A 121,896-nucleotide genomic window follows, 5' to 3' on the forward strand; every position below is an offset into this window, starting at 1 on the left:
ATCTGCATCCTACTCATGTGAGAATCACATTTATTTTTTTATTTATTTATTTATTTATTTATTTATTTATTTATTTATTTATTTATTTATTTATTTATTTAACAAATTTATATAGCCCCCCCACACACACACACACTCATAATTTGTGACTCTGGGTGGTATACAACGTTAAATATCCAGTTAAGAGTCCACAGTTTAATCCCATCTGTGCTCCAAATAAATGTTTACCAATTTTACCAAGGAAAATTTACTTCTTCTTGTTATTAGGACATTTTGCAAGAGCTTCCATCTTCAGGTAAACTGAGTACAATTTGCTATCAATAATCACAAAAGTGATTAAATATTAATATTTAATATATTATATTAAGAATGACAACTCAAGACATTATTTTGATCATTCTTAAGTTGAGTAGAATCAAGAATTTGCAATAAAGTTGGAGATAAAAAAGGATGCAAAGTGTAATTTTGCTCGTCTGAACTATATAATAATGCTTTTTTCATCAGGATTTCCATGGCATAGATTTCATATCGGACAGAATAGAGTTCATAACTTGCAAAGAAAGCAAATAAGTTTATCCCAGAGGAGAAACTTGAAAGTAGTGGAGATTGGTGGAGCAGTGGGCTAATGCCTCCTTAAGTAACACCAGCTGCCTGCAATTATTGCAGGTTCGCATCCCACCAGGCTCAAGGTTGACTCAGCCTTCCATCCTTCCAAGGTAGGTAAAATGAGGACCCAGATTGTTGGGGGCAATAAGCTGACTTTGTAATAATGCTGCTTGGGGGGGGGGGCGAAAGCCCTAATAAGCAGGCATATACATAGAATGAAGGCTATTGCTAAGCACATTTAATTTGTGCTTAGATTGTAAGCCGCCCTGAGTCTTCGGAGAAGGGCGGGATATAAATGAGATTAAAATAAATAAAAATAAATAAAATTGACAGGGATGGCATTTCAACAACTGGCGATAGGTCTTCAAGCTCTAAGTAATCTGCATCTGAGATGATTGAAATGTCTCTCATAGGAACAGATCTATGAAAGAGATCTCATTCCTGGAAAATTATTAGACAAATTTTCAATCACATCCCAAGGCAGTGCCATTGCTGTGCTTGGAAAGGAGCCTTTTCTGCAGCCACATGGAATTGGTGGAACATTTTGTCCCAAGAGATACATTTGGCTATTTGTCCCATTATTTACACATCATGAATCAAGCTCATAAGCCCTACAGGGCATAGAGCCTGGTTACTTGAGAGGTCCCCTGTCTCCCTTAGCATCTGCCTGGCAGATTCAATCCTTCAGGGCTGACACCCTTTAGTTTCCTTTGATTAAACAATGCCATCCATTGGGAATCTGGAAGTACCCCCTTGTCTATAGCAGTGCCTGCCTTCTGGAGCGAGGTTCCCCCCAAGACCTGGACTACCCTCATTTGGCTGATGTTTAGAAGAATCGTGAAGGCCTGGATCTTCAGCCAGGTCTTTGGCAAAGGGGAGAGTGAGACTCCTCTGTTTCATTGCATCTGGCCTGGCACTCTTGTCATCTTTTATCTTTAATTGATTTTAGTGTAATTTCTTTGATTGCTGTGACCTGCCCAGACACTGAGAGTCAGGCAGCATACAAGCTTAATAAATTCTTAGCATTAGCATTTGATGTGCAAGGTTGAGAAGTTTAATACAGCAAGTCTTGTTTTGCTTACTGTGATCACCTAAGCAGTGTCTGCCTTCATGTCCTCTTTGTTTTTCATTGGTCTTCAGTTCATATTTGAATTTTAAATTTGTTGTTAGCTATTCTCAGGCACTTTAGGATTGTTTAATTAATTAAATGAGTGACTGACTGGTTGATAAACCTGCAGGTGCCTTGTAAAAGCTCAAAAGGATTCTAAACTTGCCTCACTTCTTCTACGCGTTCATATTAGGCAAACAGAGCAGCTGAACCAAAATGGCATTCAGAAGTCACTGCAGTCATTTGAACCACACTGAATCTCAAGACTTTCCTGAGAACCGCTTCTCAAGGCTTGTTCAAGTGGCAATCTGTTTCTTCTCCTCTTCCTTCTATCTCCCCACCCAAGGAGCAGGAAGATCATGTTAACAAAACCAATTGTTTTTACCCTTAAAATAAATGAGCTAAAGACATTGCTGCAGACATGGTATCGTAAGCTTGGGAGCAATTAGCTCTCACAAATACCAAGACAATCAGTCTACATGCAGACTAAAAGGTCTGCCAAACAATGAAGCCCCCCCACGGCCCCATGAACCTCTGTCATGCCCATGTATGTCACCCACTGTAGCCAAGGGTGTAAGGTTCTTTGATGACCAGGAACCAAAGGCTTTGACTTCACATAAGAAATGTCAGCCCAGTTTGAGGCTAACCCATCAGGTCCCTCCAAGAAGTTGATTTGCTGAACCAAGTCAATAAACAAATGCAGGGCTGGGTAGCAAGAGTGGCCATCAGCTTAATTACCTTCCACTCCTCAGTTTTTCCTTTTGTTATGTACATCACAGATACTTGTCCGCATTAACATTCCTGGGATTGCATCTGACCAGCCCTTTGTAAAGAGATTGAAGGCAGGGCCTTAATGTAGACTTGTGGGGTGCTTGTATCTCCAACAACAGCTTAATTATAGACATTGTTTACAGATCAGTATTCAATTGGAGGCTTGGGGGCCAGTCCTAATCTGGGGATTAGCACAACTGTTTGCATTTGGTTTTTATAAGAGTGGAGTGGAAGTTTTCAAACAAACAGCACAGTGACAGAGAGAGACAAAACCGCTTGCCTTTTCATTTTTAGACTTCTTTCTTGGGATTCATATGGAGTTTTGCATGTTTCTCTGCATGGGTTTGAATGCTTCAGTGCAACAGTTTTTAACAAATACTGTTGCCATTTTATAATCTGAATCTGCTTTGTGGATCAGGAATAGTGTTAAATTATTGGAAATTTAACCCTTAATATTCAGGATTAGCTTTTCATCATGATTTTGGTGATAAATTATAGATATATTGAGTACTTGAGAATTCTAGGGAATATGCTTCACAGAATTGTGCTTAATTACAGGGAAGTAATTTGTGTTCATCAATAATAATAATAATAATAATAATAATAATAATAATAATAATAATAATAATAATAATAATAATAATAATAATAATAATAATAATAATAATAATTTTATTTGTATACCGCCCTTCTCCCGAAGGACTCAGAGCGGTGAACAGGGCAAACATATAAAAGTACAAAGATACAAAAGTTAAAAAAGAATTAAACAAAATGCCCAAGCTAAAACAATAAGTAAATATATTTACAACAACAATAAAATCCCAACCCATCCCCCATCAGGCCAGGCCGGCTTGTTCGAACAAATAAGTCTTCAGATCGCGTCGGAAGGAGCGAAGGTCGGGCGCCATCCGGAGCTCAACCGGCAACCGATTCCATAAATCCGGGGCGCCCACAGAGAAGGAACTCCCCCTGGGGGCCACCAGACGACATTCTCTGACCGGTGGCACCCTGAGGAGGCCCTCTCTGTGGGAACGCACAGGGCGGAGGGAAGTTGATGCCGGCAGCAGGTGATCCCTAAGGTACTCCGGACCCATGCCATGTAGGGCCTTGAAAACCATTACCAAAACCTTGAATCTCACTCGGAAGACAACTGGGAGCCAATGCAGCTCACGGAGCAAAGGTGTAACATGGGAGTATCGGGAGACTCCCAGCACAACTCTCGTGGCTGCATTCTGTACCAGTTGGAGCCTCCGAGTGGTCCTCAAGGGCAGCCCCATGTAGAGAGCGTTGCAGTAGTCTAAACAAGAGGTCATGAGCGCATGAGTGACCGTACACAGGGCATCCCGGTCTAGATAGGGCCGCAACTGGCGCACCAGGCGAACCTGGGTGAAGGCCCCCCCTAGTCACAGTCACCACAAAGAATTTCATTTCAACTTGGATTAGAGCTTTTTTTCTCAGAAAGAATTATGAATCACTTATGATTCAATACTTTTAGGGCAGGCATGTCAATCTGCTGGCCCACAGGCCAGATGCGTCTTGCCGAAACCACACTCACCCCATAGCCAGCAGTGGGGGGAAAGTCACAATACATCGCATGACGTCATGAGTTTGACATGCCTGTCTTAGGGTCTCAAAAGAGACATCAACTTGTCTATGGACCCTCCTTCACGTCCCATGAAAAATGTTATATTTTAGACTTCCTGTTCCTGTTTTCCAGTGAGCAGTCTGAAGATTCAGAATGCCGAACTCTTTGGCTGAAATTTCTTTTTGTTGGGGACCCTAAGGGGCCAGAACCCACACTGAAGGGGTGGAATGAAGGAAGGAAATCCCAGGGACTTAGGAGAGACAGCGGTCTCCCCAAACGGTCCAGGAGAAGCCTCCCAGAAACCAACAGAAGAAAAGGCTGGCTAACTCCATGTCCAGTCATAGTTGGAGACAACGGAAGTCATAAGCTTTTAAACTAAGCGGATTTAAATCAGCATGCTTGAATCTGGGTAAGAATATTGATTTTCTCTATCCTACCTATTTTCCTGAAGACGAAATTCCCAAAAATAAGAGATCTCCGAAAAAAAAGGAGCAGGATTTTACTCCCTCCTTTTGGTTACCAGAAGTGGCAAAACTTACCCTTTAGAGACAGAAAAAAGACTAGAAAGACCGGAAAAATGAGCAAACGCTGACAACTACTGGTGGGTGAGGATTGTTTAATTCTCTGACCCTCGAAGTTCTTAGAAAATGCAGCTGTGTAAACAAAGTGAGAGTAACAAATCTGAAGCAATGAATACTTCACAAAAGGAAACATATGATAAGTAGCAACAATTTCAAAGGACAATGATTTTAAACTACAAAGAAATACAGAACAACCTTGAGAGTATGAATCAACTTATCTCCAACTTAATTTCACTCCAAGAAATTTTTCAGGAAAATACAGTAGAGATGACTGAACATAATTCTGAGGATAGAGACTTAAAGATGGAACCATGTAAAAAAAATCATGATTTAATTCAAATGGGAAATATTTCAACACGTCCAAGCAACTTTGAAGATAAGAAAAAGAATGAGAAAAAATACAGGGAAATGAATGATGCAGCAAAACATACTGATTAAGAAAGGCAATGGCCAGAGAAAAAAGATTAAAATGGAAATCAAGAAAGTAGATGATAGGACTTATCAGAGAGAATAATTAAAAAAGAAACATTTGTTTGACTATGGCTAAAAATGGAAAAGCTTGGAATATATTACTCTTAGAGAGATGAATTTTTTTTCTTCTTTTTGTTAACAAATACAATAAGAAACATTTGTTTGAATATAGCTAAAGAAATGGAAAAACTTTGAAATATATTACTCTTAGAGGGATGATTTTTTTTAAATTAATACAATATGCTTTTCCTTTCTGTAAAAAAAAGTTGAAATGATTTAAATAAAGCAAACATTTTAGTTATTTAAATGTGACGATAAGGAAAGCATAAAAATGTATTTTGAATGAGAGTTAAAGGATTAGATGATTAGATCTACTGAATGGAATGCTTAAAGTTTAAATAAATTAAATACATTCTCAACTATGGTCAAAAAGAATAAGAAATTGAGGGAATAAATATATATTAAATTAGGAGGGATACATATTTTAAGTTATATGTTATTTTTTGTATCTCAGTGCTTTTGTCTTTTTTTCTTTTTTCTTTCTTCTTTTTTCCTCTTTTTTGTCTTTCTCCTCTTTTCTCTTTCTATTTTTTTACTTATTGATTAAGAAATATAAAAGTATGAGAGGGCTTATATGGAAAAAATAGAATTAAATCCACCAATGTAAATGTAGTTAATTGTTGAAAAAATTGTCACTAGTAAGAATATTTAGAATTTGGGGGGGAGAAATAAGCTGAAATAAGCACGGTAACAGGATTTACGATAAGGCAACTAAAATAACAAATAAGATTATTGGAAAAACTATATACTTAATTGTTGTTAATCAAAATAATGAGAATTGTCTTAATCTAATGTTTTGCAAAGAAAGATACTTTGGGGAAAGGGGAAATCAAATGAAATTAACATATGGAATATAGGTTATAGAAATTAATTATGTGTAGTCTAACGAAGAGAAGGGTGAGGGGTGACATGATAGCAGTCTTCCAATATCTCAGGGGCTGCCACAAAGAAGAGGGAGCCAAGCTATTCTCCAAAGCACCTGAAAGCAGGACAAGAAGCAACGGATGGAAACTAGTCAAGGAGAGAAGCAACCTAGAACTAAGGAGAAACTTCCTGACAGTTAGAACAATTAACCAGTGGAACAACCTGCCTCCAGAAGATGTGAATGCTCCAACACTGGAAGTTTTTAAGAAGAGACTGGACAGCCATTTGCCTGAAATGGTATAGGGTTTCCTGCCTGAGCAGGGGGTTGGACTAGATGACCTCCAAGGTCCCTTCCAACTTTATTATTATTATTATTATTATTATTATTATTATTATTATTATTATTATTATTATTATTATTATTATTATTATTATTATTAAAGATTGCCTTATAAATGTTACCCAGACAACATACTATTCAAAAATTACCGAATGATTTATGTTATGTTAAAAAATACCAATAAAATATATACAAATAAATAAATAAATAAATAAATAAATAAATAAATATGTTATATTTTAAAAGCTTCTCTTAATTGTACCTCTATAGTCATTCAGGATACCCTTGTTGCTGATGACTAGGTGCTCCTGGTGCCCAAAAACAGTGATCTACATTTGGTGCTGAACAAATTTTCAGACACTGTTATGCTCTTCAGTCAGAACAAGACTGAAATACTTGTCCAGCTTCTGTCAAATACTAAGAACATAGACCTCAAAATCACTGTTGACGACACCAGCCGATAAATATAATTCTTGGGAAGCATAAGTAATGGATTTTTGGACAAATAAATTGACTCCAGGATCAGCAAGGCCTTCACCGGTTGTGAAGATAAATGTCACCAAACACTAACAGTAAACTATGAGCAGCATCACCGAATAATACCCACAGTTACAAAAATTGATTTCCAGAGCCCCATTGTGCTAGACTCTGTGTTTCCCGACTAGGACTGCAGAGCCACTTGTTGTAAATAGGTGAACTGCACAATTGGATGACTTCTTCAAATCTGAAAGATCACCATATATATCCATCATGACAGTTACTGACGGGTATTTATTTATTTATCTATCACATTTCTACACTGTTCATCTCACCTAAGTGACTATGAGTGGTTTACCGTAATGGTTAGAATAGAATAGAATAGAATAGAATAGAATAGAATAGAATAGAATAGAATAGAATAGAATAGAATAGAATAGAATAGAATAGAATAGAATAGAATAGAATCTGGAAGGGGCCTTGGAGGTCTTCTAGTACAGTCCCCTGCTCAAGCAGGAGAACCTATACCATTTCAGATAGGTGACTGTCTACTCTTTTCTTAAAAACCTCCAGTGATGGAACACTCACGATATCTGGATATAGATATATTTATCATCAGTTATTATGTGTGAATGGCCACAACACAGAATTCCAAGTGTGCCTCCTGCAACAGAGGTTTAGACAAGTAGGAATGGTGTGGGCAATTCTCCCCCTATATGTCTACTGATAGGATCCACAATATTTTTTTAAATTGATTATTTTATACTGCCCAGAGTCACTTCTTGTGATATGAGCAGCTATATAAATTTGATTAATAAATTACTTATAATGCCATTATTAATTTTATAATAATTCTATCTCTATCCAGTGCATAATTAATACATGGATTTTAGTCTCACAAGTAATGATCATCCCTAATTTGGATGACTCTGTAACAACAACTGAACCAATTGAGGGAACTTCAGTCTACCGATTGTTATTAGCGATGAAAGGTGCTTTTTTCCAAAAGGCAACTGGACTTTCTTGGGGTTCTTTTTTTTAATGTTAGAACTGAGGAAAAGAATCTTTTATTCGAGAAAAAAAGTATCGGCACTACATAGTCGAAACCAAAAACTAAGTTCCCCTCCCCTGGGTACAAAGTAACAAAGCATAATTCCCTCCTCCAATAAACAGTCATAAATCACATTCCTCAGTTAGTTTGAAGCGCGGGCTTTCTCCCCAGCTCTCCAGCCCGCCAAAACTCTATCAATTCTGGGCCCAATGGCCTTGGATTCCCACGGCTGAGTTATTATTGTTATGACTAGCTGAACTCTCATCCACATTCCCCCTCCCAGCATCAGCTAACTCTAAAAGCAATAGAGAAAAATGGCTGCATTTCCATCTGTTGCCAAAGCAAGAACATCTGATGTTAGCAGCGTTGACACTTCTTGGATGAGAAACGAAACATTTTCAAAGGAAAAAAACCAATTAAGTCCAGTTGCCTTTTGGGAAAAAGCACCGACCTTGACCTGAATGATTGAAAATCTCCATAGACAGTATTCTCATGAATATCAACATTAACTGGAGCCCACTCTTTCATGAACTGCTTACAGATAAAGGTAAAGGTAAAGGTTCCCCCGCACATGCGTGCTAGTCATTTCCAACTCTAGGGGCCGGTGCTCATCTCCATTTCAAAGCCGAAGAGCCAGCACTTGTCTGAGGACGTCTCCATGGTCATGTGGCCAGCATGACTAGATGCCAAAGGCACACAGAACGCTGTTACCTTCCCACCATAGTGGTCCCTATTTTTCTACTTGCATTTTTACGTGCTTTCGAACTGCTAGGTTGGCAGAAGCTGGGACAAGTAACAGGTGCTCACTCTGTTACACGGCACTCGGGATTCGACCTGCCAAACTGCCAACCATCTGATCGACAAGCTCAGCGTCCTAACGCACTGAGCCAGATATCAGAAGGCAATTGTTCTAGTGCAGTTGGAAAAATTCTGGAATGTCAGTCAATATATGCCAAAAGCCCTAATCTGCATGTGGCTATCTAGGGGCATTTGCACTTAAATGGTTCACCATAAACTGGAGCTCTGATGCTTTGATCTGACAATTTTCTTTTCTGCTGGCAGAGAGATGGAGGTCTGAACTGCTTGTGAAAAGCATCAAATAGCTATCACTCCCATTCCTAGGCAACCTTTCAGATATGGGAATTATTGTTCCTGACTTAATGGAAGTTTTCAGCAAGCTTCCTGTCAAAATGAAGTGATATGCACATGGTAGTAGTGATGTAATTCACAATTATTAATCAAAAAGATTCTTAAAATGAGAGCCATAATGCATTGTTCACATCAGCCCAGATGTTTGCAAAATGAAAACCAGTCCTAATGCATTCCTCTAATATTAATGGAAAGGAATGTTTAAGATGTGATGGGTGTCATTCAATATTACTGAAGGCTAGAAAGATCATGGGAGAAAAAAAATCCAGGAATGGATTTTGAGGCAATGTGCTATTCACCTTTGCAAATACAGCTGTTTTTTAGAGTTAGGGAAAGAAATCAAGTATGACAATACAGCAAACATGCATTTAAACTTTCACTATTGTATGCAAGAAAAATGGTCCATCGTTATTGGTGTTCTGAGATATAAAAGGTCTGCATTTACTTTCGATCCACACATTTCATCAATGCCAATAGAAGAATGGATTGAGAGTTTGAGGAATATCTCATAGTTTAACAGACTGAACCAGAGCTATGTCCAAACCCAGCCTTTTTTATTTTAGGAAGACTGTTTCTTTCCTATAGAACTCTCAGAGGTTTTGAAACATTAGATAACCTTTGTCATGAGTACATAACACCAATGAATGTGTTCCTTTTTCCTAAGATGTAAGAGAAGATGCCTGTTATTGCAGCCTGAGATAGTTCCAGCTAATAAATTGGGACAATTCATGCTAGACACTCTTCTGAGCTGTGGGTTCATATGACATCTGAAATCATGAACACTTGCCCAAAATGTCAGTATGTGGTTGGCAACTGTCTCATCTTTGACAGAAATATATCAATGTGAAACACTTACAATATGCCTCACAAGCAGTCCAAATTGGAGACAAAATGAGCAATATTAGCTTCATTCATTCCTAATTCAAAGATGTAGTTGAATTTTCTCCACTCGATTACTTCATGTCAGGTGGCTGTATGTATGAAATAACTTCACTTGGGGGTGGGGAGACTCTGCCTTTTGATATGATACAAGAAGTTTATTTTTGATGTAATATCTGTGACAACTATTTAAGCAGTGCTTTTTTGTAAAAGAAAAAGGTGCCGGAACTCACACGTCATACAACCTGCCTTGCCTACCCTACAAGGTTCCATCCAAAAAAGGTGCCGGAAGTCCATTCTGAGCGTTCTATGAGACAAAAAGCCCTGTATTTAAGACATAACTCCTGCTGCATGCCTAATTCTCACATTTACCTACGTCATGGGTGTCAAGCTCGCCACATCATGTGACGTGTTGCAACATATTGTGACTCTTTTTGCATTGCTGGCAATGGGGTGGGCGCGGCTTTGGTATGATGAAACCGGCCCGTGGCCCGGCAGTTTAACACCCCTGACCTACGTGATCACTTGTTCCATACCTATGCTGTATCCAGAAGGATCAGGGCTGAAGCTGCAGTACTCCCAAGCTATTCTTGGTGCTCCCTCATTTTCCCAGTTGCCTCTCTTTTTTACTCACAGTACACTAAAATGTGAACTTCTTGCTGCTTTGAAAAGTTGGTGGGCTCAACCATAAAAAGACAATTTATCATAATGCCCAAGTAAAAGGGAGGCTCAGGAAAGCATGGAAGAGGAGGCTTTGCACTCTAGAGTTGATCAGACCTAATTAATTATTGTGAAGGATGAAGAATGCATGTACCAGCCTCCTTATTTCAAAACACAATGCACGGAAAATCATTTGAATTAAAAATAAATTTTAGTGTATTCTTGGGCTAGAAGGGATCTCAGTAGCCCTGCTTTTTCTGAGAATCCAGTCTGAGTCTACAGTACATCTGTTGCTAGCTTCATTTTATTTCCTGAATACCATGCAGTTTCCCCTAGATGTTGCCCACTGTTAAAATGGATAGTACCATGGTTTCAAAATACATTGCACTTAGTAGCAGAGGGAAGCTATGTTTGTCTGCATACTGTACTTGTCATAAAAGTAGCCAGGGAAAAAAAACTAGATCTTTGAAGAAATACTCGTATCTAGTGCAGGGGTCTTCAGACTTGGCCCTTTTATGACTTGTGGACTTCAACTCCCAGAATTCCTCAGCCAGCATGCCTGGCTGAGGAATTCTGGGAGTTGAAGTCCACAAGTCATAAAAGGGCCAAGTTTGAAGACCCCTGATCTAGTGGATAGGATGCATATGTGTCATGTGCTTTTGAGGCTTTTAAACTTGTGTATGTTGGGTTCCATGAGCAACATTGTGTCCATTGTACCAGTTCAAGGCTTTCCAAGGGACCATTTCATTTGATATCAAAAAAAACTAAACTAAAAGCATAATATGTATACTATGGGGAACATCTGTGAAGAAACAACAAATGGTTCTTCTTTAAAATGATTTATGTGATTAACTGATCTTTTGGAGACTGAAATCAACCCCACTGAAAATAATATAGAGCCATATTTTGAGGAGGTCAGTTTACATGTGAGTGAATATTTTTCATGAGGAAACATGGTATTATGGTCTGTTTCCTATTTGCTTGTTAAATACCAGCACCATTAAAAAAAAGCAATGGCATTAAATCCACCATTTTAACCTAACATCTACCCACAATTACTGCTAAAATAAGTCAGCAATTTTGAGTTATACAAGCACAAATGAAAACATCTGTAACCAATCACCATTTTTCTTTTTGTTTCTTCACCCCTCCTTTTGACCATTTTACATCTTGAAGTTTTATATGCAGTGTTTGCAACTCTTGGGTTTTAAAAAATAAATATTGCTAATATTTTTTCCCAAAGAAAAATCTCTCTTGACTGGGAAACACATATGCATGAGAAATTTAGCCTGAAGAGAGAGGAAAAAATATAGGTGACTTATAACCTCCTGAAAAATAGGAATTTATCATGGAAATTTGGTTATAGACCTATAACTAAAACAATATTCAAGCAGGAAAAGGATGTTTGTTAACCTTTTCTCAGTTGTGTTAAGCGCACAATTACAAAGTCTACACATTATATACTACCACAAAACACAGTTTATCCTGTATTGTAAATGTATGCAATCCAATGAAATTAGTATTATTGATTTTAAAATAAGCAAAATACTCATAAGGCAGAGTATGGTAGAGGGAAGAAAAGTAGTGATGAAAAAACTTTTTTAAAAAATAGGGGACCACAGTGAAATCTTTCAATTCCTTCCATAATCTTGTCTGTAGAATCCTGCTATCCAGTATTACAGTGAAGTATTTTTTTTCCTCTGACAACAACATTCATTTCCCCACAAAAGTGAATAGCTACCACTAGATAGACATCAGGTGCATGCAATGCCAACCACCAATTATTTTATTTTGTTTTTTGTACCAGAGGGTACCAAATCACTACAATTATTACAAAACATACAGAACAGCAGCAAATATCCAGTCCAGAAGCAAGTACCCAGTTTCCAGTATGAAACTGTCCTTTCCCAGATGCCTGTGCAAACACCAAGAGGAGCTTTGTGGGTAGAACTGCGTGCAAAAGGTTTTTATGCGAACAAAAACTGCACTGTTGGGATTCTTGTTATATGGAAGCCTCCATCAATACAGCTTGGTATCTTACTTTCCCACCTTTTGTGGGGTATCATGCTATTTCTTTTCACATTTTATGAAATTACAGCTGTCTGCCACAGCAACTTCTAGATGAGGTTACAGTGCCACCATGAGGCACCATATTACCAGTTCCCCCTTCTAGGGAAACTTCAAATACAGATAGCCAGATATTATTCTATATGGGGTTCAAACCCTCTGTCAGGAATTGAACTCATGTACCATTGGATAGATGAAAGTAAACAATCTGCAGCTTGCATAAGGTTGTGCTACTATACCCAAAGATTGCACCATTAATTCCTTTTTCTTTTCCCCTTTCTTTTCTCCCATTCCCCAAAATAAGAGGGAGTAACCAGGGAGCCTCTGAGAGGTAGACCACTCCTCTTCCCATTCTTGAAATTTTCCCCTCTCTCCCCCCCCCCCAAAATGGGGGGAAATTTGGGAGATCCCGTTCTTTCTGATGATTTCAGGGCAACTTCCTTTGACTCTTGTTATATCTGGAAGCAGAATTAAATGCCGAATCCCTCAGTCTTCATATAGGACTCTAGGAAATATACAATAATAAAAACAGTTTGAACTTGTGGGAAGAATCCAGAGAAAGAAATATTTTGGGGGATGTTAAAAAGGCAGAATATATTTTTCCAAAGGAATAATGGAGAAGATCTTTAAAAAGGCAGAAAGTTCTCCCTCTCCCCAGCCAGAAAACTCAGCAGAAACCAGCTTTTAGAAATGCAGATGTAATAATCCATTCAAGAAGGTTGGGGCCAGAAAGCTGATGAGATTAGGAAGATAAAGACCCCTAAAATCTACATACCACACCAAAACTCTAAAGACATAATAGGATTAACCCACCAATAGCAAAAGGGCACACTTAGACTTAGGTCAAAGTATATGATACAGGAAATACAAAGCCTCAAACAGGAACAGGAAACAACCTCAAGAGCCCCAGAAGGTATAAAAACTCACCACTCCCAGCTATATGTGGTCAGCTTTCCCAGAGAAAATCTTTCTGTCTGGCTTTGCTCTTCAATAAACTCCAACCTTCTTTCTAAAGCAGTCTCCATTTTGTTTATTCCCAGCTTGGACTGGACCCTGATGAAGACTTTTCTTTCAACAAACCAATACAACAGATAATGTCCAGTAAGAGCAATAAAGCATAGCCTAAACAGAAAGCACTCTGCAGGATCCAATCTGAGTCAGTCACTGGGACCAGAGGGTTATTGTTCAGATTGAGGCTGGAGCCTATCCACAGGGAACTTCTCTCTTTCTAGAATGTGTGCATTGGGTTCTTCTATCTGTAATATTTATGTGATGCCTGATTTTGTGTGGCTTTTAGTTGTTAATTGTTTAGTTGTTAATTAATAACTAAAAGCCACACACAACCAGGTACCACATAAACACTACTCATAGAACAGCCCAGTGAACACATTCTGGAAAGCGAAAAGTTCCCTCCAGCACAAGTCCGAAAGCCTGGAACAATAACCCTCTGGTCCTGGTGACCCACTCAGATTGGATCCTATAACATTATCCTGGGACACCTGTATTTGCCTTCATCTGCGAGAAAACATTCTCACCACGTATTTTAGGTCAAGGCTTGGCAACAGAGCCAGATTTTTAAAGCCTGCTAAAATGAGGTCAGGGTAAAGGCAGTATGAATCCTGGGGGACTGCTGTTCCAAGAGGCATATGCTGTGACATAAAGGGACCACCTCCTGAATTCCATCAGATGATTCTGTTCAATTGATTAGACTTGCAGCAGCCACCTTTGTCCAATTGCACAAGATGAGCAGAAATTAAGGATATCTGTCTTATATCTTATGAATGGTGGAATAGTTAAAACCTGGCTTTTCCAGAAGACCTTTGATGATTAAGGAGAAATAACCACTATTGTCTGCTATTGCTTATTGCTTTATTGTTTTTCATGATATTGCCTCTTGTACGGTGTTTTAATTTTATATTGTGTCTAGGGTCTTTATGGTAAAGCAGTCTATAAATCTTGTAAATAAAGAAATAAATATTACCCCAACAATCAAATGCTAAAGAAAAACATGAAAGTCAGTCCAAGGTACAAAATGGAGGCCCATCTACAGGAAGAACTTGGAACATAAAGCTGAGAAACATAAGTCAATAGTGGGCCTGTCCAGTAATCAGGTATGAAGTGGTCTGCCCATCAGAGGTATGTGCACGGGGAGTGGGGGGGGGTCAACAAGAAAAGCAGCATTGTGTCAATAAGACATAACATCAACTCCTTTCGTACATGTATCTGTGATGTCATGGTGGTGCAGTGGTTAGAATGCTGTATTGCAGGCTAATTCTGCCAACTGCCAGCAGTTCAATTTGGGTTAGTAAACTGAGGACCCAGATTGTTGGGGCAATATGCTGACTCTGTAAACCACTTAGAGAGGGCTATAAAACACTGTGAGGTGGTATATAAGTGTTGTTGCTGTTGCTATGTCATCATATATACACTACATACAGAAAAAAGATGGGGCTCCTGCTTTGATAGTACAACACTGCTTTCATCATTTTGAAGAAAAGGCTGGTTCCTGAAGATATCTCTGATGCCACAGTAATTAAAGTAACCATTAGAACTGAGCAAATCCCAGCCGCTCATTGGGTATAATGGTAGATTCATGTATCATTAATTACATTGTCAATTAAAGGTCCTACATCATGTCTATGGCAAAAAAAAAAGGATTGGGAGAGAGTAAAAACATTACCTCAAAACTGGAACGACTTAAGTTAAAAAATACACATAGCATGCATTGAAATCATTGGGAGTGGGAAAGAGGAGCTGACACTGATTGAAAGTTTTCATGTAAAGGAGGAAAGAGGATGTGACAATTGTTTCAGCAGATGGAGGTAAATACCTAATGTAAAAAACTCCTAAAACAATAGGACTTGGTCATCTCGAACATGTGCCAAGAACCATAACATAAACAGGAGCATGTATCAGATTAAAAATGACCTCAATAATATATTTCAACCCTGTTGAGCTGATCAGGGATTTTAGAATTAGATTAAATAACAACCAACCTCCACATAGAGAACTGTCAAATAGCATAAGGGGCCAAATTCTATCCCAAAAAATTACTCTGCTCTATCCCACAGATCCTACAAGTGCCAGCAGGTTTTTTTTCTCACTGGACCAATTAATATTGTTGCATTCATTGCCAAAGTTGAGCTAAAGTACCTTTCTCAGTGGGGTGGGACAAGCAATCTTCTAGTATCAAACATAACTCTTAGAAACCTTTGGGTGATTGCTTTTAAGGATACATTAATTTAGATCTAAATTCTCTGTCTTGCCCTCAATTATGTCATTGCACAGCAAAATCTAACTGCCTATGTTATACTATAGGTTTATTATAATGTTCATTATAGGTTCACTATTACAGAATTTCTAATTGGCTGGGGGAAAATCCATATACAATCCAGATTAAGGTGCACTGCCTTCATTCTCCATTTGCTTTGAACTCATGCTGAGCCTCAAGCAATAGCTCAGGCAAGTAGGGACCTAATGCTACATATTGAACAAAAATCAAATCAGAAGCCACAACAAATAGACAAGGCACAATTCAAGATTAAACACTAGAGTTCACTAATAATCAAGTAGATGGTATTGTTCAAGGAAAAAATCACTGAGATAACAGTTGTGTTAAGGCCTGCCTACCTTGGGTAGGTCGTCAGAGTTAGCTCATGAGTTCATGGCTTCCATGATGGCCATGGACCTGACCCAAGTAATTCATGGCTCGACTCATGTGGGGGGTCACACTCTCGACCTGGTGTTTTTATCTGGACAGTGGTTGGATGATCTGGGAGGGGGTTTGCCAGCTATTGTCCCCCTATCATGGTCCGATCATCATCTCCTGCGGCTGGTCTTCCATTATGCCACCCCCCGCCACTGGGCTGAGGAACCGACCAGGTGGTTCCGCCCCAGGCACCTAATGGACCCAGAACGGTTCCAGATGGCGCTTGGGTCTATACCCATCACCCTCACTCACAGCCCGGCCGATGCCTTGGTGGATGCCTAGGAAAGGGCAGCCACCGAGGCACTTGACCGTGTTGTACCCTTGCCCCTTACAGGGGTGGGCCGAGGAATTTAGTCATCATCTGACGGACAAAATCGCTCAGATCTGGGCCAGCTTAGACTCTGACTGGGCGGAATCTAATGTGGAGGAATCAGACGGTCTTGAGCATGTTGTCTGGACTGAGTTTGATCCTGTTTCCCCTTGATGATGTGGACAGGATTATGGGGAAACTGAGCTCCACCACCTGTTTGTTGGACCCGTGCCCCTCCTGGCTGGTTTATGCAGCCCGGGAGGAGACACGAGGCTAGTTCCAGGCAGTAATAACTGCTTCCTTGAAGGAGGGTATCTTCCCCTCCGCCTTGAATGAGGTGGTGGTAAGGCCCCTCCTCAAGAAGCCTGCCCTGGACCCGGCTGGTTTAAATAACTATCATCTGGTCTCCAACCTTGGCTTTCTGGCGAAGGTTGTTGAGAGTGTGGTGGCGCACCAGCTTCCTCTGTTCCTGGAGGAAACTGATTATCTGGACCCATACCAATCGGGTTTCAGACCCGGGCACAGCACGGAGACGGCATTGGTCGCGCTGGTGAATGATCTCTGGTGGGCTCAGGACAGGGGTTGTTTCTCTGTCCTAGTCCTATTAGACCTCTCAGCGGCTTTTGATACCATCGACCATGGTATCCTACTGTGGCGTCTCAGGGGTTTAGGAGTGGGAGGCACCGTTTTACGGTGGTTCTCCTCCTATCTCCTGGGCTGCTCGCAGTCGGTGTTGACAGGAGGGCAGAGATCCGCCCCGAGGCCTCTCGTTTATGGAGTTCCTCAGGGGTCGGTTCTCTCTCCCCTCCTGTTCAACATCTATATGAAGCCGCTGGGTGAGATCATTCGTGGTTTCGGGGTGGGGTATCATCAGTACGCTGATGATACCCAACTTTTTTTCTCCACCCCGAACCAACCTAGTGATGCCCTCGCCGTGATGTCCCGTTGCCTGGTGGCGGTCCAGGTCTGGATGGGGAGAAACAAGCTTCGTCTCAATCCTGCCAAGACTGAGTGGCTATACATACCGGCATCTCGGATTAAATAGACTATTCCATCTTTAACGATGGGGAGTGAGGTGTTACCCCCCATTGATAGGGCTCGCAACTTGGGCGTCCTCCTGGATTCACGGCTCAATTTTGAAGATCACATAGGATCTGTGACCAGAGGGGCTTTTGCCCAGGTTCGCCTGGTGTGCCAGTTGCGACCCTATCTGGACCGAGATTCCCTACGCACAGTCACCCATGCACTCGTGACCTCCCGGTTGGACTACTGCAACGCTCTCTATATGGGGCTGCCCTCGAGGACCACTTGGAGGCTTCAGCTGGTGCAGAATGCTACTACGCAAGTTGTGATGGGGATTTCCCAATACTCCCATGTAACACCTCTACTCCGCGAGCTACATTGGCTTCCGGTTGCCCTCCGGGTGAGATTCAAGGTGCTGGTGATGACCTATAAAGCCCTAAATGGCTTGGGTCCGGGATATTTGAGGGAACACCTACTGCCGACATCAAGTTCCCTTTGTCCTGTGCGCTCCCACAGGGAGGGCCTTCTCAGGGTGCCGCCTGTAAAAGACTGCCGGCGGATAACACCCAGGGGGAGGGCCTTCTCAGTGGGTGCGCCTGCCCTTTGGAACCAGCTGCCCATGGAGCTTAGGACTGCCCCCGACCTTCAGTCATTCCGCCGGGACCTGAAGACATGGCTCTTTGAGCTTTCCGGCCCAGGCTGAGAGTTTTTTTTTCCCCTCAGGGATCAAATTTAATTATTTTAACTGTTTTTAACTCTTGTATTGTATTGATGTTTTTAAATACTTTGTAAACCGCCCTGAGTCCTACAGGAAAAGGGCGGTATATAAATTCAATAAACTTAAACTTTATCTGTGAACATGTTTAATCACTGCTCTGCCTGGCCAAAGTGTTTTGGGAATAATCCACCTGTCCCATTCCTGACCAATATCTCAGTACATTTTATTTGATCCCAATCAAGTTTCAACCTTAATTAGCCCAAAGCTGATATCTACTTAACTCCCTGCTTCCCCACATCGGCTTTTCTTCCTGCTAGACAAGCAAAAAAAAATCCATCCTCCAGAGGCCATTATTCTCAGTTGATGTCCTCCTTCTATAACCATCCAACTGGTTGGCTGCTAAAATTCAGTACAAGGAGAAGTAAAATGGAGGGGAGGGGAGGGGATGGAAGGGAAGGGAAGGAATACGAACAAATTAGTGTTTGTTGATGGAGCACAGTGGTTGTCTTTGAAATGAAATTAGGTTTTATTTTCTCAATCTAGTTCTTTCAGACAAATGGGAAGGAGAAAAGATGACTTGGACTTCATGTGAATTAATTGATTAATGGAGGATGGGGATACAATTGCAAAAAATGGAGGTGTGAAAATGGAGTAGGAAAAACACTGATTGATTCAAATAGAACTGAAGGACTACTTTACAGCAAAGGGAAACTGTCAATGTATGAACACAAATATATAGTGCATATTGGCATATAGTAAATTTACCTGCATTATATGAAGATATAATCCCATTTTTCCCACAATTCCCAAATAAGTTATTGCTAGGAGGAAAAGGCAATCTTGGCTACACAGCACCAGTCTTCCCATTTAAAAATCATTCCCAATAAAAGTTAAAACTGATCTGATTCCTCCATGTTGTTTTCACTCATTGCAGATCAAAAATATTTCCAGGATGACGTTGGTCATACTCACATGAGTTTGGAGCTTGTGAATAGCACCTATTAATCATTGTTCAGCCCAAGATGGGTAATGTTTGGGGATAGAGTGTCAGGCAATGAGGGCTCATATCCTTTAAATATTGCCCATAGAGCTTCTAATGTTCTTTGAATTAACCAATAGCTTTTTCCACTTCCCTCACAAAAAGGGATGGTAATAATGCTATAGTTCTCATAGCCACATACCATATCCACATACATGATTTGGTACTTGTTGTTGTTAGTTGTGAAGTCGTGTCCAACCCATCGCGACCCCATGGACAACGTTCCTCCAGGCCTTCCTGTCCTCTACCATCTTCTGGAGTCCATTTAGGCTCACGCCTACTGCTTCAGTCACTCCATCCAGCCACCTCATTCTCTGTCATCTCCTTCTTCTCTTGCCCTCAACCTTTCCCAGCATTAGACTCTTCTCCAGTGAGTCCTTCCTTCTCATTAGGTGCCCAAAGTATTTGAATTTCAACTTCAGGATCTGGCCTTCTAAAGAGCAGTCAGGGTTGATCTCCTCTAGGACTAACCGGTTTGATCGTCTTGCAGTCCAAGAGACTTGCAGGAGTCTTCTCCAGCACCATAGTTCAAAGGCTTCAATACATGATTTGGTATCATGTATATTTTGATATTTACGTGTATTGGTCTGATGCTTTACCAAACATCCTTACTGATAAATCTTTAGGGATGTAATTTCAAGGAAGGACTGTTTTTTGAAAATATTAGCAAATTCACCAGGCCATCCTGAGAAACCTTTATCTCTCCAATGATGCCAAATCATGCCAGATCAGCCTTGTAGATGGCATCAAATTTTAAGACTGTTGCATGGCTGCAAATTTGTATGTTATTAAAAATATATCCCGTGGAATGGATAAAGTTTCTATGATTGGACAAATTTGAAAGTGTCATCCATTTCTGGATTGAAGGAGAAAAAAGCTGGCTTTCAAGGATTATACTGAACTAGCGTTTTAGAAGATTGTAAATTTCATGACTGTTTGGTTTTATTATTCAGCTTAAAATCACCTTGATTGGAGCAGTTTATTAATTCATGAATGGATAAATAAAATTTTGCGTTGTAAGATTGGTAAAGGCCCTGGCAGCAACAAAGGTGGAGAAGACTGCCATGTAATAATATAATAATTAGAATGAGATAGGGCTAAAATAGAAGAAGGGGAAAAAAACAAGGACAAAGTATTTTCACAAAGAGCTTTCCAGATAATATTTGTCTCCCAACTTTTAAAAATAATGATTTTTTGTGAAGTAAAAAATGAGAACAAGGGAGAATAGTACAATTTACTGTTATGACTATAAATGACTCCTGTTTTCATAACTGTATTTTACTGTATTAAGGGATATATTCCATTCTTCTTTTCTCTTGCTTTAGATTTGGGAATATCCATTTCCAAAATTTCTGAACTGTTCCCAAAAAGTCTATACTTTTGATGTGATCTGGAAAAGAACAGACCAGACTACAAAATTATTTTCATATCTTAATTTTTCCCTTGAGGCAAAACTTGCATGTTTGAAATGTGTCAGGGAATTAATTCAACAATAAATTATTGTCTGCACCTGGCAGGTTTTTGCCTTCTGGTGCTTCTCACTCTGTGGGGCATCTTTTCCACTAGCCGCAGTCTCCAGCAAATGTCCAACACATGTAGCCTTGTGTTTAAGATATACATCTCTTTTCCCCACTGCTGCTGCAAACCTTACCCTATGCATGGCAAACTCTCTGCCTGTACTGAAGAACAGAACTGTCTGACAAAGTTTCTGAGAAAGCAGGAAAAACAAGCACGGTACCTAGTTAGATTTTCATTTGTGTGAAATGTTTGTGTTCATACAACTTGATGTTCTCAAGATGGGATGGGGGAGACCACTCACTTTCACTGAAGTTCTAAGTACTCCAAAGCAGGGGTCCCCAACCTATGGGCCGCAGCCTGGGACTGGGTTGCAGGCTCTTGGCCAGCAGGCTGTAGAAATGGCTGGCTAGTGTACGCATGCATGGGCGTGCATTCCCCTCCGCTTCCACTAGCACCTCCGGCCCATTTGCGCATGCACATGGACGCAAACAGGACCGCTAGCGCCAGGCAGGTTGTGCAGCCCGTTTTGTGCATGCGTAAACAGCTGCATACCCCTTTGGCGGCTAGTAGTCCAAATCGGAGACAAAATGAGCAATGTTAGCTTCATTCATTCCTAACTCAAAGATGTAGTTGAATTTTCTCCACTTGATTACTTCATGTTTATTTATTTTATTTATTTATCATATTTTTATACCGCCCTTCTCCCGAAGGACTCAGGGCGGTGTACAGGGCAATAAATATAAAAACAGAATACAAAAGTTAAAAACGATTAAATATAATGCCCAAATTTAAAATTTAAAACAATACTTAAAAAACATATTAAAACCCCAACCCTAACCCATCAGACCAGGTCAGATTGCTCAAATAAATACGTTTTTAGATCGCGCCGGAAGGAGCGAAGGTCGGGGGCCATCCGGAGCTCAACCGGCAAGCGGTTCCATAGGTCAGGCGCGCCCACAGAGAACGCCCTCCCCCTGGGGGCCACTAATCGGCATTCTTTGATCCGAGGCACCCTGAGGAGGTGGGTGGCTATATGTGGGAAATAACTTCATGGGGGGGGGGACTCTGCATTTTGATATGATACAAGAAGTTTATTTTTGATGTAATGTCTGTGACAGCTATTTAAGACATAACTCCTGCTGCATGCCTAATTCTCACATTTACCTACGTCACGGGTGTCAAGCTCGCCACATCACGTGATGTGTCGCAACATATCGTGACTTTTTGCATTGCTGGCAATGGGGTGGGCGCGGCTTTGGTATGATGAAACTGGCCCATGGCCCAGCAGTTTAACACCCCTGACCTATGTGATCACTTGTTCCATACCTATGCTGTATCCAGAAGGATCAGGGCTGAAGCTGCAGTACCCCCAAGCTATTCTTGGTGTTCCCTCATTTTCCCAGTTGCCTCTCTTTTTTACTCACAGTACACTAAAATGTGAACTTCTTGCTACTTTGAAAAGTTGGTGGGCTCAACCATAAAAAGACAATTTATTATAATGCCCAAGTAAAAGGGAGGGTCAGGATAGCATGGAAGAGGAGGCTTTGCACTCTAGAGTTGATCAGACCTAATTAATTATTGTGAAGGATGTCAAAAGGAATGCATGTACCAACCTCTTTATTTCAAAAGAGAGTGCATGGAAAATCATTTGAATCAAAAATAAATTTTAGTGTATTCTTGGGCTAGAAGGGATCTCAGTAGCCCTGCTAGCCACCAAAGGAGTGCGCGGCCATTCACGCATGCGCATGGCACCAGACTTGATCTCATGTCTGAAGGCTACAGAAAGTGTCTGGATAGGCACAATAGGCTGACCATTGTCCAAAATTCCTTTGACTTGCTTGTGGGTACTACTTTCATTTTCGGCGGCAGTGCACTCCCACTGAAGGAGCAGGTTCATGACTTGATAGTTTTCCTAGCTAGATTGGACCAGCAGATGGAGTCCATGATTAGGAGATCCTTTACCCACCATAGGTAGTATGCCAGTTGCAGTCCTATTGGAGCAGGAGGCTTTAGTAATAGTAACTCTCGCACTCATCATCTTTAGGCAGGATTACTGCAATGTATTTTACATGGACTTTGCTTTGAAGATTAAACTAAAATGAAGGCCATCTTTTGGTAAGAGAGACAGCATAAGCATATAACATCACTGCAGTGACTGAATAGGTTTCTAAGTATAATTCTATGTGCTGTTTTTTATTGTATAAAACTTTCATAACGTGATACCAAAATAAATACAGGACCACTTTTACTGAATTGAATCTGCCCACCTTTATGCTCAGCCCAAGTTGTCACAATTCAAGATATACATGGTGAAGGAAGGCAGACTTTCTTGATCACAGCTCCATCCCTCTGGAATAATCTCTCCCAAGATGTCCAAATTGCCTATACCAGTGATTGCGAACCTTTTAGAGACCGATTGTCCAAACTGCAACCCAAAACCCACTTATGTATCATCGGGTGCCAGGTGGGCATGGCCCTTTGGGTGGGTGTGGCCAATTGGGTGGGCATGGCCAATTGGGTGAGTGTGGCTGCAGTGGTAGCTGCAGACTGGGTGGGACTGAAAAGTTCAATCAATCAATTCCAACTTTGCAAGAACTTTTTTTCCCACAAGAAGTTGATTAATTGAACCTTTTTTGAGGGGTACATGGTGGCAGAGGGCTAAAGTGAAAAAGTTTTATAAAACCCAGCTGAAGGCCTAGGACTGGGGCAATGGCATGCGTGCCCACAGAGAGGGCTCTGCGTGCCACCTGTGGCACCCGTGCCATAGGTTCGCTATCACGGGCCTATACATTGCTGTCCTTAAAAAAGCTGTATACTTTCTCAGAAAGCCTTTGGACTGGCTTGGCTGCACTACTGCCTTATGGGGAAAATAATAGTAATAGTAATAGTAATAGTAATAATAATAATAATAATAATAATAATAATAATAATAATAATAATAATAACAACAACAACAAGAACAACAAGAACAGCAGCAGCAACTTTATCGTCACTTTGAATGTACACCAATCAGCATACATCAAAATGAAATTTCGTTGCATACAGCCTTCCATCCTTCCGAGGTAGGTAAAATGAGGACCCAGATTGTTGGGGGCAATAAGCTGACTTTGTAATAATGCTGCTGGGGGGGGGGCGAAAGCCCTAATAAGCAGGCATATACATAGAATGAAGGCTATTGCTAAGCACATTGATTTGTGCTTTAGATTGTAAGCCGCCCTGAGTCTTCGGAGAAGGGCGGGATATAAATGGGATTAAAAAAAATGGTCACCACCTCCAATATATACTCCTTGTTCGTGGCCAGCTCAAGTTTCAGATCGTCCATTTTAGTCTTGCGAATGATGGCAAACAGGACAGATGGAAATGGAGCTCTACGTGGCAGGACCGCCTCACCTCCTTTCCTTTTTCTGATCCTGACTCTTTCACCTTTTCCTTAAAGAGGCCTTACTTCTTTTTGCACCTGGAGCATGCTGCCGCTGCCACCAACTTCTCCAAAAGCCTCTCTCTCTCTTTCTCTGGGCCTGCGGAAAGCCTCATCCAGTTCCTTTGTTCCATAAGGCCCAGGACCTCTCCTCCTCGGCCTCCTTTGGAAAAAGCCCTTATATGCAATAGAACCCATCACTAGCCAGCAGTCAGATCTTGCTGCTGGCAGAACAATTTCAAACAGCGCCAACGACTTTAAATGGTCTCACCAAGAGTTCTGAAACAGCTAGAAACTCACCATGCCAGCAAAGATTGTCGGTCATATGTTACCTTAGTTCCACCATGTTGCTCAAACACATCAAAACCTTCCTGATCATGTGGCCCATATCCCTTAATATTCCTCCCAAAACCTTTCACCTTCTAGAGCCAATGCAGCCGCAGCCGATCCAGGCGCCGCCATCTTAGAACAATTGTTTATTTATCTTTATTTTTGGAAGTTTTATGGAATGATTATTCAATGTTTATATAGTGCTTTATTCATGATTGATATTCATGTTTTCAAAGTGTATAAATGTTTAAACTATGTATGTGAAACAGATTTTTCTCTAAGCAGCTACTCACCAAATAATCACCATTTTCATTCTTTCTTGAGTCTCCATATGATATACCTTCTCATCTCCATTCATTCATTTTCCTCCTGGATCTCATTCATTCATAATAATAAAACACAATTTTCCATAAAACTCATTGGTCACCATCTACAGGAATACATTTTGAAACTATCACTAATCATGGATTCCTATTTACATACATACACACAATGTGGACAACACCAGTTCATATTTCAGACATACATATTAGTCCACAAACTATAGTTTTACTTCCCTCACATATTCAACTCTACGTCCAAAATCAGACTGTTTTGATTCAGACCTATTAAAATCTTCCCCTTTCACTAAGTTTTATAGATCAGTTTATTTTTTCTTTTAATTCATTAATTGATGCTTTTTACCATTATTCTTTGTATATTTCAAGTTGCAATCCTCCATGTGCTATGATTGTCACTAGACTGGACATCAAACCTTTCAATAATACTTTTTAGTAATCTAGGGAAGACATATTCCCAATCTTAATGCACTGCTGCCATATCCAATAGTTTCTGCTAAAGGAAAGGACAGTACATTTTCACCAGCATAAGCATGACCAAGTCCAGTTTACCCCAAGTATGTTTGTGCTAGTCTGTGCAAACTAGGAATTCTAATCTGAAGAATGTCTTGAAAGCTAACATAATGTTGCCTAGATTCCACCAATTTGCATTGCATTGGATCACACTTAAGATGTTTTTCCCTGATTCCATTATAATGGCACAGACATGAAACTATGTCTTGAAGAATTTGTATCAATCCTCCAAAGAAAAAAGAACACTAGTGCTGTTTATTTATCATCTTTATATAGCTGCCCATCTCACCAATTTATGACTCTGGGCAGCCTACAATAAAAAGCGATAAACTATTTTTTTAAAATCAGCAATTAAAACACAAAATTATCGAGAATGGAATAGCAGTGAGAATTATTGTTAAGGGTAGTAAAACCATCTCACTAATTCACCACTACCCTGAGACCTACAAACCTGTTTGCACAGCCATATTTTAAGGGACTTTCTGAAGGATATCAAGGTTGGGGCCAGTCTCACCATAGGGAAATGATGTTCCACAGAGGAAGTGCCACAGCAGAAAAGGCCTGCCTTCTGTATCCCAGCAGATGTAACTTCTTAGCAAAAGTCTTCTGCTGGACAGATGTGACGGGCAGGTGTAATACAATGGAGGTAGTCCCTCAAACATTATTTTGGAGAGTGACTTTTTTTTTTGCCTCAGTGATGTGACCTACAAATGCTCTGAGTTGAGATCTGCAAAAATAGGGTTAGGGTTTGCAAGCAACCCACAGGTTAAAAATTTTCCTGTCTCTAATATTGGCCAAGATATATTTGATGGACAGAAAATATGTCAACTAAAATAATTAGATCTTTTCCATATTAATAGCTTCCACACACCTAGCTCAAATACTTTTTTTTTTAATCCCATTTATATCCCGCCCTTCTCCGAAGACTCAGGGCGGCTTACAATCTAAAGCACAAATCAATGTGCTTAGCAATAGCCTTCATTCTATGTATATGCCTGCTTATTAGGGCTTTCGCCCCCCCCCCAAGCGGCATTATTACAAAGTCAGCTTATTGCCCCCAACAATCTGGGTCCTCATTTTACCTACCTCGGAAGGATGGAAGGCTGAGTCAACCTTGAGCCTGGTGGGACGCAAACCTGCAATAATTGCAGGCAGCTGGTGTTACTTAAGGAGGCATTAGCCCACTGCTCCACCAAGATACACAGAACTGTCTTTTGTTGTCACATGTGAAAAATTAATTTAGATTTTTCTTCTCCTTTTGGTCCAGGAATAGCAAAAAAATAAAAAAAATAAAAATAAAATCTATCACCTTGCAGTTCTGTTGCTGTTTGCCAGACACATCAATAAATATCCCCAAGATGTCCCCCACCATTGCATGGCAAAACATTTCTTCACTTAATAACTCTCTACACATGGCAGGCTACTCCACTTCAATCCATTACATCATTATTATCAAAGTCAAAAGGAAATTAATTGTGTTTTCCAAAGGCTTGGCAATGGGTCGGTTCTGTGCATCACCGACATCTGCTGTTTTTGTACATAGGTCATTCTCTGAAGCACAGCTTTTTCTTCTGACTTTCTTCTCATAACAGTTTATCATGCTATGCCGTTTGCCAGGGAAATAAAATGTGCAGTGAGATTTCTCACTGGTTCCATAAAAAAGTGTAAAGCTAACTCTAAAGCTGATAGCCATAATCTATATTTCACTTTCAAAATAGTTTTGCTGGTTTCCAAAAACAGGAGGGGGAAACTTCTCACCAAATCCTGTTAAGCAAAAATAACCTCTCCTGGTCTCTTTCTGAAATTTATTACCCTCTGCAGCACTTTGTTTTAACAGATGGGGTTTTATCAGCAGGTTCTGTGGGCAGCTGACCAGTTTTCTTTAAGAATGGGGGAGAGCCTCTATTTGCTTGGGTTCTTATCTCAGTACTTAAAGCTATATTCTGAGCATAGTTTTATAGCAGTTTTATTTTCATTTACTGATACAAAAGATAAAGCAGAGGGAATCTCAAGTGCCATTAAATGTATCCAGCCTTCCTCATGTATGGTCATAGATGGAGAAATGGCTTTCCCCCCCCCCCCCTAGATTCATGAACTCATCAAATACAAAATAATAGAGCTGGAAGGGATCTTGGAGGTCTTCTAGTCCAACTCCCTGCTCAAGCAGGCAACCCAATACCATTCCAGACAAATGTCTGTCCAATCTCTTCTTAAAAGCCTCCCACGATAGAGCAGCCACAACTACTGGAAGCAAACCTTCCACTGATTAATTGTTCTGTCAGGAAATTTCTTCTTAATTCTAAGTTGGACTCTCTCTTTGATAATTTATCCATTACTTCTTGTCCTGCCCTCAGGTGCTTTAGAGAATAGGTTGTCTCCCTCTTCTCTGTGACAACCCCTCAAATAAGGGAAGACTGCTATTATGACACCCTAGTCCTTCGCTTCGTTAGATGTATCTAGTTCCTGCAACAGTTCATTGTACAGTTTAGCCTCCAGTCCCCTAATCATCTTTGTTGCTGTTCTCTGTACTCTTTGTTGCTGTTCTCTGTACTCTTTCTAGAGTCTCAATATCTTTTTTGTATTGTGGTGGCCAAAACTGGACGCATAATTCCAAGTGTGGTCTTGTTGTTGTTAGTTGCGAAGTCATGTCCGACCCATCATGACCCCACAGAGAACGTTCCTCCAGGCCTTCCTGTCCTCTACCATCTTCTGGAATCCATTAGGCTCACGCCTACTACTTCAGTGACTCCATCCAGCCACATCATTCTCTGAGTGTGGTCTTACCAGTGCAATATAAAGCAGGACTAATATTTTGGAAATCCTGAAAATTTTCAATATTTTGATAAAATAAAATAAAAGTGACTTTATGTAATTGGATTGTTACATAATCAACCTATTTTCGTGGAAAATGTGAAAAATGTGAGTATTCAAAATCACATGAAATATTAGTCCTGCTTTATATTGCAGTGTGGTCTTACCAGTGCAATATAAAGCAGGACTAATATTTCATGTGATTTTGAATACTGATTTTTCACATTTTCTATGAAAATAGGTTATGTAACAATCCAATTATATAAATTCACTTTTATTTTATTTTATGAAAATATTGAAAAGTTTCAGGATTTCCAAAGAACTGACAGTGTATATAAAACTAGCAACTTTCACCCCGTGTTGCTACTGCTGAGATCTCTAACTCTTTTGGAGCAAATCTGAAATCCTGTTGGACTAAAGCAGATATATCTGAATATGCTCCTCTATTACTGGACTATTGGTTATTGCCTTTTTCCCAGATTTGTAAAAGCAGGTAAAGCTGAGTAAAGTTACAGCTGAGAAGATGATAGTTGCACTCACAGAATATTTTCACACAGAAAAACCAACAAGTTGAAAACTCGGAAGGACTGCAAAAACAGCATGGATGCCAGCCATAGAAAAACTGATCTGGAAGAAGAAAAATAACCGCAGATGGGAAAGGAGATTTAAGATCTTTTCTATACCCATTAAAATTCTATATTGCAATGTATTTTGTCATTCATTATGAATTATAGCAACAGAAAGGAGGAAAAAGATGAAAACCTCAGATATTCAGAGTGGGAGTCTTGCGTGTACATACCATTTACTACTGAATCTGAGGAACTCCCCGCAATGGATAAGTGAGCGGGTTCAAATAATGTCTCATGACTATACAGTGAGAACTTAGGGCAAGGAAGGGGAATGTGTGGCCTTTCAGATACTGCTGATTTCTAAGACTTGGCAGATCCAGTCAGCTCCTATCCCAGTAGTGCTGTTCTCTTTAGGGCTTTGCCTGCCTCCTTCCAAAAATAAAGATTGTTCTCTCCTGAAATCACTGGAGAGTGGAGCAGACAAGTGGATAGAAGAATTCTGTAATCCTTGCCACATCAGATTTGGCTCTTTGGCTTTATTTTGAATGGGGGAATGAAGGACATATATTTATTTTTCTTTCTTTTCTTCCTTGCGCTAGTGCAAGTGCTAGCTTCACTTTTTTTCCCGGCTCAACCAAATGTTGATCCATTGGTTGTGACAGGTATTGATCGATCAATTTGTCTCCTGAACTTGAGGTCGTGGGCTGAATGAAGAGTCACCCAGCTGGCTCTCATGCCTAAGGCAGAACCAGAATCACAGTATCCTGATTTCTACCCTGGTGCCTTAGTCACTAACTCTCCTACTGAAGAGCATATATATGCAGCAGCAAACACATAGCAACTATTTCAAGGCTGGGTTTAAAATCATAATTGAAACATATCATGCTTGTTGGGAGTGTCACCCAGCTGCATAAAATTCTTCCCATGAAGTCACTTTGATGGGTCCCCAACCCTTTGTGTTACACTCTGCTGAGGACCACATGCCCTTCTAAAGTATGGCCATGGTTCAATTACTCCATCTGCGTATAAATTTCATAGTTATTTGAAACACATGCAAAATGTGGATACTGAAGTACTTTAAAATTGATTAAATATCTGCCTCATTAAAGTCTAAAACCTGCAGCGCAAGAGGCCTCACTGGAGCGTTCACTTTGCATTAAGAATACTAATCTATGCCAACAAAAGACTATTCTCATTTTGCTCAAGTTTAAGGTGAAATATCTACACTGTAGTAGAGCCTGTTTTTATGAACCTGGACTTGCAAAAAGCTTGAAGAGAACCACATCGTCCTTTTATTTTCTTTGAAATGGGGGAACTGGAACTCAGAAGCCATCTCGGACAAAAAGCAGTTGGATGAAGCTCAGGATGAAAACATCATGCAAAATACTACGAAACTGGTCATTTGAGTGGCAATTATTATTATTAAGGTTGGTCACATAGTCAGATTGTTAAACTGGGTTTAGCATTTTTATCCGCCAATCGAGTCTTTCCAAGAGCCTTGGTGGAGCAGTGGGCTAATGCCTCCTTAAGTAACACCAGCTGCCTGTAATTAGTGCAGGTTCGAGTCCCACCAGGCTCAAGGTTGACTCAGCCTTCCATCCTTCCGAGGTAGGTAAAATGAGGACCCAGATTGTTGGGGGCAATAAGCTGACTTTGTATTAATGCCACTTGGGGGGGGTGAAAGCCCTAATAAGCAGGCATGTACATAGAATGAAGGCTATTGCTAAGCACATTGATTTGTGCTTTAGATTGTAAGCCGCCCTGAGTCTTCGGAGAAGGGCGGGATATAAATGGGATTAAAAAAAATGTTGTTTGATAATATTAAAGATATAGGCACAGGATGCGAGCTGTCACAAGTAAAACTGCCTTTTGCGACTTGACTAATGGTGATTTTTATCAACACCAATACTGTTGAAGTGTTGCTCTAGTTACTTTGCAAACAAGATACCTATTACTACTGGCACTACCTTTGCTTTCTTTTGCCATGATCATTCTATTTCTATTTGCAGGTCTTTGTATTTTGTGATTTTCTCCAATACTTTCTTTTCTATTCTGTTATCCCCAAGTTCTGCAACATTCAGTAGCCAGATTTTTTGTCCTTCTTATCAGCAATTGTTAAGTCTGGGATGTTGTGTGGTAGATACTTGTAGTTTGAATTTTAAAGTCCCAGAGCACATTAGCTTTTTTATTTTCTATTACTTTGTCTGTTTTATGGTCCCACTAGTTCTTGCTTGCAGGAAAATGGTATTTCTTGCAAATATTCCAATGCACCATTGTTGCTTTGGCATGGCATTGTTTAGCCCCTCTGTCTCTTTCTTCAACTTTTCTGCTCTTAGCCAATCTAGGTCTTGTTATCTGCTTTGCCTAGTATTTTTTAAATATAGTGGCCATGTAATATTTTGACTTGCCATGTGTCTTTTTTATTCTTCATTTAGTCTCCAGGCACTACCACATCCACTATCCAGACTTTTTTGTTTCTCTTATTGACAATTGTTAAGTCTGGGGTGTTATGTTGCAGGTGCTTGTCTGTTTTAATTCTGAAGTCCCAGAGCAATTTAACTTTATAATTTTCTATGACTTTCTCTATTTTATGATCCCACCAGTTCTTGCTTACAGGCAAATGATATTTCTTGCAGATCTGCTACTTTGTCATGCTACTGCTTGTAGTCAGTCTGTGCGATCTTCTTACAGCAGCTTACCAAGTGGTCCACTGTTTCTTCAGCTTCTTTGCATAGGCGGCACTTACTATCTGTTGCTGTCTTCTCAATTTTGACTTTGTATGCATTTGTCCTTAAGGCTTGGTCTTGTGCAGCCAGAATTAGTCCCTCGGTCTCTTTCTTCAATTTTCCTGCTCTTAGCCATTGCCAGGTCTTCTTATTATCTGCTTTCCTAGCTATTTTCTAATGTACTGGCCATGTAGTGCTTTGTCTTTCCATACCTCTATTCTGTTCTTCATTTGGTCTTTCTTGTAGGCCAGTTTGGTCTCTCCAGTAGTTAGTAAGCCTTCCTGATATACTAATTTCAGTGCATCTTCATCATTGTCCTTCAGATATTCTTCCAAAGCCATTTTTTCTTCTTCAACCATCTGATGTACTTGCAGCATTCCATGTCCACCTATTTGCCTTGGTAGATAGAGTCTGTCAATGTCACTGTGCGGATGAAGGGCATGATTCATTGTCATTATTTTTCTGGTCTTCCTATCCATTGCTTTTAGATCTGTTTGAGTCCAGTCCACTATTCCAGCTCTGTATCTAATGACTGGAATTGCCCAGGTGTTGATTGCCTTCACGGTATTTCCTCCATTGAGTTTGGACTTTAAGATCTTCTTCACTCTCTTGATGTATTCACCTCTAATCTTCTTCTTGAATTCAGTGTGCTTAATGTTGTCACCTTGAAGGTGGTACTGGTGGTGGTGGTTGTTGTTGTTGTTATTTAGCCACTTTTGGTCTTTCTAGTATTCAGTAAGCCATCCTGGTATACTAACTTGGGTGCACCTATTCTCTGTCCTTCAGATATTCTCTTCAGATACTCTTCCGATGCACACTAAGCAGGGAGAGGATTTAAACTGCACTGGGACGGCTTTCCATTGCTTGAAGCAACTACAACATCTGTCTTTGTGCATTGTAGAAATGGGAAGGCCTGGAAAAAAACTGGAAAAATTGGGGGGAAAAACAGTGTTGTTTTTTCCCCATTTTTTCCCCAAACGGCTTTGGGGAAAAAGGGGGAAAATGGAGGAAAAAAAACCTCCCCCCCCCCAATTTTCCCAGTTTTTTTCCCCAGGCCTTCCTATCTCTAGTGAATTGTCAATCTCTATTCTTGATTCCTGGCTTGTTTTGACCTTGGTATGTTCCTGACCATGTCTCCAGCTTTTCAAGCTATTGTGTGGTACTGGATAACATACTGGCCTGCTTGGATTATGCTTTATTCTTGGGCTCTAGTAAGCTTTTATCCCATTTCCACAACTCTTGTTCTATTGCCCTTTCCCTGCCTGTCTGCTGCCATCTCTACAGACAAGCCTCCTGCCTTTTTATAAGCCTTGCTGCAAACACAAATGCTCCACTCCTGCCATGGCATGTGTATTCCTGCTCAGCACCTCTGCAAGCGTCACCCCCAAGCACCTGCCTACACTTGCTGGTCAGTTGCAGGAACGTTTCCTTATCATCTTTGTTGCTCTTCTCTACATTCTTTCTAGGGCCTCAGCATCTAAGGATAATGTCATATCATTTGATATTTTCTACAATAATCATGACTCTTTGTTTCAATTGTTCTACAACCTCTGGATTTTTTTTCCCTCTTCCAGTTCATGCTTCATACACAGGCATGATTGATTTGATTTGATTTTCTTATTCTTCAAATTTTCTTGTCTCAAATTCTTCATATTCTTTAAATTGATGTAAATTTTCTTCAGTTCCAAAGAAATTTTCCATTTAGATTTTCCATTCTTAATTACTTCATTTCTTCAATAGTTATATAGACTGTGGTATACATCAACTGGCTCATTTGGGTCAATGTTTCAGTTGAAATAATTTTGACAGCTTCATTAGTTTTCCTCACTATTTTAGCCAGTCTTCTTGTAAATTTGATACAATTTTGGCAATCATAAACCTTCAGTTTCTTTCATTTGATAAGATAAACTTTTCTTTAAATTAACCTTAAAGATGCATAAATTCAGTGTTGAAGAAAATAAATTACACATCATGGCATATCTCAGCTACCAATTCAACTCATTAGAAAGAGAAAAATTAAACATAAAATACATTGCTTTGGACAGATCACAAAATGGAACTTGTCTGTTACAAACAGAGAAGTCTCTGCCAAAAGTCTCCATAAGTAAATGGGGGAGGGATTCAAATGATTACAAATCATAAGAAGATTCTAAAGAAAAAAATACATCTTATGATTGAAATATCAATAAAAATTGAGATTATTCCTCATTCCCTGACTTCTACATAATGTTAGAGATTCTTAGGTTACACAGAAAGCAGAAATTAAAAAACAAGGCAAATTGCTGACTAAAGATATTACCTACTTCTAAAGAAATAGGTGGTGAAGCAAATGATCCTCTGCCTCATTTACTGAACTTCTCTGGCTACCTGTGATATTCCAAAATTAATCAGAGGCTATTGCAGACACATGGTAATCCTGTGTTTCTCTTAGCTTTGGTCCATCTCCTTTCTATGATCTATGCTTGGGTTGAAAAGGACAAACCTTTTATACCAGTATCTCCAACAGTGGAAGGGATTGGGGTAATCTGACTTTACATCTGACCCAAATCTAAATCTATTCAGGGGAATGTCCACTTAGATATACCTAAGACTAAAATCTAGCAAGCAAGCTACATTCAAAACACATCTTTTAAGTTCATCCAAGTTACTGGCCATTGCTATAATTTGCACTAAAATTTCCACACATTAATTATAACCAGATATCACACTATAAAAGAGTAGACATTAATGTTGTTAGAGTTCCCATGAAGAAACTACACTATGAAGGAAGCTGGACATTGCACCATATCTGACAGAATAATTGATTTACTCTTTACTTGATCTCATTTCACCAGTGTCTTAATATTGCCTGCATCTTTTAAAAAGCACCTCCCAACGAACAAATCTGAAAAAGGCTCATATTCTGAGATAGAATCTTGGCAAATGTTAAAGAAGAAAGTAGGAGACATCCATGTAACAAATCAGTAATATAAACTCTTAAACTTTTTCACACAATGGATTCATGTGAATGTTAAAACACAAAGAGGCTACCATTGAGTTCTGAGATGCTCTATAAGTCAAAGGCCAGAACTGTGATCCCTTAGCAACACTTTCCTGTAAAATTCCACATACCTCTGTTGAAATTTAAACTAAACAAAAATTCAGGTAATATTGTTCAAATCCTTAGGAAAAATGATAAGTGGTAAATAATGCATTTCACAAATACTATGAATTATATAACAAGCTGAAATCTGAGCTCTTTGAAATCATATTTTGCAGGGAACACAATGCCATTTGTGAAATTATAATCTCAAGAAAGATTTCAAATTGAATTCCACATCTGATTTACTTTCTAAAAAGAGAATTATTGGGATATATATCATAACACAACTGTTTAGTCCAAATATAGAATCAAAGATCTATTTCAATAAAAGGCATACATAATAATAATAATAATAATAATAATAATAATAATAATAATAATAATAATAATAATAAGAAGAAGAAGAAGAAGAAGAAGAAGAAGAAGAAGAAGAAGAAGAAGAAGAAGAAGAAGAAGAAGAAGAAGAAGAAGAAGAAGTTGGAAGGGACCTTGGAGGTCATCTAGTCCAACCCCTTCTTTCTGGACATATCATGTAATTTTTTTTCTTCCTAGCATTCTCCAGTGAATGTAGGATGTGCTTTTTTTCGGTTCAACAAACTGTTGATCCATTGGTTGCAACACGAAATGACTGACTGGCTTGTCACCCAAGCCTGACAATGTGGGCTGAGAGAGAATGACAGGAGCAAAGGCATCCAGCCAGCTTTCATGCCTAAGACTAAGGCAAGTCTAGAACCCAAAGTCTCCTGCTTTCTAGCCTGATGCCTGCACCACTAGACCAAGCTTGTCTTCCGTGTAAATTGATAAAACAAATGTAAATAAAATGTAAATTGTTAAAACAAATATACCTAAGTGCTGTAATAACATTACATTGTGCTTCATGACTGCAAAGGAATGAGGAATTCCATAAACCTCAAAAGTCAAGAACTCAAAAATATTCTAAGACCAGGAAGGAATATGTTTTGCATTTTAAATCATGGTATCGTAAGCTAAGTTGAAAAGAAAAAGAGAAAAAGATCTAAAAATGAAATCCAAACTTATTCAGTGATTTCTTCTCACATAGATTTATTCTTCTGGGAAACATAGGAATGCTTAAACATTAGGATAGATATAAAACATTTTTCATTTTGTTTGTATAACTAAATAGCTATTGGATTTGCACTCAGAAAATGTAGCAACTAAAGCAACACCATAAATTTAATCTACCATAAATAAAAATGATACTACCATCTTTCCTGTTTGCCACAACAATGAATAATCTCACTGAGGCAAACTAAGGGAACTTTCAAACAACCAGCTTTTCCAGGCACAAACTCTTCTGATTCCATTCAAAAGTCCACTTAGTCCTATTCTGAACTGTCCAGACCATTTCATGTTTTGAGAAATTGATGCTATGAGTAAGAGTTACACTAATTACCAGCCAATCAGTATTAATTCTTTTACAAAAGAACACATAAGACTGTCAGCCAGATCATGTGTGTTTCTGATCAACATGCTGTCCTTTTCAAAATTACTAATGCTGGGATGCCAAGAATCGTGCGTTTGGGCTTATCTGACCACGTCAGCCACCACATCATTATGGATGGAGAATAGGAGGTACAAGTTTAGATGAGCTGTGATTTTCTTCTAATAAGAGCAGAGAGTAGTTAAAGTAAACATAACTAGGTTATTGGAATGGTTGTTTTAATAAGGTAACTTTCCCCAGCTGACAGAAAACCTATGGAAAAAATGATATTTTTCTCTTCTGCAAGCCTCCAGCTATAAGGACACCTGATTGCCTGATTGGAGAGGCATCTCACATTTAATATCAGTACTGCATTTCTGTCTACAATTCCCCTCAAATTGCTTGTTAGGTTTTAATAGTTTCCTATTATTTTACTAAGCAGTGTGTCTTGCATCACAGTTGCAATATTCTTGTGGAATGCAAGCAGAAGAGATAATAAATGTATTTGTTTCATTACAATATTTTTAAAAATGTAAAAACCATATAACAATGGCACCAACTATAAGCTGACCTCTCGCTAAAGTACACATTAATTATCCAGCTTAAGTCAAGCGGATGCTCAAGAAAAGAGGAGATAAAGTTACCCTCAGCTGGATACTTTGTAGTAAACACAAATGTAATATAAAGCGTACCAGAGTTTGTCAAGTGTCTGTCTGGATTTTCAGTTTTCATTAGTGCCCTAATTAAAACCACATTTCTCCACTGTGTTACCTATAACTAGAAAGGAATGAGAAATGAGGTTGTCAAGGTCAGTCACTCTTTGCTCTTTGTGTTGAGGATCTGCAGGCCATGAGCTGGATTTTGGTGTAAGCCAGAGAACTGGGCTGAAATGTCATGTTACAGCTAATGTTTTGCAGTTGAAAAGGCAAAGCTATGAGGTCACTTCCTTTAACTCACCAACAGAACATGTTTATCTGAATGGTATATGTGAGACAAGGAGGGGGACAGGCTGATGACAAGCGGAAATAGCAAGCTTCCTGAACGCATGTCTATGGATATTGTAGGCTCAAAAAAGGAGGGCAGGGCTTATTTTGACTAAGGTTAACCAGAGAAGTAGTTGGGCCAAGCCTGAAAGCTATAAACAAAAATAAAACTTAATTCATAGGTAGGAAGATGCAGTTGTTCCACATGTGTTTATTCCATATGACTACAAGGAAGGCTTGATCCCATTATTTAGCTCATAAGAATTTCTGCTTGAGCAGGGGGTTGGACTAGAAGACCTCCAAGATCCTTTCCAACTGTTATTCTGTTAAGACTGAAGGAAAAAAGCTAGTGTCGCTACAGACTGTAGTAAAGGTAAAGGTAAAGGTTCCCCCGCACATGCGTGCTAGTCGTTTCCAACTCTAGGGGCTGGTGCTCATCTCCGTTTCAAAGCCGAAGAGCCAGCGCTTGTCCTAGGACATCTCCGTGGTCATGTGGCCGGCATGACTAGACGCCAAAGGCGCAAGGAACGCTGTTACCTTCCCACCATAGTGGTCCCCATTTTTCTACTTGCATTTTTACGTGCTTTTAAACTGCTAGGTTGGCAGAAGCTGGGACGAGTAACAGGCGCTCACTCTGTTACACGGGATTCGACCCGCCAAACTGCCGACCATCTGATTGACAAGCTCAGCATTCTAACCCACTGAGCCACCGCGTCCCTTACATACTGTAGTAGACTATAGCAAAATTCCCTTTTCATTACAGCTTAATCTTACATTAAGGTTGTTCAACAGCTAGACTGTTCCCAAATATTTACTCTCATCTGAATTAAAATCTCTCAAGGCCTTACTTTCAGGAAGATTAGATTCAAAACAAGTCAAGATGGCTAGCACAATTCTGACTTTATAGGTACTGTAGAGACACATCACAAATTTGATTATCAAAGGCCTTCATGACTGCTCTATCAAATGCTAGTCTGCAGTGTATTTCTTGACTGCTTGTTCCTTTACTCTTGAGGGTTGATCTAAAAAGGAAGAAGCCATTCATCCCTTTGGTAACTTCATTTTCAGTTCTAAGGTTAGTTGTTCTACTTGTCCTCTTTAGGAAATCACAATCATTGTTGTTTTCATATATACTGGCACAATATTATAGAGGCAATCTTTAATTATAATAAATTTTTAATATTTCCTATGCATTTCATTCAGAATGATCAAAACAAACTGTGAGCAACAGAAAGTTCCAATGTGTAGATAGGTGCATCTTGGGTAAGAAATGGAGAATTATGGATGCATAGAAGTGGAGATAACAAGTAATTCTGACCGCCATTAAATAAAAGTGCTTCTGCAGGCTGATGGCTGTGCTTTGATATATCAGTACATTAAAAGAAAGCGTACATCAACAATTTCATTAACTGACTTTTTAGAAAGAAAATATACCTTAAATGCTTGGCATACTAACTGGTAGCAAGCCATGTATATATAGCAGAAAGAAACTTGAATAACATCAATAACAATATGGAAACATGTTCAAAATATAAAGGCAGTTTTACAAACAAAAGTAAAAAATTCAGAAACTATGTCTTCAGATATATTTTGAATGTTTTATGTTTTTGCTTTCATACAATTTGTTTTTAGTGCAAAATATGATTTATTTTAATGGTTGTTTAAAAAAATGAACAGTTTAACGTACATAAAATACAAATTATTCCAGTTTTTACACTCTCAAAATAAAGCAGATAAGTACATCAAAAGTTGCTGAATCATATCAAAGACCTGACATAGTCAATGGTTTAGATAATCGAAATATCTTATTTTTCTGTGTAATAGTAACAATTCTAAAATATGTTTTTAAAGTACTTACACTCATAAAGCAAGAGTGCCCTCTACAGTTGGAGATGCATTAGGCTAAAATGTTCTTACAGCTATTTAATAAATGAAGCAGGAGTCACGAAAAACAGTATGATTAATAAAAATATCATTCTAATATTTATAGATGTATCTTATTTGTGTCCATGTATTGATGCTGCAATGTTTGCATCTATGTACTATAATAAAATTCAGTGATAAACATATTGATAGGAAGTCTACAATCCTTTACCCACTTACTGGAAGTTAAGTTTCACTTAACTTACTTGATATATATGAAAATATACAGGTATATTTTGCTATTAATTGTGCTATTGATTTCTGTATTTAATCTAGACTATATTCACAATATGTTCAGAAACATACCTTTCTTTATTAAATACATTTTCTGATACCAAATGGATTACACCAGGGGTGTCAAACTTGCAACGTCACATGACTTTGCGACTTTTTTTCCATTGGCAGCAGTGGGGTGTGCGCAGTTTCGGCATGACACATCTGGCCCACGGGCCGGCAGTTTGACACCCCTGGATTACACTGACATTTTACAGGGAAGAAATTACTATTGTTCTGACACTTAAGATAGCAATTTAGAGCCATTGCAGGCTCAAAAACTATAATGCAATGTCACTCACTGCCAGTATTCACTTGGTTTCTCTCCCGAGGACAACTACAATCAGGGCTTATTTTATTTTCTAGAAGAGGAAGAGGAAATATAAGTTATGGGTTTACATCTATGGAATTTATCTGCAAATTTTAATCAGAACCACAAGCTAGATATTAGAAAAATGGAAAAGGGTTGTTATCTTGTCTGCTTGGGAAACTCAGTCACCACAGGCTGGGGTTGAGCAGAATCATAGCCAACATGCCTGGATGATACCCTTTCACACAATAAATACATGGATCTTTAGGGCACCCTTGATATAATCTCATCTTGTAAGATGTGCAAATTTCAACTTCCAAATTGTTGCCATGTTTGAAAAATACTGTACCAAAGAAAATCATCTTTTCAGAAATAGGCTGCTTTTAAAATTATGCACTTTTTAGTATATTCTGGAATCTGAAGTTCACACATCACTCTTTTTAGATTTTTTAAAAATCCCAGTTTTATTCTATTTATAAATAATACTCCCTCCTCCTCCTCCTATTCTCCCCACAACCCTGTGAAATGGACTAAGGAGAAAGAGACAAAACACACTGGCCCAAGGTCAACCAGCAAGCTTTAATGTCTAAAATGGGAGAGAGTTGTTCTAAATCATTCTTCAGCTTTGCCTCAAATATTTTTCTTTGTTTAGAGATACACTTCTACTTAAGTCTCATACCTTTGCTATTCAAAATTTGCATTAAAAAAACTCTCTTGAACAATTCCTTCACCAGAAACAGATGTTAAATACTGAACTACTTCCTGCTTTTTATGAAAATTTATCTCCTGAGTCTACACATGTTCTCTTCAAAAGAAATCCATCGAGTTTGCGGCACGTGTTCCTGACGCCTAACCGAACTGAACTTCAGCTTCTCATCAATGTCTTTAAAGGTGCCTATTATACTGTATTCCGACTCTCAAAGTCATCATCCAATAAGAATCGTCCTTTTAAATTAAGGAAAGGAGACTCACTAGGGCAGGGGTAGGCAACCTCGGCTCTTTTATGACTCATGGACTTCAACTCCCAGAATTCCTGAGTCAGCTATGCTATGCTGACTCAGGAATTCTGGGAGTTGAAGTCCATGAGTCATAAAAAAGCCGAGGTTGCCTACCCCTGCACTAGGGCAGGAAATTTATTTATTTTTCCTGCAGGTTGATTGGCTAAATGAGGAAGTTTTCGCGAGGGGTGGAATAGCAGCCGCCTCCTCGAATAAGTTTTTTAAACCGTTGGTGGGGAGCTGCGGCTCTTTGGCGGGAATTCGCCTCGCTGAGGTATGGGGTATCCTAGCAACACAGAGGGAGGGGAAGCTTCTGTTCGGCATTATTTTCTGCATTTTGGAGCAAAAACGTTTTCATTTCCTTTTCCCCTGCCTCTACTTGAGCCTTTTGCCATTGGAGTTGATAAGCGGGCCCGAGTTTGTTCTGAGTTTCCTTCGCCCACGGTAGGCAAACGTTATACTTTTTAAAGGTAAAGATAAAGGTTCCCCCGCACATGCGTGCTAGTCGTTTCCGACTCTAGGGGCTGGTGCTCATCTCCGTTTCAAAGCCGAAGAGCCAGCACTTGTCCGAGGACGTCTCCGTGGTCAGGTGGTCGGCATGACTAGACGCCAAAGGCGCACGGAACGCTGTTACCTTCCCACTGTAGTGGTCCCTATTTTTCTACTTGCATTTTTACGTGCTTTCAAACTGCTAAGTTGGCAGAAGCTGGGACAAGTAACAGGCGCTCACTCTGCTACGCGGCACTCGGGATTCGCGGCACTCGGGATTCGACCCGCCAAACTGCCGACCTTCTGATCGACAAGCTCAGCGTCCTAACCCACTGAGCCACCGCGTCCCTATACTTATACTTTTTAAGTACTGTTAAATTCTGCTTCATTGATTATAGCCTAGACTAGAGGGTCTCTTTAAAACCATTAAGATCTTTGTTGTGGAGTTAATGGAAAAAAAAATAAATGCAGGGAAGCCAAATTAGCAAGGAAAGTTTGTCTAACGTTTATCACTTTGGGGACCTGAGGAGGCGTTCCAAGAGGCTCCCGGGCGAACCCAGATTTACCACTTCTTCTTCTAAGGCGCCGCCCCCTCAGTTGCCTAACCCTGCCCCATCTCTTAAAAACTTCCAGTGTTGGAGCATTCACCACTTCTGGAGGCAGGTTGTTCCACTGGTTAATTGTTCTAACTGTCAGGAAGTTTCTCCTTAGTTCTAGGTTGCTTCTCATCCTGCTTTCAGGTGCTTTGGAGAATGATAAAAGGACTTGATTTTTGGCTCATTCTTTTTCAGAAAGGAATAAGGAGTGCAAGAATTATAAATCATTTGTTAGAATTAGTTGTAAGAATATAGTAGATGGGAGAAGAAAACAAACATCTAATAACTAAATTTCAATTTCAGGAGAAATATGAGCTATTTAATTAGGTCTTTGCTGTGCATAAAATTTACTTCCTTATAATTTCTTTCAAGTTGCCCAGATTCATTGGATACAAGATGAGCTGCAAATAAATTTCAAAAACAATTAAATAAATTCCAGAAAGGTCTTCTGATCGTGCAAAACTGCAACCATACCACCTGTTTGCAATTCTTTAAAGCCTTTCCTGAAATCACACATTAATTGTAGAAGGTAGCCAGACGATGGGGGGGGGAGGGGGGAGGAAATGCAGCTGTTACATTTCATGCTCCAAAACATTTTTATGGAATCAAATCTAAATACAACTCAAATTATTACCCATTAGCTACCCTGGGAATATCAGGCGTTTCCATCATACTATTCTTTTTCAGCTTAACGAGCATTAGAAATTGCAACTGGCAGAAATGCATTATTTACATTTACCCTAGTTATCTCACATATGTGACACTGGGCAGCTAGTAAGGCACAAAATGCAAAATTAACTGCAATCGTAACAACAGACGCCGTCAAAACAAAAATTACCAAAGCCATTAGAAACCGTAGTCTGCGGGAATAAAGTGATAAAAAGAGATTTATGGAATAATGTGTAAGGAGTCTGGTAGCACCTTTCCGACCAAACATTTTTATAAAAAGGCATACATTTTCAGGTAGCTCACACGATCAGATGCTGTAAGCCAGGGGTCTTCAAACTTGGCCCTTTTATGACTTGTGGACTTCAGTTCTTACCTTTTCTATAAATTGACTAAACATATGAAAAGAATAGTTAAATATATTTTTTTGTACATTTCTTGGTATTCTTTGTTATAGTTTAGGGGTAGGCAACCTTGGCTTTTATGATTTGTGGACTTCAATACCCAGAATTCCTGAGCCAGCCATGCTGACTCAGGAATTCTGGGAGTTGAAGTCCACAAGTCATGAAAGAGCCAAGGTTGCCTACCCGTTATAGTTACAATTTTTTTAATGCATTGGGTCAAGTTGCTGTATTCCCAACATTCATGTTAAGATGACCTATGTTTGAATAAGTGTATGCAAATGAGGCTATTATGTGAAAACTGTATCTGTAATGTGATTAGGAAGACTGATTATGAGTATGGGACAATGATCTTATCCCAAAATAATAGACTCTAGAATGAGGGTGTTAAGGAATTTATTGTGCAGAGGTCTCCTTGTGCTACCAAAGAGTTGCACAGACAAGGAATGGTACTGAGAGCAGTAAAAGTCACACACAGAAATACACTGAGTTCTAAAAGCAAAAAGTATTTTACTTTGAGGTGGTGTAAAAACAAAAATGCACAGTCAAAAATAAACAGTCCAAGTCACAAAGTCTTCTTACCGGTCCAGAGGTCAATACACAGTTTAGGTTACAACAGTAGTAAACCAACAGCAGAGCAAAAACAGTAACAGTAGAGATCAGTGAATTCAGAGAGAGAGAGAAGCTACGTTCCTAGCTTCCTCTTATGGCCATGAGAACACTTACACACCCATTGGCCAATTAACAACTTAAAGCCATAGCATTATGGTTAATATATTTTCAACCCAACATTGTAGGCTAACACCATATGCCTAACATTCTCCCCTTTGGGTAGAATAATATATAACTCTTACAATCTTATGCACATTCTTTCACAATTAGCATTGTGTTTCACAGCACTTTGTACCTTCGTAAAATGGTCTGCAATATTTACATCAGATGAACAATACTCTAGCTGTATTAATTTATCTTTGACACATTGTCTGACATTTAAATAACGAAGATCAGTATGTTTAGATCTTGTTCTTACTGCAGCACTATTAGCCATCTTTATCGCAGCTTGATTGTCCTCATACACAATAAATGGATCATTTACATTTAAACCCATATCTAACAATAGTTGTTTGTACACTAGCAGTTCTGTACATAACACTGATAGACATGAAAATTCAGCCTCCATTGTAGATAAGCTTATGTGTTTTTGTCTAATAGACTTCCATCCAATTAAAGAATCACCCAACATTACAGCCAACCCTGAAGTAGATTTACGAGTGTTTGTATCACAGGCAAAACTCGCATCTGCATATGCTGTAAGGATTAACTCACGATTTGGCTCTAAATATAACGAGTAGTGAATAGTCTGCTTCAGATATCTTAATACTCGTTTAGCTGATTGCCAGTGTCTAACAGTAGGATTATTGTTGTACCTGGCTAATTGATTTACACAGTAAGATATATCAGGTCTAGACCAATTACTCAGATACATAAGACTTCCTATCAAAGATTGGTACATAGTCTTATCAAATACAGGACTCTCAACATTAGTGTCCTTAAAATCCATAGCCATCGGAGTTTTAGCTGGTTTACACATTTCCATATTGTATCTCTTTAATAACTGAGATATTTTACTGGCTTGTGAAATCTTAAAACCCCTATTCGTTTTCACAATATCTAACCCCAAATAGTGGCTAATTTTCCCAAGATTTCTGATTGTGAATTTATTTTCCAATCTTGAAATGATAGTTTGTGCTTCTAACTCAGTTTTTGTTATTATTGCAATATCATCTGTGAATAATAAAATAAAAGATAATGCTCCGTTGTGTTCTCTTCTAAACAAACAAGGATCAGCATTACTGGCTACAAAACCTAATGCACTTAACTCATTAACTATACATTTGTTCCACTCATAGCCTGATTGTTTCAATCCATAGAGGCTTTTCTTTAATTCCCAACAATCATGGTCTCTATCACTGGTCAATCCTGGTGGTATTCTTAAATAAATAGTATGTTGCAATGGAGCATGTAAATATGCAGTTTCAACATCTACATGGTTAACCATATATTGGTTTTTAGCCGCCCATACTAAAGCTGCTCTTAAAGTAGTCGCCCTTAGACTGGGTGCAAACACTTCGTCATAATCCTCAGTAGTTTGGGCAAAACCTTGTGCAACCAAACGTGCCTTATGGGTTACAGTCCCGTCTACACCTTTCTTTATCTTATATATCCATTTACAACCTATAGCTTGCTCACCAGGTGGCAGTTTTGCTTTCTCATAAACGTTAAGATCCCGCAAAGACTTCAACTCCCTGTTCATTGCAGCTTTCCATGATGCCTGTTCCTTTTCAGGATACATCCTGATCTCATCATAGTTAGATGGCTCTACATTAACTTGACATATTATACTAGCTTCATAGCGATCAGGTGGATGTCTGATACGCGTTGAACGCCAAGGAATTACAGGGCTTTGAATTTCTGTCTCCTTTCCTTCCTCTGATTCATCTTTTATCTCCCCTATCTCCTCTTCATCTTTTATATTTACAGGAGATGTATTATCATTACTAGTTACGTTATCAGAGGAGTCCTCAAACACTAGAGGATCAGTATTAACAGTTTCTTGCTCTAACCTATCCCAACCAACGTGCTCAAGGAATTTTGCATTCGCACTGTTATATACATTAGTTGTGCCTCGTTCCCAGAAACGATAGGATCTATGGTTAGCTTCATAACCTACGAAGTATAATTGCCTAGCCCTATGTTGGCCTTTACTCCTGAGTTGTGCAGGAATGTGGACCCAAGCTGGGGTGCCAAACGTGTGCAGGTAATCAAGGTTTGGTCTTCTACCATGCCATATAGTATATGGTATTTTACCAGTAGAAGTATTAACAACTATATTCAGAACATGGTTTGCACATTTTGCTGCCTCCCCCCACAGTCTATCTGTTAAGCCTGAATCTTGTAACATGGTTCTCATCATGGCTTGTAACGTTTGCCCACGTCTCTCAACAAAAGCATTATGTTGAGGCCTATAAGGGGCTGAACGTTTATGCTCAATGCCAGCAGATTCTAGCATATCAACAAAGCGCTTGTTTGTAAATTCAGTGCCATTATCAGTAATTATGCACTGAACCTTTCTCTTTGTTTTTCTCTCCACGAACTTCAGCCAGTTTGCAAATTGTTGGAAAGTATCTGCCTTTGACTTAAGCAGATAACAAAAACCATATCTAGAGTAGTGGTCCAATATACTTAAAATATAACATGACCCTCCTAAACTTGGTTTCATGGGTCCAATTAAATCAGCAAACACAACTTCCAAAGGAACAGTTGTTTTGAAGCTGTTTAACCTGTTTGCAGGAGTTGCCTTGCTCTTTTCCTGATTACAGGCATTGCAATTCAAATACTTACTACATGGCTTCAGTTTAACTCCTTCTACTAACTCAACTGTTTTACGTAGTGAGTTAAAGTTTACATGCCCTAACCGCCTATGCAATAAATGTATACATTCATCATGTGGCTTCTTGTTCTCACATATTGAGTTAGCTTTAACTGTACTAACCTGGTTACTTGTGAGAAAGAATAAACCATCTTTCAAATTAGCAATTACACAGGTTCCATTCCTCTCAATAGTGCATTGCTCCCCTCTGAATGTTACCACAAACCCAACTTTAACCAATTCCCTTACAGATAACAAGTTGAATCTTAGTTTAGGTATATATAACATAGGTAACTGTTCATCAATGCATGGACAATAGGAATTACCTTCACCAGAGGCCTTCATCCTCCAACCGTTTGCTAGTGAAACATATTGGTTGCTGTTTTTCATATTAATAAACCTCTTTTTCTCTTTAGTAATGCATTGTGAAGCCCCACTATCAACAACCCACAATTCATTATTTCTGGATGTTGGTTCATCAGAAATAGCCAAACCAATGCTCTTCTTAGCCTTCCCACTGCTATTCACATTCTGTTTTTTACCCTTTCTACAGAATTTGGCTATATGACCTTTAGCCCCACAAGAATAACATTTCTTGACGTTGTAAGCAGTGGTAAATGGCTGCTCCTCTCGTGGTTGTGTCTCTCTCAGCTGGTCTCTGTCACACCTTCTTCTGGACTCTTCCAGCAGTCTCCCAGTAATGTTAGTCAATGTCAGTTCCTCTCTGGTCAGGACTTCCAAAGAAGAAACATACCCATCATAACTCTCATCCAAAGATGACAGAATAATGTAGACCTGATGCAACTCTGAAAAAATCAGCTCCTTTTCATGAAGCTCTTGAAAAGTTGCCTTCATGTAATTTAAATGGGTCAGCATATCTCCATTCTTCTGCAGACGAGCCCTAAACAGCTTACGTGTAAGGTGTATATGTGCACCCACACTGTCACGAACATAAAGCCTTCGCAAAACATCCCAACACCTAGCAGCAGACTCCTCACCACGAATATGGACAAGCTGCTGGTCATTCAGTGTTAGTCCAATAATGCAAAGAGCTTTCTCATTGCTACGTTTAAAGTTGTCTAACTTCTTTACATCCTCTTCGTCATCTGGATCCCAAGCAGTAGTATCTGGTGGGTTATTTACAACAGCCCATAGTCCTTCCTTGCGCAAAAGCAAGCAGCATTTTGTGGACCAGGAAACATAGTTTGTCCCATCCAACCGGGTTATCCAGGAGATGCCTGACAACAGTTCTTGTGCCATTTTACACCAAAAAGCTAACACAAACTCAGCTAGGAATACTGTGTGTACTTACTCTCAGTACAGGCCTGGGCCCATAACCAGTGTTAAGGAATTTATTGTGCAGAGGTCTCCTTGTGCTACCAAAGAGTTGCACAGACAAGGAATGGTACTGAGAGCAGTAAAAGTCACACACAGAAATACACTGAGTTCTAAAAGCAAAAAGTATTTTACTTTGAGGTGGTGTAAAAACAAAAATGCACAGTCAAAAATAAACAGTCCAAGTCACAAAGTCTTCTTACCGGTCCAGAGGTCAATACACAGTTTAGGTTACAACAGTAGTAAACCAACAGCAGAGCAAAAACAGTAACAGTAGAGATCAGTGAATTCAGAGAGAGAGAGAAGCTACGTTCCTAGCTTCCTCTTATGGCCATGAGAACACTTACACACCCATTGGCCAATTAACAACTTAAAGCCATAGCATTATGGTTAATATATTTTCAACCCAACATTGTAGGCTAACACCATATGCCTAACAGAGGGGATCAGTATAAGTCTTCTATTGGTCTACTATTGGTCTAATATTCTCTACTATTGGGATCAATATAATACTCCCCCCATGTATTCAGTGTACATGTAAATATTAAGATGAAAGTAGTTACAGAGAATGCTTAATGGATGATTTCCAGCATTAGGCACACCTGTTGTAATCACAACCTGAATGTTTAAACCTTATCCATATTTTTAGCTCTCCATGTCTTAGATATTTCTAATGCTTATAAAAATGTGATATACATGGGGGTGAATATTTTCACTAAGCTATTTTTCCATCCTTCGATATATTTATTACTTTTTTCCAAAAATGGAATCACAGAGTGTAAAGATTTCAAAAAATTCTGTAGACTATCTAGCCCAATCCCTTGCCCAGTGCAGGAGTTCATTATTACAGCATTGGTGACAGATAACCATTCAGTATTTTCCCTTGTTTATTTATATCCCCCCTTTATTATTCTTACAAATAACCCAAGGTGGTGAGTTCTTGAGACAGTCCGATTGTTGAAGATATATTTCCATTAGGTGCCCAGCTGAAATCCACTTCCATGTAGTATAAATGCACTGTTTTTTGCCCTGTCTTCTGGAGTAACTCTGAACAATTCTGTCCCATCTTATATATGACAGATATTCAGTTATCTGAATGTCTGTGTCAGGACCCACCTCAATCCACATCTTAGGAAATAAGAACTCTTGGATGCAAGTTTAGTCCAAAAGGAAAATGTTTACTAGGATGGAATCGATTGTGGCAATACAAGACGGAATCTAACAAAGTTACATTTCAATCCTATATAAAGCATTCCCATTTCAGCCCCTCCCCTCATCCATTTGGTCAGGCTCCCATCATTTGCTTAGGTGTCAGGCCCTTCCGTGGGAAAGGGAACTCTCCTTGTTTTTATGGTTATTGCTTTTTTTTCAGTTGTAAATGAAGATGCGATCCAGATCTGTCTCTCCCCCTCCCTCCCCCAGTTCAAACGTTTCCCTGTTGTTTGAAGATCGCCTTAAGTAACCATCCTCTCCCCCCCCCCTCGGAGAGATGGCAGAATCCCCAGAATAAGCACAATGTTCTACCTATACATTTATGAAATGTGATATAAATGGATTCTGACAGTCTGTACAATCCCCATGATCATAAGAATATATATCATAAATAGAAAAATAATTGTATTGCAAGCATTTACTTACCTAACTAGATAAACAGAATGATCACAGGTAGGTAAAATAGCAGGGGAGCGGGACTTCTGACTCTTGCTAGCTTCCCCATTGTCTTTGCTTGTGGAAAGCTGGCAGGTAGCATCAGAAGTAATGATCATGTGACTGTAGGAATACTGAAATGCTCCCAAATTTGTGAATAAAACTGGTCTGAAATTTGGGCTAACCTGAGAATATACTTTCAGCGGCTTTTGATACCATCGACCATAATATCCTACTGCGGCGTCTCAGGAGGCTGGGAGTGGGAGGCACCGTTTTACAGTGGTTTTCCTCCTACCTCCTGGACCGCTCGCAGTCGGTGTTGATGGGAGGTCCACCCCGAGATCTCTCGTTTGTGGAGTCCCTCAGGGGTCAGTCCTCTCTCCCCTCCTGTTCAACATCTACATGAAGCCGCTGGGTGAGCTCATTCGTGGTTTCGGGGTGGGGTATCACCAGTACGCTGATGATACCCAACTTTTTCTTTCCACCCCGACCCAACCCAGTGATGCCCTCACTGTGATGTCCCGTTGCCTGGAGGCGGTCCGGGTTTGGATGGGGAGAAACAGACTTCGTCTCAATCCTGACAAGACTGAGTGGCTGTTCATACCGGCATCTCGGGCTGACCAGCCTTCTCCATCATTAAAAATAGGGGATGAGGTATTACCCCCCGTTGATAGGGCTCGCAACTTGGGAGTCCTCCTGGATTCACGGCTCAGTTTGGAAGATCATATAGGAGCTGTGACCAGGGGGGCTTTTGCCCAGATTCGCCTGGTGCGCCAGTTGCGTCCCTATCTGGACCGAGATGCTCTATGTACAGTCACTCATGCGCTCGTGACCTCCCGGTTAGACTACTGCAACGCTGTCTACATGGGGCTGCCCTTGAGGACCACCCGAAGGCTTCAACTGGTGCAGAATTCAGCCGCGCGAGTTTTGATGGGAGCTTCCCGATACTCCCATGTAACACCTCTTCTCCGTGAGCTGCATTGGCTTCCGGTTGCCCTCCGGGTGAGATTCAAGGTGCTGGTAATGACCTATAAAGCCCTAAATGGCTTGGGTCCGGAATATCTAAGGGAACACCTGCTGCCGGCATCATCTTCCCATCGTCCTGTGCGCCCCCACAGGGAGGGCCTTCTCAGGGTACTGCCGGTTAATGAATGCCGGCGGGTTATTCCCAGGGGAAGGGCGTTCTCTGTGGGTGCGCCTGCCCTATGGAACCAACTACCCACAGAACTTAGGACTGCCCCCGACCTTCGCTCATTTCGCCGGGACCTGAAAACTTGGCTCTTCGATCTATTTGGTCCAGACTGTGGGGTTGTTAATTTAACTGGGTTTTAGATTTACTCTTGGGGCTTGAATTTAATTTGTTTTAATTGTTTTTATTTTTGGTATTCATGTTTTTTTACTGCCCTGTAAACCGCCCTGAGTCCTATGGGAATAGGGCGGTATACAAATCCAATAAAATAAATAAATAAATAATTACATTTCATATGAAATGTACACTGATTTTGGTTGCGTATCTATGTTAAATAGACTTAGGTTTTTCTCTTAGGAAACTCTTATATGTGGGATTAGTGAGTAAATTTATCAGTTCACTCTTGTATATTTTATTTGATTAAAATTGGTGCACTCTCGGTAGTTCATAAAGTAAAAAGCATAGGACAAATCATACTTAAACAGTGCATGACATCAGCCACCACCACCACCCAAAAATATATATATATCTGGAAATACCCTTTCTTCAGGTTTTTCTGGAAGATGGATAATGTTGGAGACAGACTGAATCTCCAGGGAGAGGTCATTCTAGAGGACCAGCTCCATCACCCAAAAAAATTCTGTGTTTTACAACACCCCAGCCTCCTGAAAATGATACATAATTAACTATTTTTCCTGTTATGATTGAAGTGGTTGAGCAGTTTCTAGTAAGGTAAAGGTAAATGTTCACCCACACGTGTGCTAGTCATTTCCGACTCTAGGGGCCGGTGCTCATCTCCGTTTCAAAGCCGAAGAGCCAGCGCTTGTCCGAGGACGTCTCCGTGGTCATGTGGCCGGCATGACTAGATGCCAAAGGCACACGGAACACTGTTACCTTCCCACCGGAGTGGTCCCTATTTTTCTACTTGCATTTTTACGTGCTTTCGAACTGCTAGGTTGGCAGAAGCTGGGACGAGTAACAGGCGCTCACTCTGTTACACGGCACTCGGGATTCGACCCGCCAAACTGCCGACCTTCTGATCAATGCAATCCTGCAGTAACTAGGTATATCAAGCCATAAAGGGCTTTATAGGTAAAACCAGCACTTTAAATTGCATCCAGAAGTTAACAGGAAGCCAAAGCAAACTAATGTTAATATATGCATGTGAGCACCTGGGCCATTGCATTTTGCACTTATTAAACCCCCATGTACAGTTGCCTAGTCAGGTGGTGATGGAGGTGTGTGAGGCATTGTAGTCAGGTCCTCTCATCCCAAGGAAAGCCACAAACCGCCAAACTTCGGCAAAGGTCTCCTGGCCACAGCCTCCACTTGCTGATCCAGCAAGACCCCTGAAGGTAGAAAGATGCTACTTCATGGCCATTGAAATCCCCTTCATAGAATTTTATGGCTGAAGGGGACCTTGGAGGTCTTCTAATCCAGGGCTTAGTCCGGGCCGCACAAAGCCCCATTCGCAGGATGCAGGCAGCACACAAACCATGCCCCCTCTGATCCGTGGAAAAACCTCTTTCCACGTAACTGGTCCCTGGTGCCCAAAAGGTTAGGGACCTCTGTTCTAGTCCAACCCCCTGCTCAAGGTAGGAGACTTTTATTGCATCTTGGACAAATGGCTGTCCAGTCTTTTCTTGAAGACCTCCAGTGTTGGAGCACCAACAACTTGGGGAGGCAAGCTATTCCATGGTGTAATTGATCTTACTCTCAGGAAATTTCTCCTTAGTTCCAGATTGAGTCTCTCTTTAACAAGCGTCCAGCCACTGCTTCTTGTCCTTGTTTATTCAAATTATACAGTATTCACTATTCAAATTTTTATAAATGGTTAGAAAAACGGAATAAAGGGTAGGAATGGAAATTGTATTACTATTAATGTTAAACATATAAACCCAGACGTGTTGCTTATTAGATACTAAAGACTGTTACTGTGAAAAATTAATAAACTCTCTATAGCAGATTGTATTCACTATTCAGATATAAAATATGAGGTGTAGAGAATCCCAAAGTATAAACAGCTTCATCTTGCTCGGGTTTATTTGTATGTCTTGGGAGCAAAAGCAGTAAATAAAAATACCAGTTTGTAAAAACTTAACTGCCATTGGATTTTGTGCATTCTTGTAGGTTACCCTTATCACCAGCTTATTCCGTTCCTAGGAATCAGCTCACTACCAGGTAAGTGCATAGAAGTGGCTAAAAATGAATCTATGATTGTTTTATATTTATAGTATTTTGTTTTAATAGCAGTGTTTGTTTCTTTTCTTTTCCCTCTTTCATACTTGATTAGGTTGTCGGTTCAAAAATATTAAAAGAAACCTTCAGAAAGATATAGGTAATTATCTATCAATGGCACAGAGTATATCCTTCAGTAGCTTATTTTCCATAAAACTACTTTTAATGCCTTGGAACTGCAGTTAACCATTTATTTAATAATAATAATAATAATAATAATAATAATAATAATAATAATAATAATAATAATAATAATAATAATAATAATAATAATAATAATTAATAATAATAATAATAGTAATAATAATAATAATAATAATAATAATAATAATAATAATAATAATAATAAGTTGGAAGGGACCTTGGAGGTCATCTAGTCCAACCCCCTGCTAAGGCAGGAAACCTTATACCATTTCAGGCAAATGGCTGTCCAGTCTCTTCTTAAAAACCTCCAGTGTTGGAGCATTCACCACCTCTGGAGGCAGGTTGTTCCACTGGTTAGTTGTTCTAACTGTCAGGAAGTTTCTCCTTAGTTCTAGGTTGCTTCTCTCCTTGACTAGTTTCCATCCATTGCTTCTTGTCCTGCTTTCAGGTGCTTTGGAGAATAGCTTGGCTCCCTCTTCTTTGTGGCAGCCCCTGAGATATTGGAACACTGCTATCATGTCCCCCCTCATCCTTCTCTTCATTAAACTACACATACCCAATTCCAGCAACCATTCCCTATATGTTTCAGCCTCCAGTCCCCCAATCATCTTTGTTGCTCTTCTCTGTACTCTGTCTAGAGTCTCGACATCTTTTTTACATCGTGGTGACCAAAACTGGAGGCAGTATTCCAGGTGTAGCCTTACCAAGGCATTGTAAAGTGGTATTAGTACTTCACGTGATCTTGATTCTATCCCTCTGTTAATGCAGCCTAGCACTGTGTTGGCTTTTTTGGCAGCTGCAGCACACTGCTGGCTCATATTTAAGTGATTGTCCACTAGGACTCCGAGATCTCTCTCACAGTTACTACTATCGAGCAAGGTACCACCTATACTATAACTGTGCATTTGATTTTTCCTGCCTAAATGCAGAACCTTACTTTTTTCACAATTGAATTTCATTTTGTTAGATAGTGCCCAGTGTTCGAGTCTGTCCAGATCCTTCTGTATCTTAAGCCTGTCTTCTGGAGTATTGGCTATTCCTGCCAGCTTGGTGTCGTCTGCAAATTTGATGAGTTCCCCATCTATCCCCTCATCCAAATCGTTGATGAAGATGTTGAAGAGCACTGGGCCCAGAACAGAGCCCTGGAGCACCCCACTACACACTTCCTTCCATGTAGATGCAGTTCCATTGAGGACCACACGCTGAGTACGGCCTGTCAGCCAGCTACGAATCCATCTGGTGGTGATGCTGTCTAACCCACATTTTTCTATCTTATCAAGTAGTAGGTTGTGATCTACTTTATCAAATGCCTTACTGAAGTCCAAGTAAATTATATCTACAGCATTCCTCTGGTCCACTAGTTTTGTCACTTGGTCAAAGAATGCAATAAGGTTTGTCTGGCATAATCGGTTTTTGACAAACCCATGTTGGCTTTTAGTGATAACTTTGTTCGCATCAAGGTGTTCACTGATTTGTTGTTTTATTATCTTTTCCAGAATCTTCCTAGGTATTGATGTCAGGCTGATAGGTCTGTAGTTTCCTGGATCTATTTTTTTCCCTTTTTTGAATATTTGTGTTAAAGACCTGTATCCCACAAACTTATAAGACTGTTGTTAACACCAAAGTAAGGAACAGAGAATTCCATGAACCAAATGCATTAACATATGGCATAAAAATACCCATTCTTGCAGCTGAAAGTAGACTACATAGATAGCACATGAAGCATCCTGAAAAGACATTCCAGAACTGGAACTCCAGCATGGACTTTCTGTTAACCACTTAACATCGGATGATGGGCAACTGGGAAAAAAGCCTCAGAAGCAAAACATAATGCACGGGGAAGTTCATATGGCAATCTTAATTAAGTATGAGCTTTGGTGAAATAACAAGATTGGTTTGTTAAATAAGTACTTTACATGGAAAAAGTGTTTTTAAAAATACACATTGTAATTTAAAATTTAACCCTCTAGATCAGACATGTCAAACTTGCGACGTCGCGCAACGTATCAGAGCTTTTTCCCCATTGCCGACAATGGGGTGGGCACGGTTTTGTTGCGATGTGTCCAGCCCGTGGGCCAGCAGTTTGACACCCCTGCTCTAGATGTTGGTACTCTAGCATCGCTCATCATTAAATGCAGCTGCTGGCATTTAAAATTCACCAAGAGGCAAGGCTGTAGGTTTTCCTTTATTTAAATGGTGTGTTTTTATAATTTCTACTTGTAGTTTTTGTATATTCTTTTTGAAAAATAATGTAAGCATTTTAAGTTTTCTTCTGAAAGGGACATTTTATTAACACTATTTTTAATTTAATAATCTTACCATATACTCAGTAAATATTGCTGTCTTTCTTGAAACCTGTTGTATTTGCTAACAGAATGAAATAACAAAATAGCAGATTTTGCAACAAAGTGCAATTTCTACTGCTAAAATTATGCAGACTTAAATCTGAAATTTTCTATTTGCCCAACAGATGATGATATACATATTACAACTGATGGAAAAGCCACTTAGAAAAGTTTGCAAATTACACTTTTCTAACTGGTTTTGCAATTAGTTGTATGAATATCATAGATATATATGGATTCAGATTTGTATTTTATTTAACACTTTAGCAAATATGGAAATATGTTACCATTTTTGTAGATGAACTAAAAAGTCATGGGGTGCTTGATGTATTTGTTCTCTGTACCAAAGGAGAACTCACAAAGTACCGTGTCCCACACCTCATGGAAACGTATCAGAATTATGAGATCACTGTGCATCACCATCCTATTTCTGATGGAAGTACACCAGATATTGCCAGATGCTGTGTTATTCTAAATGAACTGAGGAACTGCCTTGAAAATAAACGAAAAATCACAATACAGTTGAGTTTTGTTATTCTAGTCATTTATCCGCTTTGAATAAATAAAAGTGATTCAGTCACTAAATGTTCATCTGCAATCTCTGTGCCAAAATTTGACTTCTATTTGCTGCAGTCAGCTTCTGCTGTATCATTCCAAAATACAGATCAGATACACATACTTTTTTCTGCTTTCTATCTAAGGGACTTCAAAGTTGCACTGAAGAGTAGAATACCCAATCTCCCATTCAGACTCCTTTGACAATTTCACTAGCATATAAAAATACTACTCTAGAATATATGATAACAGCTTATTATGAGAAAGTTGATAAGCACCAATATTAGTCCTAGAAAAAAAGAGCATTGTATAAAAGTTATACTTTAGAATAGTAGATCCACCTGAAAACATCTATGTATGAAGAAGTGTCATTCACAGCAGATTTTTAAAAATCTTGGTTATGGAATTTGTCATGTTTGCAGCTATTGCAATATATTCATTTTTTAAAATTTCAGTTGCTATAGAGGACTTGACGATCCTGTCACAGTAAGTGAGGTGCTCTGTTTATAAAATTACAAAGTATTGCTTTTCTTAATATTACTGGTAATATTCTGCAGCATGAATTCAGCTAATTACAGAACTATTTTCTCTGCATACCACTTAAAATATTCTCCTGCAATACACAAAGACCTATTCAAAAACCAAAGCGCTCTTTAATCTCTCACAGCCAACATTAGGCTCATGTTGACTTTTTCATAGCAACAGATTTTTCTCCCAATTTGAAGGAGATGAAACACATCATTTTTCTATCAATCGTAAGAACTATTCTTTTTTAAAAAGCTGATCATGAGAAACTAGAATATGAGATACATGTATACAAATTGAAAAAAAGAAAAATAAATGTGCACCATCTGTGTCCTATCAGGAATTCTTTGATATAATACTCAATTCAACTAAAATTGTGAGGGTTTTGGCAAGCCTAAAAGATTCCCACATGTTTTGTGTAGCAAAAGTTTCAAGAGTGAAGTCAAAGCCCTATCATGATAACCATGAGCAATAGTGTGGCAGCAGACACTTCCCTTAGTGCTTCAAACCACCTACTTAAAAGAAAAATCACGTAAAAAGCATTTCACAGGAAGGTGACATGCAGTAAAGCAAGTGCTAGCATCTCAATCATAGTTTCCAAGAATGTCTGAGTGCTGTAAAATAGGAAAAATATTGTATGTTATTTCTGTGCTGACTTCTAATTTACTCTTGATCTCTAGTCTAGTCTAGCAAATCTTCATTTTATAGCTTTTACCATATTTTCAATAACAAGTATAATCAAGGGAAGAAATGCGAGTAATTTCCCCCCACAATCCTACATAGAAGTGTATCTGCCAGGTAGGATAGTTAAAAAATAATAAAGATGGTCACAGCTATCTTTTAGGATGGGGCTTGAACTGAATGATTGTGATTGCCATCTTCATTTTCTGACCATCTCTCCCTGCAGGATACCCCTGCTTACATAGAAGCTATGCTCTCCAAATCCAGCTAGCTCTATTAAAACTATAAACATAGACTTGAATTCTTGTTTCAGGCTCAGGTGTTCCTGCATTTAATATGCCTAATCTGCATAAATGCTGTGACTGATATTTTCCAGAATAGCCGACATGTGAAAACCTGAGAATTCATGAATAAACATAAGAATCTTAATGTTCGGTTACCTTGTTTACCTTTTAATCAAGTGGTTCCTCCTTACTAAAAATTTCTTGTTCATTTAGATTATTCTATGGTTTCTTTACAGTAGTGGCTTGCCTTCTGCTCCAGATATCTGACACCGCAGCCCCGCAGCAGGCAATAGACTGCATGAGGCAGTTGAGAGGTTCAGGTGCAATACAAACTTTAAAGGTTAGACAGGAAATAGAGCTTAAAAGATGCTTCATTTATTTGTTTATTTCTGCACCTCCATATTTCCTAAAAACTTCATAGGATACTGGACTGTAGAGCTTTTGTTTGGTACTAAAAGTCTTTTCTGGATTAAATACACCCTATTTGACCTCAAGCCATAGACCACATCCATGGCTGCTGCTGGATCCCCCCTTGATATTGGCCAGGTCCAGCATCAGCTTCCGCTCTCTTGCACATACGAACACAGCCAGGTATTTCCCACAAAGTGGTACATTGAAACACTTATACTTTGCGCTGCATTCATTTTTCCTGCACATAGTCCTGCCCTTATTGTTTAACAAATTGTGTAAATTACACTGCTTCTGACTCATTAGGCTGCTTTTAAGCTAAATAGGTAAAAGTAAGGTAAAGGTTCCCCCGCACGTGCGTGCTAATCGTTTCCGACTCTAGGGGCCGGTGCTCATCTCCGTTTCAAAGCCGAAGAGCCAGCATTTGTCCGAGGACGTCTCCGTGGTCATGTGGCCGGCATGACTAGATGCCAAAGGCGCACGGAACGCTGTTACCTTCCCACCGTAGTGGTCCCTATTTTTCTACTTGCATTTTTACGTGATTTCGAACTGCTAGGTTGGCAGAAGCTGGGACGAGTAACAGGCGCTCACTCTGTTACGCGGCACTCGGGATTGAACCCGCCAAACTGCCGACCTTCTGATCGACAAGCTCAGTGTCCTAACCCAGAGCCACCGCGTACCCTTTTAAGCTAAATACGTAACCATTAATGATTTAGCTTTCCTTATTTTGTGTAGCTGGGCTTGCAGAACACAAGTTCCTCTATGCTGAAATGGAGTGAGTAATTTATAAATCAGCAGGTTATGGGAATAGGAGCATCATCTTAATAGTGCCACCTCTTCTGGGGAACTGCTTGCCCTACATATAAGAACCATATCCTCCTTACTGAGTAGTGATAAAGAGCTGGAAGAGAACCTTTGGGGGGGGAAATGTGTTTTCTTTCTTAATTTATGTGCTGATTAGGACTATTATATCTTATTTGTCACTCTTTTGATGTATCTAATGTTTCTATTGTCATATACTGGTAATATAGAATTATATTTTTATTTACGTCCTAAAAACTTGGAGCCATTTTGAAGTAGAGCAATGTAGAGATACTACTAATAAATAAAAATTAACAATATGATTTGTTTAGATACCGCAGGTAACAGTAAAAGTAGTGTTCAAGTTGCAACTGGTCGCTTAGCAAACCTCCCCAGGGCTACTTATGACCTGTATTTGAAGTTCCAACAGCTGCCCCCGCAATCACGATACATTTTGGTTGCTCAGTAACTAGTCTGCGTTTATGACCATTTACCACGTTTGCTTAACGATCACCATAAAATTGGGCAGTCACATGATGACCCACCTAATGACCGGCAATACTTAGGACTATAATTGCAGGCTCAATAACAGTTGTAAGTCAAGGACTACCTATAGCACAGATATGTTCTATGAAACTAGTTTGCACTTATTTGCTGAGCCTCCTTGCTTTTCTCTGAAGTGGGGCATGTTGGGATTAGGTACTGTGAAGTATTTTTTTTCCTCAGAGGCAGTTTTCTACTGAAGATTACCAAAATCAAGGATTTTTCAGGGGAGTAGGGAGAACCCAGGGGCTAACCTCTGCAACCAGTTCAGCTGTTATTGGAAAATATTACAGAAACCTGTCCTCTTATAAGAACAAATACCTTAAGAGGAGTGGAGAGTAGAGTCTGGTAAGAGTTGGAGAATTGGAATCAATTCTATGTTCCTTTTCTGTGGCTCTCCACTCATTTCAATCCATATCATTAGAAAAAGTTAAGTCATCCTAATGTTGAAGTCCAATCATTCTGAACCATCCTTTTTTCTTTACAGCAGTACAACTATCTTCACGATTTCCAGGAGACCTTGGCTACCTATTTGGCAACAGAAAGGGAGCGACCAAGATCAGTATCCCAATAAAACACCCAGTTTAGTTACTACTTGAAACTATATGTTGCATTGTTTTTGATTGTACACATAATGGAAAATAATGTTAACTGCCTGCCAGTTATCTCTTTGACAAGGGATATGTGATTAACTACACAGCACAAATCCCTGAATAAAGTTCCATCTGCGGATTGTATTTTGATAGCAAATTATAGCATATAGCAGAACGCCTAATAAATATTTTTAATCTTTTACTTTATGCCCTTTCCAATTCCTGTTTAGTTTTCTGTGCTGCGATAGAGGCTTTTTTGTTGTACTATAGAAATACTGTGAGTTGTGTTTCATGTGTGTTCACTTTTCAATTGGTGTGTTCCTGAACACATGCCTAGGGGAAAACCAGATATTTATTCACAAGCAGAGATGTTCATGAGCTTGCCTGTTCCCTGAATAAGCAATTCATATCTCCCTTAAAGCAGAATAACTTGCATTTAAGTTGTCTCACTCTATCATTACTACAACTACAGTACCAGTCAACCATATTTTCAGTACTAGCAGTCCAACCTGCTACTTAAAACAGGAAATGGCAAAAAAATCTATATCATACACATAAACTACAAGGGGCATGTTGTTATATTGCTCTTTGCATAAAGAAAAATGTAGGACAAAAAGACTTGCCTCTTGTTTGGCAGAAATTTGAAACAGATATTCTGCAATAGCAGCCAATTCAAATCCAAAAATTTTTATAAGACTGAAGTAGGTCTGCGCCTTGAGGTAGTACGGTTGTCCACCTACAATATTCATTAAGTCTATATCCCACCACAATCTAGTGTCTCTTGGCAATCTACATGGTATAGCAAAAAAAATATTACAATATCCATGTCATATTAAACATCCAAGGTATGATTAGAATGAAATAAATAAAAAACCCTCCAAATGAAAGTTCTAATAAAAAATAAACAATGCTGCAGTGCATAAACTTGGAAGGAAGTTCTCCAAAATAATGTTAACATTTTTAGTCAACAAGGAGCCAATTAGCCTAATTTCTGTTGGAAGGCTATTCCAAAACACATAGCGCCTTGAAGAAGCAGTTGTTTCTAGCTTGACCCTTCTTCACAGTTCAGGAACTAGAGATTGTAGTTTATCTCTGGAAGGACCAGTGGGTCAGGCAATTCTGGTTGGAGCAGACAAACCTCTAGATACCAAGCGAAAAATGGCTTTATAGGTCAACCCCCACCTTCAGCAACCTAAATTGTAACCCACAGTGCAAGTATCTTATAGCACAGTAATGTTAATATAGTGTATGATTTGCTCCTAAGCCCAAGAACAGGTGAGTGGGCCACTGCCTTCTAAACCAGCTGCCATTTCCAGGTGGTCTTTAAAGGTTATTACATTATCAGGTGATGAGAGCATGATATGTACTTGAGTCCTTTGCAACAGATGAAGTTATAATTACATATCAGTCAAAACTGGGAAAGGGGCCTCCAGCCAGTTTCCACCCACAATTAAAGCAGAGGCCACAAGTCCAGAAGGACCCCCATATTGTGAACTTGTTCCTTCATAGATAGTGCCTGCCTATGCAGAGATATTGCTATAGACAGATGTAAAAACAGTAGTTTCATCTTGGTTCCATTTCAACCTGTTATTTTTCATACAGGTGCCAGGATACAGAATTGAAGCATCTCTCAAACTATTTAACATTTAACCTGAAGTGGCAATACAAAGTTACAGCTTGCTGTTGCCACATCCCAGTGGTTCTATATAGCTTTTGAAAAGCATAGGAGAGGCATCCAAACCCTGTAGCATTACACATATTAGGGTCATTGGACCAACATTTCACACACACACACACACACACACACACACCATCACAGATTGAAACTGCCCAAGAACCATTGCAGAGCAATCTGTCCCCATAAATGAATAATCTCTGCCCATAAATGGTCCAATAAGATACCACAATCAATAATATAGAAGGCTAAGAGATCTAACAGGTCTAGGTAGGTGCACTACTCAACCCAGATGATGACATAGGTCATCCAAAAGAGCATTCAAAGCCATCTCTTTCCTATACCAGGGCCTTATCCCTGCCTGAAAAGGGTCTAAATAATCCACCTCAGATGTTTTGAAGTCGGTGCACTATCGGTATCTCAACCTTTGCCCAAAGTGGAAATTGAATACCAAATAATTGGATCCATGATGGCCATTTCAGAAGGGAGCACACCATAGCTTCCTTCAAGATTGGCAACCTGCCCTCTGCAAAGAAGCACTAACAATCGAGACTCAATAGGTTACCTCTCTACCTGCCCCCTTTAATTTCCAGGATACTAGGCACAGAACCACCCAGGCAACACCCTAACCACCCCATTCAGGGGTCAAAAGGAGTCCTACATAATAGGTCAGGGCCCTAATTACCACCAAAGACTATTGCCCAGGTGAAGTCAAATTGGCAAATTGAACCATTTTATCAGCAAAACCTGTTGCAGTGATCAAATGGTCATCAGGGATGCTGATGAAAGCTCACTGACAAAGTTAGGAAGAAATACATTCTTTTGCACTTGCTTACATTCCCACAGAGATGATGTAAATGCAAAAAGCATTAGCACGTGTGATTGGTTGGTCCACTGAGGTGTAGAGTTATGTTGTACATACTCTTTAATTCTCCAATGTTGAGATTCGGGATGCCTTTACCCATGCAGTGAATATCTTTGTCTTTGAAAACACAGTGAATGTTCCAGAGTCAACAGATCAAGAGCATGCACAGAATATTAATAAGTACATATAAATTCAACAAACCATTATCTTATTTTTCCAACAATCATTTTATGCTTGTTTTGGTTTGGCTGATGTACTGTGGTGTATATTGCTACAAAGACATAATTGAATTTGGTGGTTTGATCTGTTTGCTATTCTGTCCATTTACCATTTCAAATATAAAATGAGCTACCGGTATTTGGGTAAGCAAGCGAATATGCAGGACTCACAATTACTCTTTCATTCTGTGGCTATGAGTGCTGAGAATACAAATGTAATTTACATTTAGGATGTAAATGATGGCTGTCAGGCAGGAAAGAATTTTTTATGCTTTCCAGAATAGGACTCCTTTTTTCAAGATGTTCCTGCTCACCGCTAATTGTATTACTAATAAACGGCAGGTTTCATATACAACAAAAAATGAAAGACAAAGCCATCTAGCAAGAAAATATACTTTAAAAGGGGCAGAGAAAATGGAATAGTAATAGAATTTATCTATTACAAATGGCCTTTTTTATAGAGTAAGCTCTGGAAAGTATAAATTTTCCCCATCTGCAAAGGGGATCTGCCATTTTTACAACTTCATATTTAGTAAACTGACAAACTGATGTATAGGACAAACACATTCATTGCTTAAAAAAATATTAAGCAGATTTTTTTGGTGGAGAGATGAAATAGGCAAGAGGCCTTATCGAGCACACGGCTCATTCTGCATTCTGCAATATAAGTTCCAATACCACGGGTCATAATATACATGACAATCCATTATTTTTATTCTTAAAATGCTATAGGTCTCCCAAATAGGCAGCACAATAGTGCAGCTAGCATTCAAATTCATGTAAAAATTCAGTACTATTATAAAAGAGAAAATATCAAAAAAATACTTTTCCATGTGAACATATCAGTGAGGATATCTCCCATATTTAAAGGAGCGATGTGGATAATTTCAGAGGTTTTCCACAGCAACTTGCATATCTAAAAACTGCTGCATCATATGAACGTATTTTTGACATCAAGCATTAGCATAAATACTCTGAAGTTGAAGATAGTGACAGCAAGAAATGTGCACATCTCTCACAACAGAATCTGGACACATTTGTGTTCCTTATCATTTTGGCAAACTCAACTCATTTTAAAGAAGTCAGCTTCACAACTTTTCAAAAAGGTCAGAAATGATTTTCATAGACTTTCTAATTAAAGTTCTCCATATTCACTACTACTTCATCTATTTTTATGGACCTAAATGAAATAAAGGTCTCTTATTTGCTCCTAAAAGAGATCTTGTAATCTAGTAGCTCCCCTGTTCCCAAACTGTGAAGGGAAGTTCCATCATAAATAGATTAAAAAGCTTTTCACAGGGTGAATAAAATTCAGTCTAGTTTAATATTTTTCTCCAGAGATTATCCATTTTCCAAAGTGCTTTAAATTGGAAAGTACATGATCTAGAAATCTTTCAGAATGAAAACTTAAATAACTTTTCCAAAGACCATGCTTTTGCTTACAAATAGTTCTTTTAGGACCACAGCAAAGTTTACCAATATAAAACTCCCAGAAATCACCAGGTGTTAAAACAATCCACTGGAGAATTGTAGCCATGCTTGCTCAACTTATGTCTGAAATATTAATATTTAAATCTCTCTTGGAGATTTTTATTGTGCAGCATAGCAAACAATTTTGCCAAATCTTATGGCATGTATAACTCAAAATATATGCCATGCACTTTCAAAACGATTTTTTATTAAATTGGTTTCAGATATATGGCAGTTTGAGACAATTGCAGAGATTTTTTTAAAATATGAAATAAAAACAAAAATACTTTTCCTGATATCCATCTAGTCTGGAAAACCAAAGCAAGGAATAGTCAGCTCAATATTTCATGTTAATAATGAGCTCTACTTTTCCTAACATCCATTTAGCCTGGGAAATTAAAGCTCAGTGTTTCATATTAATAGGAAAATGGTGATCCATGCATATTACTGGAGAACATCCTAATAGTAAAAATAGAACTACAACTCTTCCTGCAGCTGTATTTATGTATTCATCTACGTGACACAGAGATTAAGAGTTTTAGAAATGTTGACTACAATTGACAGGGGGATGAAAGTCCATTATCCAAATAAGCCACTATAAAGTCCGGTAAACAAAAGGGGGGGGGGAAATCCTCTCTTATGCTAAGGACAGTATTTTTCATATTTTACTGAAGGTACAACTGATCCTTATGGAGGGCAGGAATAAAACTGTCCAAAAGCCAGAGGCAGTTGCGTTACATTAATTTATATGTAATTCGTGTAATTCTTTAAATATCCCAATTGAAAAAGTCTGTCCATCAGATATTAAAGACTAGATGCTTTTGGACGGAAGAAAACAATAGAAGAGGAAGGCCTTTTCCTTGTACTATTACTATGATCACCAGATTCCATAGCTAAATCTTTATAGCAGTTTCTTCTTCAAAGATAATCCTTTGCTTTATGGCTTTTCTGCATGCACTTTGCTGGAATCAAGTCTGCTGTACGTCATTCTTTAGGAGCTCACCAAAACATAAATCATGCTGTTGGAAAGAGAAGAATAAGAATAAAATATATTTCTGTTAAATGTTTGTTCTGTTTCATTGGAGAAGGAAAACTAGTAACCAACCTTTAAGCTTCACCATTTGGCTCACTAGGCTTATGGCCAGACATTTCTACTGGTGTACCCCTCCTACCACAGAAACCTAAAGCCAACAGTATGTACAACAGTATGATAATAATTGCAGTGCAGCAATTAAGAACTTCTGCCAAGAAAAGGTGACATGTTTTTCCCTCTCCCAAGCTGATACATTGAAAATAGTATTGACAGTTCCCAATTTATGCTCGTGGCCCACATTGGCACTCCAGTGATTCACCAAAGTTAATTACTAGTTCCCACCATATCATAAATGGTTTATTTGCAGGATTTATTCTTAATAATATAGAAATCAACCAAGCAAGTATCTTTTATATTAAAGAGGGTGCACATCTCCAGAATACATTAACACAATTATTCATTTAATTCTCTTGTTGACGCTTAATGTTATTCTGATATCAAATCCCAACCTATTATAAAACATTCTAATTATCTTAATATTTTAAATTACTCTGCAATTTTATTTTCATTTCTGAAAGTCAAAGCATGTTTTGTCTAAAGTATCTTCCTCCATAAAGCAATTTAGTAAGCAACTTCTGAACAAATGTTTTGTTCTCTAAAAGTCAGTGGTGAGGCTCTTGTTCCAGGATTAGGAATTCCAAAAGAATCAGGAATTCTATATCTCCGTTACTGCTGAATCAACAATGTGACACACAGTGAGTCAGTATGGTATTATATTTTAAGGTACTGGATTAGAACCAGCTAGTCAGATCCATTCTCAATCTATGTTACAGGATTTCTGCTGTGGGGGGAAATGGGAGGAAACAACTAGGTGTGCCACCTTAAGCTGCTGAATTAAGAGCAGGGGTATAAATCAATATGCTGCTGGGCATTCATCAAGGTCCCTTCCCACATTCATTGTGTCTGTGCTTATTTAGGGAAGCCACCATGCAACAAAACGAAGCTAGTCTCAAACTTAGTATGTATTTATAACTAGATCTCTGATGCTCACGGAACACAGAGCTTTCTTAGAAAATAATGTAGGTGAATACAACTGATTATATAATGTATATTATGGTATGCAAATGATTCTTGTCTAGCCTCACCATGGGAACCATTTTATAGAATGTCATAACACAGTCTTATAAAACATTAAATATGCCCAGGGATCAAACAGATTAGGACTCCCCTGCATCAAGAAAATGAATATTAAGTGCCTGAGCATTTATAGCATTTTTAAAAGTCACTGCTGAAATTCAACAAAAGCATCTTTATATTTTTATTTAGCTTTCTTAAACTATATGTTCAACTACTTATCAGAAAGACATTATTTTATTAAAAACAGATGACTTACCCATATAGGTAGTAAAAAAAGGATAGAAGATAGAACGCTAGTTTGCACCACCCTTCCTTCTGACAATATGCTAAAATATCCGCATTCATAATGGTTGTGGGATCATAGAGTCCTGGTCCACTCATTACAGGCCTACTCATATACCTGAAAAGGTGAATTGGTATTTTGAAAAGCCACAGGAAAAATGAGTTTACTTGTCAAGAAACTACACCTATTATCACACTTATAGTGCTTTCCATCCTGTCATTTATTCCACATACTCCAAATTCCTTGATTTAGCATTAATGGGAAAAAAATTGATTCCTTCAAGTCATTGTTGACTCTTGGTGACAACCTGGACAAGTTCCTGCACTTTTCTTGGCAAGATTTCAGAAATGGCTTGCCATTGCCTGCTTTCTAGGCTGAACTGGCCCAAGGTCACCTATCTGGTTTCATGCCTAAGGTGGGACTAGAACTCATAGTTTCTCTGTTTATACCCTGGAGCCTAAACCACTACACCAAACTAGCTCTCAATGAAATATACACAATTAAAATGGAAACTCTCTGTTCAGTTTATCTCTGCCAACATTCAGTTTCTGACATCAAACTGTATTGGGCAAAAGGCCAACCTCAAACAAGTTTCAAGAAACATGTGAAATCTGAAATCTAAGTGAATCATCTTTTACGATCATCCTATGGTCTCTGCAGTTAAAAATGTGAAAGTGGCAATTTCTAGTACCGTATTTTCCAGCGTATAAGACGACTGGGCGTGACGACCCCCTACATTTCCTGTTAAATTATAGGGTCTGGGCTATACTCGCTGTATAAGACTAGCCCTCTTCCAACGCACACCAAATAAAAATTAAAAAACATCAGATTTGATTTTAAAATGGTAATTTTAATTCAAATGCTTATGACATGCAGGTACTTAGTAGGAAAACTGTCACTTATAAACATAAGGCTGTTTGTCATCAAACATGTAAACATAAAACAGTGCAAGTGGATTAAACTTTTCCTAATTCAGTCTAAAGCTTTCCCTGTGCAGACCAAATGGGAGATCCGCTCCAGGTTTTCCAGCCAGCCCGCCCAGTTCCTGAGTCAAATGTGTCCTTAGAGCTAAGCAGCTGCTCTGGCTGCTGCATTCCCCACCTGCATTTCAAGTTGGGATAGACTGCAGCTGCTCTTCAACTTTAGAAGGAAAGACGCCCAGACCGCAGCCTGTAAAAAAATCACAGACTGCAGCTTCTTCTCCAATTGGTCCCTCTTTCCCTGCGCAGACCAAATGGGAGATCCACTCCAGGTTTTCCAGCCAGCCCTGTCCCTAAAGTTTCAGCACCCAGCGTATAAGATGACCCCTGACTTTTGAGAAGATTTTCATGGGTTAAAAAGTTGTTTTATATGCCAGAAAATACGGTAGTAGAGATAGTATCTTATAATATATGGCAGAAGGGTAATATCTCTCTGAATGTGCTGACCTGATTCTTCTTTTTTATGTTGCTGAATGGAAGCGTAAACATTAGGTTTTGTATCAGTTTCTTTGGGAGTAAAAGCAGAAAGCAGCTGTATTAAGTATGAGCAATGATAACAAGATCACTACTGATCTCTGATGATGATATAGCAGAAGAATGCAGCACACTGTTATCTTTCTCTTGCTTCCCTTGGGATCTTCCAAAAGTAAGGAATGGGGAGAGAATTTAAGGGACAGGAAAATCCCTGCAGAACAATTCATACAGAATGCAATACATGAAAAACAAAAATGAAAGCCACAAGTAAAGTTTTACCAAACTATGTTCAAAATTACCTCCAAATGTGGTAAGCCAGTAATGGCATATTAAGACTCAGTGTAAGCCATTCTGTTGCACACAAAAACATGACACAGAAGAATGCATGGATGAGATACTCTGGAAGTACAAGCTGCAAAAGAAGACAGATAGTTAGATCACCCTCTTTTCAACTTTTGTACACTTAAAATAAGAACATCATTATTTATAGGAACAAGAAGGGAGGGAAGTAAAAGAAGACCATTAGATAAGCCAGAGGAGAAAATGTCAATCTATTGTGTTATAATAACTGACTTATGTTAGAGGAACTGAATAAAACTTAATAATCTCTTACAGAATTTGTGGTATATTAAAATAATAGCACTATCACATATCTTCCAATTTCCAAGTTTTATCCTGGAGATGTTAGATTTACATAATTTCTATCAGTCTCCATATTACATTACAGATGACATTTAGATATCTTTGAAAGCTGCTTATGTATCTCTAATTAATTGCAAGTAGCGCCTCAGCTGCCTAGAAGAAAAAGTTTCCATAATGTTACTGTGCTATCTCACCATTAAAATATGTGCAAGTCTGAATTACACACTTTTTAAAGAAAGATTATTACCCTCTTAGAATACGTAGATATATCTGACATTTTAAAACAGTATAAATTTCATTATTGAGAACAGGGCGGCTAGTTTTTAGTCTGGCCTGTCAGAAAATGCTGAAAGCAATCCTCATCTTTTTATGGGAGAAATAAAGACAAGAAGGTAGAGGGAGGAACACAAAAAGAGAGAAAGTGGGACAAACAGACCTCACACTCATACAACTGGGAAAAGGTCAATAAAGAGAGCTGTTTGGTCTAGTGGTTAAGACACCAGGCTAGAAAGTGGGAGACTGTGAGTTCTAGTCCCACCTTAGCCACAAAACCCAGCTGTGTGACCTTGGGCTAGTCATGTTATCTCAGCCCAACTCACTTCATTGGGTTGTTGTGGAGAAAACAGGAAGAGGAAAGTGTGTTGGATATGTTCACCACCTTGAGTTATTTGTAAACATAATAAAGGTGGTATATAAATGCTATTACTTTGCTATCACGATGCTATCATATTATTTATTTATTTATTTATTTATTAATGGGACTTATATCCCGCCCTATCTCCCGAAGGACTCAGGGCAGCTAACAACAATAACATATAACAGAAATTAAGATAAAATTAAAATTAAAGTCATCTGTGCAATAAATTAAAATTAAAAATTAAAAATAAATTAAAAATTGTAAACATAATTAAAATGCCTGTCAGTCCAGGTCAGCCAGGTGGAAAAGGAGTGTTTTGAGGCCGCAGCGAAAGGACCGGAGATCTTGGGTCATCCGAAGCTCAGGGGGGAGCTGATTCCATAGGACTGGCGCTCCCACAGAGAAGGCCCTTCCCCTGGGGTTCGCCAGCAGACATTGTCTAGCCGACGGTACCCTGAGGAGGCCTTCTCTGTGTGAGCGTACTGGGCGATGGGAATTTGTTCCCGGTAGCAGATGGTCCTGCAAGTATCCCGGGCCTAAGCCATGTATATAAAATCATAAGAGCACACCTAGAATACTGCAACCAATTTTGGTCTCCGCACTATAAAAACGATGTTGAGACTCTAGAAAAAGTGCAGAGAAGAGCAACAAAGATGATTAGGGGACGGGAAGCTAAAACATATGAAGAACGGTTACAGGAACTGGGCATGGCTAGCCTAGTGAAGAGGACCAGGGAAGACATGGTAGTGGTGTTCCAATATTTGAGGGGCTGGCACAGAGAGGAAGGTGTCAACCTATTTTCCAAAGCACCTGAAGGCCAGACAAGGAATAACGGATGGAAACTGATCAAGGACATTCAACCTGGAATAAGGAAAAATTTCCTGACAGTGAGAACAATCAACAAATGGAACAGACTGCCTTCAGATGTTGTTGGTGCTTCAGGACTGGAGGCTTTCAAGAAGAGACTGGACTGCCACCTGTCAGAAATGGTGTAGGGACTCCTGCTTGGGCAAGTGGTTGGACTAGATGACCTACAAGGTCCCTTCCAACTCTGAAATTCTAAATTCTAAATTCTATTCTATATTAAAAAATTATAAAGATAAAACAATATAAAGGAAAGGGGAAGAGAAGAGAGAAAAAGGCTTTCAGGTTTTATTCAAACCTCTGTAGGAAATGAAATACTCCATTCATCTGAATGGGAAGAATAAATTTTATGCTGCTCGTCTCTATTTTTAGCTTTCACTCACTCTTCAAGTAGTGCTCTGTCTGTTGCATACAGAAGTTATAGAGCACTGTGCACCTTAATATATGTACATACACAAAGGCAATGGAAAATTTAGGCCCCAAACTGTTGCACAAATCACTATATATGGATAAAATCAGCAGCAATTCAGTGTGAAGACAGGAGCCAATACGGTAGGGGGAAAAATCTGTATCTATATTCAATTTTTCCTGGATTTTATGTTCTGAAGAAAATTTATTTCCACTTTGTATTTTTTGATATATTCATCTATCGGTATTTTTTTCAATAAACCTAATATAGCAAATTTTGTTATAGACAGCTATACTGAATAAAACTGTGCAGCTATTCATTTTAACAAAAGCCACTGATGATCTGATGTGCCTTATTTTATCTGAATTTGCAGAAGCAAATGAATCTAGTGTAAAAGAAACACAGACTTTAATCAATACATTCAAGTTACACTTCTGCTGAACTAGGTTACACTATGCCTATAGAGACCAAACCTTCCATGGAACCACAAGTCCCCACCTCCTCTAATACTGTATTTTTTGGAATCCCTTATTTTTTTAAAAAAAAAAATCAAACAGGACATTGGCGTTCTATAAAGGAAAGCACCAACCCTCTAATACCTTGATTTTCAAGGTTACAGAGAGCCTACTCTGCTAAGACATTCTTAGAAAACAGAAACAGCCAGGCTAGTGCTTTGTGTGAAAAACATTTCCAACTGCCCAGAAACAAAAAAAAAAGGAAAGCAGAAGAACAGAGAACATCTGGGTGGAGAGAGAGTGGCAAGGAATAACCTCGTTAGTCTGCCTTCTGATAAGGGATGTTCTGTTATTAGCCATTCCATGAATATGTAAACCAAATCTATGCCAGATGTGTATTTGAGACCTCCAGGGCATGTAAAGGTAAAATAAAAATCATAAAGTCATTTATTTAAACAATAAATAATTTAGCAATTCAATCATAAGGTATCAAAAACTACATTGTAACACTAAGATTCCTGCTAACTTGCTGGAAATTATTTATTTTTATTATTACTTTTCCCTGCATATATTCTTAAGATGCTACATTCCCACATAGATTCATTTATGGCACACAGTTACAATATTTCAAAAGCTCTCAGCAAATTTCTCTCTATATTAAACAAAAAAGCCCAGAGAAGCATAACATGCATATGGTAATATATTTTTCTTAAAAGTCTGATAAGGGGATGCATAGATGTATTGAAAGTCTGTCTCGCTCACACAACAAATGAGTGATGAACTGAGTAGGGTAAACTGTTCCATGCACAGCTTCTATCTATGTTACTTCTTCCTTCATTAGAAGACATATTTTAGCAGTCACTCTACCTCGCAATACTTTTTTTCATTCACTGGATTGCATTTAGCACTAATGCCAGTTCCTGTGGCTCAATTTCAGCAGAACTTCTGGAATATCTGATATAATTTCTAGAGAAATGCTATTTAGTCAATCCACGTCAAAAATATATGAAAAGAAATAGTCTTTTCCAAGCCTTTCAAGTATTCTGTAATTTGTTAGTTTGTCAACAAGCAAAAGAAACATTTTAAAGTAAATGTGGGAATAAGACATATGAAGCTGGAAAATGCTGGTCTGGACTAAAATGCTCTAAGAACTAAAGAATTACTGGTGTAAATATGAACAGAGAATGGTAGCTATTTTCTAAACAGGTAAAAATGCAGATTAGAGTAACTTCTTACCAATTATACAGACAGTGCAGAATTTGGCTCTGCCTTCTAAAAAGCCCAGGGACTGCAGAGTATTCAACACTACAATAAAATCTTCAAATCAGTTTTGATTCCTGGTGATTTCATAGATATGGGCATGCAATTGTCTTGGCAACAGTACAGAAATGGTTGCCACTCACTTTTGGAATGCTCTGCCAACTTCCCAGGTTCAGACCATAGCCCTGGTTCCCTCAGAGATCTTTTTAATCAATCCAAATCTATTTTAACTTCCAGGTCCACACAAGGTCAGAGAACTACTGCCACCTATTAGGACTACTTTAAACATTTTGGAAATGGGCACATAACTCACGAACCACAGTTGCACTTGTCACAACATGGAAAAACAGAATTAGTGGTATTAAACGTACCCATGGCAGAAGCTGCAAAAAAGCATCCCTAAGATCAAGGTGGGACGCGGTGGCTCAGTGGGTTAGGACCCTGAGCTTGTCGATCAGAAGATCGGCAGTTTGGTGGGTCAAATCCCAAGTGCCGCCTGTTACTCATCCCAGCTTCTGCCAACCTAGCAGTTCGAAAGCACGTAAAAATGCAAGTAGAAAAATAGGGACCACTACGGTGGGAAGGTAACAGCGTTCCGTGCGCCTTTGGCGTCTAGTCATGCCGGCCACATGACCACGGAGACGTCCTTGGACAAACGCTGGCTCTTTGGCTTTGAAACGAAGATGAGCACCGGCCCCTAGAGTTGGAAACGACTAGCACGCATGTGCAGGGGAACCTTTACCTTTTAAGATCAAGGTGGGCAATAAGGGAAAGGTACTATTTTTATTATTACACTACAGACACTATTCCCGAGCTATCTCCGTGCAAATAATCCACTGTAAATCAAGAAGCCAGAATATTCCTTCTCCCTAATTCTAAGAATTCCCTTAAATGTGTATCAGCTCTAATCAAGATTCTAACTTAACCATCATTCATGAATTAAATTTGCAAATTCTGATTAAGGAAAAAATATGGCATTTCTTCCATTTAAATAAACATGAAGTTATTGAATTGTTGATGTCATGTCCTGTCAGTAACTGATTTCTTGTAGAAGAATTTAAGCATGTAACAGTTTTCCCCCTCGCTTATTAAGCAAGTGCAAAATTCAGAGAATTATTTCAATCCTTGAACAGACAAAAGACAAGCAAATGAACAGGCACATGGACCAAAACAAGAGTTAACATAGGTCATAGACATGATCCTAATAAATGGAAAGCAAAGAGACTGTGGGATTAAGACATTAAATTAAAAAGCAGTACACACCTTGAATGCAATTTTGACTCTTTTAATCTTTTTAACCTTTTCAACTGTCTTTGTGCCGAAAACGTAAAAAGCAGATTGAAAGAATGTTAGTGTGACCACTGACAAGTTCACCAGCAGATAAATAAGTCAGAATTTCAAGAATGGGGAGTGAGGGTAAGTATGAAAGAGTATAGGGACACAATTATACCTAGAAATCTTAAATCTATTAGATACTGTAGTATCAAATAAAATGCATGTTAAATGGTATGTATGTTAAATCATCATACATTTACCAAAAAAACAAAACTAACTAGGAATTCATGAAGAAAGTTGTCTCATATAAACTTACAGGATTTAGTGTATTACACTGGTCTATGGGATTCTTGTAGTCAGTCTTCAGCTCATCAAAAGCTATAATCTAAAATAAAATTAAAATGGTTAAGTAACAGTATAAGAACTCTTACTGTTCTAAAGTCCAGCATTTAGAACAGCCCAACTTCTAAATGCAAATTCTGAGGGAATCTCCTATGGAACTGACTCATCCAGTCAGTTCCAAGTAATAATAAATAACTAAGCTCTTCAAAGCACACTTTCAAGAATTCACTCAAACCCCCTACACAGTAGCAGCACCCAAGCCTCCCACTGAGCCTTGAATATTGTATGAATTGGAGTTGGATTCTGATTGAGCAAGTCACAATGAGCAGACTGAGGCTTTATCTCGTCCTATTAACTCTCAGGTGTTTCACCCTGAAGTAGACAGAATTTTGAGTTCTAGTAACCCAAAAACCTGATTATCAAATCCGTGCACCTCCAGAATAATTAAAATTTCTTGGGAGATGATGATGATGATAATGACAGAGGAGGAAGGGACCTTGGAGGTCATCTAGTCCAACCCCCTGCTCAGGCAGGAAACTGAGCAGGGGGTTGGTTAATTGTTCTAACTGTCCACTGGTTAATTGTTCTAACTGTCAGGAAGTTTCTCCTTAGTTCTAGGTTGCTTCTCTCCTTGATTAGTTTCCATCCGTTGCTTCTTGTCCTGCCTTCAGGTGCTTTGGAGAATAGCTTGACTCCCTCTTCTTTGTGGCAACCCCTGAGATATTGGAACACTGCTATCATGTCTCCTCTTGTCCTTCTCTTCATTAAACTAGACATACCCAGTTCCAGCAGCTGTTCCTTATATGTTTTAGCCTCCAGTCCCCTAATCATCTTTGTTGCTCTTCTCTGTACTCTTTCTACAGTCTCAACATCTTTTTTACATTGTGGTGACCAAAACTGGATGCAGTATTCCAAGTGTGACCTTACCAAGGCATTGTAAAATGGTATTAATACTTCACGTGATCTTGATTCTATCCCTCTGTTAATGCAGCCTAGCACTGTGTTGGCTTTTTTAGCAGCTGCAGCACACTGCTGGCTCATATTTAAGTGATTATCCACTAGGACTCCGAGATCCCTCTCACAGTTACTACTATTGAGCAAGGTACCACCTATACTATACCTGTACATTTGGTTTTTCTTGCCTAAATGTAGAAGCTTGCTTTTTTCACCAATGAATTTCATTTTGTTAGATAGCACCCACTGTTCGAGTCTGTCCAGATCCTTCTGTATCTTAAGCCTATCTTCTGGAGTATTGGCTATTCCTGCCAGCTTGGTGTCGTCTGCAAATTTGATGAGTTCCGCATCTGTCCCCTCGTCCAAATCATTGATGAAGATGTTGAAGAGCACTGGGCCCAGAACAGAGCCCTGGGGCACCCCACTACACACTTCCCTCCATGTAGATGCAGTTCCATTGAGGACCACACGCTGAGTACAGCCGGTCAGCCAGCTACGAATCCATCTGTCTAGCCCACATTTTTCTATCTTATCAAGTAGTAGTTTGTGATCTACTTTATCAAATGCCTTACTGAAGTCCAAGTAAATTATATCCACAGCATTCCTCTGGTCCACTAATTTTGTCTCTTGGTCAAAGAATGCAATAAGGTTTGTCTGGCATGATCTGTTTTTGACAAACCCATGTTGGCTTTTAGTAATGACTTTGTTTGCCTCTAGGTATTCAGTGATTTGTTCTTTGATCATCTTTTCCAGAATCTTCCCAGGTATTGAGGTCAGGCTGATAGGTCTGTAGTTTCCTGGATCTATTTTTTCCCTTTTTTGAAGATGGGAACTACATCAGCTCTTTTCCAGTCCTCTGGTAATTCCCCAGTGCTCCAGGATCTTTGAAAAATATAGTTCAGTGGTTCTGAGATCACATCTGCCAGTTCTTTGAGAACCTTGGGGTGTAATCCATCTGCTCCTGGTGATTTGAACTCATCTAGGCTTGACAGGTGCTCACTTACCACTTTCTTGCCTATCTTAACTTGTGTTTCTAGTCTGGTTTTTATGGCACTGTTTTTGATAGGTTGGACTGTTTTTCCCTTTGTGTAAAGACAGATGCAAAAAACAAGTTAAAATAGTTCTGCTTTCTCCCTGTTGCTTGTCACCTTCTTGCCACTTTCCCCCACTAATGGACCAATCATTTCCTTAACTTTTTTATTGTTTTTACATGTTGAAAGGAGCTTTTTATTTTTGATTTTGGTCGCAAGCCTTAGTTCATTTTGAGCCTTAGCTTTCCTCACTTCATCTTTGCAGGCACGGGCTATTTGTTGATATTCTGCCTTAGTTACATAGCCCTCTTTCCACTTTTTATACTTGTCCTTTTTATCTTTCAATTTATCAGAGTTCTTTATGCATCCATGCTGGTTTCTTTTGTTTTTTCTTCTTTGTTGGTATTGTGCTAGACTGGGCTTTTATTATCTCACTTTTCAAAATTTCCCAAGCTTCTTGAGTTGTTTTCCCCTTTAGGATTCTCATCCATAGACTCCTTCCCAAGCTCTAAGTTTATTGAAATTAGCTCTTCTAAAGTCCAAAACTCTAGTTTGACTGTGTTCTATTGCTTGTGCTTCCAGAATGTTGAATTCCAGTATTGCATGATCACTTCTGCCCAAGGTTCCTGTAGCTTCAACACCTTCTATCATTTCATCTCTGTGAGGATTAGATCCAATATGGCTAATCCCCTAGTTCCCTTCTCTACTTTTTGGGAGACAAAGTTGTCTGCTAGGTTTGTCAGGAATCTGCTTGATCTTCCACTTGGTGCACAGTTTGTCTCCCAGTTGATGTCAGAGTAATTAAAGCCCCCCATTACTATTGTGATGTGCTTCCTACATACCTTAGTTAGCTGACTAGCAAAAAGTTCATCTGTTTCCTCTGTTTGGTTGGGCGGCCTATAGTATACACCTATGGCAATGTCATTTTTTCCCCTTTTATATTGATCCAAATACATTCAAGACAGTTTTCATCATTGTTGTGCTCTATTTCTATACAGATGTAGTTATTTCTTATATAGAGAGCTCCACCTCCTCTTTTGTTTGGTCTGTTTCTTTTAAATAATTTAAATCTCTTTAGCTGTGTGTTCCATTTGTGGGTTTTATCCCACGTTTCCGTAATGGCAATAATATTATATTTGCCCTCATTTACCTGAATTTGATGGTGAGTATTGCTATCTTCCCTGAAAAAGGTGGCAATACACCATCTCTTATAAAAGCCATTGTTGGACATAACGGTTCTGAACACCTTTTATCTAACCTCCAACCTTCTCTTTCTCAGGGAAGTTGTTGAGAAAGTGATCAGGTTGCAGTTTCAGAGACCCCCAGATAAAATGGATTATCTGGTTTCTTTCTAGTGTGGTTTCAAGCTGAGACAGCACTGACTGAGCTTGTGGAGGCAGGACAGAGATTGTGTGAACTTGAAACTTGAATCTCTCAATGACTTTTAATATAATTAATCATCATATCCATCTGGGGTGACTACAGGTATTAGGAAACAGTGTTATAGTGGTTCTCTTTTTCTCTCTGGTTGTTTCCACTTGGTGCTGGTGGGCTATTGGGTTTGATAATCTGCCAATATAGAATTTAATACCATCAATACACTGAAGTTACTCGGTTGTATATATTGATCCCAAGCCAACCAAGCAATGTCATCAAAATGATGTCCCAGTGCCTTGATGCTGTGAAGCTGACTTTGTAATAATGCCGCTTGGGGGGGGCGAAAGCCATAATAAGCAGGCATATACATAGAATGAAGACTATTGCTAAATACATTGATTTGTGCTTAGAGTGTAAGCCGCCCTGAGTCTTCTCCAGTGCACATCAGTCTTCTCCAGTGCACATCAGACAGGATTCTCCAAGGGAAGGATGTTTATCTTAGCACATGCATAAAGGGGATTCCCCTTGGTCTCTACCCCTCTCCGTAGAAAAAGTGTTTGTTTTTAAAAATCTAATAGAGAAGCAACATATGGAGGCTAAGAAGAGGAACTAAGAAACGCTGTTCCAGAGACTCTGATTAAAAACTGTCATCTATTAAAATCTGAAAAATCCAAGGAAGCAACCAGGAAATGTTTGCTGCATCCATCAGTTAATCTCTAAAAGTTGCGTTAACAGGTGTGAGCTAGAAATATTGTATCAGACTAGTTTTATTTTGGAATATGTTTTAAACTTTATAGTCTCTGATAGGGCATAGTTTCCCTGTGCAATTTCAGTGATTGTGTATCTGAGTTAACAGACCAATACATCTCATAGTCTGCTTGTATATTTTTTCCTATTGGAGACTCCCTTGAGATGCTCTCTATGATTTTCACAACTCTCTATTTTTATCTCCACTGATTTTTGTGCATTTTATCTAAAATCAGAAAGGAATTTTTCTTTTTTACTTTTTAAATGTTAACTTTATTTAAGCCACTTAGAATCACCTTTGGTGAGATAGATGGCATACAAGTTTGATAAATAAATAAAATAATATTTTTTTATACCTTGTGAGGGTTAATTTTCCTAACCATATGTCTCCTGTTATAGGCTCTTACTATAGATTTCCCCCCCTCCTTACTTGCCAATAAAACACACAAGTTGTCAGATCCCTCTCTCATACATCAAGGTTGTGGAGAGATCAGTAGATAAAGACATCCCCTGAAAAATGTGATGTTATAGCAGTAATTACATAGTAGCTACCCCAAGCCAAGAAGGTAGGGCCACACTATGTAGTCTCAGAGGGCTTGTAGGAGAAAAGGTTTGAGATTTCTGACCTTTCACCTATACACTCAGCTAGAAAGCCTTAATACATGTTCACACAAAAGCACCCAGATACATTCTATCCTGAGACTATTAAGATAGCATGTTAGAATTCTGTACAGCATAATGTACCCACCCATCCCCCTCATAAATAAGTCTGCCCTATCTAATTTCATACGTTCCAAGATTCTCCACTCCTACAATTCTAGTCCCTTTTATTTCACAATAACCTTTAACAGTCCCTGGCCAAAAGCCATGACGTCTCTTACCCCACAAGTTATCACTCTTTTCATATTTTCCTCTTTATTCTATACATCAGTCCAATTCCAGTTCTTCAAACAAATCCTCAAAAAAGGATGTACCAAGCTAAAAAACCCAACCTGAGTTCAATTTCTTGCTTCCTATAAATACCACTGTGAATTGCCAGGAGCCACCAGGAGTGTGCAGAATGGCAGTGAACTACTTCAGTGGGATAGTTCAACCTTGTCATCATTCCACTTTGACAAAGCACTGAGACGGGACTGAGCCAACTCAACTGATCATTTCATTTTTACAAAAGCGGTTGGCATACACACATGGGAATCCCTTTGGCTGGTCAAACAGAATAGAGGTAGCTGCCTATCTGATACTGTGGTTTGTAGGGATGACTGTTGCTCCTCACAGCAAAGCATCTTTTAAAAGCTGTGCACAGCACTCACATGCTTGAACCTTCTGAATATCTCTTGAAGACATCCAAACAGGGCTGATCACTATATAGGTAGTCCTCAACTTACAACAGTTCATTTAGTGACCAAAGTTACAACGGCACTGGAAAAAGTGATTTATGACCGTTTTACACAATTATCATCTTTGCAGCATCCCCACAATCATGTGATCAAAATTCAGATGCCTGCCAACAGGTTCATACTATGATCATTGCAGCATCCCAGGGTCATGTGATCACTTTTTGCAACCTTCTGACAAGCAAAGTCAATGGGGAAGCCAGATTCACTTAACAACCCTGTTACTAACTTATCAACTGCAGTGATTCACTTAACTGTAGCAAGAAAGGTCATAAAATGGGGCAAATTCACTTAACAAATGTCTCACTTAGGAACAGAAATTTTGGGCTCAGTTTAGGTCATTAAGTTGAGGAGCACCTGTATCCTGTATTATGAACTTCCACAAATGTAATTATGGGTTCATGAACTTATTTTTTAGTTTTAACTGTCCAATTTTTAATATTTTCTATATATGGCATCTTTTTGAAGTTTAACCACTTCAAATATCCCACAAACAAAAACATGAACAATAAAGCCAATCTTTAAATACACTTTTAACTTCCCTGAGGTGTTAAAAACACCAAAAAAAAAAGAAATATTTTTCCCTTATTCACTTTCCCCAAGCTCTGTATCTTTCTAACAAGCTTCCTTCCTTTCTCCTTTTGTAACTTGAGCTTCGGGACGCACCAATATCTTTCTGCCCTCTTTCCAGTTTCACAAAAGGATGCAGAGATGACACTACTGTACACGCAATACTTAAATGCGGTCACGCCTTATAATTGCAGAAAACAATGAGGGCGCCCTTTTCACGCCCAGTGGCCCGCGTTCACACGTTCCCCAAACCCTCCTGGCCTCTCCTGCCTGCTCCGGTCTGGCCAGGAGATGCACAGTACAAATTCGGGGGCTCGCAATGCCTTGCCTGACTCTTCTCTGTCGTGGCGCCACAACTGCCAGTTTGCAATGCCCGGCCCTCCAGCATTTGTGGCCACTTCGGGGTTCAACCCTCCAGAAGAATTTAGCGACCCAATTGAGCGGGAGCTTCCTTCGCTTCCCCTCAACCTCGGGCAGCCCCGCCTTGTCCACTGCCTTCAACCCCTTCTTAACCCCTCTCCCTTTAGGTCCACCGCCCCAGGTTTCCAGGGAATACCAGGACGTTCCCCTGCACTCACATGCCATATAGCGAAGAAGATAAGCGCAGCAGTGAGGAGCAGCGCCAACATATAGCAGAAAGCAGCGAACGTGAACGCCATGGCGGCGGCGGCGGCGGCGGCAGCGATTGACACTAAGGAAGGCCGGCCCGACGGCGAGGCGCGCGGAAGTTTCTGGGCCGGATCATTCAGGGTGGCCGCAGAGGCCCCGGAGGGGGGGGGGAGCGACAGACGCTTTCGACGTCACTGCGCAAGCGCACAGAGGAGGGAAGCCGCCCGCCTCCGCCTTTACAGACCTGAGTTGCGCGCCGCGGCATCTACTTCTGGGCGGCGGCGGAACTGCAACGTGACTCCCTCCCGACGGCGAGATGTTTTCTATTCGCATCCCCGGGAAGTGAGTTTCGTGCGTGACATCAATAATACGGAGGTGGCGTCCCAGCGCTCTGTTTCCGCTTCTTTCGAGGAATAGCGACGAGGAGGAGGATGTATCGAAAGGAGAGCATTATTTGCCGGGTGTTCCCCCGGGTGAATGTGGAACTAAATGGACTTTTGCACCGAGGAGAATGTCACGTCTGTACAGATGGGCGTGTACAAGCTGCATATCCCACCGTTAGGAAGCACGGAGTAGAGTAGAAGAATAGAATAGAATAGAATAGAATAGAATAGAATAGAATAGAATAGAATAGAATAGAATAGAATAGAATAGAATAGAATAGAATAGAATAGAATAGAATAGAATAACAAGAGTTGGAAGGGACCTTGAAGGTCTTCTAGTCCAACTCCTGCTTAGACAGGAAACACTATCCATTTCAGACAAATTGTTGTCCAATCTTTTCTTAAAAACTTCCATTGTGGGAAAATTCACAACTTCTAGAGGCAGGTTGTTCCACTGATTAATTGTTCTGTCAGGAAATTTCTCCTTAGTTCTAGACTGCTTCTCTCTTTGATTAGTTTCCATCCTTCGTCTCCTGCCTTCAGGCGCTTTGGAGAATAGCTTGACTCCCTCTTCTTTGTGGCAGCCCATGAGATATTGGAACACTGCTATCATGTCGTCTTTTCATTAAGCTAGATATACCCAATTCCAGCAACCGTTCCTTATATAGTTTAGCGTCCAGTCCCCTAATCATCTTTGTTGCTCTTCTCTGCACTCTTTCTAGAGTCTCAGCATCTTTTTTACATTGTGGTGTCCAAAACTGGGTGCAGTATTCCAAGTGTGGCCTTACCAAGGCGTTATAAATTGGTATTAACACTTCACATGATCTTAATTCTATCCCTGTTAATGCAGCCTAAGCACTGTGTTGGCTTTTTTGGCAGCTGCAGCACACTGCTGGGGCTGGGACTCCGAGATCCCTCTCACAGATACTACTATTGAGTGAGGTACCACCTATATTGTACTTGTGCATTGGTTTTGGTTTTATTTTTGCCTAAATACAGAACCTTACTTTTCTCACTATTCAATTTCATTTTGTTAGTGCTCAATGCTCATGTCTATCAAGATCCTTCTATGTCTCGAGCTTACTAGCTGGCTCCATTACAATTTGGAATCGTTTTTCCAACCCCAGGAAAAGGACTTGTCATGTATTTGCCCAGATTCCTCAATATGTTTTATTAGGAATGAGTTTATACCCTTCCTGGATAGGTGATTACTAAAGGTTGCCCTCTGGGGTTTGATTACATTATAAATGCAGCTCTATTTAAAAAATAAGATTAATTATATCATTGACATTTATGAGCACATCCTTGAAAACGTGTTCTTTTTTCTGAAATTCAGAATTTTTCTGGACAATTCATTTTATTTTTACTTTTCATTGTTACTTTTCCCCAGTTTGATGTTTGGGTGTGAGGTGAACTCCCATATCGCCACATTTTGGGTAGGAAAGGTGAGACCCTTTTGCTGTGAATGATCTCCATTTTTTTTAATTTGGCATTTTTTTACCTAACCAGCAAGTCATAATACTGTAAAGACTGGGGAAAACTTCACTTTGTGTCAATCTGTCTCCTCACTTCCCCCCAACTTATCTCACTTTAAATCCTGTATCATTTAGCTGTTCCACACATCTGATGAAATGAGTTGCAGCTTGTGAATAGTTATATTAATTGGAAAGGGTGATTTGGGGCTATCATAGACTAACAGGGCTCTTCTACAGTTTTGACATTGGAGGACCTTGGAGTGGGTGTCTGCCAGGAATTTTCCATCACACAAGGAACAGGAATTGAAGTAGGATTTGTCCATCAGGCACTTGCCACAAATGCAACTTTTTGAGAGTAAAGAGATTACCTTCTGGAAAGTTGATCTGTTGTTTTTTTCTGAATCAGTGGTACTTCCTCACTATCAATTATTTTGATTTGATATAGCAAATCTGAAGCTCAGTGAGGAAAAAAGATGGTTTGCATGCATGTAAAAGCATTTTTTTTAATTACGTACTTAAAATAGAGGTGATCTCCCAGATTTCCTATTTATGGTGTTGGTCACCCAAGTGTTCCAAGGAAGATCATAAAAGATCCATTTGGTTTCTTTGGACTTATCTGCTCTTCTTTAGATTTGTTGATGACCACATCCAGTGACCAATAATTTCACGATGTGGATAATGTCTGTAAATAATAAGGTACGGGATTTCCACAAGATTTCTTAAGATGAAGCCCTCAAAGTTGCACAGAATATTTTACTCAGGTGAACAACACAACTCTGAAATACAAGCTTGTTTTAGTTTCTAGATCTTTCACACTGTGGAAAAATATGCTGAGCTGAAGTTTTCACAAAGAATATGCCTCTGTATCTCACAAGATTTCTTTCTGGGATAGTTACAGCAAATGTAGATCTCCAGTTACATCACTGTGTGGTGCTCAGATCTTCCTCAACCTGATATTCACATCCCTGAATTCCAGCATATGTCAACCACATATAAGTCGAAACATTCAGTATCGCTCCTAGATCAGAATAACAGATTAGTCTGATTTGTCTCAGAACTTCTTTAAATGCCCGTTTTCAATGCCTGCAACTTGAATAACATTTTCTCCTGAGCATGTGCAGATGAGCCTGATACATACAACTAGGACCACTGCAAGTGAAAAAGCAAGTCTGGTCAGACAGATTAGTTCTGCATAGACTTGAACGTCTGTCTTTTTCTTTTACAATTACTTCCTTCAATGGTTTGGATAGGAGAAAATGGCAGTTTGCATTCAATACAAGCAGAGGCTAACTTCCTTGTTTGTCAGAAACTATCTGCATACCCAAACTGGGTCAGCATCTCATACTGTTAATTTATCTTAAACAGTCCAATCAATTTATTGTCAAATGGGAGATCCTGGATAGGAAGAGCTCTTGTTCAAAAGTTATACTGTATATTCTTTTTGCCAGACTACCTTTCCACCATCACCACCACCCTCCAGCTTTAAGCTTATTCTATTACATTAAAAATAGAAGACAGAGAGTTTGACAGGTTTTATTAACATTGTATGATCATTGATACCAATACAAGCTCCATGCTTTGCCAAACAAAAAGAAAATAATGATTTTAAAAAAACATGCAAAATCAACTAAGCAGAACATTAAAAATACCCCAATAATTGCAACACCTGTCAAGCTGGTTAGTTCCACAGAAATGTCAGTGAACAATAAAAGCACATATTGCAGTTTCCTGTCTATAAAATACTGTTGCTCTTATCTCATACAGAAGAACTTTTCAGCATTAGAAATGTTTACTTATATTAAGTCAGTACAATATGTTATTGTAAAGAGACCAATATTCTCATTAACAATTTGCAGATTTGGGGAAGGGAGTTGAGTGAAGCAAGAGAGAGCGGTCCTGGGTTCAATTGCAGTCTTTTCCAAATTGCCTAGAAAAGACTAGTATTCCAGCAATCACATCGACCTTCTCCAACTTGGCACCCTCCAGATGTGTTGGGAATAGAATTCCAAGAGTCTTAGCTAGTTTAGAAAAAATGAACTATATCTGTTGGAAATTCAAGGGCATTGAGTCTGGATACATCAGAAGGATGCCAACTGGGGTAGGTTATTCTACCAGATATTAGCCATAGCAATAGCACTTAAGACTTACATACTTCCCACTTTACAGCACTCTTTAACTGGTTTACAACATCAGCATATTATCCTTAACAATCTGACCTCAGAAGGATGGAAGGCTGAGTCAATCTTGAGCCTGTCAGGATCGAACTCTAGACTATGGGCAGAGTTAGCAACATACTGAACCAGAACTAATGGCCCACCCCAGCTGGCATCCTCCAGATGTATCCAAACTATATTGTCCTTGAATTTCCAGCAAGTATATAGTAGCTAAGATACCTGGAATTGTAGAATTCTATGCCAAAGGCCCAAAAGGAAGGTTGGGTCAAGGGAGTCTGAACTATGGATGCTACAGCTCACACTTTTCAGTTACAACTAGAGGAGATAGCAAGTGAGCTATAATTGGCTTGGTTCACCTTTACCCTCTGTGATTCAATGATCCTTTCTTAATACCTTTGCAATTTTGTGCATTTACAATGTGCACACCAAATTACTGCTCCCAAATTAGGTATTAACTTCCCTAAAAGATGTTTCATGTAATACTGATCTGATTTCAACATATCAAATGGTGCACAACTACCAGGAATTTAGCAATCTATCCAGTTTTATTAGTAGACTGATTCTCCTTTTTTTAAACCCTGCCATGGTATGAAAGCCTTTTCATATGTTTCACACAAGAACATAACCTTCCATCAGTGAGGGGGGAAAAACCATTCTTCCATATACATAACAAGCTATGTTTATTCACTTAGAACAACTTTCCCTAATCTGGTACCACTCAACACATCTGGAAAGGGTCATAGCAGAGAAGAATGAATTAAATCCCACACACTTTCACAGAAGCTGACTAGTGTTGATTAACAGAAAGCAGAAAAAATTCACAAATGCGTGTTTCACATTTCATCCAGTGAATACTGCGCTATCAATAAAGCATAAAGATATGATGTCTTAAGTTCAAACAAGCTTTTACAGGAAAAAGGGAATACATTCATACAATTGATTCATACAATTGCAACATATGAATATTAGAAGCACATGTATTATGCAATTCTTCCCTTTTGCTCAGAACTTCCTGTTGTTTATATGCTACAACAAACATATGATGTATATGTTATATGTGAAAAGGCTTGAGGGGGGAAAAAAGAAATCAAAACCAAGTATTTGGCCTCGTTTTAAAATACTGGCAATTCTAATCTATAAAAGATTCAAGAGAAATATTACTAGAAAAAGACCAGAAATGGAACCACTGTTAGAAGTTTATCACCCACTGTATTATTACTTTTTAATAAATGGCTTATTAAAACATCAATATAAAGATTTGATTTAAACAAGTTAGTATTCAAAAGGTTGTTACAGCGATATATTTTGATGGAAATTCTTCAGATGTTGCTCCTTCAATATGCAAATAGAGAGGAAGGGGAGGAGCAGGGGGAAAAAAACCTCTCCTCATAGCTGAAATTGTCAATATTTCCAGACTTCAAACAGGAATAACTATAGTTCACATTATACAGTCCAAAAGACATTACAGAATTAATTATTGGGGCAAGGTAGGGACAAACAATTACTTAGAAAAGACGACAGCTTCCAAATTGTGGAGTTTAGTCTCACTCTCTTTAAACCTAAAATCAAGTCTGCAATTTCCTTCACTGTCTTTAACCAAACACAGGGGTAGGCAACCTCGGCTCTTTTATGACTCATGGACTTCAACTCCCAGAATTCCTGAGTCAGCATGGCTCCACTTGGAAACCTCTCCCTTTCCCCTCAGCATAGCTGACTCAGGAATTCTGGGAGTTGAAGTCCATGAGTCATAAAAGAGCCAAGGTTGCCTACCCCTGACCAAACATAATTCCAAAGAGTGCTCAGCTACCTATGTATTTTCAGGCTTTTCAAACAACTGCATGGATATTATAGTATTTTTAATTTTAAAATGCTTCTGACAGATAATTCATCTTCCAGTCTCTCTTTAGCCTCCATTTTATCCTATACCAGAAGGGCACAAATATGGCCCAGGAACACCTTGTAGCACACCAACAATCCTTTTAGCAGCCCTTTCAGACTGAATAGCCTTCCCTCTTTTCTGCTTTCTGGAATATTTAATTGGCAAAATGGATAATTTACAATTTACTTCTTAAAACTCTTGACACTTTTCCAAAAACGAACCTAACCTCACTAACTGTGGAGCATGACTCACAAAAAGTTGGGTACAGTTCTTAAGCTGAATGAGAGTCTCTACTCTAGTAAAAGGGAGGGGGAAAACATTACATTAACAGCAACCAAGGATTATAACCTTAGATGAGGGATTGTACGGTCAATCACTTAAGAAAAAAAATTCCTAGAAAAAACATTTTTTTTAAAAAAAAACCTAACAAGAGTGGTAAAAAAGGCAGATAAGCACAAAAGACTCTTCAGACATATTTGGTTCACAAAGAAGGATGTCTATGTATATCCTCCTTCAGCCAAAGAACAAATCTGACCCCCCAATATCCATGTAAAACAGCCTCTGTACTATTTGTACTCTTTTTAATAGTTTAGGGATAATATAGTTCAGTTCATTGTAATGCCATTCAAAATGGAACAATTAGACCACAGCCTAACTGATCCCTTGCAAGATCATTTACAGAGGACTCCCCCAGATATGATTCATTGGAATTAATGCCAACTGCTATCAGATTTGGTATATAGAATCTGACATTTTACCCAACTAGGTGACCTAGGATATTTTGAGATTTTGGAATGTTGCAGTTATAATCCACGTATGGTGCATCATGCTGAGGAAAACCCATGTAGAGTTTGATCAACTAAATATCAGTTTAGGGAATAACATATATTTCTGCTTTGTCAGTTCACATTTAGCTACCCCTAGGAATCTCATTCCTAGATAAACCATAAAAACAATAGACAGGAAAGGCCTCACCTGTCTGTGTCTAAGCACTATATTGCCAATTTATTGGCCACATCATGTATGCCATCCATTGAAGGAAGAATCAAGTTTTGCAGCTAAGTAATTCAAGTTGCTGATCAAAGAGGGTAGGATACTTTGATCTATATATGTTATTATCAAGGTCCAGTCAAGGAGAAGCACAAGATGCTAAGCAGGGCACCAAAACGCTACTCACCCCCATGCATTGCAATGGATATTCCTCTGGCTTCTGAGAAAGCATTGGCTACACATTTTTAAAATACAAAAAGGAAATCAAGATAGTTAAGGAAGTCAAATTCTGCACGCTATATATTACTTTTTTCCTGCCCTGCATTTATAAGGATCAAGGCACAGGTACAGCCCTGTCTATTGAAAGACAGAATACAGAGATGTGGTGGACTCTGATTAACTTCAGAATATGTGTTGACTTTTAATTTTCTTTTTTAGCCAGGCTAAGCATTTTGCCTTAAATCATAGCAGTATAAACCCGAGTGTATGCACCTACAGCTGAAGTTAATGGAAAGAGAGCTTAAGCTACCAGACGCTGCTAGGGAGATTCTTTTAGACAAAGTTAACCGGTATCAAATTTAATATTTTTTAAAAACTGGCAGTGTAAGACTTTCTTACAATCATTTGATAGATATTTTTTTTAAAAAAGGCACACAGATTGAGAAGTGCTTGCATAAAAAGTCCAGAAAAGTCAAGACTTTTATATTAATAGATCTACATATAAAGACTTTTGGAATGGAAGTCCACTACAGTATGTTACCAAGCCCTTACAGGTTGCTTTAAATCTACTTTCTATTTGATTAGTAAAAATGCTATCCTTACATACACAAAAATAGTGTTAAACCTTTCACCCAAAGTGGAAATACAAGGTTCAAAATAATTGGGGTTTTTTTTTAAGAGAAAAGAAAAGCCCCATCTGGAGAAGTTGGGAATCATACTAAAGTATCTATCCTAAAACAGGTTGGGTCCAAATCAAATATTTTCATACCAGTGGATTCAGTGTTATTTTCACATACTATTGTGTCCAGTTATTAATTATTGTCCAGTTTCTATTAAAAGAAGATGCATTTGTAGCTCAGGAGGGGGAAAAATCTGCTGTAAATTTCCAGACTACTTGACTGAGTACACCCATAAACACAGTCCATTGATACAAACAAGAGCTGGTGCACAATGTGTCCCTTTGGAGATTCTGCCCCAGAGCTGTAAACAATTACCAGTTCTAATTAGTCCAGATAGAAATATTTGTCATGTAAGTGCAAAAAGGAAAAAAAAATATCCCTGCAGGAAGAAAACTGTTCCCTTTTAGACAATCAGAAGGAAAGGAATAATCCTGGGCAAAGTTTGGTTAAGCAGGAGATGCTTCTTCCCCTCATGTATATAAATTTTGCACAGACAAATATATACATATATATGTACATACATACAAACATTGCAGGAAACAACTGTAAGTACAGTGCATTCTTGTTAGGTTTAGAAAGCAGGAGTCATGTCTGGTTCCAGTTTGAATTGCATGGAATGCTTAATCCTTCTTTTAGTGGAAGTAGCCAAGCTTCTCCTGAAGCCATTCCTCAGTGAGATCTTCTGTGTTCCTGATTTCAAATACCTGTGGGGGGGGGGGGGAGAAACAGAAACAAAAATATTTTCAGCAAGTACACCGAGACATGATTAAAAGGATAAACCACAGTTGACTATGTTGATGCAACCCACTAAGCCAAACCTAAACAAATTACAGTATGGTTTAGCATGCTGTATGTGTTAAGCCAAAAAGACAACTCATCCAGTCCAAAAGGGAGTAAGAAACAGCTATTACATAATATATTTTTAATTTAACTTTTTTAGAAATATACTACTACTGATGCAGGTAAGTATGTCCAGGAAAAAGCACACAATCATCTATCCCTGACCAAGAAACGGCTAAAGTTGGACTTCTTAAAAAATACATTGCCATTTGGTTTGGGGCCTTCAAAACAGTGTATCAGCAGATCAAACTACAGTACTATTTTAGGACTTATTTCCCACAGAAACAGGATACTCGAGACCAAGACAGAATCTTTTTAGTTGCAGGTAAGTCTTACATGAGAGAAATCCATTGTTTCCTTGGACAGCAGATCAAGGAGAAAGCTAAGTCAAAACCTCCTCCCCAGCATTTTAGCTTTTTCTGTGAATGGGTGTATTAAATATTACTGGGGAGAACACTGAGTCATGCAAAGATCATCTTTGGCTTAAAGTCTAGGATTTTCTCCTGAAGCTCATCAGTTAGAAATGGAAAAAAGAGGAAGGTCAACTATATGGAAGTGCAGTATAAAGTGGCCCATTTCTTTACTGCAACCTGGTGTTCCCTCAAAATACTTTGGACATGCATCAGCACCTAGCAGGAGCAATAGCCCAAGAAAGATGGAATGAACTAAGTTGCCCACAAAGGCCCTGTTGAATACACCAGATTCTTGAAGCATAAAAAGAAACACACAGCTGTAAAGGAAGAGGGACTGCAGCAGTTCTGGTTATTTTGTGATTTCTCTATTCTATAGTCTAGACCAGGGGTAGGCAACCTCGGCTCTTTTATGACTATTGGACTCCAACTCCCAGAATTCCTGAGTCAGCATAGCTGACTCAGGAATTCTGGGAGTTGAAGTCCATGAGTCATAAAAGAGCCGAGGTCGCCTACCCCTGGTCTAGATGAATGTTTCTCAACCTTATGCTCAAAGAGCACTCCAAGGACTATACATTGAGCTACTTGCATCCCGGAACCATTACTTGCCTACAGGAAGCCAAATAAAATATCATTTTGCATAGTTAAAGATCAATATTCACCAGCCAAATCTCCAATGAGCATAGAGCTGCATGTGAACCCATCCTGGAGAACAGCAATTTCAGAAAGGTTATATAGCACATGTTACAAAGTTCAGCTTTCTCTTGAGATAAAATTTTGGTAAGTACCAGATTATGTACATCCTGCAAATATCAGTGTTTAAATTGACAGACTCTAGGGGCAAGAGGAAATACAACAACTTGGCAACAAATGCATCCAAGGTTTGCTTCAGTTTTACCTTTGTGAGTTCTGCTGTTTGAACTAATTTATTTTTGCTGCCAGCATACATCATCTGTTGCTCAGGCTTACACCCTGTAATTGTAAAGGAGGAAGGTAAGTAGAGACAAATAAAACCACATTAGTCAGTCTATTTGGCTATAGCGCCTCAGTCCTTACTGCATATGCAAAAAAACTGGACTTTTCCTTATCCTACTTGCCACTTTAAAATTAACATAACAATTTCCCCAATCTAATGATTTCCAGATGTATCAGACCAATTCTCACAATAGACTGGCTAGAAATTAGGGGGGTTGAAATCTTTCAAAACATCTCGAAAATATCAATTTGGAGAAAATTCAATTAGATAATTCTACACACCAAAAAAGATTCAGTTAGCAGTAACAGTAGTTGCTTGTTAAAAGAAGTGCTTGGAAAATATTGAAAAGGCCAGGCTGCCTTTTGCCCTCTGAATATGCCTATACTTTATAGTCTTTATCTAAAACTATTACATGTACTATATTGGTGGGCACTAGGACGGAACTTTTTCTGTGGCAGCACCCTTAGTCTAGGGATTTAAGTCTTAAGAAATGTTGATTAAGAATGCTTTAAGGGCTGATGTTTTTATTTCTGCTTACTGAGGATAATCTATGTCTGTGAAACTTGAAAAGCATGCTATAGATGTTTTAATATATGCTTCTAAAAAACAACATTCACAACTTTATGTTCTATAGATGTTTGGGGTTATGACTTCCATAATCTTTTACTAGCAGGAACTATAGGAGGGCACCAGAGGGCCTAGCACTGTACACACACATTTAACAGGAAATCTGATCAACCATTTACTTATTTCACTATCCTCTTCAAGCTAGTTAAAAGATATTTATTAAAGACATCAGTTGCCAATTCTATTCATATGTACCAAAAGCATTGAACACAGAACATATGTTCCAGAGTCTACGCCAGCTTGTCAGATTGGAAACATATAAGCATCCACTGAATGTTCTAAAATGCACGCTAAAAGTTTACACACATTACTGAGTGATTCTTATTATTTACATTACAGTAGACCATTATTAGCCCTGTGCCGAAGAGATGGTAATTTAAAATGTGAGGGAATATATCTTACACAACTAAGACAATTTGGTATATTAACCCTTAACATTCATATACAGTGTTCACACATAGTGCTAATTTGGTATACTAGCCCTTAATATAATACACACTCAGTGTTCACACATTGTCTTAGGCATATAATGTATTATTTATTTATTTTATTTTAATTCCATTTATATCCCGCCCTTCTCCGAAGACTCAGGGCGGCTTACAATCTAAGCACAAATCAAATGTGCTTAGCAATAGCCTTCATTCTATGTATATGCCTGCTTATTAGGGCTTTTGCCCCCCCCCAAGCGGCATTATTACAAAGTCAGCTTATTGCCCCCAACAACGTGCAACACGTCATTATACAAATGATGCAAAATTATATTTCCACTATGACATCATAATGTATGTGCATTATTTGACTACTGCAGATGCTAATGGTGTTAAGCCAGGGGTGTCAAACTGCCGGCCCACGGGCTGGATGCATCGTGGAAGCTGTGCCCACCCCAGCAATGGCAAAACCGTCCCGATACGTTGCGCGATGTCACGTGACGTCGTGAGCTTGACATATCTGTGTTAAGCTATTGTTTTATTTATAAAGGTTCTCACATAATACTAAGCTATCTCCATGACGTGGGAATGCAACTCCTAGTTGCTATGCAGGTAATCCCTAGGTAAGTTCAGCATTCAGGGAATGAGAAATTTCCTTACATTTCAAAATCCAATTGCTATCAAGTTATTCATCAACTCAATGTAGAATAAAGCGCATAATTGCTGAAGTCTTTACAAATTTCATTAAAGAAGCCTTTAAAAGTTTTCTGCAGTCCTGGTGAGACTGAAAACAACTGCATCCCCATTCGCTAACAAAATTAATTATTACCAAGGTCTACAGCCATTCTGTATTCTCACTCCCTTTTCTGATAACCCCTGTCGCTTGTTGGTCTCTCTTCCTACAACTGTTTTTAATGCTTTGTTGACCCAACATAAGGGCCCTTCTAATGATACTCAGAAGCCAAACAACATAAACTTTTCCCAGCTAATCAAAATGAAAATCTTTAACATATCTTTAAGTACTTTTTATCTTGGATGGCAGCCATCTTTTTATTTCTACTGAAGACAGTTTGCACATCAGTTCATGAGAGTTCAACTTACCAACTGGACTTGAGAAGATAAAGCAGAGGGGGTAAGAGACTCGCCCATCATCATGCTGGTACTTGTAGCTATAGACAATGAATGTGCTCTAAAGGTAAGGAAACTAGAAAACTTAAGTGTGGTTTGTGGAATATTCCACAGCTGGCTTGGTTCACATATACCCTAAACTAAAACCAAATAAACTATAGTCTGGTTTATAGAAATGCATGACTCCAGTATAAAAATAAATCTCTTCCACCTGCTATAAACCCTTCCTGGACATTTATACAAGAAAGAAGATTCTAAGAAAGATCTGTACACCTTCATTTACCTCTAGACTCTATGCTAAGAAGCACAACATATAGCTCATTGGCTCAGGCACCAAAAAATGACAGCAGAAACTGATTTCTATGTACCAAAATATTACTTTGATCACTGATAAAAGATATCGAGGTTGTCTTTCTGGAATTTCATCTTTTAGTTCATCTGGAGATATGCCCTGTAAGAATCACAACAACTAGTATTTTAGCAATGTCCTTTTATAGTCAATATGCAATACATTATTACAGCCTTTACTCACTTTAAGACAGTATTTAAAGTCAATACCAGCACTGAAAAACAAATTATTACAACTTGTTAGTTTAGTGCAAGAATATCCTGTTTTTCTTTGGCTGGATACATGTATAAATAGATGTAAGTAATGTACCTACTGAGACCATGTTTAGCAAAAAACAAAAAGTTTATATATTTAAGCTTGGCAAAACAAAAAGCTACTCCAACTCAGACATACCTCATGTTCTTCATCCAGAACTACCAGCTGTTTCTCTTTGTCAATTTTCACTATACAATAAAAGAAAACAAAAAAAATCATTTAAATTATGCTATCTGCGGGAGGTGGGGGGAATTATTGTCATTCACTTAGGTGTCTTTGTTTTTTTACTGGTTCTTTTTCTCTTTCACCTGAACTAACAGTCATCACTGAATACAACAAGACCACTAGAAAAAGTATTTCCTAATAGTCATCAGGCTGCACTGGCTTTTATCACAAGAAGGCTAGTTTCAAATTTAGCCAAAGGAGTACCATGTCTGGTCCGTGCTCATCTAATATGTGGCTGCAAGCATTTTTCCAGGAAAGTTGAAACCCAGATTTATTGAACCATTTATTATTAAAACCTACAAAGACTCAAGACACCAATTTCTCCCTTAATCACCCCACTGCTACATAAAAGATCTTGGCTCTACCTACATTGAAGTAGAAAGGAGTATTAGGTATATACACTGCCTTAATTTATTTATAAAATCAGTAATGGTGAGATTTAAAAGAAAATCTAGTATCTAAATGGTCTTTGCTGGTCTTTGGTGTGTCACATCAGGCAAACAAAGGCAATATGTTATTGTTTCTGCATTAAGATACTATATATGTAGCTTTGTTTGAGTTTTGTGCATTTTGTTAATCAAACCATTGTCATTTACAAATGCTAAAAACATCTGTATCACAATCTTAAACATCTTAAATCCCTCCTGAAAATGGGCTTTGAGTCTGGCCAACTTTGGAATGTGGCCTTTGATATGTTGCATAAAGCTGGTGTGGTCCTAAAGCCAAAAGAAATCTCATACACCCCACTGGATGCCAGCCAAAATTAACTTACCTGTATGCCAAAGTCTGCACTATTCAGAATTTTGCATGTACAAGTAAAATTGTACATGTAATTCAAATTCAACTAAAACAATGGAAATGTGGATTTTACGTGATTTTGTTTGCACAATGTATTCAAAATGACTCAAAATAGGGCAAATCTATACAACCCAAATGCTCCTAGATTTGCTTCAAAGACTTAATGGCCTTTTAAAACGTGTGTGTGTGGGTATTCAGAAACAAAAATCCAAGTTATTTTCCGCCAGAGGAGAGAACATGAGACTGTATTATTCCCCCTTATGAGTGTTGTGAGCCCTCCTTTTCAGCTTACTGATAATGGCTGCATTGTTCGTGTCTTTACGAAAACGAAACTTTCTCAGCTTCTCTACCAGGTCTTCAGCAACATCACAAACCACTAGGGATTCACTCTAAAGAGAAGAGGGACGGGGAGTGAAAGAGAAAAGGCACAGATGAACAAAAGGACTCTTTATTCCAGACATACATATCACTCCAGTCCTCAACTGCTGGAGATGCAATGCTTATTAAAAAAAAATCAGGCAATATCTTATTCGGAGAAAAGCTATAGCAAGTATTTTAAAGAAGAAAATATATGATGAGAATGTAGCACAGTATTCTGGGGGTTGAAGTCCACAAGTCATAAAAGAGCCAAGGTTGCCTACCCCTGCACTAGACCAAACTGGCTCATTCACATATCCCAATGTTTTCCTGCCTGTGGCCACCACTTCGACCATCCTTGCTGATGAAAGGTTTCTAACTTATTCAAATAATTCCACTTGGAATGTCCTATGCTCTCTGCCAACCAAACATCTCTACCATGCTATTTTTCTTTCTTTTGTTCTTCCTTTCCTTCCTCCCTTCTTCAAATCCTTCGTTTGCTTCTTTTGTAAAGTATGCAACAGAATGCACTATCCTCACGTTCAGCTGAAATGAAACTTACAATTATAAAAATTAAATATTCTCACTTGATTGTAATTCCATTTCCCTAGCTTTCCCATTTTGTCCCTCTTAGGTTGCATTCCACACCATTTTGCCTTCTGGATCTGCCTTTTTATTATTTTGATAGTGGGTTCCATAGACAATATGTACAATTGACTATTCCCAGTACTGCATGGCAACATCTCCCAACACACAGCTTATCAGAGTTCAGTATGGGCAGCAGTGCTAAATACAGTTCTGAGGAAATACATATACATGTATTCAATGTGATTTACTTCTGCAAAACCTAGTAATAATTCTAGGGTGTTCACATATTTTACATAGCCATAATGTTACTTTGATTTTGGCTTGGAATATGTCTGTAGTGACTGTTTAGTCTGAAACCTATGGTTTAAAAAATGACTTAATACATGGTAAAGCCAGCCAAGAGCAGCAACTTGTGGATTTTGCAGATATAGCATTGCAGTAGGCAAGGTGATCCACCTCAGGAAGAGGGGCAACACTCAGGACCAACATAACTAATGTATGTGTTACTAAATCAGACAGCTAAGAAAACCCAGGTTTCTTTTCATTCTGTAATAAATAAATTGGGGAGATTCCCATATCCAATATAGAAAGCTATGCATTTTTACAAAATGGGTAATTAGGCTACAAAATTTCTAAAATTGTAGCAACAGGCACCAATTATAAAAGGAAACAAGACAATTTATGAAGAATAGTAGTTATTAGTCACAGCTGCTATATATTACTTCCAGTTACCAAGGCAGCAGGCTTTTCAACATTAAGAAAACATTAGTTCATGGGTTTATGTTGAGCTTTGAATTTCTCATATGCACCTGGTTCCAAAAGAAGAAAGCTTCTGCACCTGGTTGTCCAACATGGATATATTAGACTAGGATGCTAAAGTTATTCGGATGTTTTTATTCAGGGACTAATTGGTAAAATTATTCAAAACAAATATTGCAAATGAAGGCAAATATACATGTCCCAAGATGTTACAGGATCCAATTGAGTTAGTCATGGGGACCAAAGGTTTATTCTTTCAAGCTTTGGGGCTCATGCTGGAGCCCATCATCAGGGAACTTCTCTCTCTCCATAATATGTAAAACAGATATTCATTATTCTATATTACACAAATAAACCAGAACAGACAGTATTACATTTCTTTTTAAAAAAACAAATGCTCATAAATCCAATCTGCAATCTATTTTACTGTATGCATACAATACTCACCGTGTATAAATGCTGTATGAAAATATAACCTGGCAGTTACAATTGTACACAATTACATTAAGCCAGAAAAGCCACAAATGAGTTTCCCAAGCAGATTGACTTTCAGGTATTTGTTATGATATGCAAAGCAACTATTTCAAAAAAAACATTTGCTTATAACAGAAGGCTCTGAGCCTGCAAGGAGTCCTTGAGCATGAGAACAGATTATCGCAATCTTGTTGCCAAGGAAAAAGAATAAAATGGATTCAGAGATCTTCATCTTCTGTATCTTATCAGTCCTGTGCTATATCAGGAGCCAGTATAAAAACCACAGGATTAAAGGGAGATTAATTTGTTGACCTTTCCTTCTCTCCCTTTGCAAAACATTGCAAAACATTTTGGATAAGAACTGTTTCTCTTACATCTATTACTCCAAAGCATAATATATAATGTGTTAAAAATGCATTTTTGAGGGAACATAACATCTAAGGAAAGTTGCTTCAAAGCACATAATTCCTAGTTAGGGGCAGGAAGGAGATCCCAATTACATGTGATGGGTTTAGAAACACAGATATGTGCTGCATTTCTTCATACCGAAGTCGTAAAATCTCTCACAAATACACAGCTTGGGGGTCACAAAAGTCTTGGTTTTTTAGTTAGGCAAAGGTTTCACCAACAGCTTCTGAGCACACAAAAAAAGGTAAGTCAAATTCCTTAATATTAAGCAATATTTGTAGTTAGGAATTAGAAGTTGCAACACAAGGGAATGGATTTGAAGAGAAAGGCAATGAAGAATCCCAAGGCCATTCAGACCAATCTCTCCTTGCAATGTAGGCAAGCTACTTCTATCTTGTCAACATTGGCTATAGATAGAAAACGACAAGAGTTTTTGGATCAAAATAAGAAGCAGTAATACCATTACTTTTACAAATGAAAATGATAGTTCAGTGCCGAACTGAACTATCAGGATTATAAATGTGCCTCAGTCACTCCCAGGATTTAAGCCACTCATTTCTTCACTTTTTCCATCAAACCATGAAAGGAATGACAAGTGCAAATTTAATGCAGATAATTGTCTGTGAGCATGCATTTAAAATATTTGAAGGGGCTTTTCCTATTGACCACTAGGGTTTCCCCAAAGTGGTCAATACCAACCCTCACGGTTCAATAAGACAAGCCATTATTATTAGTTTTCATATTACTATTAGTTATTAAATATTTGAGGCTCAATGAACAATCTGAAACTTCCTAAAAGGGTTGATGAGCTGAAGAGCATTAGAGGCTAGAGCGTATTTCCCAATCTCAAGAGAAAGAGAGGTGTAAACTTCAACTCCCAGACTTTCCCAGCCAGGTTGAGAAACACTGGACTATAGGAAAAGTATCCATTTTCTCCCCAAGGCAGTGTCTCCAAGATGTGCTGGACTCCAAATCCTTGCCATTTATTTTAATGATAGGAGAACAGGAGAGAAAGAAAACTGCAAATGGAAAGAAATGAGCGCTTGTGCTAAGAAAGAGACTTGCAAAATGGGAAAAGAAAACTGCAATTTGGTCCTACCTTTGCAAGAAGCATTGATTTGTCTTTGAGGAGGCGGCAGGGAGTAGCAATTCCAAGCTCTGCCCCTCCTCCTTCCGACGCGAGGGAAAATTGGAGATAATTTCATTAAAAAGGAGCATCAATCCGAAGATTGGTGGATCATCCCCGTAACTGGAATTCATCGCCTTAACCTTTTTCAAATATTTAGGCAAAGCTTACAGGAATCGGTACGTTGTTTACAAGCCACAATATATCATTCTAATAAACAAGCGCATTGCATTCAATTTAGGCTGAATTTGTTGTTATGCGGGAGGAGAGATCTCATTCTCCATCCAATCCCCGGGAGGGGGCTATTTACTTAGAGCTTAAATAATCGCAAGAAGGACGGAAAAAAGAAAGATGAAAACCCAAACGCTAAAAAGCAAATCGCAATTCCACGACAAGCGATCTCGTGAACTTACCATCTTGTAGCTGCAGCAGCTGCCTTTCCTAGTGCTGGCCCTTTAAGAGGCCGGGTGGGTCCTCCCCACCTCAGCCCCAATCCAATTCCAGGCCCACTTAGTGCGCATGACCTGAGCATTCCCTGAACCAATCAATTGTATCGCTCGGCTTCGGCGGCGGCCACCCCTTAGCTACGGTGAGCGAGAGGCCATCGCTCTGGAACTCCCTCTCAAGCGGGGATCATTACAGCAATTGTCTCCCTATTCCCTCCCACCTGAGCGTCCATCCATCCGCCCACGCCTAGAGAGGCTGCAGGGTAAAGAGCGTCCCATAGCCGATAGTCCATAGTTCCGGGCGGGGCGAGGGGAGTACTTCCTCCTCGCTCTCCCGCCTCTCAGTTAACCAGGAAGCAATGTTACCTTGGTAACCAATATTTTCTTTTTTAAAAAAAAAAAGAGGCCGTACTGCCGCCCCCTTCAAAACCGAAACAAAGCCAAGCTAAGCAAAATTAAATAATGTGATTACTCCTAAACGAAAAGCAACCATTCTTTACATTTTGGGCTCAAGTCTTATTTTAAAAGTTTACATTTAACGTTTAAAATTGTTAATGAGGGGTCTTTGGTGCTCTCTGAGCTTGCTTGTTTTCTTGCAGACGTTTTATTACCCAAACTAGATAACATCAATGCTAGTAAAATTGTTAACATCTCTACTATAGTAGTCATTTTACACCAAGGAAATTGTTTTTGGCATATGCTGTTGAAGACTTAACCACTTCGTGAGATTGAGACACCTCTCACAAAGGCTTATTCCAGCCTTCTCCAATTTATTTATTTATTTTCTTAGATTTATATACCGCCCTTTCCCGAAGGATTCAGGGCGGTTTACAGGGCATTTTAAAATCACATCAATACAAAATACAAAAGTTAAAAACAATTAAAAAGATTAAATTATCCCTGCAAATAGAACAGTTAAAATTCTCAGCCTGGGCCAGAGAGCTCAAAGAGCCAAGTCTTCAGGTCCCGGCGGAATGAACGCAGGTCAGGGGCAGTCCTGAGCTCCACGGGCAGCTGGTTCCAGAGGGCAGGCGCACCCACAGAGAAGGCCCTCCCCCTGGGTGTTATCCGCCGGCAATCTTTTACCAGCGGTACCCTGAGAAGACCCTCCCTCTGCGAGCGCACTGGACGAAGGGAACTTGATGCTGGCAGCAGGTGTTCCCTCAAATATCCCGGACCCAAGCCATTTAGGGCTTTATAGGTCATCACCAGCACCTTGAAATCTCACCCGGAGGGCAACCGGAAGCCAATGCAGCTCACGGAGTAGAGGTGTTACATGGGAGTATCGGGAAACCCCCATCACAACTCGCGCGGCCGCATTCTGCACCAGTTGAAGCCTCCGAGTGGTCCTCAAGGGCAGCCCCATGTAGAGAGCGTTGCAGTAGTCTAAACGGGAGGTCACGAGCGCATGAGTGACTGTGCGTAGGGCATCTTGGTCCAGGTAGGGTCGTAACTGGCGCACCAGGCGAACCTGGGCAAAAGCCCCCCTGGTCACGGCTCCTATATGATCTTCAAAATTGAGCCGTGAGTCCAGGACGCCCAAGTTGCGAGCCCTATCAACGGGGGGTAACACCTCACCCCCCATCGTTAAAGGTGGAATAGTTTGGTTAGCCCGAGATGCCGATACGAAAAGCCACTCAGTCTTGGCAGGATTGAGACGAAGCCTGTTTCTCCCCATCCAGACCCGGACCGCCTCCAGGCAACGGGACATCACGGCGAGGGCATCGCTGGGTTGGTTCGGGGTGGAGAAAAAAAGTTGGGTATCATCAGCGTACTGATGATACCCCACCCCGAAACTACGAATGACCTCGCCCAGCAGCTTCATATAGATGTTAAACAGGAGGGGCGAGAGAACCGACCCCTGAGGGACTCCACAAACGAGAGGCCTCGGGGTGGATCTCTGCCCTCCCGTCAACACCGACTGCGAGCGGCCCAGGAGATAGGAGAACCACCGTAAAATGGTGCCTCCCACTCCTAGCCCCCTGAGACGCCTTCATGATGAGTTAACTATACCATATCTTCTATCATTTGCAACCAGCATTGTATCTCTATCAGCTCACCTTTGTTTGCATTATAATCCTGATGGATACCCAATTGGGTTTTATATTATAATCAATTTGTTACTCTCAAAAAGTGTTTCTCAACTTTGACCACTTTTAAGATGCATGGACTTCATGAATTCCCCAGCTGGTGTGAACTTCCAATTCCCAGAATCCCCCACTGGCTGGGAAATTCTGGGAGTTGAAGTCTACACAACTTAATGTGGTCACAGCTGAGAACCACTACTTTGAAAGATACTATCCCAATCGTCTCAACAGTCTCTGGGCACTTTTGATTGGTATGCAAGCTTTGGGATGCAAGAGAAACTGGATTTGGAGCATCTGTCTACTAATGACTGATCATCTTGACAGGTTATGCAGGCTCCATAGAAATCTAGATCAATCACTCTTTTGAAAAGGTGGTTTTAAGACTAAGGGTCCTGGTTTTAGATGCGTGCTGGTGGGTTAGCAAAGCAAAGCATTCACTCAAAGCTGCAATGACCAGGCTCATGTTCAAAAGAACATCACTCTTATAAGTCACCAGGGACCAGTTCCGTAGATAAAGGTTTTCCCACAGACTGGAGGGGCGTGATTTTGTGTGCTGCCTGCATCCCACAGATGGGGCTTTGCTTGTTTGTGCGGACCAGTTGCTAGCGTGCCGGTACCGATCCACGGACCAGGGGTTGGGGACCCCTGGATTAAAATATATAAATCAATACCAGCATAAAACAACAGAGTACAATTTATAAACATAATCCTATGGTTGACTACTTGGATGCAAGTCCTGTGGAATTAAGTCAAGTCCAGTAAATGTCTATTGAAATTCTGTTAGCAAAAAAACTGAACAAAATTAAATCAATGGAATGCAAATGAAGTGTATTTTTTGTTAATACTTTTAATATATAAGTATACAAGTTATGACAAATATTTGCAAAATGTACACAAATGTTCAAAAATACAAACAGCAACAGCATTAGCACAGAAAAACAGAACTGCAATAAGTTATGTATGCTTCATTCTTAGTTTAATCCATCTAAGGATCTATTTAAGATCATTAAATATGCACGAAGCACTTTACTAAAGTAGTGATGTGTTTTTCTTATTTTTTTTCCAAGATCAGCACATAGTTTGGACCTCCAGAAGCTGCAATTCCCACCATCTCTCCTCGTTAGCATTCTCTAGTTGGAATGCAACAACTGGCTTTGAGTGATGGTTTTTGTATGGTGGTGTGCTTCAGCCTAAGAGAGTGACATCGAGTCCTGTATGTACTGACATTTTTAAAAAACTGTGTGTGGGTATGGCTGCCTACTGCCAAAACAATATTTAAATGTTCCAAAGAGACAAATAATATATTGTAGGGGTGTGTTAATAATAGTATAGAGTACCGCTGAGTTGAAAGGGTGGTATGATATACGGGAGGACATCTGCATTAATTATCCCGAAGCGAACCGGTAAGGCGCGACTACAAAACGCTCTCACCAACCCGATCGGCAATAACAAAAAGAGGAGGAGGTGGAAGCGGCAAGTCGGGAAACGCCGCTTCCCGATTTCTTGGCGGGCATGCGCTTCACTCGCGCATGCGCTCCTAATGAAAACAAAAGGGCAGTGGGGGTTTGGAAGCGGGAGCGTCGCTTCTTTCTCTTTTTCGTTACCTGATGGCTGCTGCGTTGTTGGTGATGCTGTACGAGTACTCTCCGCTGTTCTACATTGCCTTGGTGTTCGTCTGCTTCTTGGTGACCAGCGGCCTGATCATGGGCTGGTAAGTCGGGTAGAGAAAGAACGATCGTGGGAAGGCAGTGGATGGTTAGGGTTTGCGCGGCGGTTTCTCGAGTCGAACCGCGAAGATTCGCCGAGAGGCTTGATCGGAGAGGGGAGGGGGGGCGGACTATGCCGAAAGGCGATTGTCCTCTAACCGGGTACCCTCCGCTTGCCATGGACAAGGATTCCCACTGTCAGATTTTCCATCGGATGTTTGCTGGGCATGGTAGGAGACGTGGAGTAGTCCAGTGCATCTGGGTTAGGAATGATTCCCGTTGAAAGCATCGGCAATCTTAATTAAATGCTTGTAAAGGGAAGCAGTATTAGGAACCTCATGGGTTGAGTGAGATAAGCCATTTAAATGGGGAGGAATTGAGCAAGATAGTCGGGGTGGGGGAGATAATGATAATGATGATAACTTTATTGTCACTTTGAATGTACACCAATCGGCATACATCAAAATGAAATTTCATTGCATACAGCTCTCAGAGGGTCACCACCTCCAATATATACTCCTTGTTCATGGCCCACTCAAATTTCACATTGTCCATTTTAGTCTCTAGGGAGTGAACGATGGCAAACAGGACAGATGGAAATGGGGCTCCATGTGGATTAGCCCTCAAGTTAGTTTGTATTCTGACAACCTCGCCTTCTTTCCTTTTTCTGATCCTGACTCTTCCACCTTTTCCAAGAGTTTTAAAGTCTGGCTACTGTGGAATAAAGCACGGGGCTTGGTAGAAAACATGTAGGGATAGGAAATGGTTTTGACAGGAGTGATGCTTAGGCTGAGTTGAAAAATGGCTCTGCTTGAATATTTTTAATGGGAGGGGGCAAATAACGGTGGTTTCTATGTAAAAAAGGTGTAAGGAAAAGTTAATTGATTGACGTAGGGTAATTTAAAGCAAATGCAACAATCTTTGAAGAAATTATTCCTTTAATAGACCTGGGCATTAATACAAATCTTTGTTTACAGTATTTCATTATGCTTTAAGTTACGCTGAAGAATGGATTACACTCAGTCTTTTCAGGTCTCTAATTCTATGATTACAAACATTTTGTACTCCTTAGGTTTGGATGGGATGTTCCTGTGATTCTAAGGAATTCAGAAGAAACTGAATCAATTGTAAAAGTGTCTCAGAAACAGATGCGGCAAGTGAAAAATCCATTCAGTTTAGAAATCAAAAACCCAGAAATCACTTCAGCTTCAAGTCAGTATATTGTATATAATATTTGTTGACATTTTCTGTTTTTTGTTTCCTCCATTTTTGTTTCTATTTGCCACAAGAAGTCTGAAAGCATGTTTATCTTAAATCACTTCTGTTATTATCACTCTTTAAGCAATAAGCATGCAAAAGAAAATAGAGACACTTTTTAAGGAAAATTCTGCCCCTTATTGTTTTTAATTTGCACTATAAACTTAACTGAAATAAGAATCACTGTTTGTGGGGGAAAGAAAACACTCAATTTATCTGTGGATGATAGTTCTCTGTCCTTGTGGATGTGGGAGCTGAAGCACTATAAGCTCATTACAGAGAATCACCAGAAAGTATGCAGCTGTTTCATTGGTTAATTTTACATGACAAGAATTAGGTCATCATATTAATAGCACAATTTAACTGACAGTTTTAATCTGAATATATTTATAACCTTATATAACCTCAAAAAGATAATGGGTCAGCTTTGGAATAATTTAGATTTTCACTGCTTTTGAGCATGGAAATTTGAAAGAGTAGGAGAATATTAGATAATTTATCTCCTATAAAGTAACATGATATGAAGATAATATTTTGTATCCATTGTGGAGTTTTGAGTAGCACAATTCTTTGTTATACATTTGTATCATTGTTTTCATTTTCCTCAAGATGGCATTACTCTGGTATCTAATTGCTTGGAAGACTGTCTCCTTACATGCTATTGGGGCTGCAGCGTGCAAAAGGTTCACGATACCCTGCAGAAACATGCATACAGCTTTCGAATAAAAACTCCCCAGTCTTTTGAGGATGCAATGTGTCGTGAGTATCTCTATTGTCAACAGTATTGGTATCCTTTAGTGAAGCTTGTGTATTTTCAATTTTGCACAAATATACAGTGGGAATTTCTCCTCATAAATATAGCATGTACTAGTAAACAATGCTTCATTATAGTTGCAAAGAAAAAATAGAAAAATAACGGGAGCGGCAATGTCCCATGCCCTTGACAAGACATTAATGTCTTTATGCCAATTTTGATTTTAATTATTTATGCTTAAATTAAACTTTAAACACTGCATGCATTTTAAAAGTTAACTTCATTTGTTTTGGGGCAAAATTTCTGCATTTTTTTAATGTTTATACTAATCCAGGGAAGTTATGCAGCACATGCTGCCTTCTTAGTGATTATCTTATTTTTGCCCCTGCAGAGTAAAATCCAGTATTTGTAAGACTGGGCATGCTTTGAAAATGATTTGAAAGAATTACATTGGAATTCAGATGATCATAGCATTTCTCTGCTACTATTTTTTTAAAGTTGCTGTGCTTTGTTTTGTTTTCTTATATGCAAGCTTGAAAAATGACACAATTATTGTGATAGTCCCAATAAATCAATTCAACTCATTAAAATACAGGTATATATCCTCAGTTACCACAATTGAAACTGGCAACTCCATTGCTAAGCGAGTCGTGTAATTATTGCCTCATTTCCCGGTAGTTATTAATCAAATTATCTGGGGTGACACTTCATCTGACTGCAAGTTGCAATTTTACTGCTGGGTTCTCTGTTCATTCTGTCTGTAGGAAGCCAACTTTGAAGTGTGTAAATAATGATCATAGGAATGCTGCAGGAATGCTGCAACAATCATAAGTGTGAACACCGGCTGCAAACTTATTTTTACAGTGCCATTGTAGCTTTTTTTAATTGAAAAGTATTAAAATACATTTTTAATAACATAAACTCCCTCCCTCCCCCTCCCCTCCCCCTTGCCCTCCCTAACCCTCCCCCCCAGACTTCCCAGAGCTGAATACAGGGTATTAACTTTACAAACTTAAGCTAAAATATGCTACCTAACTAAAAAAAACATATTAAATTCTATCACGCTTTAACTCCCCTTAAACATAACTAAATTACTAACCAATAATGAATAACTGATAATACATCATGTAAAACTAATACTTATTCAAATGCTAAATGAAACTTTTTAGTCCCATATTTATTCTGAATATATTCGATCCATCTTCTCCATTCCACAATATATCTCTGTTGCGATTGTTCTTTCAAATATGCTGAAATCTTTGCCATTTCCGCCAAGTCCACTCTTCTATAGTAGGCAGTTCCTCCTTCTTCCAATATTGCGGTACTAAAAGTTTTGCTGCCGTAATTAAATTCAACATCAATTTAGTGTCTATGACAGTACAATCTGTAATAATACCCAACAGAAATAACTGTGGAGAAAACCTTATCTTTTTCTTAAATATCTTTTGCATGTTCCACCAAACTTTAATCCAAAAAGCTTTAACTTTTTTACAAGTCCACCATATATGATAATACGTTGCATCCTCACAACCACACCTCCAACATTTGGGCTGGCAGTTCGGATACATACTTGCTAATTTTTTAGGATCTAAATGCCATCTATAAAACATTTTATAAAAATTCTCTCTTAAATTTTGAGCCTGTGTAAATTTTACATTTCTGACCCATATCTTTTCCCAAGTATCCATTGTTATAACCTCCTGAAAATTCTGGGCCCACTTTATCATACAATCTTTAACAAGTTCCGTTTCTGAGTCAATTTCTATCAGTGCATTATATATCCTTCTTATATGTGCTTGACCTTGATCTCTAATTTGTTTTACCAAATTTCCATCAGTTATCAAAATACCAACTTTCTGATCTTCTTTCCATCTTGCTTGTAACTGCCCATACTGGAACCAGGTTTGTACTATCTTTCCTTCTTTTAAAATATTATATGGCTTTAATTGCCATACATTCCTTTCTATCCTAAGAATTTCTTTGTATGTAATCACATCATGTTTAAATCCCACATTTATATTTTCTATTGCATGTTTAGGTATTGCCCAATTTGGTATTTTATAATTTAACTTATGTCGATATTTTTTCCAAACTCGCAACAGAGCATACCTTAATATATGTGTCTTAAAAACATTATCCACCTTCTTGTCATACGATAAATATGCATGCCAACCAAATAACAAATCATAACCCTCAATATTCAATAATCTCCCTTGTGTTAAATTAAACCAATCACTAATTGATGATAAAGCAGCAGCCTCATAGTATAATTTAAAATTGGGCATTTTAAGACCACCTCTTTCACGTACATCTTGCATTATCTTAAATTTAACTCTTGGTCTTTTCCCTGCCCAAACAAATTTATTAATACCTTTCTGCCATTCCTCCAAATTTGAATCTTTTTTAAGTATAGGTATCATTTGAAACAAAAATAAAATTTTTGGCAAAACATTCATTTTTACTGCTGCAATTCTTCCCAATAAGGTTAATTGTAGTTTTTTCCAACTATCTAACTCTTTTTGTATTTTAAACCATAACAATTCATAATTATTTTTATATAATTTTACATTTGAAGCTGAAAGATATACCCCCAAATATTTAATCTTTTTTACTATTTCGAATCCCGTTAACTCTTCTAAAACAACCTTTTGTTCTATGGTCATATTTTTAGACAATATTTTAGTTTTTTGCGTATTTATCTTAAATCCAGAATCTTTTCCATATGACATTATTATCTCCATCAAATCTACAACTGAGTAAGTCAGTTGACTTAATGTAATAAATAAGTCATCCGCAAACGCTCTCAATCTATAATCTTGATCTCTTATTTTAATTCCCTTAATTTTATTTGAGTCTCGTATCTTAATAATATTTCCAATGTTAAAACAAACAACAAAGGTGACAACGGACACCCCTGTCTTGTACCCTTTTCAATATTACATGTTTCTGTCAAACTACCATTAATTATTTGAGCTGTTTGCTTCTGATATATTGCCCTAATAGGTTGTAAAAAATTATCCCCAAACTCCATTTTTTCCAGTACCTTAAATAAAAATTGCCAGTCCAATTGATCAAAAGCTTTTTCAGCATCCAAAAAAATCAGCGCTGCAGAGACCTGGTTATTTCTTTCCAAAAATTCCAATAAATCTACAATATGTCTCACATTATTCTTCATTTGTCTACCACTTATAAATCCTGTTTGGTCACTATGAATCATTTGCTGCATTACCTTCATTAATCTATTTGCTAAAATTTTTGCAAATATCTTATAATCAGTATTTAAAAGCGATATTGGCCTATAATTTTTGGTTTGGGTAGGATCTTGATCTTCCTTCGGAATCAGCGATATAAAAGCTGTTTTCCACGATGGAGGCACCTCTCCTCCAGATTGAATTGTTCTAAATAATTCTTTTAAAGGTTCCACCATTTCTAACTGTAAATCTTTATAGTAAATGGCAGTCAAGCCATCTGTCTGTAGGAAGCCAACTTTGAAGTGTGTAAATAATGATCATAGGAATGCTGCAGGAATGCTGCAACAATCATAAGTGTGAACACCGGTTGCAAACTTATTTTTACAGTGCCATTGTAGCTTTGCTCGCTAAACAGGATATCAGTAAGAAAGGATTATGTCTTTTTTAAGGCTCATATGGAAGTGTCTGCTTTTGCAAATAACGGTATGGTGCTTGTATAGCTTCTAACCTTCTTCCAAATCATTTTCAAAGCCTGCTTAACTCCAATATGTCTACCGCTAGGTAGGCAAGTTGGTAGAATGAATTATATGTACTCCCTAGGCAAGTGAATATTTCAGAATAATTTGAAAGATTAATGATGAAAGGAAAATCCTTATATTTGAACTGAAAGTTACTTATGCAGTGCTGGATGTTGTTTGTAGGAGCTAGTAAAATGAATGCAAATATATAAAGGTTCAATCCTAATTTCTGTCCTCCTGAATAATTAACAGATAGTTATTCTTTTGTCTCAGATGAAAGCAGTTGAGATTGTAGAATAGTGGATGATTAGCATAATAGTCTTTATTTGTGACAACAAAGACTGTTCCTTGACACAACAAAGCGTAAAGAAGACAGAAAAAGAGGAGAAGCATAGCCGGTTACCAGAAGTGGCAAAAATCCATGATTTTGGTCTACTGCCTAGATCTCGATACCCACTAGTGGTACTGTTAACCCTTGCTGATGAAGACAACAGAGAAATCTATGACATTGTAGGTAATCTCCACATTTTTTTTAAACGGAGGAATTTGTGTTGTCCTATACATTATAAAAAATACTGCTGAATAGAATTAAGATGTTTGAGCTTTTTCATTTCTGTTACAGAACTTTCAGTTTTAATAAGAATTTCTTCAGGTTTAAAACCATAACTGCTGGTAACTCTGGAAACTGAAAAAAGTGCAATTATTGAAAATTATAAAGTTCTCAGCCTGTGATCCAGGAACCACTGATGGTCCTTGGGAATGGTATAGGTGATTATTGATGTAGATACAGTAAGAAGTTGAGTGAATTTAATGAATTGTCATCTTTTTTAAAAACGTATTTGTGCTGACTTAGGGCTATGTAGTCATCATTTTTTTTAATGGTAATGTAGTGCTCTACTAAGGGACGCGGTAGCTCAGTGGGTTAGGACGCTGAGCTTGTCGATCAGATTATCGGCAGTTTGGCAGGTCGAATTCCGAGTGCCGCGTAACAGAGTGAGCGCCTGTTACTCGCCCCAGCTTCTGCCAACCTAGCAGTTCGAAAGCACGTAAAAATGCAAGTAGAAAAATAGGGACCACTACGGTGGGAAGGTAACAGCGTTCTGTACGCCTTTGGCTTCTAGTCATGCCAGCCACATGACCACGGAGACGTCCTCGGACAAGCGCTGGCTCTTCGGCTTTGAAACGGAGATGAGAACTGGCCCCTAGAGTCGGAAATGACTAGCATGCATGTGCGGGGGAACCTTTACCTTTACCTTTATTGCTCTATATAGAAGAGGGATTTGGGAGCTACTGACTAAATGACTATGAAGATTCTGAGTCATCCAGGTCATAGTTATCCCAAATATGCTTTTTCACGAGGCAACTGGAGGCAAGCTTATTGGATGAGAAGCAAAGCCGTCTTCCAAGAAAAACAAGAAAGTCCAGTTGTCTTGTGACAGAGCATCTTTGGGGGAGCAACTGAATAGGTTTCTTCAACTTGCTACTTCCCAAATGTGTTAGAATTTCAACTCCCATAATTCCCCAACTAGTGTGGCTGAAACAGAATTTTAGAAATCATTCCAAACATAGTTCTTGACCTCGACATATCTCATAAATTTATAAATTATGCCTGTCTCAGGTATAAAAATTACCAAAAAACCTCTCATTACTTACTGTTTATAGGCAAATCTTAATATTTCAGCAAGCTTTTAACTTGCATAGTCAACTAATGAAGCCAAACTGATTTTCTTAGGTGATCTTAAAATATCACATGACATAAATCACTATCAGCGGGAGCAACAGTTCATTGGAATCTTGTTTGGAAACTAAATGTATTAGATATTTTCCTAATAAATAATTGAAATAAAGGTTAATTTAATTTAATTTAATAATTTGATTTCTATACCGCCCTTCTCCCGAAGGACTCAGGGCGGTGAACAGGGCAATACACAATAAAAATATTATACAAAAATTAAAAAGCCATTAAACATTATGCCCTTAAAATTAATACATATTACAATTAAAACTATTTATAAAAACCCAACCCCATCCCGTCAGACCAGGCCAGCTTGTTCGAAAAAGAAAGTTTTGAGATCGCGCCGGAAGGAGCGAAGGTCGGGGGCCGTCCGGAGCTCAACCGGTAAGCTGTTCCAAAGGTCTGGCGCGCCCACAGAGAACGCTCTCCCCCTGGGGGTCACCAATCGGCATTCTTTGATCGGCGGCACCCTGAGGAGGCCCTCTCTGTGGGAGCGCACTGGACGGAGGGAAGTTGACGCCGGCCGCAGGTGTTGCCATAGGTAATCCGGACCCATGCCATGAAGGGCTTTGTAAGTCATCACTAACACCTTGTAAGTCATCACTAACACTGTTACACAGTGATTGCCTTTTTGGTTAAGGTAGAGCCAATCTGAATTCAAAATAACTTCAAAAAAATGGAAGCATTTATAAAACAGTAATTATGACCACATAAATCAGTTAAATCATGGGGCATTAATAGGCAAGTATCATAGTCAAAGAAGGTGCTTGATTCACAGCTCTAAAATGAAGTGATTGGAAAGATAGAATAAACATAGTCATAATTCTCCGTGTATAGCACAGGCTTAAAAATATATGTGTGGGTTTGAAGCTGTCTCAAGATTAGCAGGTGCATTTTTCATACGTAAAATCTGTAATATGAAACAAAACTGTTGGAGACTCAAGTTAAAATGAATTAACAATTGATATCACCTGTTAACATTTTTTAGCTCTGCTGTAGTCTGGTTGGGGTTTGCTTGAACTGAAAGAGACTGTGTGCTGAAATAAATATTTCTGTCTTTCTTAAGATTTCAATGCTATCAATAATACATATTCCAGATGCCAGTTACAGGCTTTCCTGCCGGATACTGTATCAGTATCTCCTTTTGGCCCAAGGTCAATTTCATGACCTAAAGGTAAGCTTTCAGATTCATTTTCTAGAACGGGGGTGGGGTGGGGTGGGGGCTTTTTGTCAGATTGCTCTCTTCAAAAAGACAAAAAAGATGAAGTCCCGGAATTGAGAGGCAGGGAGAGACAAGGGATCCCACAGATGGAGAAATGAGCCCTTCATAAGCCCCCATTGGAATCACAGTATTGCAGAGAGAGAAATGAGCTTTCCAGGGATTTTGAACCAGAAAAAGGAGTACGTTCTTTAAACCAGCAGTTTTGTTTGATTACACACATCTAGAACTGATTTTTAATTGCGTAGTGATGCATTAAGAAAGAGCAAAACTTTTTTGTACTTCAGCAAATCTATAATCTTTCGTAATTGAAGGCTATAATTGTCTGGATTCTCTGAAGCCAGTTTTTCCGGTCTGCCTCTCTAAATTTCCCCTGTGCGTTCATCATTAGGTTTGTTGACAAACATTCTGGGCTCATTTCATACATTAGGTTATCTTAAATTATGGCTTACGTCGTTACTGTTGAATTCCCAGATCAAAATAAGCCAAAAGCAAATATGCTATATTACAGTTTTGCTCCTACTCCTATTCCTGCACTCTAAAAACTAATCATTTTTATATTATCACAGTCTTGTAGATCTCAGTCAGTGCATTTGATAGAAATTTTTTATCTGTTTTTTCCCCCTCTGGGCTCCTCTTTCAATGGGATTCCAGTAGAAAATAAAGTTATGCCATAGTTAGGGAAGTCTGTCTTTTGATTTTCTTTATGCATTTATCTGAATAGCAGGACTCTGCACTTTTTGCATGTTTCTGACAACATGATGAAAATGGACACCATTCTCTTTCTTTTCCACTAACTTTCTACTGTCACTATTTTCCATTTCCTAGTTTTCCACTGTTGCCCAACATGCCAGTGCAATACCTGAAATGCATTTTTTGTTGCATTACTTTTCATTCCTCTCTTCCTTATGTGAGGCTCCCCAATTGCTGATCATGAAACTGCCATTGTAGTATTTGCTCCCTAAATTCTTTTTTACAGAAGAGATCTTGACTGGGCCATAAGGAGCCTTGGGTATCCACATTTTGGCTCAAAATTACAATCTTACATATTTTGTTCCTAAAGTAGTATTCCTCAATGTCATCAAACTTCAACTCTGGAACTTCCACACATCTTAAACTTGCCGAAACACTATCCTAAAGTAACATATGGATACCTACTGAATTCACAGACACCTTCCTTGGTGTTTGCCAAGCTTCCAGCCTAATCCAAATGTTTAGATTTTGAGAAGAAACAAATGTCAACATACCGTATTTTCTAGCGTATAAGACGACCCGGCGTATAAGACGACCCCCGACTTTTAAAGAAGTTTTTCAAGGTTTTTCGTCTTATACACTGGAAAATACTTACATGCCAGTTGCCAAGTGTCCGACACAAGCCTGATTCAGCCCCATCTGATGCAGATGGTGCAAAGCCTCCCTTTTGAAGCCCAAAGGGGCTTTTCCTTCCACCCACCCATTTGAGAGCACATTTGCAGACGGAGCAGCCACGTGTCTGGAGCCAAGCCCCGCCCAGCCAGGTGGGCTCGGAAGACGCGCTGGAGAGGCGGGCTTGGAGCGGCCATGCCGAGGCCAGCTGGCGAGGGCCGCTGCGTGGTCTGTGGGCGAGAGGGGCGCCAGGCCCGCCGGAAGTCCCTGAGGTTCCTGGAACGGGCTGGCAGGCACGCTCTTCCCCGGCCCGCCAGAAGTCCCCGGAAGTTCCCCAAACTTGGAACGGCCTGGCGGCGGGCGGGCGCGCGCTCCCTCCCCGATCCGCCGGGGAGCGTCTCCCAAAGCGCAGCGTCTGGCGGCCGGGAAGTTCCTGGAACGGGCTGGCAGGCACGCTCTTCCCCAGAAGTTCCCCAAACTTGGAACGGCCTGGCGGCGGGCGGGCGCTCCCTCCCCGATCTGCCGGGGAGCGTCTCCCAAAGCGCAGCGTCTGGCGGCCGGGAGTCCGTCGGCCTGGTCGCTGGCGAGCTGGCCCGCGGCTAGGGCCGGGGCCCAGGAACAGGTAGCCGGGTGCGGGTGGGGGGAAGGAAAGCCGGGCGCGGGCTTCTGCGGCTGGTTGCGAGGCCGGATGCAGGCATCTGCCGGGAGAGATAGCGGGTAGCAGGGCGCGCTCTGCTTATGCTCAGATGCCGCATGGGTGAGGGGGAGGGGCTTCCTGCCGCTCCCGGGGTCTGGCGTTTGCAAGGGGGAGGGGAAGGGGCTTAGAGGCTCTTGGGGGTGGGAAGGGAGAGTCACGATGGAGGGGGGACTGGACTAAGGAGGCTTGAAGTTGCTTTGCAAGAACGGGGACGCTCGACTGATTTATGGTTTTTTTTCGGCGTATAAGACGACCCGGCGTATAAGACGACCCCCCAACTTTTGAGAAGATTTTCATGGGTTCAAAAGTCGTCTTATACCCTGGAAAATACGGTAATGTTATTTCCAAGAAAGACTCTATGTCTGAAATACACCCCATTTGGTTTATTAGAAAATAAAAATAAGTCTTGTGTTTTGTATAGAAATGTATCCACTTTCCCAGAAAGGGGACCAAGGTAACTGAGCATCAGGGAGTATTCTGTTAAAACTGCCCTTTTTTAACCGCTTACCTGCCAATGGATTTAATTTGGGAAGGGGCAAGGCTTCCCCCAAGAGCCATGTTGCAGGAGTGAGCACAACATGTTCTGAAATTCTGATAGTCCATAAAGGTGAAGATTCCTAATTTGTGCTAACCTAAGGTTTAGAGCAGGCATGTCAAACTGCCGGCCCGCGGACCGGATGCATCACGACAAAACCGCACCCTCCCCATTGCCGGCAATGGGGAAAAAGTCACGATTTGTCGCGCAACGTCATGTGACATCGCGAGTTTGACATGCCTGGTTTAGAGGGAGGAAAAGAGATATTTGTAAATGTTGGTTTCTTTCTTCTAATTTTCCCCATCTTTCCTCCACCAGCAATTGTTCATGTCTGCTAACAACAATGCATCCTCTCCAAGTGGCTCTTTCTCCAGTGAAAGGACTGAAGACCACGTCCTGCTTGAAAAGGCTGACTTGGTGGAGACCGAGCCAGAAGTGCTGGAGGAGAGCAGCAAGGACTGCATCGTCTGCCAAAATCGAGCAGTCAATTGGGTGCTTCTTCCTTGCAGACACACCTGCCTATGCGATGAGTGTGTGAAGTATTTCCAGCAGTGCCCCATGTGCCGGCAGTTTGTGAGAGAATCATTTCCATTACACAGTTAGAGAAAGTGCAGAAGAAGTTCCTGTGTATTGTACTTATGAGGGACTCTGGCAAAGGATTGATAAACACTTCAGCTGTTGATTTTGCAACAGTATCTTTGATCTCACCTTTCCTTCTACTTGAATGAAGTTTGGTGCCTGGAAAACTCTGAAGCAGCATTTTTATTTTCCTTAACAAGGCACTCGGAAGCATCACTGTGAAGGCCAATGACATAGGAGCCTCAATTTAGTCTTCAGGAATGGGACAAAGGGGGAAGAACTTTAGGCAACAGAAGCAATGCACTGAACAATGAAGGACATATTTACAGAAAAAGAAATCTTTTTTTAAGTATTTCCAGGACATATTATTTTAGTGTATTCCAACCAACACAGAGCATATGGAGAACAAATATCCTCATATGTAAGAGACATTGGCAATCTTTATTTATAAAGGTGTTAGAGTAAATATCACATAGCTTGGCTTTCAGCCATTAGCAGTGTTGCACTTTTTAAGTTACCGTAGGAAGGGGGGAAAGGAAATACATAACAATTCTCTACATAGGTTCAGATGTCTTTTGTATATTCCAGCCTTTGTCAGCTTCCTGATCTTGAAATGATGCAGGCTGGAAGTTCTAGAGTCCTGACATATCTGGAATTGCCAAGTTGGGGATGGCTGGTATATTTAGTTTTCTTGGGCTTGCTGGATCTAAGTGTTTACATTCATTTGCAGATGCAAGTATGGCATTGAGTGTGAATTGTCCCAACAAAAGGATGTCTACAAGATGCATATTCAAGCAAATATTCATTGAACTGCAAATCAGTTTCTGCTTGTCTTGTTCTTGGACACTAAAAATTCATTTGCCTTAGGCAGTTTTAGATATGACATGCCATTGGTGATGTCATGAAAGGCTGATGTGGTCCTAGCTCAGTGTGATGTAAATGAATCTTTTGACAAGGGAGAGTTCATTTGAAGACTGTTATGCCTTTGAGTAAAAATGTTTTGTGTGGATCTTGCCTCCTGTCCAAGATGTCACTTCTTGTCAGCAAGTGTTGTCGGCATTTGGACACCTTGCTCTGACTTACCCAAATTCCAGGCATAATTTTAGCCCCCGTAGCAATTGTATGGTTTAATTGAAATGAGAAGATGTCTGCATTCATGCATACATCGTGCATAGCCATAATTTCATTATCTGTTTTTGGTTGAGAATCTAGCCGATTCTGGTTTATTAAAACAAAACATGGGTTACAATATTAATGTGTGAATCTAAACAATGACTACGTGTCAGAATCCATTTATATCACATTTCATAATTGTATAGGTAGAACAACGTGCTATTTCTGGGGATTCTGCCATCTCTCCGAGGGGGGGGGGGAGAGGATGGTTACTAAAGCGATTTTCAAACAACAGGGGATGTTTTAACTGGGGGAGGGAGGGGGACAGACAGGTCTGGAATGTATCTTCATTTACAACTGAAAAGGAAAGCAATAACCATAAAACCAAGGAGAGTTCCCTTTCCTATGGAAGGACCTGACACCTAGCAACTGATGAGAGCCTGACCAAATGGATGAGGGGAGGGGCTGAAATGGGAATGTTTATATAGGATTGAAATGTAACTTTGTTAGATTCCGTCTTGTATTCCCACAATCGATTCCATCCTAGTAAACATTTTCCTTTTGGACTAAACTTGCATCCAAGAGTTCTTATTTCCTAAGATGTGGATTGAGGTGGGTCCTGACACTACGTTTCCTACCTCAGAATTATAATCAGCATTGTCACCCTTTAGGGTCATGTTAGTAACATGGAACACTAAGCCCTGTTGAAAGAGAAGATGGGCAGCCAACACATTTTACAAATAAATAAACTTACAAACAAATACTAGCTTCTCTGCATTCAGAGTATCAAAAGTGAATATGGAAAAAAAATATTACTTTCCACTTTTTCTTTTCCATCTATAAAACTTACATAATCCAGCCATTGTGGATTGACACAGCTTGGTGTGCTGTGCCAAACTATCAAGTTGTTGCTTATTCAGTAAGCAGTAGCTTAATGTGATGGTCAGCAATCACTTCAGGTGCCAGATGTTACCACCATCTTAAATTATGGCACAGCCCACTCTGTACCTTATGTTGGAAGTATTATACAGCCTTGCTATCTCATTCAGAAGAATTTGTGAGATTTTTGTATTCTCACCTAAAATTTCCAAATATGTCGATTTTAAAAAACAATGTTGGGATACCTCTGCTGATCTGTGGCTGAGCACAGTGGGATTACCTCTCTTTCAATCCATTTCAAAGTCTCAATGAGCAAAATTAATTTTTAGAAAATAGAAAAACAAAACAGATACCATATGCTTGATAGCAAACTACTGTACGCTACCCAGAGGAGTTGTGCAGTGGATATGCTATTATCAGTGTCCAACTATGGTCAGTTACTGGCTTTGTGACTGAGGTTATCCTTTTAATTCTGTATGTACAAGAGCTATCATTACATAATAAAGAGAACAATGTGCTCTGCATATGAAAGGAACTAGGTTATACTTTTAGAAAGTCTGATTTTTACTTGTGTTTATTTCAGATTTGGTGTACAAGCTAAAGAACTGGCATCGTCCTCTTTTCTGTCAACCTCCCTCTTCAACCTTGAAATATATGCTCAGTCAGAAATTTATTTCCTTATCTTATTTGCAAAAAAGGAAGATAAAATCTTTCTGTAATTATTTCAGAATCATCAGAATTTACTGGTCTGTATTCCATAGAGAGACTTATCAATAGATGCCAATATTCCTTGTGCTTGCCAGACACACAGACAATATTGAGTTGGATGGACCAATAATCTAAAGTGGTAGAAAGTAGCTTCTAATCTTAGTCATCTTAATTAAGATGCTTGTCAGTGTGGACACTTTGGGGGGCAAGCGGTCAGCCCCAAATCCTATTCCAGATGGGTAAATCCGAGAGGGATGCTAGGAGAAGAATGCAAGGAGAGGACCTATTGCACAGAATGTCAGTCCTATAATGGTGGGGGTAGCCTTCTAATCTTCATAGTCCTGTTATTTGAGGGGGAAATACTTAGGACAGCAAAAATTCCTTGCTTCTCGCCAATGTTTTACCTAACATTTCAGACATGCTGGCTTCACATAAGATAGTTATTTAATTAAACCAATGTTCTGATTTAAATCATAAGTCATATTTTATGGTTCTTAATACCGTTGTACACCATCCATAGTCAATTCTTGTGAGATGGGTGGCCATATAAATATAAATACAAATTTTAATATCTGGATTCACACAACATGCTAAGCCATAAGAACTACACCTGGTTAATTTTTACCAATCTACAAAACATAACTGTTGAGTCGCTTTAATTCTAAATAGGTACCATCTCAGCTCCCTATGATCATTATAGGCATCAGGGTAGCCCAGGATTCCATCTGTGGCTCCAGAAGCACCCCAAGACTGTACCTATCATTTTCAGTAGCCAAATAGATTATTTTTACTCGGTTGCAGAGGTTTCTGAGAAAGTGAGACTTTTAGAGAGACTTTTGAGATAAATGTTGCCATCTCTCACCTAAAAGGCCTCATTTAAAAAAAAAACCTGAAACCGTTGCCAACTTTTTGATTTGCCAGCAAGTATGCCAGCTTGTGATTTAGAAATACAATACTTGCCCACCTTTGATTTTCTCCAGGAATTTCAGTTCCCCCATCACCACCACAAGAACAATCAGTAGAACAACCTGCCTTCAGAAGCTGTGAATGCTCCAACACTGGAAGTTTTTAAGAAGAGACTGGACAAGCATTTGTCTGAAGTGGTACAGGGTTTTCTGCCTGAGTAGGGGGTTGGTCTAGAAGACCTCCAAGGTCCCTTCCAACTCTATTATTATTGTTGTTACAAAGTTATTAAGTAAGTTGGACTAAGAGCAATTGGCCCCTATTCACCCAGTAAGTTTCCATGGCTGAGCCTGGAACCACACCTCGGTCTCCTTAGCCTATTACACCAGGATTCTTTTATTGTCCATGGCAAAATATAAAATATAATATATACATATAAATATTTCCTTGAGCCTAGATATCAATGTTCACTCTCTGATATGCTCCAGAAATAGCAAAAGGCAAAGAAGTTTGGGGGAAAAATTAACTAATGGTAAAGGAGTGATTATTTGCAGATTGTTAATTATATCTACTGGCCTTGTTTACATGCAGACATTCATTCCATGTTCATTCCATCTCCAGGGTCTAAAGCTGATCAATCCATGCAAACAGTTTTCCCCTGTCAGTGATGCCACCAGCTGATTTTTCATCCCTACCTCCATTGTCTGTTGTTTTGTCAGCCTCTCAGGGCTGTCAGTGTCTTGATTAAGAAAATCTGAGGCTCCTTGAAATGTGATACCAGAGACAGTGCTGTAACTCCTAACAGATGGCTTCTGTTCTGTTGGCACAATGTATTTCATGTTTGCTTAATTAGTTGCATGTCATATTGAAAGCTGAAACATGTTTGCATGCCAGGCACAAGCACAGAAGAGAAAGACTGGCCTCAGCCTTTAGGTATAGCCTTCTTAAGCTGGATACCCTCCAGATATATATTTTGTAGAATCAAAGCAATGGCATGAACTTTAGAGGTTATCTCATCCAATGTGCTATCCTCAACAGATAACCATCCAGCCTCTGAAGAACTCCTATGAAGAAGAATCTATCACATGTAGCAAGTTGTTCCACTGGCTGCCAAACCGTATATATGGGAACATATATTAAAATCCCAACACATTTGGAAGATGTCAGCTGACGATTCTGGGTTCAGAAACCATATTAAGCTATGACTTAACTGTGGCTTTAAAAGAAATGCCCTGGTTCATGCATAATACTCAGCCATAAATCATGGTTTACAGCTATAATGGCTGAGTTCAAGCATTATCACACCAAACCAAAACCAAGCACAGTTGGGTAATCTATCAACCCAACCATACACTATAGCTATGATGCACCAAGCAAAAGCCAATCTTATCTGGAGAAGTATTGCTCTATACTGTATTCTTTGTAATATTTATTTTGACTGGACCAGAAGAAGAAAAAAAAGGCCAAACCTCTCTAGACAAGAACTCATCAGTACTTTCCCACTTAGTGAACTAGAACCCTCAAAATTCCTCAATTCCGCAGCCAAAAAAGTGCTTCACTCAATGTTAGAACATATATTTTGCATGCAGAAAGTTATTTCTAGCATTTCCATTTAAGAAATGTATTTGGCTGATTGTGGAATTTATGCCCACGGCATGCCAGTCTGTAACATTTTACAGTAAGATATTAAACACTGTTGAGTAACAGCATTGAATAAAACAAATCAATAATAATGCATAAACAACCCCCTCCAAAGTCCTCAAGCAGTAGATTTGATTTGTGCTTAGATTGTAAGCCGCCCTGAGTCTTCGGAGAAGGGCGGGATATAAATGGGATTAAAATAAAATAAAATAAATAAATAAAATGCAAAACAAAAGAAACAAACAAAAAAAGCCCTGGATGGGAATGCTTGTTTATAAAAATAGGTCTTTGATTTCTCTTTTAAGATCAGCATGTAAAGGCAAAGGCCACTTCTCAGGTGCAGGGAGCTCCTGGCCTACTTGTTTCTAACTGGTCTTCTTAGCAATGCCTGTAATAAGAAGCCCACAGATGACAAACACCACTCTCAGCTAGTAAGGTGGTAGACAAGGTGTTTCTGAAGGTAAACAGGACTCAAGACATAAGAGGACTTGTTTGTAAAAAAAAAACATACAAGAAGCTAGTGAAAGAGTCACATGTTCCTGGAGGGAAACACACAACAAAAGATTGGTTGCTGCATTTTGGACCCACCACAGTTAACTTTCCTTCAAAGATTCCTGTACACAAAATGCATTCTATTTGAGAGGTGGATAGCATATGGATCACAAAGGCCAGGTCACCATTGTCCTTAGAAGGGCAGAAGTTAGTAAGGGAAGCACTCTTAAATGGGATCAAGCACATTTCTCACTACTTTGCTCACATCCAGAGTATAAGCCCTTTCCTTCAGCGGGAATGTCACTCCATCCAAGGTTGGCAACATCCCTTCCAAAGAATGAAATTGTCACCAATCCTCACACTTTAGCTTCAGCTTTAATCCCTCACCCAGGCTGCATTCCAGTCCAAGCAGGAGGTAACCATAAATGCCAACACATCATTTTTTTTAAAAAAAAAAAATCTGGATTATCCACATAAAGATGGCACCCATGATTTTTATAGTTTTATGATTTTTATATATTTGCTGTTTAATTGTTGTACGCCACCCAGTATCACTTCCTATGGGATGTGGGGGAGGCATATAAATTTGATCAATCCTTCCCTCCATCACTACTGTCTCTTCCTTTCATTTCCAGCTATTTCTCCTACTTTACAGCTCCAGTTCTGTCTCCACCACTAACACCTATTACAATTCTCTCAAAGTTCCAGAAGTTGAGTTTCCTATTACCCAATTCTTGGTTAATTCATTATTTCCAATTCATTTGTTTCTCATTAATCCAGTTCTCATAAATCTAAAGTAGAAGAGAATATCTGTAGCTCAGGGTTGAACTGTGGAGTCCTTGGTGCTCTCTGAGCTTGGCTGTTTGGTTGAAGACATTTCACTACCCATCTAAATAAATCATAAATCTTCAATTAATATTAAGGCAGTATTTCTATTGCAAGCCTGCAGACTCCATGTCATATCTCAACATCTGCCTGCCATATTTGTATCAATATCCAGAGTCTTCACAAGTACTTGATCTACATTATTTGATGTGGGGGAAAAAATAAACCTAGCCAGTTTTTTTAAAGGTTGAGAAATATATTAAACAAAACAAAAAGCTTTGCTGTATGGAAAAAATATTCAAATGTTGGAAATAAAATTGGAAAAACTTTGGGCAATACAGCAGGCAATAAAATAAGATGCAATTGCCATGTACCTTTATACGCCCAGTTTTTAGAAACAATCGCCTGAAAAGTAAATATTATACAACTCTGAAATTGTCAAACCTGCCTGAAGTGAAAAATTTCCTATAGAAAAATTTAACACTGGAAAATTTCCAAAAACATTTTTAGTTTGGCTATTTTGTCCCATATTCCTGCACAAAAGTATAGGGCTACCAAGTCTCTTTACTGCTCTCTATTGGTCATCCAGACATCTGTAGTGCAGATATGGTATGCCTAACTTTGGTTTCGGACAGCAAGGCCATTCAAACAGCTAATATTAGATTGACGTCTGATTCCACTCTCAGGCTAGAACCAGGGAAATATAAATTCAGCTTTTTCTTGACCATAAAATTTGCTGGCTAGCTCACCTACTATATTTACCTATAAAGTAACTGTTTGGCTTTCATTACTGCCTTGTATGAAGTCAACCACTATAGTTAGTAAACCACGTTTTAGTATGAAATATGTACTCAACAATATGTGATATGTTCAAAACACATTAACTCGGTCCCGCACATTCAATTACCTCAGCTACAAATTCTCTTATACTGTATGTTGATCTAACAGCTCCACTAGATGGCGCTTCCTTGTTACTTTGCTTAGGTTCAAGGATGATAATCCCCTGTACAGCTGTCAGTATTTATCCCACACAGATTTCAGCATAATTGCTCTAAAGCGGCTCTTCAATCAGGTGTGACTTATTGCAGTCCTGAGTAGCATAACAACTGTAAGGCCAGGCCAAAGTGAAATCATCTTCTTGCCCCATACTGGACTTTTTTTCTACACCTACCTAACTTCCTAGACTGTGGGGAAATTATTTTGATTAAGTTATGATTAGCTTAACCATGTTTTATTGGATAAGTTGCAATAGTTAGGTTGATGCAAGAGTTATTTAATTCATTTCTGGTATTTCTGCATTGCCCAGCTCAAAACTGACTCCTGGCAGTTTACATATTTTTTAAAAAAAAAATGAATGCAAAAGACATCCAACCTCAGAAATAGACTATAATATGCTAAGCCATAAAGTTTCTTAGATGAGAAAGAC

At 39.2% G+C, this 121,896-nt stretch overlaps 3 protein-coding genes across 4 annotated transcripts; 1 reads left to right on the forward strand and 2 right to left on the reverse strand.

The window, feature by feature from the left end:
- Window positions 1-63,987: 63,987 nt before the first annotated feature.
- CNIH1 (cornichon family member 1) lies at window positions 63,988-80,470 on the reverse strand. Its single transcript, XM_081313789.1, has 5 exons — window positions 80,242-80,470; window positions 73,565-73,633; window positions 68,006-68,118; window positions 66,226-66,369; window positions 63,988-64,818 (listed from the first exon to the last, which is right to left on the reverse strand). Exons 1-5 carry the CDS (start codon window positions 80,320-80,322, stop codon window positions 64,791-64,793), a joined length of 435 nt encoding a protein of 144 aa, XP_081169915.1. The 5' UTR covers window positions 80,323-80,470; the 3' UTR covers window positions 63,988-64,790.
- Window positions 80,471-83,647: 3,177 nt separating this feature from the next.
- On the reverse strand, window positions 83,648-98,443 carry GMFB (glia maturation factor beta). 2 transcript variants are annotated; one of them, XM_081317810.1, is made up of 7 exons: window positions 98,234-98,443; window positions 94,401-94,497; window positions 93,224-93,273; window positions 92,881-92,932; window positions 92,455-92,535; window positions 90,221-90,294; window positions 83,648-88,776 (listed from the first exon to the last, which is right to left on the reverse strand). In XM_081317810.1, the coding sequence occupies exons 1-7, from the start codon at window positions 98,234-98,236 to the stop codon at window positions 88,705-88,707; spliced, it is 429 nt and encodes a 142-aa protein (XP_081173936.1). In that variant the 5' UTR covers window positions 98,237-98,443; the 3' UTR covers window positions 83,648-88,704. The 2 variants fall into 2 exon arrangements, with proteins under 2 accessions (XP_081173936.1, XP_081173935.1); XM_081317809.1 differs by lacking the exon at window positions 98,234-98,443 and adding an exon at window positions 97,794-97,939.
- Window positions 98,444-101,919: 3,476 nt separating this feature from the next.
- On the forward strand, window positions 101,920-115,262 carry CGRRF1 (cell growth regulator with ring finger domain 1). The gene is made up of 6 exons (XM_081326546.1): window positions 101,920-102,064; window positions 103,132-103,271; window positions 103,926-104,103; window positions 108,142-108,289; window positions 110,581-110,688; window positions 113,649-115,262. The coding sequence occupies exons 1-6, from the start codon at window positions 101,961-101,963 to the stop codon at window positions 113,931-113,933; spliced, it is 963 nt and encodes a 320-aa protein (XP_081182672.1). The 5' UTR covers window positions 101,920-101,960; the 3' UTR covers window positions 113,934-115,262.
- The last annotated feature ends 6,634 nt before the right edge of the window (window positions 115,263-121,896 follow it).

This window comes from Vipera berus (assembly GCF_964194415.1).
Source record: "Vipera berus genome assembly, chromosome: 1".
Classification (NCBI taxonomy): Eukaryota; Metazoa; Chordata; class Lepidosauria; order Squamata; family Viperidae; genus Vipera; species Vipera berus.

Excerpts from the sequence above, each read along its gene's own strand:
- CNIH1 (XM_081313789.1), bottom strand. The coding sequence starts at position 80,322 with ATGGCGTTCACGTTCGCTGCTTTCTGCTATATGTTGGCGCTGCTCCTC. Across the intron at positions 66,370-68,005 it reads CTGGCTTACCACATTTGGAG|GTATATGAGTAGGCCTGTAA; the intron begins GTAATTTTGAAC and ends TCACCTTTTCAG. Across the intron at positions 64,819-66,225 it reads TTTTTTTACTACCTATATGG|CATGATTTATGTTTTGGTGA; the intron begins GTAAGTCATCTG and ends TCTTTCCAACAG.
- GMFB (XM_081317809.1), bottom strand. Across the intron at positions 92,933-93,223 it reads TTCTGGATGAAGAACATGAG|GGCATATCTCCAGATGAACT; the intron begins GTATGTCTGAGT and ends TGATTCTTACAG. Across the intron at positions 90,295-92,454 it reads TATCTTCTCAAGTCCAGTTG|GGTGTAAGCCTGAGCAACAG; the intron begins GTAAGTTGAACT and ends TTACAATTACAG.
- CGRRF1 (XM_081326546.1), top strand. The coding sequence starts at position 101,961 with ATGGCTGCTGCGTTGTTGGTGATGCTGTACGAGTACTCTCCGCTGTTC. Across the intron at positions 103,272-103,925 it reads AGAAATCACTTCAGCTTCAA|ATGGCATTACTCTGGTATCT; the intron begins GTCAGTATATTG and ends ATTTTCCTCAAG. Across the intron at positions 104,104-108,141 it reads CTCTATTGTCAACAGTATTG|CGTAAAGAAGACAGAAAAAG; the intron begins GTATCCTTTAGT and ends GACACAACAAAG.